Below are 144,179 nucleotides of genomic sequence, written 5' to 3' on the forward strand. Positions count from 1 at the left end.
TGTCACTTCTGGTTGCAAATAACCAAGATGGCGACTGCAAAAAAAACAAGATGTCGAAGGCCAAAATGTCAAAGGTGGCTTCAAAACAGTAGTCCACAAACCAATGGGTGACGTCCACTTCTTATATACAGTCCATGGTTTCTATACCTGAAAACAAACATCAAAATAATGAGAAAATAATTGGTGTTTGTGTATCATCCTTCACACTGGCTACGCTCTCCTTTTCAGAGAATTTGAAGATGATGAACAGAATGAAATGGATGATAGCCTCCTTAAAACTGACTTCAACGTGATAATTAAGATGTCGAGTTTTCATCTTGACAGCGTGTGTGTGTGTGTGTGCCGTCATGCTCAGATTGTTGGGGCAGGCGTTATCTCACAGCTGTGAAAAACCTGTCCTCATTTAAAAATGGGATGAAAAACAATTATTTGAGCTGTTGGAGTAAATAAAGTAGAAAGGGCTCGTGAGTGTAGATGTGAGTATTTTTCTCTATGTGTGTGTGTGTGTGTGTGTGTGTGTCACTTCATTAATGAGCACCTTCAGGCAGGTTGCTCTGATGAGGACTGGTGCTCTCCTTTACCACCAAGATGAGAAATGATGGTGGCAGCCCAAAGTCTAATTATAAAGTGAGCCTAACAAACCAGCCGTTCATATGTCTCTCACTGCTTAATGCCTCTGAGGAGAAAATACGCAATTTTCCCGTAATTTTCATTCTGTGTCTTTCATGTGTTTTGCTTCCTCAGAAAGGTGATGACTGGTTTGTCTTGTGCCTCCTCCTACGCAATAGCTGCTCTCTACAATGCAACCTCCCCCAGGTGACTTTTTCCCAAGAAGTAATGACATGACCAACAGGTTGTCATGGATATTAAACTATGGCAACAAGACCTTGAGATGTCGTTCGATCTATTCTTTAAAATGCATGTGGGAGGATGTTTGTGCATTGTGTGGTTTGAGAACTGAATGTTCCTTCAGACACCCACCAAGAGTAAAAATCTTTTAATGTTCTCAGGATATCATGTATTTTTGGTGGGAGCACTTTAGAATGCTATGGATGCATGCTATTTGTTTATTTGGCCCCAAGAAGAAATTAATCTCTACCATCTTAACCAGCCAGCCACCAAACAGTTTACCAAAGTGGACGTCAGGCTACCCAAGAAGTCCAAAGATGAATTGGAACGGTCACAACACAATTAAAGAGCTTTCCTCGAATGTGTTGCCTTTGTTTTTTTGGAGAAATAATGGATACTTTCACATCTCAAGGCGTCTAAAAATACCTTAAAATAAGACAATCTGAGGAGGAAAAATTTGGTTCAACTGATTATAACAAAGGCCATCCCGATCCCGTTGTTCTAAACTATCCACACTAAAGTAAGAATCAACAAGCAGTTCGGTATTTAAAAAGAAAACAAGACTAAAGCTGTATCCCAATTCTATACTACATACTATATTGTATACATTACAGACAGTACTATATACTAATCTTTATGGTAAACTGGTTTTACAAGTAGACTATACAAGAAATCAACCATAGACTGTATATAAAAAGTGGACGTAGTCACCGTCACACATTGGTTTCTGTATTCAGCATTTTGGCCATCACCATGTTAGTTTTTGGCCGTCGTCATTTTTTTTGTAACCAAAAGTGACTCGAGAGTGTGGAGCTAAGTACAATCAAACACTGAATAAGACATTTTTAGGTGATCACAGTGTTACAATTAACTGTCATGAACTGAAAACACACTGTTAAAGGGTTAAAGTTCTATAATAAGCATTGTGAACCACTCCTAGACCAGACAACGCCGTGGTAACGACCTGTCAATCACCAGGTAGCCACGCCCTACAGCATACTCTGCTTTATGGTCTATTTGACTCTAAATGGGACCATAATTTACTAAATGAGCATCATGCTGTATTGAAGAAGACTTAAATCAAGTGAGAAGTAGGGTCATTTTCTCATAGACTTCTATACAATCAGACTTCTTTTTGCAACCAGAGGAGTCGCCTCCTGCTGGCTATTAGAAAGAATGCAAGTTTAAGGCACTTCAGCATTGGCTTCACTTTTCAGACCCGGAGGTAGCCCACTGAAATCAGCATGCTAAACAGTTTTATACTAACAGAAAATTATGTGATTTGTGCATTGTGTAGAGGCAATCAAACTACGAGATCAATAGTACAGCTGAGGCTGATGGGAATGTCAGTAATTGTGCAGGTAATTGGTCAGAAACTGGTGTAGTGGACAAATTTTGACCTGATGATGGTGCTAATGAAAAGGTAAGGGATCACTAAAAGTATTATAATAATTCATCCTTAGGGCGGACATGGATGTCATGGCTCTCCATCCAATAGATGTCGAGACATTTCACTCCAAGTGACAAATGTGAACCTCATGGTGGCGCTAGAGGAAAAGTCAGAGGATCACCAAAGTCATTAGGATTCGGCCTTCGAGCACCTTAAATGGTTGTACCAAATTTCATGGCAATCCATCCAATAGTTGTTGAGATATTTCAGTCAAGATCAAATGGCTAAAAAGTCTTAAGATTGTACTTCCAGAAACAGCCCCAAAAACTAATCAAGAAACCATATCTCACATTTCCAGGGCTGTGAATGAGTGCAGTCGACTCCTCATAAAAGACGAGGAGGCAAAGCGAGCAGATGAGAAACAGAGGGAGAAAAATCATCAGCTTCAACTCCTCCTGCACCTCGTTGAAATTAGATCAGGTTTGATATTTCGACATGAACATGCTTTCACAAAGGGAAAGGACATTATCTAGCAACTCAACAATGTAGATTTCCTATATTAACAGGTCATTTTGACCACACCATTTCATTGTTCAGCGTGGATTATAAAACCACAAATAATTCCCATAATGAGCAGAATTTCCTCCATAATCTCCTGTGACCTCAGGGTGATAGTAAAGAATGCCCTCGCAGGTATTACAACCATAATGATATGTACAATGGTGGACAATTAGCTGTGCAGTAATGATTATTATACACTGGGTGGTTTCACCCAAGCAATCTGATGCCATAAATCTTAATTTGTTTAATGCCCGAAGTAAAAACCGCACTCAATACTGATTAAGCCTAAATTTAATTCCTCACCCAAGGTGCCATACAACAGAGAAGTGATTTAAATGGAAATTTTGCTTATTCCATTTTAAGCTCTTGCATGAGACTGGCGATTAGAATTTAATTTTAAAGTTAACAGGGATCTTACAAAAGGCTCAAAGTGTGGCTCAGCCAATCAGAAATGGAAGTGGAACCAAATATTTGTCGGTTTTACACTGGGATTATGAAGAATGAGTTCATTTGATGGCGTATATTTGTGATCAGACAGTGAACTGAACCAGAATAAACGACTTTTACAGAATAAATTATTGACTTAAATCTAACCGCAAGGAAGAAGTGATGCACTTGGGGAGTATTTCAACAAGGCTACAATCAAAATCTAAAAAAGGTAAACATCCAAGGTCTATACTCCAATTACAGAATCCAGACAGACAACCCAAACTAAACTCAATATCCACACTAAAATAAAAAGGTTGTCTTTGCAGTATCGAGATAGTTTTAATATGAGCTTGAAAAGCAGAAAGCGACAGAAGAATCAGAGATAGAAACTCATAAAGATTGAGTTTCCAGAAATTCCTAGGCGACCGCAGCTCTGCTTCCAAGATGATTTTATTATATAATATTTTCCTCTCCTTGTACTCAAGAGAATTTTTGTGCAGAGGATATAAAAGCAGCACAGCTCCTGTGTAACCACACTGCCCCCTATTGATGAAAAAAGACAACCACAGCATCATGCTGTCTGCCTGTTACCAAAAGATAACCAGGAACCTGGATGATTCCAGATTACAGCTACAGTATAATTTCATAAAGTGTCTCCGATTCAACATTTTTCTTCCGGTAAAGAAAATGTAACACTGTGAAAAAAGGCAGAAGGTGAGCGCACATTAGAAGGAATGAAGACTGGAAAATATATGCAAGATCATGCAGAGATCTCATGCTACAGTGAATAAGTACTAAGACTTATTTTAGTTGGTTTGGTTATGTAATGATGATTTAAGAGATTATAAATGTTTGGTTTTATAGCCACCAATGGAACAACTCTCCAAAACTGTGAATCCAAGATAGATAAACCAAGCCATCTACTATTGAAACATGGAAAAACCTTTCTAAATTTAATTAAATTACAAAAATTAATTTTCATTTACTTTTTTGTGAGCAGCGATTAAAAAATAACAATCACCAAAGAAAAATAAAGCAGAAATCCCCTCTGATGACTTGCCTATTTTATGCTGACATTTAAATTAGTTTGGAGTCCTTGGATTTAATAAGACATGTGGATTGGTGATGTAACCTTCCACTGCTTTATCTTCATCCATTATGCCACATCAGACACACTGACTGTACAAAGTAATAGGACAACTTGCCACTTTTCCATTAAACAGACCATGAAATTGATTGAGCCTGCCTCGATGTCATTATCTCGATGTTTTCCACCTTCAGCGTGCAACCTTTAATAATGACATGAAGGCAGGGAGAAAGGAACACCGTGTCTTTTTGTATTATTCAGACCCACTTTGTGGTGATGGTCAAGCTGCTCCCACCTCTTCCTTTCTTGTCTAACCCTAACGATGTGGAGTCTCCCCCCTGTGGAAATCCTCCACTAAAGCTTTTCAAGGCAGGCAGGGTTGAGATGTGACATCTGAGAGCCAACCACAGTGGGGTGCTTCAGACGAGGAGGAGAAAAAAGGGAATTATTATTCTAAAAAAAGAGCAGTGAATGGGTTGTGCAGTTCACCACTTCATATCACAGGATGGAGAAAATGAAGGACAGAACATGACAGGAGGTTAAATGGTCAGCAGCTTGTCTTCACTTCTATGATGTGGCCTCTGTCTCCATCCAGTGGTAGATCCAACAATCTGTCAGTCAGCTGGCAGGAAGTATAAGACAATCTGCCTCTAATGATTCCAGTAGCATTTTGATGCCCAGTCACTCTTCCTGTATCTGCACTATGACGGGTCGATGGATGAGTGCAGAACACATACAGTCGGGTGTGTCGGCCAGGAACCATCTGCTAATCTGCTTAAATGGTTTTAATGTATTTGTGCAGCGGATGCTTATAGCTGAGCAGGAAGGCTGCATTTAAAACGTGACTCTGTCCTGTTGCAAGTCACATATAGACACAATTTAAAGGTCCCATATTATGCTCATTTTCAGGTTCATACTTGTATTTTGTGTGTCTACTAAAACATGTTTACATGCTGTAATGTTAAAAAAATACTTTATTTTCCTCATACTGTCAGCCTGAATATGCCTGTATTCACCCTCTGTCTGAAACGCTCCGTTTTAGCGCATTTTGACGGAATTGCAACAGAATTGCGGTGCTAGGCAACAGCTTGGGTCCATGTTTACTTCCTGTCAGCTGATGCCATTGTCATACACTGCAACCAGGAAATAAACTGGGACACATTTAGAATGTTTCCGTTTAAAATTGTGTCAAGGGTCTAATTATTGTATATTCGTGACATCACGAATGGGCAGAAATCCTGACAGCTTGTTTCAAATGCAGAGTTTCTGAATACGGGCGGTGTGTGTGTTTCCCTGTGGATTGAGTGTTTCGATACTTTCACAGTATTTATATAGGACTTAAGCCTGCTTTATAATGAAAAAACATGAAAATCTCACTTTTTTATAATATGGGACCTTTAAATGTTTTTAACATTGTGGTTAAAAATATCGTCTCACTTTCTCCTTTAAAAGATTTAACCCCCGCGTAGTTTTTGTGTAGTTCTTCCTCATTTGCTTTGGCTCAATTCTCTACTACTGCAGGTTTTTTCATTGTTACAGGGTTTATACATTTCTTTTTTACTGGCATGGATGACATTTTGTGGCAAATTGTCTGTTCACTGTATATGACTTTATATGAAAGATCAAAGGTGAATTTTCTTTTCACAGTACATGTAACACATTTCTACACATATAGTTACTGTAAACACGCATGTCTATGTCCTGTTTCTGTGTGTACAGTGTTGTATAGTATTTTCCAAGTAAACTTGGGAATCTAAACAGCTCAGGGCGAGACACAACAGCCTTCAGCTGGACAAAACTGACATTCTGGTATAGTAGAATAAGCAGTGAGTGTCAACAAAAAATAGAACAATTCAAAGATTTGTATGTAAGAAACATTTCCAGGATTGAGTGCCGTGGTGAAAAAACATAAACATTTTGACCAGTACGGCTCACATGATGACAAAACAACTTCTCATTTTGGTGCCATTGGCCAATTTACTGACACAATAACTACCTTTTGAAGCATGAATGAAGTGTTTTGGGTTGGTTACCTTTGGCAGACATACAAATGGGTTGTGATGTCCCATCAAACAGTTGTGACAATTGCACTTACAGTTTAGAGAATGTTAAGACCATTTCAAAAAATGAGCCAAAGCGATTGAGAAAACTGTAATTCTATCACTTCTTCTTCTCAGAAATGGAATATAATATTATATATGTTATAATAACATTTTCAAAAACTCCAGAGCGTTGTAAAGTCTAAAAGTCAAAATATAATGAAAAAAAAGATAGATGTAATAATTTGTTTTTAAAAAATGTTTAAGGAAATATTCTTCTTCAATCCATATTTGTTGCCATTTAGCCTTTCAAAAACAACATTTTCACTTTGCTCTCCCACTGGACACAAACAAAGCAAGGCACGCGTCTGTATTAACGGGGCGGTCTAGCAGCAATCTACAGCATCATAAATTATATTTATTTAGCTACAATAACAAAAAATCTATTTAGTCTCTAACACTATCGTATTATATTATTTAAAAAAAGATCATACTATTTATCTGCATTCACTTGGCAAATCCGTCAAGACGTTATCATTTTATTTATGTTAGCGAATTTTTGCTCAAGGATTTGTAATTGTTTTTAAGGATGCTGACATCAGAAAATAAGCTCAGCTTTTCTTAGTTACAAGTAGGAGGAACTTCAAGGAAAATAGGTTTCCTTAAGTCACACTGCTAGCATGGCTAAAAATACAAAATTGATCAGACTTTTTTATATAGATTTGGTACACTTACAGTTTAAAAAACTGTGTCATGTTCTAAGATCACAGTATTTTAAACTGCAGGATGTGATCCAACAACACGGTGTGAAAGTTTCTTCTTCTCCGTAGTTATCTATGGGAATCTGTGTGGTCTGTACATTATGTTCAAACACTGAATTCCTCAAAAATCTGTACGTATACGTTTAGCTAAGCCGATGCCGAGACGACAACGCTCGAGAGGGGCCTCAAAAGATAAAAAGAAAAGAAAACCCATTTCAGTTTGGTCCGACAGGCAGTGATCAAAGTCAGAGATCAGATGTGACTTTAGGAACATAATGTGCTCAGCCAAGTGCGCCAAGCTTTCCTGACAGGACAAAGTTGGTTCAGGGTTGACATTGATTTACGGTGTGCTGCTGAGCATTCTTTGGCTAACGGGGCTAGAGAGGAGTCACGGGGGGTCTGCAGACACATTGTGAGTTCTTGTTAAACTGATCAGAGCAGACTGTGCTCAAACCATCACTGAGATATCAAGCTCAACATGTAAAGTCTCCATCTCTGTTTCATACTTAGGATCCAAGAAGTTGAAGCCAGTGTTCCCCCGAGAGGCTCTGTGAGTGTTTTCATCTCTTGTACAAGCAGTCCAGCTGGGCTCCCTTGTGAATATATACTGCAGCACTGTATATGATTATTTATATATTCCTTTTGGGTAATTCATGCTTAATGTTTCATCTTTTAAACTTTACATGTGTAGATTTTCTGACTGTCATTACCATTTTAATAAGACAGTATGTGCTTAAGGCAATATTTATAGCCTACAGCATGTTATCTCTTTGGAAAATAGTTGCTTTTGTTTTTCATGTAAAGCCGACATACATGTATACAATATCATAATTATGGCTTCAACTGACAATTGATGAATGTTTAACCAATTCCATTTATTCTAAACATCAATCATTTAGCAAAACTAAAAGAATTTGAAACAATAATGTCAAAGTTTGGATCACATGTTACCATGAGCCAAAATGAAGTCTGAAAATGTCGTACTGTGTCTGACAAGGAGCCAAGAAAACCCCCAAAGTATCAATTTTACAATGATAAGAAAGAGAGGAATTTAAGCTATTTGAATATGTGTCCAGCAGGTATTTGATATTTTTGCTTGATAAATGCCAAACAAGATTAATTAACAAAATTGGACCAAATTAAGATCAAAGCTGAACTCAATGTCTGCTTATCTCACAGTCTTCCTCAGCAAATGGAGTTATGATTGTAATACAAAATAACTGTAAATCATATTACATCATATATTTAACCATATTGTATAATTGTTTATTGTGAATTATACAATTTAGTATTGGTTAGCCCTGTCATCTGATCAGCTTTGATTCTGATTTGATTTATTTATGGATCTACAAAACACATCAATCCAACGTGGTCTCAAAATGTTAAAGGTGCGAAATGCAAAATTGGGAGCATTTCTATTGCCTCCTCACGGCTCTCAACATGGCGACGGATGAGCCGCCGGCTTGCAGCTAACAGTGCTATCGGTGCTAACAGTGAAAATAACGGCAAAAGTGCTGACAGGGCTAACGGTGTTAACCTGAGGGTGGATCGGGACGGCATTATCAGCTGTAAACGCCGTAACAGCAGTGCAAAGCGATGGCCGTGAGCTAGCCAGTGGGGCGCGCTCACATGCACGAACATGCACTAAAAGCAAGTGCGGCCGACCCGGCGATGTCAACAAAGCACGGAGAAAGTCGAATTACAACACACACAGAGGGAGAGCGACTTCATTCTCTGCTCAGGTAGACATTACTCCTCTAAATCTTTACATAGCTATATAATAGTTGTTTAATGCTACATTACAAACTGCATGTGACATAGGAAGGGGAGTCAAATCTCAATGGCTTGTTGAATCACAAAGTTTTTAATGATATGTCCCCGTTAAAGATTTGTTTCTTCAGTGGGAATGAATGGGCTTGAGGCAGAGTGCCACAGCGGCGTAGGAAAGTATTGAGAGACCGACTAACACATTGTTGGTTTTGGTCTTTTTATGGGATTTGTTGACAACAACAAGAATAAAGAATATCGCCAGCCTAATCCTTTAATTGACAGGTTAGTTTGTTAGTTTAAAAAAAGTTTGTTTGCGTGAAAAAAAAACAAAAAAACACAGTATAATGCCATTAGTGTGTTAATTTTTTAGCCTGCTCCTATGGGAATTAGCAGTCTCGGAGTTATACCTAACCAACCTAAAAACAACCTGCTTATGTTGCTACTGTGTACCAACAGGGAGCGGCTAAACACTCACAACCACGAATATCAACAGTTTTCAGTGCCAGAGAGTGATGGAATGTAAACACGCACACATTACTGTACAAACACGCAAAAACGTCCGATCAGCAGAAGCAGTTAGCAAGGAGACAGGAGGATAAAGACAAGGACAGAGTTACTGTATGTGTGGGTTCAAGCCACAGAATATGTGAGAATAACCTTTTGATATAAAAGTGAAACCTCACTGGTATTCTCATCTCAAGCATTCGGAGCCTACAGAACAAACAAGATATACGAGTCAAACACAATCTGACTTGATACAGGACACAACCACTGCGTTCCCAAATGCTTGTTACACTCTGTCAACATGCAGATATGCAGCTCGCTGTGAACGACAATCCTTATCAACATTCCAGTCGTGACCTCGGCTCAGACACACTGGTCAACTTTGTTTTCTATCAGTCAGCTGTGTGAGGTGACTGAGAGTGGAAAGAAAAACACTTTCTGTCTGCAGCTGACATCTGTTGACTGTTGTTAGGTAAAGTTTGTTGACTCTATATATGGATGGAGAATGTCTGGTGCTTCTGAAAGTTGTGACAGCACAGAAGCAGAAAAAAACGTTGTCATATGATTTATGTACTGCTGCAACAGTGAGCAACCTCCGGGTCTGAAAAGTGAAGCCAATGCGGAAGTGCCATTGTATTGCGTTGTATAGAAATTTATGAGAAAATGACCCGACTTCTCACTTGATTTATTACCTCAGTAAACATTGTAAACATGAGTTTATGGTCTCAATCGCTAGTTTCAAGTCTTCTTCAATACAGCATGATGTTCATTTAGTAAATTATGATCACATTTTATGCTTTAGGGCGCTACCACGCCGTTGTCCAGCCTGGGAGTTGTCTGTGTTTTGGTCTTAGAACTTTAACTCTTTCACAGTGTGTTTTCAGTTCATGAAAGTTAATTATAACCTTTTCGGACGCCTAAAAATGTCTTATTCAACGTTCGGTTGTACTTAGCTCCACCCTCTTGTGTCATTAAGGTTGTAAAAAAACAACATGGTGACGGCCAAAAAACAGAATTGCAACAGCCAAAATGCAGAACTCGAGGCTTCAAAACGGCAGTCAAAAAAAAACAATGGGTGACGTCACTGTGTCTACGTCCACTTCTTATATACAGTCTATGTGTTGCACAGTCTGCAGTTCGAACACCAAGCTGTCCAATCCCTAAAGGTTAGTCAGTATAAAGTGGCATGAGGCAATCTATTACCAACTGCTGACCTCCATCAGGGTTAGAGAAACTAGAACAACACTGTCTGGTGTCTGACACAGTAATAGACATAAATAATACATTCATATTTCAACGAGTAAACTGAATAAAACTGAATAAACTGGGTAAAACTGCCAATTTAGTAAAAGATCATAAGTGTGTTTTTGTCCATGGATTCCTATAACCTATTATTCCTATAATAAGTGTGCTACAAACAGACTTTGGGGAACAAAGAGGAAAAACAAGCTACTGCATTAAAAAGTATTTAAAAAATGTCATTGAGCAATACTGAGTAAGGATTGCAACATTCTCCAGTGTTGCAATCTCAGCCAGAGCGTCTGTGTTGTTGTTTTGATGGTGGAGAACGTTTGAGGTTTAGTTTCATTATCAGTGGCATTGAACTTTATTTATATTTGAGATATCTTGCCAGCCATATCCAGAAAAAAAGCAGGTGCAGCAGGTCATCATACTACAGCGCAAACAAGTCGGGACGGTGGTGCCCTGACAATATACAGGTAAAATACTCCTTTTCTTATCAGTTAAGGCAGGAAAAAAGAGAATGAAAGCAAAAGAAAACAAATAGAAAGTATTTTTGTATGAGGTTCATAGTATGTTATGTGGTATGTTACGTGAGTGTGAGTAGTTACATTATATAGCCTACATACTTCATGCATTTTTGAACACCTTTACACATACAGTAAGTTATTAAAAACAGATTTTTAAACTTTGTAGAAACGACTATAACTCCTTCATGCTTTACTACATGCCTTCTGCATTAATTCCCCCCATGTATTATCCAATGACAAGTGCTGACAAACATAATTATTCATTAATCTATTAAATTCATCATATGATTCAACAGTTATTACAGCATTAGCATGAGACATACCTGTGGGTGGTTCAAGTGCATCTGGTCCTGGTTCTTTGACAGCAGCGTTGGTCGGCCACTTGTTTAATCTCTCTTTCGGGTAGAGCTGAAATGATTAGTTGATTTATCAATTAGTCGATCAGCAGAAAACTAACTGACAACCATTTAGATAACCAATTAATCGTGTGAGTATTTCTTTTAAAGCAAAAAATGTGAAACATTCACTGGTTAACATGTTTTCTTTGTCTTCTATGATAGCAATCTGAATATATTTGGGGTTTAGACTGTTGGTCGAACAAAACAAGACATTTGAAAACATCACCATACATGGGCTTTTGGAACTTGTGACTATTAATATATATATATATATCATTATTTGCTGACACCGAACAATTAATCGAGAAAATAATGTGTAGATTAATAGGTTTTGACCACCCCCCAACTCTCGTTTCTCCATGTGTCTGTGCATTATGTCCAGAAACCAAACACTAATCCTGAGGTGGGACACTACAGATTCAACTGTAGTAGCAATACTAATGCTAATCTAAATATAAATGCTGTTTTGGGTAAAAAAACACACGACTTTCACCAAGGAGACCGGTGTTCGTGTCCCGTGTGAAGGTTGATTTATTTGCCACGTAACTTCCATACTTAAATTACGGCACTTCCAGAGTTATTTTAAGCCAAAACGCATTTTGTAAAGCTAACTAAGTAGTTTGTTGCCTAAACCTAACCAAGTTGATCTTTTCCTACACCTAATTAAGTTGTTTTATTTTGAAAAGACTGGAGAGGAAATTTACACATGCGTCACTTGTTGTTGAAAGTCGTTCTGAGCGTCACAAAACAAAAAAGGTAAATTCGTGTCTATGTACACAAATCAAATAGATTACATTTTGTGATTATTTCACGAACTGCTGTGAGACTGTGTTGCAATATTGTACTTTCTACTTCACTACATTTGCCTGACATCTTTAGTTACGAGCTTTAGCCTGACCATAAACATGTAGTCTACAGCAGTAAAATGCAACATACAAATTAATGCAGACGTAATCCAGAAACATCAGGTATAATAGGAAAACATCGTCAGGGAAGATTTTACTGCTGAATGACTACTTTTTTTTTAACTTTAGATACTTTAAGCAAATTTTACTGATAACATTAACATCATCAACATCATTTACTCAAGTAAAGTTTGATAGAGGACTTTAACTCGTAGTGGAGAAATTATGGTATAATTATTTGGTGGGATGTGTCACTGCCAAGATCAACCTACATTTCGCTTTCATACAGCTGAAGGGGAAAAAAAGATATGAAAGGCTTTTAAAGGGACAGTGTGTAGGATTTAGTGGCATCTAGTGGTGTGGTTGCAGATTGCAACCAACTAAATACCCCTCCGCTCACTCCTCCCTTTCCAAGCGTGTCGGAGAACTACGGTGGCCTTCAGGTAACATAAAAACACAAAAATGCCCTCTCTAGAGCCAGTGTTTGGTTTGTCTGTTCTGAGCTACTGTAGAAACATGGCGGAGCAACACCTCCTAAATCCTTCACACTGGTCCCTTTAAAGCTGATTCATTAATACATCTTTGCAATGATGAGGTGAATTAGCCTGATTCAAGCTCCCTCTAGAAGTTATATTAATTCATAACAAACTTGCCTGCTGTGAGAGAGAAATAATCAGCTTGCAGCAGGATTCATTCACATAAAGAGGGTAAAGTTATATTTCTGCAAACTAAAAACAAACATATTCTTGAGGTCAAAACACAAGAAAAAATCTTCCATTTCCAGTGAAAGCTCGACCATTTTGTGTGAGGGGTCCCGTATGTTTGACCCACTAACACATTTCTACCTAATAGAGACGGAGTGACGTCACGGCGGGCGGAGCCAGCAGGCGCGTTCAAAACACAGCTTGCCCTCAATCCTCCGATTTCTGCTGCTTCCTGCCTTATTTTTTTGCGCTTATTTTTGCGCCCTGAGCACCAGTTATTTGAAGTACTTCGCGCTTTATCGCCTTTTTGGGTTTTATTTGTATTTACTCGTTTTAATATAATGCGGCTGCTTTCTGTAGATTCACCACAAAACAGGCTTTTTTTGTGCAGGGATCTTCTCCTCCAACAGCATCCTACTGTTGTTTGCTACTTTGTTGCTTCTTCGGTTGAATATGGACTTATAAGGAAAACCGTATAAATGCACCTGTCGTTGAAGAGATATCCTGCTTTTATAATCAAAGAGGTAAGACTGTTTGAAAGCAAAAAGCAAAAACAAAGAAGAGAGAAATGCTTTTGCAGCAGCAGCAACTGTGCAAAGAGGCTGCAGCAGCTGCAGCTCCATTATCCCGCCTGCATCCTGAAACGTTATAGCATATATAGCACATTAAAACAACACTTATTTCAACGTTTTTGCTTTAAATACAGTTGCTCTAACATGCCAGCTTGTGCACAGGCTGAAAAAATGGCGATGTTGTTTAGCAAACAGAGCGATTTCCTGCTGCAGAGTTGTCTCTCAGCAGAGAGAGCGGCTGGTCTGATGTTTACCAGCTTATTATACTAACTGTCTGATATTTAAAGGAGCTGTTAAAGGTGATGTTTTGGTGTTAAATTTTGTCCTGTCCCAAAACTTTTCTTTTCATTTTTTTTTTTTTACCGCTGATTTTTATTTACCTCTAACCTTTGCTACTATTCATCTATATAGCCTACACTATATAGATGAATAGGCCTGTATCGGCTGAAGGAGTTCATTGTTATTATTGTTAAACCCTCTGAGTAGGGCTGCAACTAACGATTACTTTCATTATCAATTAATCTTGCTGATTATTTTCGAGATTGATCGATTAATTGTAGGGATGCAACGATACTGGATCAGATATCGGGCCGATACTGACTCAAATATATATAACCTTTTATTTAACTAGGAAGTCACATTGCGATTAAAACCTCTTTTACAAGTGAGACCTATAGCCAAGACGGGGTCAAATAGCAGCATCCAACAAATAAAGACAACACTGAATCACGACAGCAACAGTAGCCGGATCATACCGGTGTCTATATAGCTATATGAAATGAACATAGTGAAAAATGTCCATCCCATTTTAAGTCCAAGGTGATGTCTTTTAAATGTTTTGTCAAGTTAGTTGGCAATTATTTTTCTGTCGATTTGACTTATTGTAGCTCTCCTCTGAGGCCCTTAGTTTATATGAAGCATATCTTAATAGATGATTATAATAATGCCTGACAATGACTCTGACTATATACATGCTGAAAATCAAACATTTTTACTGTATTAATTTAGATATTTTCCAAAGTAAAAGTCCCTCGAAATGTATGATTCAACTTTTTCCCATGGCCTAGTGTTTAAAAAGTTAACAAAAATCGCAATAAATCGTAATATCGAGTCGGCACTCGAGTATCGTGATAGTATCGAATCGAGAGATGGATGTATCGTCCCCGCCGTGATGATTAAGGTATTTTAAGGGAAGTTTTGTTCCCATAGTAATCCCTTTATCTGTTGTCTTTCTCCCCTTCCTCCTCCTCCTCCCTCTTCATCAGGTGTGTGTGCCCTGGGTGCAGCCTGGCCTGTGCTGTAGTGGCGATGAAGAACCCAGGAGCCGCAGAGAGCCGTCGGTTGGTCGGCCTGCTGGAGGCCGCTCTGGTCCGGGAGGCTCGCCTCTGGAAGGTACCCATCTTCAAGAATGGTTGCATCCAGGTGAGACCAGTGAGACTGGGCATTACCAGCTTGTTTAAAAGGTGCAAAGTGTTGCATTTTAATGTTATTAAAACATTAACGCAGTCATGTCCTCATGTAGGTATACTAACTCTGAATAACGGCTAAAACAGGCAAGTTTCTATGATGACTAAATCAATCTCGGTCCTCTCAGTTAACATGAAAGCGAACGATTCTTTTGTGGCAGGAAGCAACAAGCTTTATGGGAAACGTCTTCTTCAGATTAAGAAACACAAATCTACTGTTGTAATAAGAGGCAGACTGTGGTCTCATGTGTTTATGGAAATTATATCTGCTCTCTTTAAGCTCTTAAAAGGTTACTTCCTGTGATACAGAAATCAATATTTAGAGTAAGAACATTACCGGAAATTTAATGAAACCAACATCTAAAAGTCATTACATGTAAATGCGAAAGAACGTTTGTCATTGTGCCTTTTTGATGGCGTATATCTGTAACGTTCCTGTATGAAATACTGCATACAGCGTAAACACCGAAGCCTTACAAGTTGTGGAAAGTTTCATGTTACGGGTTCATAGTAGAAAAGGCCAATTTGACTAATCCAAAACACAATTAAGTATTTGCTTTTACAGTGTGTAACAATGAGGGGGATCTATTCGCAGAAATGGAATATATTTTCTTTAGCTTAGAATGAGAGTAGTTCTTCTACACACTTGGCACACGGGAGAAGTTTCAGTTAGTTGCAATCTGCCTCCTCACTGCCGAATGCTGCCAAATCCTACACACTACCACCTTCCATAACTGCCTGACTTCTAATATTTCATTTATTAACCAATGGTTGTCTCCTTTGACTCCTCAGGGTGTTGACATCTCTTCATCCCAATACCAAGAAATGATTCTCTGGCTCGGAGAGATGAACCGGCTGTTCCATTTCTGTCCAGAGACCTTTGCACTGGGAGTGTGTGTCCTCAACCGACTGCTGTCCACTGTCAAGGTAGACGGATACAACATATAGGATTTACAACATTTGGTCCAAAACCTAAAATTGACTCTTTCAGAACGGACATCTTATTTGTATTCTTCTTCTCTGGTCCATTGACCCTTAAGCCAAAGGTTCAAGTCTGTATTCAATGAAAGCATTTAATCTGTATTTGACATAATATTGTTCTCCTAAATAGGGCTGCACAGTGAATTGGAATAATCATATCTACTTTTGTCTATTTACTTGCAAATTGTACTGTGTAAAGTGTATTTCAAACCTCTCTGACCTTTTGACAGCAACAATGTACAACATGCAGCTTACATTTCTTTGTTGTTTCTGGTTCTTGAGAGTTAAATGATGTATTTTCTTTTCATAGGCCCAACCAAAATACCTGAGATGCATAGCTTTTACCTCACTGGTCTTGGCTGCCAAAATCAATGAGGAAGATGAGGTAAGATCTTCCTTAAGGATACAGAAACAATATGTCAGATAACCCAAAAAAAACAACACCCACGTCAGTGCTATTTGAAAACAATACGTTTATTTGCTTCCCTTTTTGTTGTTGTCTGTTTAAACAGGTAATAGGTTCTGTTCAAGACCTGGTTGTGCAGAGCGGATGCAGCTTTTCAACAGCGGAGATTCTTCGCATGGAGAGGATCATTCTAGACAAGCTGCACTGGGACTTGTACACCGCGACGCCAGTCGACTTCATTCACATAGTAAGTCAGCAGAGAGACAAGCAAACATGACTGTTTTAACTGAACCTGAGCTGTCAAGAGCATCTCATAGTGAGCTGGCTGGAGCTGCAACGATTAATCGATTAGTTGTCAACTATTAAATTGATCGCCAACTATTTTGATAATCGGTTTGTGTAATTTTTTTAAGAAAAGAAGTAAAAATTGTCTGATTCCGGCTTCTTAAATGTGAATATTTTCTGGTTTCTTTACTCCTCTACAAAAGTAAACTGAATATCTTTGAGATGTGGATAAAATAAGACATTTGAGGATGTCATCTAGGCTTTGAGAAACACTGATCGACATTTTTCACCATTTTATACACCAAACAACTAATCGATTAATCAATAAAAATAATCAACAACGAAAATAATCGTTAGTTGCGTCCCTACAGCTGGATGCACTTTGAAATGCTTTTGTCAATTCAGGTCCTGGTCTTGCCCTAAAAAAACACAGCAGTACAAAAGCACACATTAAACCATCATGCTTGCATCAAGATGGTGTTTTACAAAGTACCTTCACCACCCCCTCAGTAAAGAATTGGTCCTAGTAGAGATTGTGCATTTATTTGATTTGACTCATTGTGCCCATTATTATAATAATTATAAACTCCATTCAGTCCTGGTTGGAGTGTGTCCTTCCCTTTTAATCATCACTGTAGCCAAGAAGGGGAAAATAAAATCATGCTTCTCTCTAATGCAAATAATAAAAATCGAAGAGCCTGATTAGATTATATGTTGTTGTTGTAGAGCTGCAACGATTAATTGTCAACTAGTAGATTTACATTTGGTTTTCCAATACATCAGAATAAAATAGATTAAATATAATTAAATATTGGTTAATTTAATAATATGGTGTAGACATTTTATTGTCTTTGCACACTTAAATTGTTTTTAAAAAATCTAATCTAATAAATGGAATAAATCACCTTCCTTTTAAATAACTGCTAACCCTAAAAAAATCACTGCTTTAATGTCACATCATCGTTTAAATGCTACGTGACGGTCTATTTAAAGATTTTCATTGTCGGCTATCTGCAGCTTCAGTGCAAACGTGACAATATTGGACAAACCCAAGTTACAGTATAACCCAGGCCAATTACCCAAACCCTGTGTACGTGGACAAAAAGCAACAAAGACACATAACAGAACAAGGTCTGAATAGAGCTGCTGTATACTCCACGTAGGACTGCATTTTCAAGCTGCGAGCTAAAATAACAGGCGTGTTGCATATCAGGCCAAGGCACTTCTGACTAACTGTTAACCCGCAGCCCTACAGCGGATACCCGAACCCTGCTGCCACCAGAGGGGGTGTGTGGAGATAGAAGATCCCGTCAAACCTCACGAGACTTGTAACAGAAACATAAGACGATTTGGGTCGTTAGCGCATCTAGAACATGCTGTGAGTTGTTGACTGTTTTCTAGTGTCGAAGCATTGTTAAAAAATTCCATGCTGTGAGTTTATGGCACAATATAGTTTAACAGCTTGGATCTGTTCACAGTAGTTTAATTGTTAAACCCTCACAAATCATTGACTGAGGCAGTAACCACCGACTGAACTGTCAACAAACACGCACACAACATCATTTAAAGGTCCCTTCATGCTGTCGGGCCCCGGGCTGTATTCATATCGCCTCTAACAGGAAGTCATTCAATGATTAAAGATCGGTAACTAATACCACCAAGGAAACAGTTTGAGCACGTATTGATGGGCTTCACATAGCGCTGGCTGATATCAATATATCACTGTTATGTATGCAAAGAAAAGTTGCATTGAACATCAATTTGATTATTTAAACTGTAAACCGTTTACACTTGTAAAACAAAACTTCAGTAACTACTTATGTTAGTGTTTACCATAGACTGTGTATAAAAATAGCCGACATGACAGCTCCCCAAAAGTGAAGCCAAAACATCTCGACCTCCCCCTGGTGGCTGGCTGCAGAATAGGTCATAAAGCCCGCCTCCTCCATGTTAGTGGATGGGATAGTCAAAGTACACGCCAAATAAATTTTTCCCAAAGATGTTTTTTTGTCATTTTAGGTAGTTCTCATCCCGCTGATGTATGTTCAAGTGTTAATTTTTCTGACAAGTTTGGTTTTAATTAGTTATTTGATGCTATAAAACGGGGGGTGAGACGTCATGATTGACAGCTTTAACTTTCCATAACTGTCACAAGTCTGTGTAAAAGAGGAATAGATGTGTCAGTTTGATCATAAATGTAGTTATAGAAATATTATGGTTAGTTGTTGAGTCTTTTTAGCCAAACCGCTACCGTGGTGCTAACGTAGCAGCTACGTGGCTCACGCTAGCAAGCTGCTCGGCTCGTGATTGGCTCGGGTGGGTGTGTGGGCGGGACCACGATACCGCGGCTCCAACCCCCCCGATCACTACAGTGCAGACTCTGGCTCCTAATGACATCACAATATTTTGGCTTCACTTTTGTACAGTAGGAGGAAGTGGAGACGTAAAACAAATGACTGTGAATGAGGAGGTTGTAAACCAGCAGTTGGATGCTTTATGAATACAGCCCGTAATTTTCTTGACAGAAATAGTTTCACACACATTGTATTGATCCACACTATTCAAAGGATTTCCATTGAGACGGATACCATAATTCCTGATACACGTCTTCTATTGAATCAATAGAAGACAATATATCAAATCACCCCCGGTTGATTTGTGAAGTCTTGTCATGCATTTCTTTCTGTGAGTCAATAATCTGATCCCGGACCAACGGGACTACCTACATTCCCTCAATAAATAATAAACAGATTTGTTTGTGATATTGAATATTGGTGGAGGAGTGATACATTTTGCTTAAAGCCACAAACCATAAACTGTCACCAAAAAGCGGTTTGGCACATTTGGACTGATTCAGCGTCTTCTGCAAAACTAAAAATGGTATTTTCCCGTACAGATCGAACTGATATTAGTGTCATAGGTTTACAGCGTGTGGAGTTATTGTTGTGAATCGATTATTGTCCTAGCACTTCACTTTAGGTATTACAAAAAATCCAAAACTTTTAAAATAAATAAATAAACTATAATAAAATAAAGACATTTTCTCTTTTTATACTATTCAAATAAATATTTTTATACTTTTGAACAACACTGTATCTCACAATTACATTCTTCCCCCCCCTGCCCAGAAGAAATTACTCTGCATTCCCTTCCCTAAATAAAGTGTTATATTATCCATTGTCTATAAAACAGCGATCAATAAATAATTTGTCACAGACTCTCCACCATGACACTTTGATATGAATAAATAAGAGGATTTACAGAGATGCTTTGTCATTTCCTCTCAATAGAGGCAGAATCAGCGATGTGATGCTCAAATCTTTCACCATCCTTGTTTGCTACATCACCCTGAATTACCAATGTTTCCAAAAATGGAGTGAAGAAGGAAAACTTGAGGAGGAGAAAGGGAGTTTAGAGAGTTTTAAGAAGTCAAGCGGACCTGTTTCAGGGATTATTTTTTTGACTTTTTGCACCACATCGCTGAATCTACCTCCCAGTAAACTCCACTTTCTTTAGAAACCCATGGCTTATTTTTGCTACCGAGTAAGAGACGAACTAAAGCAAATGAGCTAAACACAACATGAATGACATTTGACTGCAACATTAGAAAGATTGCGTTGATATTTCGAAATCTAGTCTGTGATTTTTCTTCTGTTTTCTAATCCCGGTGTGACAAGAATAGGAAGAAACTCAAAGCGTCCTCTTTAACATGGAGCCCCCCGCTCAGGTTGTGATTTACAGTTCCTGCCTACAGATGGGAACACAGAAAAGCACTGCACGTACGATACAATACGAACAAGATTACTATGATTCCTCAGGCAAACGGGGTCGGGTCGTCATTAGTAAAAACCTGATGGTGACGTTCTCTATCTGTTGCTCAAAGTGTCGTCCTGCACAGAGCGATGAACACTTGAGAAGAGTAGAGAATCACAAAGGGACAGGAGAACGAATCAAAGGAATGAATGACGTGTTGATGTTTTGTCAGGTATGAAAGGTTGGGCGTTAAATGCACGGCTATATCTGATGTTGGTATGAAGTAGTAGAGGTGAAGGGTGAGCAATGGATGGACAATGAGACAACAATGACATCATTATGCTAACGTTTTGGTCTCGTTCCTCTCCCACTCCTCTGCGGTCTAGTTCCACGCCCTGCTCATCTCCGGCCACCCTCACCTCATTCCGTCCATCGGGCTCGGCTCTGGCGTCGGCTGGGACTCGCCAACTGACCCCGGTGTGCTTCCCGGCGGGCCGGGGCATCAGAAGAGGCCCGCAGGCCTCCAGGCGGCGTTGTGGACCAGACAGGTGCAGCACTGTATGGCCTGCCACCAGCTTTGGCAGTTCAAGGGCTCCACGTTGGCCTTGGCCATCATCACTTTGGAGCTGGAGGCGCTCACGCCCGACTGGTTCTCCATCTTCACCGAGCTGCTGAAGAAAGCACAGGTAAGAGAAACGCACGGGACTGATAGGAACGCTTCTTCTTCATGATTATAGATGAGTGAAGAGAGCGTGACATCGCATATGTTTATTTACCTGAAGACACCAATGGAATGAAAATGTATACTAGAGATGATTTTAGCTTACCACAAATATATTAGAATCTGCATAAATGTTGGTTGATGAAGAACTGACAGGTTTATTTTATTATTTTGATAATTATATTATTATATTTATGCATTCTAAGAAATTATATAGTTAGAGCATACAATAAAATAAAAAACACAAGATTAAATAAAATAATCAACAGAGGAGAAAAAATAATTAAAAAAAGAAACAATTTAATGCAATATATAACAATAAATGTATAGAAATATAAGTAAATAATTAAAATAAGAAATGAGAATATGTGCATTAAACGCATGCAACATTTAACCACAGTGCAAATAAGTAAATACAACATGCTGAGAAGTGGAATCTATTTAGTGTATTAAATATGAATTAAATATTTATGTGTTGATAAATTGAAGTGTGAAAGGATGAATAAAGGATTTACACTCTCCTAACAATTAATTAATTAGTTTTGTAAGATAGCAGTTTTTATCTTTAGATGTCTCAAGCTATTTTTTGAAAAACACCTTTTGCAGTGCAGAATTGACATCTTTTTTCCTCCATACTATACTGGTGGTTGCTTTGGATGAAAAGGCACATATTGGCACATTCAGGTCAACAGATGATGCTCCGTACTGCCAAAAACCAACACACGTTTCATTAATGTCATTCAGCTGCTTCTACAGGTCCAACATGGTCAGAATAATGAGCACGCTGAGGAAACTAAGGGAAGGAAAGGATATTTTAGTGAACTTTAAAAAGCACAAACCTGCACTTGTCAGTAAAGCACTTGCACCCTATTTCAAGGTCAATGAAGGTGTTCACAGGTTGACCACACTGATCATCTCAGAAATGATTCTCTTAATCATTCCTTCTGAAACCCATTGTGATGTCTCTGCTCTCCCAGGTCGATAGCGGCGAGTTCATCCACTGCAAAGAGATGGTGGACGAGTACCTGAGCAGCCTGGAGTTCTCCCTGCCGGCCAACGCCATCTACATCTTCGACAGCGCCCAGATCCAGGACGAGGAGCGCGCCTGGAGCCCCACATTGCGCCTCAGGCGGGGGCAGGGCGGCAGACAGCACGGGGAGTCTGACGAATATTACGACGGTTTTATGTGTCTGTACGACGATGAGGCGGTGCAGGGGAACAACGCTGAGGGTTTGTTTGAATCGCAGAAGAAAAACGTGTCGCCCTGCCCGCCGCTGCACCCCGCTGTCAACTAGACGGGACATTTATTCACACCGTCCACCTCTTACACAGTCCAACAAACTGTAGTTCAGCACATTTTAGGACCTCATTTGTAAGTTTCATGGTGATCTGAAGTAACTGACTTAAATCCAGATGTTACTCACCTGCCATAACATTTAGGAATCATAAAGAAGATATTGTTTTCCGAGCACTTGTCCATACCCAAATGTGAATCTGGAGGTGTTTCAGGTGACTGAATGTTTCTCTGGTTTCAGAGTTACTGGTCCATTTAAGTTCTCTACCTATTCTTAATATTATTATTATTATTATTATTATTAATGCCATATTTTGTTCTACTTTTTAACCTACCTGTCCTTTAATATCCACCGCCAATGGTTTTGTTTAACAAGTCGGAGGTTGCAGGATAAGAATCAGGCAGTTGTGTGTGTTTTTACGAGTGTGGTTGAAGCCATGAAAGGCTCTTTTTTACGTTTGAGAGTTGATTTTGTTGGATGTGAGGTATCTTGGTGCTTCGGTTCCCTCCAGAGCCACATAGCACTTTGAGATAAAGACAAGCTTCTTTTTTTTTTTATGCAAATTATATTTTTTCACAACCTTTTTTATTATTATTTTTAATCTCTTACTTACTTGTACTAATTTCTGTGCTGTTTTTATTTAGCAGTTATTTACAACAAAAGCTAAATTTTTACAAAAAGAAAAAGCTTTAATTTCCTGACTAAATGCTGCAAATGTTTTTATTTCATTAATGCTTCAGTCTGTGTTGATTTGGTTTATGCAACTATTGTTACATATCAGACAAAACAAGAGCACCTTTTGGGAGATTAGTTCAACACTAGAGCAGAAAAAAAATGGTTTTGACATGAGATTATGTGATTGATGACCCAGCATCAATGTTCTCATTTAAATTTTATTTTTTTTATTATTATTATTACACACTGTATGAGAGCACCAATAATCCTACTCCAATTATTGTTACTGAAGTATTGGGATAAAAGTTTTTATTTTGTAAATACCACCTACTTCTGTTACATCCTGATGCTGATATTTAACTGAAAACGGTGACAAAATATGATGTTTTCAATCGTAACTGTATTTAACGTTGGCCGATACATGAACATGCAGTGTGTCCAGAGGTGTTTGCCTCCACTGCCAAACATCTGACGCCTATAGACACTGAACTGACTCTAGTCAGCGGTGTGATCTTTAATGTGAACTGGTTACTGTTTGTTTTCTCGCTTCTTCGCTTTGATTCATCCAGTCCAGCTGGACGCTACACCAGTGACCAATGTAAAGGTTTTATTTTTTTTTTCTTCATTTACTGAGGCAGCTATATCTCATCGTCTGGTCAACCACAGAAATAAAGCTATGACTTCAAAAGTCTATCATTTTCTGGTTTGTCACTTTCTAAAGTTTGGAGGAGCTTTTCCTGTGATTGGAAGGTTAAACGTTTAGTCCTGAATCAGGTGGAGAAAATAAAAATGTTCTCCTTCTTATTGTCTCGAAACAAAGCAGCAATCTACTGAAGTCCATATTTTGCTTTGTGTGTGTTGTTCCTATAAAGATACGACTATACCGACGTGATTTGGGTCCCTCCATAAATCACATGTAATACTAATAGGTTGTATTCAGCATACACTAACAATAAAAGTCCATAGCAGTCCCAACCACACAGGAGTTTACACTTATGTTGCCAGATTAGACCTCTTCTCAGGACTACTGGTGCCTTCAAATGGGGTCGTGTTAACCGTGTTCATGAGAAGAGTCCATATGAATTATATAATATTGTGGTATTCACGACCTCGTTAGTGGAAAGTTTCTGACACCTCCAAGTTCACGAGTTGTGACGTGTTTGTTTGACGTTTAGCTGTATATTGTTTTTCTTCGTAATTGTATAATATGTCTGAGGAAAATGTTGATATTCCCAAAGGCCTCATCTTCCTCTGTCATTATGCCTTTGCATTTCCTGCATTATGTTACTTGCTTACTGGCTTGCTAAATTGTTCGCCTCTGTGGCTTCTAGATGCCGACAGTAACGTTAATATTACCGTTGCTTAGCAGCGGCGTTCTCACGACTTAACAACTTGCACGCCAAGCATATCATGTACACGACTTCCCAGGTTGTAAACGTGAGCTCACGAGTTTCATTTGGAGGCACCATCTGTGCAAATAATACTTGATAGAAATAGCATACATACCGTGGACAATTGGCCTTTGTCATAGCAGGGTAAACACACAGGTGTAACTGATGAAATTAATTAGTGTCACAGCCAATCCAGCATGCACAGTACAGGGACATAATTAATGTAATTAATTACACCTGTGTTTGCCCTGCAATGACAGGTCGAGATAGCTGCTGTGAAAAGGGCCTATTGACGTGATTTGGGTCTCTTCATAAATCAAATGTTATACTAATGGGTTGTATTCAGCATACACTGTAAAAAATGTTAAAGTACCTACACACCCATAGTCCCACCCACACAGGTGTTTACACTTATTAGATTTCTTAAGACTACGTGGGCATGTACAAATAATACTTGATAGAAATAGCGTACATACTATGGACTCTACTTTTTGAGGGCACAATATAGTCAATGCATCCCAACTCGTCATATACTAGCGCTTTATCAGAACCCCTCAGAGTCACTCTTTTCGGTCGCAGTAAAACACGTGCTTAACGTTGGAAAGTAAACAAAACCACTATAGTTAGGTTTAGGAAAAAACAACATGGTTGAGCTTAAAACTACTATGTTTGTACAGTGAAAATGGCACTGAGTGTTGTGAACACGGGACACGAACAGCGGTCTCCTGGATAAAAGCCTTATATCTGTTGGACCCATCCACCCATCATACTGATGCTAAATAGTATTTACCGTCGGTATTTGACGCCCTGGGAATGAGAACGGGCTGGCGGAGTGGATAAATTCAACAATTTCAAAGTTTGGACAGTAAATATAATGCACTTTATAGTAAATAAAGGGGGGGATTTCTCTAGTCTAATCAGCCAGGCTAATTAAAACACCTGTCTGCAGGGCCTTTCGGGTTTATCTGCCCATTACCACCAGGAAAAAAGGGGAAAATTTTAATTGATAAAAACCCTCAAAATTCAATAAAAATTCAGAAAAACAAATTTAGACTTTCTAAATCAGACTTCAACGTATTTACAGATCTTGGAGAGAACTATTACTGCATTATGTGAAAAAATGTTATATGTATAAAGCCCTTTGTGCTTCCAGAGGGAGCAGCAGGAAATCTGATGAATCTGCATGTGACTGACTACAAGTTTGAAAATGATAAAAAAAAAATCTGGAGGTGTGGAGTTATAAAGAAGAGAGCTTACCAGACATCTATAGCCAGCTCCTCATCTCTGCCGCTACATTAGCCACTACTGGCAACACTACTACTACTTGAGTTGCATTGTGGGTAATGTAGGCGCCAGGTTTTGACAAGGAAGAAGAATAAAAAAGACAATATCTCTGGTTCTGCTGCAACGATTTTGATCTTTTTTTTTTTTTTTTAAACTGTCCATCATGAATCTAACAATGTTATAGAAGTATAATCGTTTAATCGGTGGAGCACTCAATGTCACAATTATGACTATAATTATGTCGGTTTATTTCACAACAATGAATTTTGTAAATTGATGTACACTAATTTAAAAGTTATTAGATAGTAAGTCAAAATAATAAGATAGATACTATCTTATTATTTAAACTTGATAAATCAAAAGTTTGATTTATAGTTTTGACTTAACGTGAGTATTTCTGTTTTCATCATTCCTATAATGTCCTTTTCCCCCCTTCTGCTGGCAGGAATGAACTTCCATAATAACCACACTTTAGTATTTAATATCTTCCTAGTCAGCAGTTTGATGGAGTTTGCCCCATATGACTTTCCTCTACTTAATGTGCAGTTAAAATCTTTGAGACTTCCTAATGTAGTTTCCTAATTCCTCTCAAAGCTCTGTTTGACTATACAGCACTATACCTCAATAAGATGTGTACACAGTGTCAGTGTGTTCCACTCATGTTGTCCTGAATGTAGAACAGACTGTCAGAGAGCCATTATCACTCAGCTTTATTAGCGGAGGGTGTTGATGGTGTACTAAAGGAGAAAGAGAGAACAGAGAGCTCTGAACAGATTGTACTGCTGGATGAGATCCAAGCAGCCCTGCAGGTGGTGGACAGAATAATAATAGTGCTGGCAGAGCCTTCACAGTAAAGACAAAACCATTAATATCTCAATATTGGGTCGTGTTTTCAATGATTCATTATGTGCCGTTAAATAAACACAATACAGGAAAATTAATTAATTTAATTAACTTTTTGTTCTTAAGACAAAACAAAAGGTGTTCTGATGTTTTACTGACCCAGCAATAAATCAATTTATTGAAAAAAATAACTGGAAGATCAGTAGATAATGAAAGTCATCATTAGGTGCAGGCCTAAATGATAATATTCTGAATTTATATTTACAAAATCATGTACTTGGTTAAACAAATAAATGTTTTCTGGATCGCAAGTATAAAGATATTTCACTTTTTAGAGATAATAAATTATCTTAATTTAAGGGACTTTAAATTAAAATGTCCATTGCACATGCCTATTTAACATGCCGCATATAAATGCAAATATTAATGTCAAAATCTTGCCCTCATTTATTGATTTTCATCAATTACTAATATTTAAATGAGCAAGCATTACAAAATTAACTAGTCACAACCATAAACTGTTTATAAGAAGTGGACAACGCCGTGGTAGCGACCTGTCAATCACAAGGTAGCAACGCCCTAAAGCATCCCCTGCTTTATGGTCTATTTGACTCTAAATGAGACCATAATTCACTAAATGAACATCATGCTGTATTGAAGAAGACTTGAAACTAACGATTGAGACCATAAACTCATGTTTACAATGTTTACTGAGGTAATAAATCAAGTGAGAAGTATAGGCTCATTTTCTCATAGACTTCTATACAATCTGACTTCTGTTTGCAACCAGAGGAGTCGCCCCCTGCTGGCTATTAGAAAGAATGCAAGTCACTTCAGCATTGGCTTCACTCTGTGTTTTCATACTGGAATGATGAAAAGCTGAAAGGGAGGTGAAGTGAGGAAGCTGTTATTGAGTGCTGAAAAGCACCCATGTGGTTTTTTAAAACAACCAGCCGCAGTTTGTGTTAACACATTTACTGTAAACACCCACGCCACTCACATACATCATCTCCTCTTTCACACACACTTCCTCTGTAGACATACAACGTCAAATAGTTCCTTCTTCACCTTTGTCAAACACACACAAACTGTAAACATGCGGTCTTGCACACACACATCCAGCTGAGGTCAGCAGCGTGGTGGTGAAAGCAGGGAGGATTATGTGCAGACTGAGCAAACAGCTCTTCACCAAACAGGAAACGCTGTGTCTCAAGCTGACAGCTGCCGGGGTTACAGTTGAGGCCGACAGCCTCTGCATGTTGTTTTTGTGTGTGTGAGGGAATAAAGTGGCTTCACCTGCCTGTGTTTCACTTTCATCTCCCAAATGGCTGTATATCGTCACACAAATCACGGCAGAGAGACACATCAAAGTCGGGAGGAGGGGGTTTGCATTTATTTCCAACGACAGACAGTAAATACAGCTGCTCTCTTCTCTTCTCTCTCCGAGTGTAAACTCTTCTACAGCGAGCTGAGGCGTATGTATGTTTTCCTGAATCCTGTTTGTGTATACGTATATATATATATATATACTGGCTTCATGATTGTGTCCACTGTCACAACACTCAAGGCGGTCGCTCATGGTTTTACAATAAAGATACATCATTTGTGGACAACGTACACCGTCATATGTGCTTTCTTACAATAATATATCATATTCAAAAACTAGTACATTTTGCATATTAAGCTGGGTAGAAAATATTCACATACATTTATTTGAGTTAATATGAAACAGCACCAGAATATTGCATAAGTTTTTATTAGGAGTTAAGTCTAAGCTCTAGGTTGTCAGTACCTTTGTATATCCAGTTAAGTATACAGGTACTCAGTTTTATTGCTTGAGATTACGCTAGTTAAATGTATTATTTGGGCTCAGGGATTTATTCTACTACTTAATCTAACCCGGACAACATTTCAAACAGCTCAGGTATTTAAAAAAATGTAGGAAAGGTTTGATTTAACTGATTTAGTAAGACGTATAAAATCAAGCACACCCTAAATTCTTTAAAAACATATTGAACGGTTTGCCCACTTTAGTACCAAAAGGTTTGAACCTCTCGTTTCTGTTTGAATAGTTGATGGAAAAACACAAAACAATATTTAAAACACAACATAGAAAAACAAAATGCATATATATATAAAAAGTGTCTCCAAAAAAAGAGCATAGAATGAAAGATCCTGAATAAATGAGATGGCCACTGTTGGCAGGTGAACATTTTCTCCTCATTATCTCTCACCATCTTTCACTCTTTTTTCCCCCTGTGGCTTCATCATCATGATCATCATCATCATCATCCTCTGTGTCTTTGGTCCATGTGCACAATGTCAAGATGGAATGTCGAAACAATAAAAACAAACAAACAAAATAAAACAGGTGTTGTCGTTGCTGTGGTGATGGAGGACAAATCCATGGTCGTGTGTGGGAGGGTGTACAGCGCCCATAAATTAACTGAAAAACAATGACAAACAATAAACAAAATAAATTGAATGAATAAACAACTACTTTGTGAAAATGAGAAATTATGAATAAATATTTATACAGAAAACTAATGAAGTAGGTTAGAGTTGAAGCATGTGGAGGACTAAAGCTGCTATTATAATAAATAAATAAATTAATAAATAAATGAAATAATAAAGAAAGGCATGTAGAAATAAAAGCCTCAATTATCAAATAAATATGTAGGTTAGTTTGAAAATAAATAAATATGGATAGAAATAGAAAAATAAATAAATAACATTTATTTATTATAATGGCTGCTTTAGTCATTTATAAAGCTGCAATTATAATAAATCAATCAATCAATCAATAAATAAATAAATAATTAAAATAAAATAAAATAAAATAAAAGAGATCAAAATGTAGAAATTAAAGCCTCAATTATCAAATAAATGTGCAGGTTAATTTGAAAATAAATAAATATGTGCAGAAATAGAAAAATAAATAAATAAATAACATGTATTTATTATAATGACAGCTTTAGTCCTCCATAGAGGCAAGGGGTGATGGGTTAAAGAGGTTAAAATAAATGCCAGCGCTTGTGTTAGTGAATAGAAAGGAATAGTTTGAGCCATTACAACTACATTCAACATGATGTAGTTAGTCTGTCAGCAGGGGGAGTGCTACATTTTCCTTCTCAATCCTCACTCCTGAATGCATCCTCTGACATGCTACTCTTTATCTGGAATAAACTGTTTTAATATCAACATGTTTCCTAAAGTGTAACAAAACTTAAGAGAGTAAATTAATCACATAAAAGGTAAAACTGAGGATCTGTTGATGTCCTTCACAAAGACACAAAATGGAAGATCAGTTCACTAAAGCAACACTGACGGCAAAGTGTGTGAGCAGCCACAAGATGGAGCCAAGCGTCTTCACATGAATTATCTGATTTCAAGCACCAGAGAGAATGACTTAAAGGATCAGGGTCAGAAGAACATTAACTACAAGCCATGCACAGTTCACTGCATATCATTGTCCAAAACTTAGCATACGTCTTCCGATCATTTCCAACCTCTCAGACAGTTATTAGCTTCAGATATTATCCGTACAGATTAACTTGCAGAGACTTAAAACCTGCTTTGAAATACACCAACATTATGTATTTACAGTGTGTAAGAGCCACTTATGCACATATGTATATTTAGTAAAACTGTTTATGTTGGCATGACATATTACATACAGTAAGTTTATAGTTTGTACCACAGGTTTTGTATAGTTTAAAGAGCCACCATGTAGGATTACGCTGTTTACATTTTTCTAGTTATAGTGCTAGAGTAGACATTTTATTATTTACGACTATATTACGGTTATATTACAGTGCGCATGGCCAAAGAAGGCTTTTGGAAGATGGTGTGAAGTCTGCGTAGGTGTTGATTGCAACAAGTTTTTCACCATCTCATTAACCGCACTGTGATGGAATTTTCCATCAATTCCTCTCTTATTGGTAGAAAGGTCAGAGTGTTTGTCAGAGTGTCCCTCTGTTGACATTATTGGGTTGGAGTCCTGTCTAGAGGAGCCACCGTTATCTGTACAGCTGTGCCTGTAGTGGAGACCGTAGAGCCAGTCGCTAGGGCAACCAGGGTCAGAGATGCCAGAGGAACGGAGTAAGTCAAAACATGATAAGGGGTAAGACACTGAGCACCGGGGAGGAAGGACAGAGTTGTGATGCCTTCACGCAGAGAGCATCTATTGTGGAGACCTGACAATTCTCCTTGATCAAGCTTCAATAAACCTTCTTTTGTAAGACATCATCAGCTCCGGACCTCTTCCTTCCAAAGATAACTTGTGTATCAATTATTCCATCACACGCACTATATATGGCGTATTATAACGTAAAGTGAAAGTGTGATAACATTTAACGTAGGCCTATATGCAACATCAAGTCGGTAGTGGACCGAGCGACATGTAACTTTGATGGAAATCACCTGCCGTAACATAACTGATTGTCAAATAAACCCAAGTTTTCCCTGCCTCCTGTGAGTACATCGGGTCTTCACAAAAACAACAAGTTGCAAGAACACTGTTGTTTAGAATTTCGTTAACAGGATCTAAGGGGACTAGCCCAGACACAAAGGTATGTCCACATACTTTTGGCCACATAGTGTGCATTGTTGGTAAATCAAAACCAGCAGGTTCCTTGAATGCACCTTCAAGGAAGGAAATGCCTACTGTAAACTGCCTCACCGCACAATGAAACCAGAGTTTTCACAAGTAAGTAAATGCAACATGATGTTCACTGAATAATGGGTCTGCAAGTCGATTGTCGTATTGTACTGAAACAAACAGAAACCAATAGCTGTCTGGAAGGTAAAGAGTAAATCTTCAAACCTAACGTATGCCTTAGAAAATGCTCCTGCTGTTCAGTGAAATATACATGATCTGTAGTTAATTATCTAAAACGTGAAAAGCCTGTATTGTTTTTATACCTGTGCTATCATAAACAACATAGTATGCACAATCAGCATACCCCTATTGAAATCAGTTTTTGCCCTGTGTGAGCTGCATTCTGCATCACCTATTTATAAGCCAAGCTTTCAATTGCTACGCTGCCTCCTCCCTGAATATCCTGAATAATTAGAGCGAGGCAAAGGGAAAGAGTGAAAGGACAGGAAATGTTAAGCTTGGGCACGACAAAAAAAAGAAGGGAGGAAGTTTCCTTAACACATGCCAGGCTTTTATAATAGCTGAAATGCTTGTGTGCCGGAGGTCGACAACTGCACAGCACATTCAGTTAAAAGGCTCTTTAATGTGACACTTTGCCACAGGACTTGGCAGAATGCACACCTCCTGGTTAAAGGCTTGTAACAAGGGGTTAAAGAGCAAAAAGAGGAGCGAGAGAAGCTGTGCACAAAAAGGACATTCAGAATTTAAGGCACAGAATGAAAAGACAACAGGATTAGTTGAAGAAAGGAGCAGGGTTAGAAGAAGCAGCTTCCTGCTATGGACAGAAGAATGAGAGTGATAAAAAAAGGAGGGACTGACTCACTTTTTCTTGTCCTTGTCCTTCTTGAGGGGCTGAGATAAGGAGAGCGTCTCGGCTGCGATCTTCTTCCTGTTGTGGGCGTTCATCTCTTCCTCCAGGTCTCTCCTCTTCTCCTCCACCTTCCTCTTCTCTTCCTGGTGCATCCGCTTGAGCTGCTCGAACTTGTCGTGCAGCTGAGTGGGAGGAGGAGAGGGTGGTGATGGACAGACGGGACGGGGACGACGGGAGGAGGACAGAAGAGGGACAAGACATTTGAATTGGTACTTGCTGAACAGTTACTATGGTGTCTCTGACGTTGCAGTGTTGATCTGTGGATGCATCAGTGACCATTTAAAATCAAATATACTGCATCTATAACCATAACCTCCCATTAGACTGACCTCTCTCTCCTTTTCTTTCAGCTCTGCTTCTGTCTCTTTTACTTTGTTGACAAACATTTGTCTCATTTCTTCCTCTTTACGCTGCAGATCCCCCAAGAACTCTTTCCTCTTGGCCTCGTACGTCTCTTGGAGACTGGGGAGAAGAAAAGACAGGAATAGATCAGGTACTGTCTCTGAACAATAGAGACTCTCCCCTGTTGTTGACACTTGAGTATCTCTGTGGTTTTGGATGTGTTTCTCTCCATGCACCCTCTTCCCTTCCTACCTGAACGGTTGGCTGTCGGGATCTGTATCTTTGAAGCCCATCTCCTCCAGCTTACAGCGCCGGTACAGCTCGTAGTGGCGGGCGTGGGTCTGCTCCCTCAGATCCTCCATGTTGACCCTGATCAACATCTCTCGCAGTTTTACAAAGTCGCAGTGGGCCTCGTTCTCGACTAAAAGGGAAAAAACACACACCAGAATTAGGAAAGCGGAGAGTTGTGCTTCAGGTGATCATGTAAATTATCTCCTTTACATGATAAACAAATTCTGCTGTGGTGTTTGAAAAATTGTTTTTGGTTGTCAGCGTCAGATTGTTTCAAGTTCTGAGTCTTTGCTTCTCGCTTTCATTCTGTGCCTGGCTGTCTTTTTCCACTGCTTCTAACTTATTCTAACACTCCATCTGTCACCCTGTTAGCCTCCCTTCCTCTCCATCTCTCCCTCAAAAGCAGGAAATCACACCACATCTCTACAGGAATGTGAAGTAGTCTGCACAAAATACAAGTGGATAAATCACATTTAGCATCCATCAAATTAAACCAAATCGATCACATTTTGGCAACAAAGAGGGGTTGATAAATTGGAGATATTGTGCACTTTTCATGTTCATTTTTTCCCACCGGAGCGACTTTAACAACTTCACTTTAGTTTCATGTCTGAGTGACTTTCACAGTTAAATGATTTCATGGTGGGGAAAGGGCAGGAAGCGTTTCCTGCCTGACAGACTGACAGCTGAGGGGAGGGCGCCCTGAGCGTAATTTTCATCCTGATGAAGCCTTTTTACTCACACATCACCTCATTTACTCCGTCGCAACAATATGGCCTGTTCTTTTTGTTCTGGTGAGGCAATAACAAAGGTCAATGTGGGAAGAGCAGGTAGGCAAGGGTGCGTATATATGGACAGAACTTTGAGGATGTAGTCTGGATAAGTGGGTAATAATATGGTGATACATATGCTGCTAATAGTCAGCCACAGGATAGAGATAAACTTTATTGTCCCAAGGGAAATTTGGTAAAATTTGGGTAGCAACCAGCTGCAACCAAAGCATCACAGCTGAAAAAAAAGTCACAATATACCTAATTATAGCCTAACATTAAAGCTTATTTATATAGCACTAAAATCAGGATAAATGAAGTAATTTGCAAAAAACAAAAAGGCAATAATAGTGCATATCACAAACATTATCACCTCAGGAGAAATTCCTTCACTGCAACAGCCCTATGTATAATGTGCAGTAAGAGTAAAGCAGCCTCATCAACATAGAATAATATTAAAAATGTACATGTGTACAGGTCAGATAAAAGGCAGCATTACAGAGGTTTGGATCTGGCCAGCTTGCCATTTAGGGCTTTGATAGACACGACAGGGGGACAAAGGAGTTCTTAAAGCGGTTAAGCCAGCACTGAGGGACTCTGAAGCGTCTTCCTTGAGGGAAAGAGCTGGGTACTCAGGGTGGAGGACATGTGTGGGGTCTGAAATGATCGTCTGGGCCTGTCTGATGATAGTTTTGTCAAAGACAGCCTGGACTTGTGGGATACTGTCTGACTCCCACGATTTTCATGGCTCGTTGGGTGAGCTGAGTAATCTGAGGTTGCCAAACCAGGCTGAGATGCCATATCACAGGATGCTCACAACTATGGCATGGTAGAGGAGGAGCAACACTTTCTAGTTGACACCAAAGACCCTCAGCCTACGAAGGAAGCATAGACTGTATATAAGAAGTGGACGTAGTCACCGTGACGTCACTCATTAGTTTGTGGACTGCCATTTTTTAAGCCTTGAGTTCGGCATTTTGGCCGTCGCCACCTTGGTTATTTGCAACCAGAAGTGACAAGAGAGGGTGGAGCTAAGTACAATCGAACGCTGAATAAGACATTTTTAGGCGACCAAAATGTTACAATTAACTTTCATGAACTGGAAACACACTGTGAAAGGGTTAAAGTTCTACGAGGAAAACACAGACAGCTCCCAGACCGGACAACGCCGTCAATCACATGGTAGCCACGCCCTAAAGCATACCCTGCTTTATAGTCTATTTGACTCTAAATGGGATCATAATTGACTAAATAAACATCATGCTGTATTGAAGAAGACTTGAAACTAGCGATTGAGACCATAAACTCATGTTTACAATGTTGACTGAGGTAATAAATCAAGTGAGAAGTAGGCTCATTTTCTCATAGACTTCTTTTTGCAACCAGAGGAGTCGCCCCCTGCTGGCTATTAGAAAGAATGCAAGTTTAAGGCACTTCTACATTGGCTTCACTTCTCAGACCCTGGAGAGACATTTTATTAACAACATTACTGCCTTTTTTTGGAGAAAAAACTGAATGCAATGACATCGAATGCATAGACATCCCTGCACAGCCAGAATCCTTTCTAACCACTCTCCCATCCTGCACTCTTCTCATCAAGAAAAATCACTCCTCCCTTTGAAAATAAAGTTCTCTCTTCTTGACGTTATTTTTTCCCCCCATTTACAGTCTTGATAATATCTTCATAGTCTGCGTGGAAACTTGGAAAGCTTAAAATTATTTGATATGCTTAATCTCCTCCAATCTTCAAATGAGGGCGCACTGAAGTGCCAAATTTCTGCAAAGCAATAAAACCTGGAGCACAACCTAAAGCAGCTGTATAACTTGATACATCAGCATCAGCCGGCGGATAATCCTGGAAAAAAGTAGAGTGCCTCGTTGAAACGGATGTGTTGTCAGAGGAAAAAATAACTCTCCCCTTTCAGGAATTTAATGTGATCAACCTGTTAGCAAACCCTCAGAAAGATGCTATAAAGAGCTTTTCTGTTGTCTCAGATCTGGTGTGTGTGGTGGCCGAGGGCACGTGCAGAGCGGAAGCACGTGGCGTTTCAGGGGCTGGAGCATATGCCAAGTAACCCAGGGAATGGGATGTATGTTGTGTTTAAATACCACCACAAGCTGTGAGCTCTGAGGATGTGAAGGCGGCAATAATGATATTTAAAAAGCCCAATTAGCATGGCATTTAGCTTCTCCTGATGGAAAATACTGGGAAAGCAGCCTGCAGTGCATGATAGCAAACCACAATACAGCGCAACATGACACCGTCAAAGTGAAGAAAAAAGCAAGTGAATAAACACTAGCTCACCTTCGTCTACTTTAACGCTTTTGGACATAAAGTAAATCTTAACAAGACGTGAAATAGTAGCAGCCATGCAGCTGTTTGAATCACTCTCTCTTATTTTTTACTCAAATTTGCTGGTTGACCACACATCATTAGTGGGAGTATATGCGTTAAAAACAGGAATGAGCTGTTTTCTGGGGCTGCATCCAGGCTACTGAAATTGCCTGTTCATTTGGCATCTAATAGTCTCTCTGTACCGGCCCCCCGCTGAGGGCAGAATGAGGGCCAACCCTCTGACTGACTGCAGCACGGAGCCCTCAAGATATCCGAGCACAGACACATTCACACGCCAGCAACGAGAACAGAAACATTCACATATATATATATATTCCCACATAGAGAAACGGAGACATGGCTGCAATAAATCTGCAGATGCCCAAAGAATTAATGGAAATAGACAAATGTGCAAAAAGGAAAATACATCAAAATGATCCATGTGTCCCAGGCTGATCATTTGTTACTGTGGTTTTGGTAAGGCTTTAGCATATTTTGAGTGGTAGACGAGCAGAATTATTTATATGATAGTAACAGCTCTAAAGCTACATGGTGAATAATGTTATCATATCTGGTGAGATATTAGCAAAATTCACAGAAAATATGATATTACAAGACGAAGAGCAAGACGAACCACAAATGTGGACCTCATGGTGGCGCTGGATGAAAAGTCAAACAATCTCTCCCAAGTCATTAGGATACGTCTGGGAACCATTAATGTCCATAGACTGTATATAACAAGTGCACGTAGTCACTGTTAGCGTGGATAGCATCCATGTTGTGTGCACAGTTGAACAAACACAGTAGCTTGCAGAGAAGAAATATGGGGGGTCTGCTATATGTCACAGATGTCTGGAGTTCAGAGATAACAGAGCATCGAGATCCTGAGGGAAGATAAACACGCACACACCAAGCCTCCTTCAGTTACTCTTTTTTATCAGTAGACAGTCCTTCCTCTGTCTTCCGTCAAAGTCTATGGAAATTTCCCATGGCTCTTGGAAGAGGTTACCATAACCCATCTATATGACATCTGGCATCCGCACACTGTTTCCACTGACACAGGCCCTCCTTTCAGTCGGCCAAGTGGAGTAAAACACTGAGACTTCTGTCCTCCTCTGGCCCCCAGTGTCCTCAGATACTGTGACAAAGTGTGTTGTATGAATGGTGAGCCATCAGTTTGCAAGCAGGCCTGACTAAAAGATAAGTAGTTTTCTTGTAATACATCCGATCAGACCAGATTTGTGTTGTTAATAGGCAGAGATGGACAAGGTTGAAGAAGATAATTAGATGATTTTTAGATTTTCATATTGTTAAAAGGGACTGTTTGTAAGAATCAGAAATGCTTGTTAACAGAAACACCTGCGGCCGTTAAGTCAACGAATGTCAGTGTCGGGCTCGAGCTTGTGCTCGCTCTACATAGACATGAACGAGCATCGCTCAAAAACATTGAGGCGACACACGTCAGCTGAAACCACAATATCACTCTATATTTCACCTGCTTGGCAGTAATGTTAGCTGACCAGACGAAGGTCTCTCCATGAATCACTGCTGATCCTAGTGTTGGCTTTTCCTGCTTCAGCCTCCCGACCGCGGCCGGGGAGGGAACAGAGGAGACACCGGAGTTTTGGTCGGGGACGATAACGTTTCTCGCTGCGGAGCCCCGTCACTTCACAAGACACGGGAAACCTCTGTTGGTCTGGAGGAGTTGCAGCATTCATTTCTGCACAAACGTCCACTGTACATTCACTAGATATTCTCAGAGCTACTAACTCTCCTGCAGTGTGGAGTGTGCGCGCATAAACGTGAGAATGGAGCCAGAGAGGGAGAACGTGCGCGGTGTGTGAGTGAAGGCAAGCAGGCAGGCAGAAGAGCAGAGTACAGCAGAGACTCTGGCCCTGGAGACCAAAGCTCTGGTCTCCCCCGCGTCCTCCGACCGTGGCCAACACTGTTTTGCAAGACGGGCTTCACTAGATATAACTTTGCGGTTTTGGTGCTTCTGTGTAGTTTGTGTTGGAGTCAGAGTCTGAACAGCGTAGCCACACAGGAGCGCGCATGGGACACCGACCCGGATTGATTTATACGTGTAAGAAGTTACAAACAGTCCATTTAATTGCTGCTGAGAGAATGACAAAATAATTACGATGGAGACAAATCCCCAAGAAATGAGTTTACAGTAAAGCCGCTATAACCTTCTGCAGATTGCACTATTCTGTATGTTACTGGACAGGACTATAGCTTCATGGTGACTGATGGAGTCCAAAGGAATCCGTCCCCCAGGAGACACACATCAGGCTTTATAAATAACCACAGAGTGTCCTCTGAGGGTTGGGGAATGAGAGTAGTCAGTGGATAATGGAGAGAGGAAAGGACGGCAGGGTGAGGACACAAGAGCAGAGGAAAGGAAGGAAGGAAGGGAGAGTTAGAGGAAGCAAGAGAGGGAGGGAGCTTCTCTCAGAGAGCAACTCCCATCTGAGCAGTAATATTCTCACAGCACAACTCTGTGTGACATTATTAAATTAAACTGTTTACTCTTATTGTCAAGCATAGAGGAATGAGCTGTGGGAAACAAAGATCCCTGGAGAGGTCTTGCATGCACGCAGACATACAGGCCTACATGCACGCCACAAACACACGCCAAGGCAGAAATATATAGTGAGAAACATACAGTACATACACATCACTGGCACGCACACACGCACACTGGCAATTTCCCAAAACAATCTCTACCCACTCGCCCTTCATTTCGCAGTGTCACTCCGCATGAAGTCACGCTCGCAGCTGCGGAGGGCGCTCCGCATTAAGAGGGCGGGTATAAATAAACAGGCAAACTGTGGGACGCACTCGCCACTCTGCCGTGAGCAGGAAAACGTCTTTCACCGTGGACACTGATAGACGCCTTGCTTTCTCAGCTGCTCAGTTACATTGCATGCCGTTTCTCCATAAGCACAGAACATCCTCAAAACAACCGGCATGTGGTATAAAAGAGATCCTTTTTTTTTTTTTTGATGATGAATCATATGATTAAATTTAGCATTGCTATGATAAGTGTTATATTGGCATGAACAAAATGGTATTTGCAAAGTATGAAGGCGGTAGTTAATTGTATGCGTGCTGTCCTTGTGCTGTTGCAACAACCCGAATTTCCCCGCTGGGAATTAATAAAAGTTTATCTCATCTTAATTGTTGAAGCTAAAGTTTTTACTGTCCACCTTTAATCTACACTTACTGCTTTGGGGTGGCCCTTAATATGGCGAAATCTCCCCAAAACAGAACTAGGCTGCAAGGGCCGGAAAGAGACTGAACCATGTACTTCCTCAAAAAAAATAGACCACTTTCAGATGTATTCACAATAAAATCCCTGAATAATCACTATGCATGCACACTCATATAATTGCAAGTACTGACACTGTGCCAATATCTCCTGATATAGCACTCCTCCCACGTTTCTACATGTGTCTCTCCACCTCATTTACCTATTTAATGCCCGTAACCTAGCAACCTAACAACCAGCTCGTGGATATTCAAACTAACCAGCATCATCAGGTTTATACAGGGAAACAATACAAGTAATACAAGTATTTATAACTACAAGTCACTTTGTTTTTGCATTTGTGTATAGTTTTTGTGTAGCTGTCAAACATCCAAGGCTTTTCTTTTGCTTCATTATAGGCGAGGGAAGTCATGAGTGAAACTGGACAGATGTCAGCAAAATGCTTCACAGTAACTAGCCGGAAGTGGTTGAGTAATAATCAAATGGCACTTTATGGAATAAGCCTTTTTTTAATGAATTATTTATCTATGTAATCTCAAAGTAAAATGTTTTTCCCATAGATGACTAAGACAAATGTTAATGGAACTGCACTATGATACTAAGAATACACTTACAGCCTCAATACTTCTTGTGCCCACGATCACTGTATCTCTCTGTGGCAGTCTACGTAAAGCATCCACTGACCTCTTCATGCACTCACTGCTGTGTTTGCTTGAGCAACACAAACACCCACACACACCCGGATTAGCTTGCATGTGAACGGTTCTCACCTTGCACGATACCCCAGGGGTACTGTCTGGCTCTCACTGTTTTGTTCCCGACTTTGACCTCTTCCACGCTCCCAACCACAGCAAAGGGCAGATGGGCCTGCACAGGGAAAAAGATGGTGGAGTGTTAAAAGGGTCAAGAGGCCACAGACGTAACTGGAGCCATTAACTGGGGCTGAGTCTCAGTTCCCTCTTTCTTCTGGGTTACACTCTCTTAATGTTGATATTCTTTACGGCACAGAAACCATTTCACAAGACACAAACATGTACAAATAACACAAAAAAAAAGGATAAATGAAAATTAAGTGTTCACTTTCAAATAAAACTCTTATAAAACTCTCTTATCTTTCACAACCAGACCACACCAGAGTGAAGTGTAACCACATTGACATATGAGCCTCACCAGAGCGGTGTTTTAAGTTTTAACATGTGGCTCAGTCGGGGCTGAGAGGGGCTATTTTGTTGAAGTGGTATAACACACACACACACTTTCTTATTGCTCTCAGAGCTACTGCGCCTCGTTAGCATCGACTGTGAAGCATCATGGGGAAAACATGCCCGATACGCAACCTCAAAAATTAGGCGGCGAGTTGAAACCAGCTGGTTGGTTGCAGCTCAGAGGAACAAGCTGGTGAGTGTGGGCGATGATGTAACCAACTATGAATAGATGGGGATACTGTACGAGGACTCAGTCTGGGAAAACCAAATGCAGTCTTATTTATCCATGAGAGAATTTACTGTTTGTGCATTTGTACATGTGTGGGCGTGTGTTTGTCCCCATTATAAAATCAGAACTAAAAAGGTTAAATATGAAGAAAATCTATTTGTGCTTGCTGCTTGAGTAAAAGTCAAACGCATATATGTCAGTATTTCTAAATAACTGGTTTATTTTGACGATGGAAAATGTACAAATGGACACAAAGCCAGTTGTAGGAAAGCAGGTGCTGCCATCGAGATCATAAAATCTTTTTACTATGGAAAGAATTGAGGAATGGAGAACTGGTGCAATCAAACAGAGCCTGTATTCATACAGTTTTGTGTAAAACTATGTATAGTGTTTGCATATACTGTATGTCCAAGGGTCAGCTGGTATTTGCACATATTTTGACTGGTTTCCCCCTGTATATACTCACAGATTTGTGGGATTGCAAAGTGTCTAGATAAGAGACACAACATTACTTTTCAGCACATCAGCGCAATAAAATGGTGTCAACATATGCTGCTGTTGCCAGATGTGTAACACATGTGGTCAGTGTAGTCAGTAGGCACAGAGATAATCCTTTTTAATCCAACAATGTTGAGAAGTGTTACAAGTCTAAAGAACAAAGCCATCATTTCTACTGTATGTATATATATATATATATATATATATATATATATATATATATATATATATATATATATAAGTATGTACTAATAAAGTATAAATGACCCATGAAATAAGGGATTTTCCCACAACACTATTCATATTCAACATTAAAATATAGAAAAACTGATGGTATGAGAATCTTTTGAGCGTCACAACATGACTTACGTTCATGGAGGCGTTGATCTCACTGACGGTTTCGTCGTCTGTCGGGAACTGATATATCTGGACGCCGTTGCTCACCAGCTCGCTCATAATCTTTATTTTGAATTTATGGAGCTCACTCTTGGAGATTGTGTCCGCTTTGGCAATGATGGGAATTATGTTTACCTGAGGAAAGGATGAGAAAAAAGAGATTTAATAAACAAAAGTTATTAAATGTGTAGAGCATCGTCCTTGTTTTTATGGTCGAGTCTTGCCATAGATATATAAGCATTCCTGTATCGACAGCTGCGTATACGTGGAGTTCATTATGTAATGGTATTTCTAAGGCTGCTCTGACACGCGTCTTCATGACAGGACAAAATGTACCTGTCGAGCTCAATATGATGAGAGCAGATGCACAGAGAATCAACACAATGTTTTCGGCGAATTACAGATTAGAGCAATTAACTTCCCCGTGTCAGCGGGTCACGAACAAACACTCTGAATGAAGCTCAATTAAACACACTGAAGGCCTAATTAAAAACAGAAGTGCGTTGCTAAATATGGCTGAGAAGGCACACGAGAGCATATGTACAGTGAATAAGCTCAGTCAGAACCCCCGACAGATACATAAAACAAACAGTGATTATGAAAACAAACTAGGCTCCTCGTCTCCAATCAGCAGCAGATGTGCAGAAATAAACACAGTTTGTCTGCATTCCTCTGTACGGATGCGTTACCCCAATCACTAACCGGGAGGACGAAGAGGATCCCCACAGATTCATCAACTCCGTAGTGCGCCTCAGAGCAAGAGCCGGAGCTTGTTAGGAGTCAAATTACAGGCTCATCATACTTTATTGGATCATTAATTTACAGCAGGGCAGCCAGTATCGTTGTTTTAACCCTTACTTATCAAACCAGGTTGGCTAATCGTGATCCAGTGCTGACAACCGCCTCAGTGAGGAGGGAGGAGGATGCAGCGATATTTGTTCACTTCCCACAACCGGATTTTCCCAGCTGGCCAAAGAGTATTCCCAAATAGTTCTCAGTGTTTGTTCGGAACAACTAAGAGCTCCAGATGGGTAGCTGTAACCACATCAATGCAGTTTGCATGTAAGATGATCATTGAAGGAAAAACATTCACATAGACTGATATTTCTGGCTTTTTTTTTTTAAATCTTACACGGGTCAAACATCTGTATATGAACGGATAGAGGAGAGTGACATAATATAAAATATTATAGTGCAACAGAACAAAAGTTAATATCAATGGATCCTCCTATTACTACTATTTGGATAGGAGGAAATATCAATCCTTGTTTGTCTAATGACCTCTACAAACTGAATCCTCTACATCCTAATATTAGATAATCAACTAGTAATGATTTCCTCCTATTCAAGAAAAAAAAATAATAAAGCGAAAGGACACCTCCTTTTCAGACCCTCATATCTCTTCCTGCCTTCATCCACCACAAACCAAACTCACTCTGGTAGGCCTTCAACCATCCTCTGTGGGGAGGGGTGACTCAAAACCCATTTACAAGAACAACACCATTGTCTAGCCTTGACAGCAAACTCTACAGGCCGAGGTTGTTTCTGGTCCGCTTCCCTGGTTGTTCCTGTGACAGGGCTATCTGGCAGACAGGACAGCTCCCTTTATTTATCTTTAGTTTCCAGATAAAAGCTCATATTCACACACAGCAATGCTCCCATTGAAGTGATTATATCTCAGCACGGAAATAAAAAAATGGGATTGTGGAATTAATTATACTCTGATGAAGATTGAGCCTCTTGAAAAATGCCTCTCATGGCAACGAAATGTATTCATGGTAAGCAGAATGTTTGGACATGAATCATCCCTTTTTATCATTTATGCTGTGCTGAAACGATTGGTTGATTAATTAATCATTAGAAATGAATGAACAACCACCAGTTCCAGCTTCTTAAATGTGAAGATTTACTGATTTTTTTTAATTGTGTATCACGATATCTCGACGTATGATTTCATCACGATACGATTCCATTGAAAGATGATAAAGTATCATATTGAATTATCGCCCAGCCCTCTTTGTGACATGGTCAGGCTCTTGTCTAGGCCTGTAGAAGCAAAGCAGGTACTTCTGTGGTATATCTGTAGCCACAGAGCTCAGAAATCATAGAAATAAAACTGCCAAATGTTGCAAAGACTGATAGTATGTGGTGAGTCGCTGCTGCAAATATTGCCTGCAACACATTATTATTTCATCTAGAGAGAGACCACCGCTGCATAAAACACCCCATCAAGCCTGTAAAACAAAACAGCGTCACATCCACACTGCGGTCACTCAACACTGGCTCGCTTTCAGATAAAACAGCGGTCATATTTCACGTAGTGGAAAGACTGCTGGGACGGAGCCACTGGGGTCAGAGCGCTGTTCACCGTGGCCACCCACTCACTGAGCCCGATGTCGTACTCACAATGCTGTAAATCACTTTGGATAAAAGTGCCTGCAGCCACCATTGTTGTTATTTTACACTTTCTGGCACCGTGAAAAATGAAAAAAAAGGCCCGTGTGTAACCAAAATGTCCCTAACAGACATACAGGAGGTTCGCAAGAAAGAGGGTTTGGTTCATATGAATGCAAGAGGAGATTTAACTGAGGTAAGCTGCTTTGCTTTCACTCATATTAGGGGAGAGTACAGCAGGTAAGCTATATTATAGCTGCTCATGTTCATATAAAGATAATATATTTAGCTCAGGTAAGCTACCATGTCTTGCTTCAAAGCAAGGGGTACAGAGAGTTGGCCGCGGTGGTTTGGATGGCATCAGGACACAGTTGGCAAGCGCAGGGTGCCAGGGTTTGATCACTCTGTTGGCTGGTAAAGACGGCAGAGAGGCTCAGCGGTCAGCGTTGTCACCTCGTAGCAGGAAAAGTGCTCAATTTGGATCTTGGCCCTTTTCTATGTGAAGTCCTCTCTGTTGAACAGCATTCTGGTCCATGACTTTAGCCTTGGAAATACACTTGGTCCTCATTACTAAGTAGCAAGGATGGCTCAAATTGGAATAAATTACAAAGTATAATAACTTTATTAAATAGGGCTGTCAAAGTTAACACGATAATAACAGCATTAACGCAAATTCGTTTTAACGCCACTAATTTCTTAAATGCTTTAACATAGCTTGCTATTTTTAATTAACCTCTTAAACATCTGACATGACGCCTGAGGCTGTAGCGGGCTCAGTTTTAAAGCTGGAGAGAAGGTAACGGCATCATATGAAACTACAAAAACTGAAGGAATTGGTACCAACCATGTCATAGTAGCTTGTCGCAAAGGAGGCTAAATAACGCTCCAAACTTACGCTGAATTTTGGCGAGGAAAAAAATTGACATGGCCATTTTCAAAGGGGTCCCTTGACCTCTGACCTCAAGATATGTGAATGAAAATGAAGTCATAGTCAAGTCAGCAACACTTGCAGATGTTGTTGCCTGTTAGTTCTGAGTTTGCCATGTTATGATTTGAGCATATTGTTCATGCTGAATGCAGTACCTGTGAGGGTTTCTGGACAATATTTGTCATTGTTTTGTGTTGTTAATTGATTTCCAATATTAAATATATACAAACATTTGCATGAAGCAAGCATATTTACCCACTCCCATGTTGATAAGAGTATTCAATACTTGACTAATCTCCCTTTAAGGTACATTTTGAACAGAAAATGAGTGATTAATTTGCGATGAAGTGAAATATTAATCAACATTTCTATTTAGTGAATGTAAATATCATCGAGACCTACTAAACAATTCTGAAAACTGTCCCTTGAGAGTGACAGTTGGCTGAAGTATCTGGTCATCGTTTTGAATCGTACCACCACCAGGAGACATTTGGCAGAGATGCGCAGTCGTGCGTTGATAGTTGGCAGAGGTAAGCCAGCAGGTTTTGGTCACAAGCTGACCATCTGCTTTGCTCTGGATTCATTATCACTGCATCAGCAGACACCAGCAGGGCTGAAGCACTTTGTCATTCATACAACAGTGCGATCAGTAGTTATACGTATACATTTGACTGATGTAACAAAACTTCATCCATCAGTGAACATTAAGGTATCGTGACAGGATGTAAGCAAGCATATATACTAAGGGTGGGGGAAAAAATCGATACAGCATAATATCGCAATATTTTGCGTGGCAATGTTTCATCGATACATGGACGTCAAGTATCAATCTTTTATTATATAAACTATTAACCTTTTAACAATCACTATTCTGTCTTTCAGAGGTTGTAGTGAGCTCAGTCTTAAAGCTAGAGTGAAGATACTGGTAACATATGAAACTAGAAAACCTAAGGAATCGGGGAAAAAGGCTAAATAATGCTCCAAAGTTGCGCTAAATTTTGATGAGGAAAAACTCCTACGTACATGCAGCTTCCTCATTTTAAGTGCTTATAGACATACAAGACGTCAGCATTATCCTTCTCGCCCTCAGGTCAAAGACACACAAATCTTTCATTTGCATTTTAACTGCCTCTTTCTCTGTCATTTCTTCTCTTCTGGGCTTTGTAAACATGTGCTTTGAGGCTCTTTTCTCTTCCTGAAATTCCACACTTCCCACACGTTGAAACCAAGATTCAGCATCAAAAAACCACTGAACGGTTTAAGCTGTTTATCACTGAGTCGTTTTCCAAAACATCTTATCAAAATGTCAACATGCTGAATTTATTGAAGTGTGTTATCAAGCATAAAGAAATCATCTATAACAATGCCATATATATATAGAAATCCTATATTCATGACTATATATTTCTTTGAATTACAAAAAAGGGATCAAACTTCAACTGGAAAATTCAAAGAAAACTGCTGACAAAGAAAAAGATTTCCCAAATATTAAAATATAAATAATACAATCGCAACAAATACAATACGGCTCCAATTTAGACCTTAAAATGTGCAATCTTGCCCTTTCTGACTCTGTCCTCCCCACTAAAATCACTCTCTCCCCCCTTCTGTCACGCTCCTAGTGCTGCTGGGATGAGATTTTTTTTTCCACCAGTTGTCTAATTGAGGCCAAGCCAGTGATCGTGTCTCCACTGAGCTGTACTCATCGGATGTTTGGCAAAACACGGATCCACTGACCAATAATCTGTGCAGTAATACTCACACATGAGCAATGAAAAAGCCACAAATCAATGTGGCTATTGACTGGTGTACAATTGACCTGTCAACCACAACTATGTCAAACTGGAACTCAGTATTAGTAAGATGAGCATGATGAGGGTGTATTTTAATTTTTTTTAATTTTTTTTTATCATATATACAGTTTTATATATTATATATGGCAATTCAGAAAGTGGGATGGACCTTAACGCAGCAAATCAAACATTTTCACTTGCGAAAAACACGCAACATGTTGTTTTTTAAGTGTAAAACTACTCATATAGGGCAGGTTGTGTGAACTTTTCTTGAAATCCTGTACGACCAAATGGAAGCTTTGACATTCACTGCCACATTTTTCTTTTCATTTCCTTATTCTTTTGGGACACAGAGAGTCCACACCTCAACAAAAAGATCAGGGATCTCCACATCTCAGTGAAATGCACACCAGTCACAGTGAAAAGGAGGTCGGATTTCAGCAACACTGATAGTTATTCACAGACAATGGGAAAGGAAAGGGAGTGAGTGAGTGCGCTTTTTGCCAAAAGGGGAAAACCAACAGAATGTGGATGTGTGTTTTTGCATTTACCTTGCTGTCCAGTTTTTTCATAGTGACGAGGTCCAGGGACTTGAGGGAGTGTCCTGTCGGGGCGATGAAATAAAGGCAGATGTGGATCCTGGTGTCGTGGTAGTTAAACAGCGAGCGCTTGATCTTCAGCTCTTCCTGGAGATAGTTTTCAAACTGAGTGTCGATGTAGTCAACGATGGGCTTGTAACTGTGGAGACAGGCAAAGAGAAACTGTGAGGATTTATGTCTGTGGGTAAAAGCATAAATATTTGTCTTCTTATTCATGCGTTTGTAATGAATGTAAAAAGGAAATATGGACTTGTCACTGGGGAAATGAACCAAGACAGTTATGTTTTCAGTAACTGTGTGATCTGATTCTGTGCCAAGATCACAGCTTAGAGCTGTACAGCTTAGTGCTGCGTGAAAATTTGTGCTCGGCTTATGGGAGTCTGGTTGAAACAAATCACAAGAGGCTGCAAAACATCCCGTCCTCTCTCACACTGCTCTGATGGCCTTTATGGCCTACAGTGTCACCAGGAAATCAAAGAAATTGGGAATGCGTGTGTGAAAACATCAAAGTTTAAGGTAGTATTTGTTCATGAGCGTTTTGCATGTGTAGCTAAATAAACAGGCCCAGGCAGACAGGTATGTCAAATTCCACAAATTTCTTAAAGTCTATGGTTTTGGCAAACATACCACAACACCTGCATTGCTAGGGGAGACTAAAGCCTTGATAAGACAGAGTGCGTTTTAGCAGCCTACGGCGGCTTTTTGTAATTGTTTTCAATGAGAGTGAAGCGTTTTGCACGCTGCTTTTGCGTTGCTGTGGGCCTCGTGTTTTTACAAGAGCGCCCTGAACGTCTCGAGTTGAAAAAAATTCAACTTGTTTTTTTCTCTCATTGTGGTGACTTTTGCTGGATACCTGGAGCTACAGTATATGACTTTACCAACCGTAGTTACCTTGATCTGAACAGAAAACAGCAGGAGCCAAATTAGAGCGGTACCTGAGATTTCAGGTAAGTTGTTTTCATCAATTTAAACTGCACTTTTAACTATTAGGTAGCATACAGTTCATGGTTTGTGTTTTAAGCTTACGTTAGCACTCAATTGGTGGCTGCCTTGTTTTAATTCTTTTTTTTTTAAACGCTCCATCTGATCAGGCAACAAAAAGGCAGTGCGCCTCACGTTTCCCACTAGCAAAACACGCCGAGTCCGATCAGGGCTTTACTCTGACATGAACCAATACTCTTGGGAAAAAATAGATCTAAACAAGACTTGCACCTCAATTTGGGCAGAATAAAACTGCTTCTGACTCTGCACAATTTTCTCACTGCAGTGATTATCAAGTTAAATGTCAAGAATTATTAAACGTCTTTTATTCAAACGATATCTTATCTTTGTTAATGCAGCATTACGGTTCGTCTCTGCATACCCAAAAGAATGATAATGTTAGATCACGAGACAGTTTGAAGAACATTTATGCTGCATTCACAGCAAGTTCGTTTGGAGCAGTTTATTTGAGTCTGCAGCTTTAACTCATTTAGTTTGCCTTTGGAGAGATGAGAACGAGACCATTAGCCACATATTTAATAAACTGCATCATAGCTCTCTTTCAAGTGAGGTTGTGCTTCATCAGTCACCATAGATACAAGTCTAACAGTCATAGTTTGGTTCTCACGGGATCACTTGGCACTGGCGCTATCTACTGTTGTGATAATCTGTGTTTGAGATGCTCAATAAATTCCCACAATTCCACCAGGATCGCCTCCAATTCATGACTAAACAACGGCATTGCTGTGATTGTCAAACAGATGTGCATTGCTTATGCTATGTTGCTATATTTGGGCCCAACACGACCACCTCAGCCTCATTGGTTGCAGCTGGCGTCACCTCTACTTTCACATTTCCTCCGGCTCTCACTGGCAAGACTGACAGGCAAAACGTGTTTGAAAACAATTGTAAAAGTGAGCCATGTCATACATCTGAAACACCTCCTGAATCTACATCACATCACATACCCAGATGCTTCAAAGTGACCCACATTATCAGGTCTACAAGAAGTGCTACAGTAAAAGTGCCCCCCACCAAGAAATAAGTCCAAAATGCACAGTTTCAGGAGTATAAGGCGACAGATCTTTACATATGATAGTCAGCTGTTTCTTTGTGTGCTCTTAACTGGTAACTAATTCGTTAATTTAACAGCCGACTATACTGGTAAATTCTCAACAGCAATCTTCCCACATTTTACAGCTCAGAGTGAGACACAAGTCCAAAGAAATATATTCTATATCGTCAGCCAGCACCATGTTTACAGTCATCTGTCCTCTCCCTTCACATCCATCTTCAATCTTCTCTGAGGAATGCACCACTCTGACCTTTTGAGGCTCTCTCAGTGTGCATTTACAGTCCACTGCAGGGTCCGTCCTTCAGCATGTTGGTTTATACGGCCCATAGAGAAAGCTGCTATCAAAGGGCGTGAGAGTGCTGCTTGCTGGCTAGGTCACTACAAGAACACTCCATTCCACAGCTGCATGTTAAGAAAAAAAAATCAGCTATTTCCTCTTTATTGCTGTCCAACCTCAACTTATTTCCATCCTACAGAGGAAAACCAAACCTGGACCGATATTAGTTTGTGTCTGTTTCTCTCATTTGTATCCCAAGGCAACAACATGGACCTAATTTGGGCAAAACTATGTCATTGTTCACTTAGAAATAGAGAGGAAGGTTTGGATAAGAATTGACAGGAGAATCTGTCATTGCAACAGTCAGGAGTCAAATGGAAAAAACACTGAAGGTATGTGTTTTATGCATGTGCTCAGAGTACCAGATGAAGGGGGGATTTGACTCGTACGACAATACAATGAGTGCTGTTTATCGGAATTAGGGCTGCCCCCTGCCAGGCTTGATTTAAATCATGGACTGGATGGTTTTGGTAAGTAGGAGGTTGAGTATGGCTTAAAAACTGGGTCAAGTTAGGTTGAAAAGTGTTAAAATATATCCACTGTTTCAAAAGTTTAGCAGAACTTTTTTTTTTCATATCCCTTTAAACACATTTATACTATACTTGCTGCTATTAATCTTATCGTGTCACTTTATCTTGTGACTTGTCGCCACCTTGTAAGTTTTTCTTTGATTGCTCTTGTTCATTTCTGTATAGTTTCTACTCTTATACAAGTTGTATATCCCTCTTATTTTATTCTATTTGTTTGTATTTGTATTTCTTTCTTTATTTGTACTTATTCTGTCTTTGTGCTGCTGTAACATCTGGATTTCCCCTCTGAGGATCAATACAGGCTTAGCTCATCTCATCGATCATCTCTTGTGACCATTTGGAGGGGCCCAACCCGTCAAAGAAATGTTGATCAGTGTTTCCCAAAGCCCAAGATGACGTCCTAAAATGTGTTGTTTTGTCCACAACTCAAAGATATTCAGTTTACTGTCATAGAGGAGTGAAGAAACCAGAAAATATTCACATTTAAGGAGCTGGAATCAGAGAATTTTGACTTCTTTTTTTTCTTAAAAAATTACTCAAACCCATTAATCAATACACATATACAGTATAATAATACATAGCTCACAAGGGCATTTTATCTGCAGAACAAGACGTTTTGCTGATAATACTTCTGTACTTTTACTTAAGTATGATTTTGAATGAAGCACTTCTTCTTAAAACTGAGTATTTTTACATTGTTTTTATTAGTACTTTTACTTAAATTAAAGGAATCTGAGTGCTTCTTCCACCACTGCGATTGCTATAGTTCAACATGTAGTTAGGAGCAGCTTCCCACTGAATAATATTCGCTGAAATGCTGTTGAAACACCTTATTCACATCCTGGCATCTCGACATCTATTGACCTGCGCATCAGCGTCAACCATCTCATCATGTCACTGTCTTAAAATCATCGATTATCATTTCATCATCCTCACCTGTCATCTTTGTTGATCTGATCACCGAAGCCAACGGTGTCAACGATCGTCAGTTTGAGTTGGACGTTGCTTTCTTTCAGGTCGTATGTTCGCGGTCGCAGATACACGCCATTCTGATAATGGCTCGCCTCTTCGTTCTCGAACATGGTGTTGAAGAGTGTGTTCATTAACGTTGACTTGCCGATACCGGTCTCCCCTGTGGGTGGGAGGAAGTAGAGAGAGAGAGAGAGTTAAATTACTCCGTCCCCGGGGAGTAAATCATCAGCTTTTAGACAGATGTTTTTACTGCAGCAACACAATTGTGCATTTCTTTTATGTCAGGAAAAACAAAAGAACGTCACTGCTGTATTGTTGTGGTTAAACATGCTGTTTGGAGGAAAACAAATCAAGATTGAGGAAAAATGACTGCAGAGAAATGTTCAGCAGTTACAGCATGGCATTTTCCATCACTTGCTAATTGTATACATTACATTGCTCTCACACTGTTGTGTCGTTTGGTACTCACCTACACAGAGAATGTTAAAACAAAATCCCTGTGTGACCGATTTACTGACCAGTTGGTCAGGGAGGCTGTCGAATCCAACATGTCCGCCCAAATTTAGGTTACGCTTCTCTTCATTCTGGAGGCACACAAACAAAACGTAACATTAACAAGTCTGGTTGCATGTGAGGAGAACGCACACATGGCGAAGACATTAGTCAGAGGTAGGAAGAGCTGAAGCTGAAGTAGTCACATTCCTATGCAAATCAAAGACCCGGCGTACATCCTTTCTGCAGATGTAAAAGTCATCGGCTAACATTAAGAGATAGGTAATCGGGGCCTGCAGTGAGGATGAGCTGCTCATCACAAATGCATGATCCTTGCAAGTTGGACATCATTGTGAAGGTAAGTAAACAGGCTTTCCAACGATGTAAAATACAATGCCAATTAGCATTGTAACAACGGAGAAATAATCGACCAAACACAAGTTTCCGAACTTTTTTTTCCCAGTTTATTTGACTTCAGGACATCTCAGACTACATACGTGCTGAAAATCAAACATTTTACTGTATTAATTTAGATGTTTTCCGAAGGAGAAGTCCCTAGAAGTGTTTGATTCAACTTTTTCCCATGGTCTAGTGTTAAAAACGTTAACAAAAATCTGAATAAATCATAATCTCGAATCGCAATACTTGTAGAATCACAATACTTAAAAATCGCAATACATATCCAATCGGCACCCAAGTATCGTGATAGTATCGAATCTGGAGATAGGTGTATTGTCCCAGCTCTATTAGCTACTCCTTCCTATTACTTCCGTACTGATGGGTCAAAACAGCCACATAGTCCATCAATGTGAACACATCTATGTTAATTTAGCCCCCTATATTATCATGTTTTACAATCAAATTGAGTGCAACAAGCTGCGCCTCTCAAACAAAACTAAAAATGATCACCGCTGCTACAGGAAATTATTGCAGAGGCCGTGCACAACCGCTCTATAATCAATCTGCATTTAGGAGAGAGCATCCTGGAACTGAGAGCACAAAGATTACCAATATGCAACCAGCCAAAGACAGCCAGACAAAACTATTGGGTTGTAAGCGTTTTCACCTTTGATCTCCCTTATCTAACTCATCTGAAGGAGAGACAGTCGGTGACAGAAGAGAGCGTGTTAGAGCCGAGCAGACAGACAGCACCTTGAGATGAATGGGGCCACCCGAGCTCGTCTGGCTCAGCCACGAAGGGCTGCATACTTGAAGGCTGATGTCACCGAAACACAGAGCAGCCTGAGAGCGGAGCAGAGCTCAGCTGAACGCAACCCGACTGAACTGAACTGAGAGGTGGAGGAGGGCAGGCTCTGCATGAGATATATAAACCTGACTGAACTGCACAATAAAGGATGAGCACTGTGTGAGTGTGTGTGAGGGGAATAAAGAGAAATAGGGCTTAATGTGTCAGGCAACACCACTGGAGTAATCTGACGTGAGCTGAGCTAGGCAATACCGAGTTGGAGCGCACGGGGGGTTTATGACATTACAGTAACACCCCGTGTTCAATGAAAAGAGAAATCTATACGAGCTGTAAATATGCTTTAAGGGTTTCTACATGTGACGTTGTTCGTGAAACATTCAGCCAAGGCGTGGAAATGTGTTTTATGGCAAGTCAGGTAGAAGCATAGCCAGTCGAAAACCTTAAATTCCTTATTGAGGGTTGCACTTTTGTTCCTTTTGACTCTGAAATGCACTTACGGTGAGTCACTTTGAACAAAAGCATCTGCCAAATCAATGTATTGTTTGTGGTACTCAGTAGTAGGTTTACAGGGATGATGAAAGAGGAAAAGGCAGCACCCATTTTTTGTTTGTTAATCACTGTAAACTCAAGAGCTTGTCGAACAGCATTAATGCTTCCCCTGTTGTATTCAGTTTGCTGAATAAAGCTTGTGATATTCGGATAGATCGCTGGAGGGGGAGGGTGTGGCCTGGAAGGAAACCGGTGCATTGACCCTCTGGATGCCCGAGTTGTGTTTAAAATAGGAGAAGTCGTCGATTTACATTAGCCTTTATTTATCCAGGGAAGGATAAATAGAGGCCTGCGTGCTCATTTTCCATCAACACCCCAGTTTGGTTTCCAGTTTCACATGTGGTGGCTGTCTAGCTGCGCACAGTTGGTGATTAGGCCGGCGTCTTGCTCAAAGGCACCTTGACAAGATTTTTCTGTGCGAGAGGGGAATTTTTTTGTCTTACTTAAACCACAAGTCTGAGAATTTACACCTCGGGTCTCAAAGACTCACTTCTGGAAACTCAACCCTTCAGAGAAGCATGGCCAAAGTCAAGCTTGTGTCATACTCAGTCTTAAGGAGTTGTTTGACCTTAACCACATTTGGCGAAACTCGCAGATTCAGAACAATAACAAAGGTCCTGACTCATGAGATAATTCTAGGCTGACCTCCTAGACTGAACCAGACCGATGGGCGTAATCTTTGTGACAGAGGGTGTAAATCGTAAGAGGCAGTGGCGTCTGCGACTGAAGGCTACAGAAAGAGCACGCAGACGTGGAGAGCAGCAATGTTATCTTTAAGGATCAGACAGAAAAGAACTGCAGACGTGGACACAAACCTCTCCAAGCTGTGACTTAACTGGCTGAAAGTATGAGTGTATACTGGACTCATTTGGTGAAAGAAGTACTAAGATCCTTCAGTGAAGTAAAAGTAACAACACAACAATGTAAAAATGCTTCATTAGAAGAAGTCACTCAGTTACTTAAGTAAAAGAGCAGAAGTGTTATAAGCAAAATACAGTATATTCACAGTGTTGGAAGTTTAAGTAATGTTTGTGTGATAACAATATAGTAATGTGTAAGTAACAAATGAAAAAGTCTTTTACTTTAAATCTGCTTGCTCAGAAATGTTTTAGAAATGAGTGTCTGTACCTTGAAACAAGAATGACTAATGCAGATCGCTGCATTAGAATTAGAAGAATTAAACTTGAATTTTCTTTTTAGAAAACAGCCTGCTTGAAACAAGTTCATTTGCATTGAAAAATAGGTTGCAATATTCTGACTAGCAAGATTTGCAGAAGTGGAAGAAGAGAAAGAAGAAGTGGATCAACTGTTTTGCATGAAAAATCCTAATCCGCAAAAATATCTAGAAACTGGCATTTGTCAAAACATTTAGAGAAGTAAAAAGTACTTTGAAATGTAGTAGAGCGGAAGCATTAGGTAGCAGGAAAAATGACTAGACTTGGCTTGCATGCGAGTCTATGTATTCATGCATGCGTGTGATTATTATCATGTGAAAACATCTCTATTTTTGGTCATTATCTTGTTTTGTACTTTGACTGAATGATTTAGTTCACTACAAAAGAAGACGTTTCCATCTTATGAAGCTCTGCTCAGAACAAACTGGATTACATGAAGCATGCATCGCAAAGCTAAAAATAAACCTGACTGTAAAGTGAGTTCCTACAACATTTACATTTAATGGCACAACAACACCCATCCGTCAGCTACGGATGTACAGCATATAACCAGCAGACGAGAGCTATTAGGGAACCTCTGAGGCGTCTGTCCACCCACCCGAGCTCGTTCAGAGAGGAGAAGAGTAGAGCAGCGGTGTAAAGTATGACAGGAATGAAAAGCTTCTGGTTAACTGTCTCAGGGTGAGGAAACAACAGTCAGTCGCTCAGGCCACCGTTATCACCAGACCAACAGGAAATGGCTTCACAGAGGGGCCCCAGGTGGCTCAAAGTGAAATGAGGCACTCACTAAGCTAGTTCACAATGCTGCTGCTGCTGTGTTTTGTAGCTGGCTGATGGCAACCACTTTTTCTGTCAGCAAAGGGCCTTTTTCACTTCTCTTCTCACTTTCAGGGTCCTGGAATTGTTCATGCCAGCTCACTGTCTCACTGGGATATTGAATCTAAACAGAGCTTTTGTTATTGTTATTAGGAACATCTGTGTTTTTCCTACTATGACAAGTCAAAATGTCTGCTGTGAAAAGGCCTCTTATGTCAAATAAAGTTCAAAGTACAATGATGCCTCAAGTTTTCTAGTCAAATACATATCCAGGTAAACAGAGCAAACGCTATGACCTAATATGAATCAATCAAACCAGTTATTGTTATAACACAGTGTGATTCATGATGATTCAGAGGCAAGCTTTGGAGTTATAAAGAGCGTCTTTTTTTTTCTATGATTCCTAGTAGGGCTTTGCGATTCCTGTTCATTTTGAAGATTTTGGTGTACGATTCATTATCTTAATAATAAATAACAATTCAATAAATGTATGTATTTATTTTTTGTTTTACAAGAGAGCAATGTTTAAGTCAGGCCTGATGTTGCCTTAAACATAAAAGAATGATCCCAGTCACTTCCACACAGTGAGGCATACAGCTTATTAATTAAACACTGGTAATACCCAGAGCTCAGGTATCGCTGTCAGTGTCGGACTGAAAAACTCTGATTGGTGCATCCCCAGACTTAAGAAAACATCTTTGTTTGGTACAGATCCCCGCAAAAATCACACTATAATCAATTTTCAAAGAAAAGGAGAGTAATTATATAAAAATGATCATTCCCTCTAATATCGCAAATCATATTGCAATTGCAATATTAGTCAAAATAATCGCAATTAGATATTTTTTCAAAATCGTGCAGCCCTAATTCCTAGGCAGATTTATGGATGTTTCTTCCCATTGAACATCGGAGATAACGACATCCTCGAGAAGTGTAAGTCACACTGAATCTAGACATGTATGTTTGTGAGCTGAGATAGACCTTGCTGCTGCTCCAACTGCTGACCGTGGCGATAAACGGGCAAAATCAATGGGACAAACTGCAAAAGCAAACTTCCGGCATGCACCTGTCCCCTTTCACCTCGCGCAGTATCTTTGCCTAAAGTCTCTAACTAATTGTTTCAGCACTAGTTCAGTCTTTAAAGTGCAACTCAATGCAACAAACAGAAGCATTTCAAACATCACAAAAATGAGTGAATACCCTCCCTTGCAGCAGGAAAGTGAGCTCACAAGGCATCATCTGTGACGTCAACTTACGCAAAGTTAAATGTGACGCGGATCCAACCTGACATAAAGTGAGGGCAAAGCCAAGATCTGTTTTACGCACCCATCACTCCACAGAAACATTTTTGGCGAAGAGTCCTAATACAACCTGAAATCAGTGATTCTCTCTTGCTGCAGACCGCCCTCCTGATGTCTTCCTATCTTCCTATCGCCTTCTGGCCTCCACTCCCACCTGACTTGTGTTTGCAGCTCGTGTCCGCCTCAGTGAGCCTCCACCTGACAGACAGCAGCAACCTGACAGACGGAGACACACACTGCTGCTGATGCTTGTGTGTGTTAGTGTGTGTGTGTGGGGAAACACACCAAGGGAAGGCCTTTGAAAAGGCTTCAAATATTTACAATAACTTGAGGTGCACTTTGTGTACAACTAGTTTCCCTTAAAAGTCTTGTTTTCACATTAAATTTTAAAAGAGGCCAGATGCTAGATAGTATTCCAGATTTTCACAATGGTATTTTTTTTTCCTTCGATCACTTCACTGGGTATTTTCCACTTCCTATATCTATTATTTATGTTCATTATTTTGAAGGCATATGAACTCTATACATACTGAGGATTTGAAAGAAGTTATAATAGGAATTGTAGCATGCTAGTGTGATTGTTTTTGGAGCATGACGTGTGAAAATCTTGAGTAGAATGGGAGTGACATGACTTGGACTTGAGAGTAGTGCTGAAATAACTTGATGATTAATTAATTAATTGACAAAAGATTTAATCACAAACTGCTCTGATAATCAATTAACAATTGAAGTTATTCACCAAGCACAAATGCTAAACATTTGCTGGTTCCAACTCCTCAAATGTAAGATGTTGCTGCTTATTTTCTGTTTCTTATGATTGTAAATTTCATATCTTTGTCTTTCAGACTTTTACTCGGACAAAAATGCGATTTGAGAAGACGTCACATTGGGCTCCGCCACATTGCCAGGGAACCTCCTGGTTGAGATGTATGCATACTTTAGAGTGTCAAAGGACTTAAGCTAAGCTAACATGGTCTGGGCTGGGATCTGAAATGTGAAAACAACATGTGAAACTACTGACATCTGTTTCATGACTATAAATGACTTTTATGACAAATACTCAGCTGTTTTTTTTTTTTGAAGGATGAGTCATCTCATTAGCCTGTTGTGGTTGGTAGACACATCAAGGAAGCCTAAGTGTAGTTGTTAAAGTGTACTCACTGCAAGCAACACAGCTTCATTTCGTGCTGAGAGCTGATTTCAGTTTGGGGGTTTCTGGAGACACTTTGGGCCTAATTCTACTTAGCATCTGTGAGTGGAGGAGACCACATGACAGACTCAATGACAAACCCACACACACATCCAGTCCTCTTTTGATGAGGTGGGTGGTGGCTAATGCTTCCTGTCAAATGAAATGACGGTCACGCAGATTTATGGAAGTGCCTGATGCCCTTTGTAATAATGTGTGTGGACTGGTACATCATACTTTTTAAAATCTTGCATCTTGCAACACAAAGGATTTCACATCTCATCCCATGTCATTAGATCGTTTTTGCAATATTGACAGCGCCAAGTACCACGCCTACACATTTGGTGTACCGCAATAGCCGTTCTCCTGCTGCTACTTGTGCCCATAGCTGGCGGTGATGTTGTAATGGTAAAAATGTTGACGGTTGAGATTTGGAGGACACCTGTGTGCCATCAGGAATTCACAAGCGCAGAGATAAAAACAGGTTTTCATCTGTTTATTATCTTATCGAATGCCCTCGCCTCTCTCTCTCTCTGTGTAGTCTCACAGTCATGCACAACAATTGTACGGTCACTTTAGTGCTCAGCCTCATCACTCATCTACGCCCACCAGGAAAGACAAAAAAATGAGGGAGACAGACGGGATAGGAGACAGGAACCATTTTACGAGACAGATGCGCAGCTTGCTCATCTTTACAAGGCTTTTCAAAAAATACATTTTCCTCACTGAAATGAAGCAGAAAAAAACATATCCTAATAAAAACATTTTTTATAGTTTTAGGGCTGCAAGTAACGATTATTTTCACTCTCGATTAATCTGTTGATTATTTTCTCAATTAATTGTATGGTCTATAAAATGTCATAAAATGGTGAAAAATGTCGATCAGTGTTTCCTTAACCCCAAGACAACATTCTCAAATGTCTTGTTTTGTCCACAACCCAAATATATTCAGTTGACTGTCATAGAAGAGTAAAGAAATATTCACATTTACGAAGCTGTAATCAAAGAATATTGATTATTTTTTAATTAAACATGTACTCAAACCTATTAAATCAATAGTTGACAATGAATCGATGCATTGTTGCAGCTCTAGTTTTGTCAGTTATTAGCCACAAGACCAAAAGCTTTAGGATTTCTCAATGGATTAGAGGTAAAAACTTGTCTGGATCTGGAGAGCTTTTCTCTCACATGCATGCAAAAGCTTTCACACGTGCCAAGTATTCAAAATCTAGACTAGTTATGCATGTTATTGAATGCTGTTTAACGATGGATACTAACTGAAATCGGACATGTACAGTTCGGGGGATTTGACATATTTTTGTGCCCTTTTTAGATGCAGTAAATCCTGCTTTCTGACTGATGACAGAGATGTCTTGCATTGTGCACAAATAGGATACATGCAGTTTTGACTTGACAAAACAGTAATGCATTTTTCTCATTTTCTGTTTTGTGTTTCAGCCAAGTCAGTATTCACATACCCCTCGTGCAAGTTGCATGGTTCATAATCCAAATCAGAATTGAAAAAAATCAGGACTCCATGCAGCCTTTTTACTACAGACACGTCCAAATCCCATGTGAAGCAAATAAACATTAGAATTAGGGCAATTTGAGCTCTAGAGCCGTTCAACAACACACACGACTGCTGATGGATTAGACTTGTGAGGTTGTGGAACGGTGTCTTCCACTTCCATGCCATCCTGTCAACAGCTGTTCAACATGTGCACTACATTTTATGGTGAACGTTCCTTCCTTACTTAGTTCAGACAGAAAGAATGGCATTTCAACATCAAAACAAACATTACTGCCTCAAAATCTTCATTCAGCTTTTGCCGACATTATTTGGAAAGCTATTTTAATCTTTAGAGCATCACTATTTGGGCTTTTCAAACAAGTCTTTGAGAAATTCTGACCTATTCTATAGATGGATATTGACTCACTCGTCAACACAGAGGCTGCAGCTCGGGCTGTCATGATTCATCTACAACATCGGATTTGACAGCTTCGCCTCTAGGCAGTCCTGGCCTGTATGTTCTATATACAGCTAACATCCCTGCAATCTGTTGAGAGCAACATGCAGTTGCAAAAGGCACTGGCTAAGGAGTGAAGGAAGATGTTTAAAATGAACAAATGTAGACTGACTGCAGCATAATGTATTCACAAGTTAATATCACCCTCTCTGCACAAACAAGCAAAGCTGCAGAAGTGCAAGCGACTTGCCCCGTAATTCCTCATTCCCCGTCTCTTGCCTTTAAGCGCTTTATGAAGCTAATTTCATTTTATGCATGCAGGCCTCACGGGAGAGGCAATACTCTTCGGGGTCAGTAAGCACTGTACATGCTAAATATGTTGCAGGGTATTTCATTACATAACCATTTAAATGAACAGCTTCCTCTTCTATATGCTACATAATCAATGAGTGAAAACAATAGTTGGCTCCATTGATTGCCACATGCGGCTCTGGCCTAGAAAGTTATCCCAACATGTCCATTGGACGGGATTGACATGGGCCAACCAACCATACATCCCTATCAATAGCTGCACATAATTAACAGCATGCCCTTTACACAAACTGCCAGGCAAGCATGTCAGTTTGTTCAATATGGTCTCAATTAGTTCAGAGAGTTAGACAGGAAGTCGGACAGACAGTCGTTGTTCCACTGGCCTGTTTCACTGCAATCTCAGCATTTATTAGGGCTGGGACGATACACCTACTGTATCTCCCGATTTGATACTATCACATTACTTGGGTGCTGATTCGATATGTATGGCGAATTTTAAGTATTGCGATTTTCCAAGAATTGCGATTCGATATTATGATCAAATATATCAGTCATTGTCAGGTATTTTTATTTTTTTTCCCAGCAACCCAAAAATCAAAGAATAAAGACATTTCCATCACAAATTTGTGGTATTATATTTTTCATTTATAAGGAACATATAATGTTTTATAGTTCTGGTGAATATAATCCAATCAATCTTATTTCCATATATGTATATTGTGTATACAGTTCCCTTTGTTAACACCTTATTTTGAAAGTAGTCACACTTGTATACTTCCGCTAACTTTTCCAAGTCCGTCGCTAGCTCTCCCGTCAGCTCCGTTCTGTCTAGCTCTGCTTTTCCTGGCAATGTGTGAAACCCAAAGTGTTTCCATACTTTACTGGATGTGTAGTGTTTACCACGTTGGATTTAAAAGGTAAAGGTTCATGTCGTATCTACACAGACCCTCTGCTGTTTTGTACTTCTTCGTTGCGGGGAACTGCAGTTTGTTTTGGTTGACGGATACAGAACGGATATGATGTCACGTTACTCAGACTACAACAATAAAAGCGGTAACTTCCTTCTTCCTCTGCATAGACTCAAATGAAACAAATATATAGATTCTGGCATTAAAAAAATAGATTTCAAAAACGTAAAAAAAGAAAATTGCGATACATAGGTGAATCAATTTCTTTCCCCATCCGTAGCATTTTTCCCTCATTAATCAATTCTCTAATGTTGTATTCCAAAAGAGATATATCAGAAATCAAAATTCAGCAATATCTTCTGCAACCTGCACCTTCTCTTAAACGCTTTCCTAATTTAAGACATGCCAAGTGTGCAATATCCTTTCCTTTCCTCGCAGACGTGTGTTGCACCAAGAAGTGGTAGGAGTGGCCCGGAGTGTGTTCTTAATCTCTTTATCCCTAAAACTCTGTGCTGCTTACTGTCCAATTCTCCAGCGCAAGGATCTCTTCAAGCATCTGCCAAAAAGTTAATCACCCTCTTTAAATCCCCTCCTGTGTATTTGCCTCGTCACTATAATATTAGCTTTCCAAATGCTTTGTTGTGTGACTGTGTGAATTCTTGACTATTTTACTGTGTGTTATTGCATACTGTACCTGCAGTCATACCTGACAGAGAACAGGGCTTGTCACTATGAAAAAAATGCAGGATACATTCTCCCTCCCACCCATCCTGCCTCACTCATCTGATATGCCCAACCCAATACTGTATAGAGGCTCACAGGCCATCAGCAATGTAGCCAGAGCTTGTTTGGCATCTGGCTGGTAAGTTAAAACTGACACGGTGTAAATTAGGGGTGGGAAAAAAAAACGATTTGAAATCGATTTTTTAATGCCAGAATCAATATATTTGCTTCATTTGAGTCTATACGGAGGTAGAAGGAAGTTACCGCTTTTATTGTTGTAGTCTGAATAACGAGACTTCATTTCTGTTCCGTATCCGTCAACCAAAACAAACCGTAGCTGGCCACAGCGATCCTAAACAAGAAAGTAGAAAAACGGCGAAGATTCCACGTGGATACGACCTGCGCCCTCACATATTAAACCCATAGTGGTAAACACTACACGTAAAGTAAAGTATGGAAACACTTTGGGTTTCACACATTGCCGGGAAAAGCAGAGCTAGACATCATGGCCAATGCTGCATGCTTACTCTGTCACGGATAGGAAACGTTATCGTATTGTGGTAACGTGAGGTCAAGCCAGCCGTCACTGTCGTCTCCGTGGTCACATCAAGCGACGCTACAACTGTTGAGCACCCATATACTGACATTTATATTAAATGCATTCAAGGGGCCCCGATGGAGCTGACCATGGATGTAAAATGAGAATGGAGCTGACGGGAGAGCTAGCGACGGACTTGGCGAAGTTAGCGGAAGTATACACATGTGACTACTTCCGATTTTCAAAATAAGGTATTAACAAAGGGAACTGTATATACAAAATACATATATGGAAATAAGATTGATTGGATTATATTCACCAGAAGTACAAAACTTTACATATCCCTTATAAATTAAAAAGAAAATACCACTAATTTGTGAGGGAAATGTCTTTACTCTTTGATTTTTGGGTTGCTGGAAAAAATGTAATAAATAATGTCTGATATATTTGACTTCAGGACATCTCTGACTACATTCATGCTTAAAGTCAAACATTTTAATGTATTAATTCAGATATTTTCCAAAGTAAAAGTCCCTAGAGGTGTATGATTTAACTTTTTCCCTACGGTCTAGTGTTAAAAAAGTTAACAAAAAAATCGCAATAAATCGTAATATCAAATCGCAATACTTAAAAAAATCGCAATACATATCCAATCGGCACCCAGGTATCGTGATAGTAAATGATATTACTATATATTACTATACTATTACTATATATTTGCACTCCCCCGCCTTTTTATTTTCTATTAACTTATTTGTTTATTTAATCTCTTATTTTTGCATTATTATTAGTTTTTTGTTTTTTATTTAATTCTATTCTTTCTTTTTATTATTATTATAATTATTATTTATTTTCTTAATTTTATTTCAATTTTTTGAATGTTGAAGTTGTTTTCTCTAGTGTACTATAATGAGTTTGTCTATAAGCTCAAACTACTTAAAAAATTGGTTAATAAACTATTGTAATTACAAACTGTAAATTATATGAAAACAACCTTGAGAAAAGGGAAAAAATTAAGTATATATATATATATATATATTAAAAAAAAGTATGTTGATAGTATTGAATGGGGAAATAGGTGTATAGTCCCTAGCCCTAGTATTTACCATTGCTTAGTTTTACAAAGAACTACAAGTTATCTAGTCTGGTGGTGCAAAAACAGTGAGTTTATAACCTCCTTTATAGTATAATAACTGTATTTGTTGTATTAAAACACAGTGATATGGCTTTAATGTTGAGTGTTTACAGCCACGTCTAATGACAGTTAATGGTGTCATGGCAACACCCATATGGGCAGCAACGCATGCACTGATAGAAACGCAATAACGAAAGTAAAAGACACATTAAAATAGTCAACAAAATAGCCAGCAGCGTCGTCTTGATTTGTCTAAAACTGAAACACCATCTCGTACTGAGAACCACATTACAGGCTTCAAAGGCGGGGGAGGCTTTTAGCTTCACATCAAGCTAACACACAACACTTTTACTAGTATTCAAGGGCTGCTCTTAGCAGCGTTTTCGGTTGCGAAGGGCAGCAAAATGGGTTTTACTCACCGAAAACACGTCAACATCCGTGGCAGCCATGGTGCGGAATGTGGTGTGTTGGTGAGCTGTGGGCAGACTGAGCAGAGAGGAGAAAGGGAGCAGCAGCCCTCGTCTCTCTCCGTAACTAGCCTGCTGCTAAACTACTGAGAGAGCTGACAGAGAGAGATGAGGAAGAGAAGAAAGGAGACTAGCTAGGAGACAAGAGGACTCACTGCTACTGCGCTCCTGTTTCGCTCAGTCAGGCTAAATCAAAGATATATCTTCGTTTCTACATTGTCTGGGAGTCAATGAGAGTGCCTATAAGAGCTTGCTTGGTTTATCTTAACTAGATATAATTTAATTCTATTTATTTAAAAAAAGAAAAGACACTTTTATTGACCTATAGTTGTAGGTCAATCATTAATATTTTAATTAATTAATGAGGTCACAGATTGATTTTACTGGAGTATGACTCAGCCAATCAGAGCAAGCCATCTAATGTCTAATTAACTTCCATTATAAAAACAGTGTTTCTGAATTGTGTGCATTGTACTGTGTGTGTTTGCCCTGGGGATTTTTCTAGGCTACTTTTCACATCTTTGTTCTGGCATCCAGTTTAGATTAAATATTTATAAACTTTGTGTATGTGTGTTTCAATAGGGCCCGACCAATACTGGATTTTGAGGGGGATGTTGATATTTTAGAGTTTTGAAAACCTGGCAATGATTAGCCTTACAAATGTTTTTGATAATCCTTAAATTTGGTTTATTTATTAATGATATCCTGCTCAGATTATATATGTTTTGACCATGATATAATCTGAGTTACACATATTTTAATAAAAATGTTGTCTTTCTTATTTGTGTGTGTGTCAGAGAAGAGCAAATAGGTCTACTATTATTATTATTTTTATCAGTAGAAGTGGTGGTGGTAGAAGTTCTAGTTGTAGCCTATTATTATGGTTATTATTATTTTTTATTATAGGCTATTAAGGCTATAGCCATTTACGTGAGCCTAATAATATAAAGGCCTACCTATAAGTATTCTATATGTAAATTAATGCAATATCATTTTTCTGTTCTTGTTTAATTATATTTATTAATAATGTATATTATTGGATTATACTTATTGATGCATTAATGTGTTCATCACTTTAATGTTGCAGCTGGTAAAGGTGGAGCTCATTTTAATGACTTTATATACTGCTGGGTAGTTTAATATATAATAATACATAATTTATTCGTTGATTGTATTTTGCATTAATAATCTGAATCTGTAAAGTAACTAAAGTTATAAAATCAATGTAGTGGAGTAAAAAGTACAATATTTCCCTCTGAGATGTAGTTGAGTAGAAGTAGAAAGTATCAGAACATGGAAATACTCAAGTAAAGTACAAGTACCTCAAAATTGTACTTAAGTACAGTACTTGAGTAAATGTACTTAGTTACTTTCCACCACCGAGTACATGTTATACTGTTGTGTTTTTCTAAGCATCTTCTTTACTGCTCCTGTTGGAATAAAATAATTGTTTATTATTTAACTGAAAAGTAGTAATGTGTTTTTGATACCTTCACTTTTTTTGCATCAAATCATATCAGGATGTTTGCTGAAATTGATTGGATGTGGCACAGCCCTACCTAGAAACATTTCCACCAGCCGCCACTGGTTTTAGACATACTAAAATATCTCACATACTGCTTTAGCGTACTAAATAGCATGTTAGTATGGAATTTTGGAAGCAACATAATGATTATCCACATTTTTTTAATTAGCTTGTTTTTTAACTCATCATCAAGAGTTCTTCCCAAATAAATGTTGACATATTTTGAATTAGGGAGCAGTTTAAAGTCGCCTCAAGGCGTTTCCAAAGGGTCAACGTTTCTACGTACGTTAAAGTAGGAGGTGAACTATCTTGACGTTCAGGTTTCATCTTTGGGCGAGACAGATCCGTTCCAATATGGCGGCTTCTCTTCCTGGGAACTCCCATTCAGAGCAGGAATGTGATGCTGCTGCTGCTGCTGCTGCTCACTGCAAGCCAGGACAAGAGCCTGCAGCAGCAGAGAGAGACAGGGGAGAGCACAAATATGTGTGTGAGATAATAAAACACCTCATCATCACGTCAGTGGAGCCAACTGTGTGTTTTCATTAATATTTAAATTAATTAATGAGGTCACAGATTGATCTTACTGGAGTATGACTCAGCCAATCAGAGCAAGCCATCTGATATTGGTATGATATTATTTCATTGTTTTTATTGGATTGTTTTCCACTGTTTGGTTAGGTTTTTCTGCACATTTTGTGCACTTCTTGTTGTTTAACTTTTGTTGTATTTTTAAAGTTATGTTAGTTTAGATCTTTCTTCCTTTTTTGTTATTGTGTTTTTTTCTCCTGGGGTTGGGGAGAGGTCCTTTGTATAAGGCTGTGGCTTCTGGACCTCTCCTGACATATTTCTTGTTTTTTTTTTTCATTGACTAGATTTTGTGCAGTTTTATATATGTGCAAATAAATAAATAAATAATAAAAAATATATATATATATATATATTGTTCCAATATTGTGTCTAAATAACTTCCATTATAAAAACCAGTGTTTCTGAATTGTGTACATTGTACTGTGTGTGTGCCCTGGGGATTTGTACGCTACTTTTCACATCTCTGTGCTGGCATCCAGTTTAGATTAAACATTTATAAACTTTGTGTATGTGTGTTAAATTCTAGTGCCCGACCAATACTGGATTTTTGAGGGTGATGTTGATATTTTAGAGTTTTGAAAACCTGGCAATGATTAGCCTTATAAATGTTTTTGATAATCCTTAGATTTGGTTTATTTATTAATGATGTCCTGCTCAGATTATATACGTTGTGACCATGATATAATCTGAGTTACACACATTTTAATAGTAGAAGTGGTGGTGGTAGAAGTTCTAACCTATTATTAATTTTATTATAGGCTATTATGTTAAGGCCATAGCCATTTATGTGAGCCTAATAATATAAAGGAAGGTCTATGAGTATTCTATATGTGAATTAATGCAATATTATTTTTCTGTTCTTGTATAATTCTATTTATTTAAAAAAAGAAAAGAAAAACACACTTTTATTGACCTATAGTCTTTACCTTTAGTGTGACAGAAAAATAAACTATATTTCAATGCATTACGCATTTGATACTGAAAAGTCTGACTTGCAGTCACTTTGCAAAATAAGTTTACTATTATTGTGTAGGTCTGTAGTAGTGGTGGTAGCCTATAACAATTTTTACTATTATATATATTATAAAATATTATTTATTATATTTTATATTTTATTATATCATTATATAATTATATATTCCACTTTTCTAGGTAATATATATATATAAATATATATATAAAATTAATTCAGACTTTTTTTCCAAATCTTTTTTTATTGTTTTTTTGGCATGACAAAGGTCATCTTATCAAATGTAGGACATAGCTGAGTGTCTGTGACATGAAATAAAAAACAGAAAGAGAACCCCACCCCATGTTGGTCTTGGTCACACGAAAGGAAAAAAAGAAAAAGAAAAAAATAAATAAATAAATATTAAAAAAGAAAATAGATTATAATATATATATATATATATATATATTAAAAATTAAAAATAATAATAATGATAAAATAAAATAATTTCAAAAAGTAAATAAATATAAACTAAGATTATAAAGATTTTGTGCTATTTATTATAATAAAATATTACATATTATATTATACTGTTGTATTATTATGATTATTATTACATTTCATTATATTATATATGTTATGGCCATATCCCTTCATGTGAGCCTAATAACTTAAAGTATATTCTATATGTAAATTAAAATTGTATATCTCAAATTGGTTATAGCAGCCTAATGTGGTCTTTTGGAGCATGCTGATGCTGTTAAAACACACATTTCTTGTTTAATTATATATATATATATTAAAAAGAAAGAAAAACTGTTTATTGTGACAGAGAAATAAACGATGCATTTGTAGTTTAAAGTTGTCTGACTTGCAGTTACTTTGCCTGCAGGCTAGGGGGGGAAAAAACTCTACATACATTATTCAAATTGTGTCCACGTCTGAGCTTTGCCCGGAAAAAGCCTCCTCCAGGTGGGGAGGAGAGCAGAGAGCAGCCAGGTGAGGCTTATTCTACTGTAGCCTCCAGTCAGTCAGAGAGACAAAGAGAACAGGAACACAGAAGCTTTCACTTTAACAACACAGCTTTTTAATCAGCATGTCTTTGACGCAGGAATCCGTCCTGTCGGTGCTGCTAGCGGAGGGAGGCAAAGTGAAGAAATCCGACCTGGTGGGTAAATTCAAAGCTTCAGTCGACTGCGACGATCCGGCAGAGAAAGAACGGAACCGGGAGCTCTTCAAGACTTTTGTCAACAACGTCGCCTTCGTGAAAGAGATCGAGGGTGTCCGGTACGTCGTGGTGAGGAAAGCCTGTCAGCATGTGGTGGTGGACGGTGGTCACGAGACTGTGGAGAAGACTGGAAACACACAGACAGGTGAGCAGCAGCAGCAGTCACCTGAGCTGACTAGAAGCTGTGGTGGTGATGATGATGATGATGCAGGAGGTCAGAGGTCAGCTGATCCAGATCAAGAGCACACAGACAGTAGTGAAAGTCCTACACTGTCTCCGATACAGCTGGCGTTGCAAAGGAGCAAATACAAGGAAGGTAGCGTTAAAAGGGCGATGACTTTTGACATCCGAAATGGAGATACCTTCTCGAGAAATGAGCCCGCCAGGAAACCGTACGCCTTACCTTTGAGGATGCCACCCAGCGCCACCACCGCCACCACCACCACCAGGGTGGAGATCTGCAAACTCAAGGTGGACCCAGATGACCCCCCTCCTGAAAGCCCTAACTCTTTCAGGAACAAGAGGAGACCCCCTTGTTCAGCGGAGACCAGCTCGCCCCAGCTGAGAAGGTCAGTGAAGAGCACCAAGGCTGCGTCTGAGGCCTCCGCCTCCTCCTCCTCCTCCTCCTCTTCCTCCTACTCGGTCCCCCTGGAGCAGTCGGAGCACGAATGGCTGGTCAAGTGTGCCGCCGGCCACTGGAGCCAAGCGTACGGCCTGCTGCTGAGAGACAACCAGCTGGCCGAGAAGAGGGACTTCATGTCGGGGTTCACCGCTCTTCACTGGGCGGCCAAGTGCGGAAACAGCGACATGCTCGTGAAGATCATCGACCTGTCCAGACAAGGAGGAGTTGACATCGATGTGAACGCGAAAACACACGGCGGGTACACTCCTCTGCACATCGCCGCCTTGCACGACCAGGAGGGCATCATGGCCTTGCTGGTGGGGGAGCATGGCGCCGACCCGAGCGTCAGGGACAACGGCGGGAAGAAGGCCTACCACTACATGCGCGAAGGTGTTTCTGAGACGCTGAGAGAGATGTTGGGGGAACCCAAAGCCCGGGAGGTTCAGGAGGATAGAGTCCTGGAGGAAAAGGAGGAGCTGGACCTGTTACCAGATCTGTCCAAGGGGCTGTACTCAATAAGCCGTCTCTTCCAGCCACACGTGGCGGGGAAGAGTAAGAAGCACAAGCAGAGGCCGGCATTTTACTCCCTGAGCGACGACCCCGTAGAGGAACAAGAAGACAACAGCAGCAGCTTCAGACACAGAGTCCTATCAGATATTTTTATGTAAACTCACAACTCTTCCTCGTCTTCATGAGAGAATTTGACTGACATTTCTCTTTTCAACAGTGACAAAAACTCTTAAAGCAATCAGTGACTCCTTTCTTGTTTGATTTTGTGATTTGGCAGATGACACAAACGATGATCACCAACAAGACTTAAATTCATGATGGCATCAGGAGACACCGTCTGCTTCTGGTTGATTGATTCTGAGTTAGAGACATTAGGAGTTTTTGGTTTGAGATGTTACCTGTATGAGTGGAGTTTACAGGTAAATAAAACATGATTCAGAGAATATTCCAGCGGGTCCTGTCTGTGAGTCGTCTTATTACTCACCGTCTGTGGTCTCTCAAAGGCGTCATCTTCATCTTAAAGTCGGCCTTTCTTCAGTTCACCTACAGGAGAGGCTCAAACACAGAAGTTAATAACGGGAGATCCACTTCAGGTGATAGGGTAAAATATTTAACTCATAGATTTCACCATGAAAACTTCCCCAGTTGGTTACTTACATTAAGAAAATTATGTTTTGTATCATCCATAACTTGATTTTTAAATGTCTGTTCTCTTCAAAATGAATCAATAATAACAGGAAATCAATCTATGACAAAGAAAGTCTGCTACTGAAGTAGCAAGAGAGATCAAGAATGGACTTGTGTGGTTTCACCTCTGAGTAATAGTTATTCATCCTCTCCATTTCCACAGGCAAACATGCCCAAACTAAAAAAAATGAGGATGTGCTGACTTATGGGTGAATCAAACCTCTACAAGCAACAAACTAAATTAATAAATAAAAATACAAAATCTGTGCCTCTGAGGAGGATTTAGAGGACTTTGCTTTTTCATTGCTTCACTTTAGCACAGATTAATTATTAAACACCACAAAACATTTAGGAGAAGCAAACATCCCAAACTGAAATTCCCTGGAAGAAAACAAACACTTAGATTTTACTGGATTATAATATATTTTACTAGATAAAGCAAAGGGTGTGTCATTCATGAAGAGGTGTGCAGGTGCTCCGTAAATCATTACAGTTCTTCTGCGTGCCAAAACGTCTCTGAAATGTGGCTTGGATCATTCTTGTTCAGACAGCCGTGATTCAGCAGCTGACTGGGAGTGTGTGTTTGCATGTGGGTGGCTGAAAGTGTGTGTTCGTGCTGCCTTGTTGTTTCCTGTCTGTCATGGCTCCTGGTGCTGGTTGATAAGAGGAGAATAAAAGTAAGCTTTTGACCGTGTCAAGATGACGTGTTTAGTGAGATAGGCAGATAAAAAGAATCATGGGTAAAGAAGAAGAAGCAGTGTTGAGAAACGCGTCCTGTGGTCAGCCACGTTTCTCAGACTGTTCATCTTGTCCCCGCCTCGAGTCGTCTCCCTGCTGTTCCTTTCATGTATCTTGATGTCACTTCCCCAGCAGCTTACATTGTCTTCATACGTCAAGATGATGTTTCATCTCCGAGCCTCAGGGGTTTATTAAGCAAATGTTCTCTTCTGCTGCTGCTGTGAGGCTAAAGGCCGTCACAAGGTCAGGAACAAGAAGCAGAGTGGAGGAGGGAGTACTCAAATTCTTTAGATAAAAGAAGCAGAAATACCACTATGTTACAAAATTATGTTATTAAAGGAAACTGTTTGTGCAGAGTGTTTGTTAAAATGAGAATATGGAAGTGTGAGTGCGCTAAACATAGAGATGCTTGTTTTGAAATGTGTCCATTTATGAGTGTTGGTCCACTAATCTATAACAGCCATCGGATAAATGTGGTTGACTGAAAAGTAAAATATCTCCCCTTGTAATTTGTTGGAGTAACGGTCCATAAAAGAGAATTTCTCAGGTTAAGGTCCATCCATCCGTCCATTATCTGTAATCGCTTATCCTATTCAGGGTCGCGAGGGGGCTGGAGCCGATCCCGGCTGACAAACCCACGCCAACACGGGAAGAACATGCAAACTCCACACAATAGAGCCCCAAACCTGCTACCCCTCTTGCTGTGAGGCGGCACGAAGGTGCAGTTCTTCCTCAGGTTATGATCCAGTATGGCATTATTGTATTAAACTACTTGACAATGTATTTCTTAGAGCCTCTCTGCATTTATGGAGGACTAAAGCTGCAATTATAATAAATAAATAAATAAATAAATAAAAGCCTCAATTATCAAATAAATGTGCAGGTTAGTTTAGAAATAAAAGAATATGCATGGACAGAAATATAAAAATAAAAAAAAATAACTTTATAGCTTTATAAATGACTAAAGCTGCCATTTAAATAAATAAATAAATAATGTTATTTATTTATTTTTGTATTTCTGTCCATATTCTTTTATTTCCAAACTAGCCTGCACATTTATTTGATAATTTAAAATATCAGCTTTAATCATTCAAAGAAAGAAAGAAAGAAAAAAAAGCCTCAATTATTAAATAAATGTGCAGGTTAGAGAGTGGTATTGATCTTTTCATCCAACTGTCGGCAAGAAAGCGAATGATGGTATTTCACAAAACTATTCCTTTTAAAGGGCAATCAAGTGACCTATGACTTTAATTAATATCTGCTGATGTTGAGTAGGATTTGATTTATACTTGTCTTCTCCTCTTACTAAAGTATTGGACACAATCCAGTGTAAATCTGTCATCGCTGTATTTGTAAAGTAAAATTAACAACACGTCATAAATTAGGGCCTGCATGCCAGCCATATTCTGCGGAAGAAAGCTGGGTTTACTCAAATTTAAGTCCTACTTGTCATGAAATTAGAGGCGGTAGACAAATATAAAGAGGAATGTCTTGAATACATTTTCATTGTAAACTATTATCCCACGTGTGGGTCAGGTGGTTACGAACGTAAGCTTAATTAAAGCAGCGCTCCGACAGAAACATACTGTAAGGATAAATCTTTGGGGATATAAAACCAGCGCAGTATTTTGGCACGAGAACAAGGCTTTTGTTTTAGTCTTCATACAGTAACTGAGCTGTGAAATGACTGCCAGAGGTTAGAGGAGGAGACTGAAGGTGTGCTGACATTCCTGCGAGCGAGCGGAGAGTTCAGAGTTCAGGTTAGAAAAGTGAGTTTTGGAGCTGCTAATCTGAGCGCCTGGCAGAGTAATCACTGAGTCATCGACATCATCTACAAACCTCCGTGGTCAATTTAACAGCTATTGAAGCAAATAAAATCACACTTCATGGTGTAGATGTTGTTCACCAACTGGAGCTTTTATGTTTCAACCACCATGTTGTGTTGAGAAAGAGGGACACAGTTAGTGATTATCAGCAGCAAAGCTCCTCATTACCCAGCAAGCACTCTGACAGGGCTACTGCTGCAGAGTTTAGACCATCCTGTTTCCTGTCTGCTGCAGCGCACACCACCAAACGCTTCCATCACTTCCACTGCCTTTTGTACTGACGCTAAACCTAATTACCATGCAATTAGTGTCTGACAAAGATCTCACTTGTTGAGAATTCCCCGAGTCTGATTGAAAGTGTAAAGTAAAAGTAGGCTACACTAAGTGGTGTCTTGTGTCTCTCTAACTGTCCTCCTGGGGGTTTCGTTTGCCACTTCTGCCAACTTGAAATGCTTTTAATAAGCATTTGTTATTGCTGACAAACAAACTGGACGGCATTCCACTGTGACGCTGAACACAACGTGGGCAGAGAGGCGTGAAAGAGACAAGAGAGGAGGCTGCTGAACATATATATCACTCTCTCAACGCATCATTTAGTAACCCAAACTGTGATGTTTTTCTTAATGAATAGCTGGGCATCTTTGGGAAATACGTTTATTTGCTTTCTTGCATGAGAAGATGGATACCACTCTCATATCTTTATGGTAAATATAAATGAAAATGAACATCGTACAGTGTTACTGGGCTGGGGGGGGTTATGTGCCAAACTATTTCTTGGCTCGGAGCAATCACTTCCTGGAGTCCTGTCGTTACAGTGCCATTGCCTGGCAACAACTCCTGTCCTGTACTGTACATAACCTTCTGTAAAACCACAACTTGTTGCTCAGTTTTTGTAAAAATTAAACAAACAAACATGTCATTAAAGAGCTTTAAAGGTGCTCATAGGTGGATTTTGTTACCTGCCTCCTGACTCCAGCTTCACGGACATGAGCGCGTCTTCTCGGCTAAATCTCGTCAAGCAAGCAAATAAGTATATTTCCCAAAAAGTCAAGGTATTAAAATCATTCCATTTACTTCATTTCCATTTAGTTTAGCTTAGCATAAAGACTGGAAACAGAGGGGAAAAGTCTCTGTCCAAAGGTAGCAAGATACACCTACCAGCACCTCTTAAACTCGCTAATTTAATACTCTATATCTTGTTTGTTTAATCATCAAACCAATGAAAACAACTAGCTACTAATTAAGATATTATATTATATTTAGTGAGCTTTAGAGTTGCTGGCAGGTGAGTTTTGTTATCTGTGGACAGAGGCTATTTTTCTAAATCAAATGTCATTTTCTTACATTATTTCGCCTTGTGTTAAGATGCTGATACTCTAGTTACACATTACAGGCAAAGTGAATTTAAAAACCCAGCTTTTATTTTGTGATGCAGTGAGTTGATGTGGCTGCAGAGGGCAGAGACGAGCTCTAAGAGGAAACAACCGATCCAGGAAAGCCTCAACTTACTGAGGAAACTTAAGACTTTTATCAGAGGGCATTTAACAACAGTATTTAACATGTTTATGAGAAATAATGTGTCAAAATATCCAATGTTGGCTGTTCTCGCAGCTTGGATATTGCTATAGTAGCATAAAACATACACTGTTTGCATATATAGTTCATGTAACCTATACTTATAGTAAGTTCACTGTGAAAAAAAGAGAAATGTGGTACACTGGAGGGAGAGGGAGAGCTTAATTTATTCACAATATTACAAACATCGTGGAATTTACAACTCCAAACAGGCACAAAAAACAACTCTCAACAGAAAACAGGTGTGAAATAGAGCAAAAAAAAGTGGATTTTAAGAAATGTCTCTGCTGTCATCCCATCAGCTAGGACTCACTGAAATATGTTTTTTTCCTATCTGGCTTTTTTCTGTTCAAATCACTTCCAGTCATTGAAACAAACTAAATATAATCCTACTTCAAAAACAGGCCCATTTTTTTCCTGTGACCTCAACAAAAACACTGCTTTGATTGAATGACAGAAACAAGTAATGACTCAGGAAGTTGTTAGTATGCACACAAAGCAATACGAGAACTAAAATGAGTATTTATCCATGTGCTCCTTCCTCCTCTGTGGGACTCACTTTCTCCCCCCACAGCCTTTTCTTTCTCCTAAAACGTTGCATACTTGAGGAATTCCAGCAGGCTGCGAGGAACAACATGAGAGTCTTTCAGCCCTGCGTCAGCACAAAGGCCAAAACAAACATACATTTGTTTAGCAAACTGAAGCGGACAGGGTCGTAAATCTCCAGAGAAATGTTTCAGGGGGTGGTGGCGGGGGTGGAGAAGCTGTTAAGCAAAAGAAACTGAAAATATCCTTCAACATAAAAGAGTTTCCTGTCTATTTTTTGACAGTTTTTTTTATGAGTAGAGGCTTTTTTGTGGTCATTATTACATAAATATCATATACAAAACAGGATCAGTTATTTTCAGTACAGCCAACAGGTATAGTTTCCTGAGGGACGATAACATTTTGATCACTTCATAGGAGTTTTGTTGAAAACTTTAAAAAAAAAACGGCAAACACCGAGAGGAGTTCTGTCTTTCTGTTCGACACACATGAAATTAAGACATTCATGATTTCAAGCATACACACACACACACACACGCTGCACATATTCTGACGTAGAGCAACATCACTCTCGGTAAAAAGAAATTAATACAACTATAAAAACTAATATTAATGTATAAACACAGATGCAGATTCTTTAAAAATTAAGGGGGAAGTCATGATTCAAGAGTGTGTTTTCATTCAGGACTAACAAGAAGAGCGTACTGTGTACATTTTAAATAAACTTAAAGGTTACATATGTCTAAAAAGGGGGCTACACAGTGGAGGTAGAGAATAGAAAATTAGTTTAAGACACCTGAAGTGAAGATTGTGGACTTTCCTCTTTAATAATAAACGTAGTTCAAGTATCACGTGTCACTTCTGCGACAAAGGGACATTGGGAGAAAATACTAATTGTTGCTTACTTATAATCTGCTTTAAAGAGGTTTAGCACCTCCTTATGAGGAACCGTTCCAGCATGAAATCATCCAGACTTAATAACATTAGGTATGAAATTAGCCGGAAAGGTATTTGCACACATATTTGTGCTCATGTACCTTTTTAAAAAAAAGATTATTTCAACATTCCTATTTAAAATGACAAAACCGACAAAAGAATAGAAGTATTGTTTGAACGGATGGAGTAAGGCTTTCACTTGAAATCACTTGAATCAGATTTTGAAGAAATGTGCATTTATGTATCATTACAAAGTGCTTTTTTTTTTCATTCACCCTTTTTGGTTTTTAGTGCCTTAATTTGAAACATTTAAAACATTTACAAAAAAAGATTAAATCTACATCTATTGTACATTTTTACTGACATGATACAGTACACCGCCCACTCTCCTCTCAGGCAACGCTCTTTCGCCTTTCTCACGGGTCAAAATACAATCTTAAAGCTTATAATAGGTTTCCACAGGTGCAGATACAGGGCTGTAGCGCTACCATCGTATTGGAAAAGTGAATCGCTAACAGGGGACGCAAAGTTTCCACACAGCAGCTCTACTAGGGAGGCGAAGTCCCGCCGCTTCTGGTGGACCACCATGGGACCATTTTTCGGAAAAAAATATATACGGTAGTCAACGGCGAGAGACAAATATTTCTTTGATCCCGTTTGAATTGCACCATGAATCACACGTGTGATGTTTGTCAATTTAAAACATAGTTTTGCAAGTCAAGAAAGTCGCAGTTTGTTGTAAAACTGTTGAAGTATAAGACTGTGAAAATACGTAGTTAGAAAGACTACACACCCAAAAGTGGCGTCTCTCTCGCTGAAGCTACGATGCCTGTGTGTTTCCTACTGGGTTGTACTCACAACAGCAACGGGTCTCGCTTGTTCTTTCGCTCCCCGGCTGATAAAAAAAGACCAGGAGTCGCTGGATAAAAGACATCAGGTAAGATAACGTTACTTATTACACGGCTTTGTTGAATACTCGAATCTGATTGGTCAATCACGGCGTTCTTCGGTCTGTTATTTCTTTATAACAGACCGTTGCTATGTATAACAGACCGTTGCTATGGACGCAGTTCTGATGTCAGACCCTGGCGGGCCGTTTTTGTGTCAAATTATTGATTTATTCAGTAAGTAGTTTTGTAATAAGCGGGATAATGTACAGCTAGTGGGTTATTGTTGTGAAATTAACCCCTTCAGTGCAACATCGCCCTGTCGGGTTTATTTCACAACAATGACAGGCTCGCTGTACATTATCCCTTTACATTTGCGTGTGGACGAGAGATGTAGTTCACTGAGTGGTTTCACACAAAGCTAAACGATACTACGACAAACTGCGACTTTCTTGACTTGCTAAATTATCTTTGATAAATTGACAAACATCATATGTGTGATTCATGGCGTAATTAAAACGGGATGAAAAAATCCCATTGTGTCCACCGTAAGGGGCGGGACTTCGCCTCTCTATGGAAAACGTTCCACAGCAACATCAAGGCACACAGAAAAAAAAAAAAAACAGCTCAGTCCTCTGCTCAAAGTCAACGGAAACATGTGGGGAAAGTCTTCGGGTGCACATTGCAGATTGTGCAGACATTGGGCGGAGATTGGGTGAGCGTTCCGAGCACCCTCGGTAGACGACAGAAAGGCAGGGAGCTTTAGTCTCAACAGTCTCTAATGCTCATCTCATGTGCAGCCTGTATAGTGGTGTGAGAGGAGAGCAGCAGGAAAGAAAAGAAAAGTCAAAACACGGTGCAAAGTGTTCAGCTGGACCTCTTATAATCCACGTGAACGGTACAGCCTCTACAAGTCTTTTTGAAACATCCTACTTCAAGGCAAGTCAAGAAAAAAGAAAGAAAGGAGGAATCTGTGCTTTCCGTTGCTCCTCCCTTCACAGGTAGTTGGAGAGCGCCTCCAGCTGCTCCTCTCCCAGCCTCTGTTTCTCCTCCAGGTCCTTCTGCCTGATGAGCAGCGAGGCCTTGGTCTGCACGAAGCGCCGGTAGTCCTGCAGCTGCTCGGCGGACAGCTGGCGCGACAGGAAGGTGGAGACCAGGTTCTCCCTCCGGTCCAGGTTGTCTTTCAGGTCTTTGGCGTCCTCCCTCTGTTTGCACAGCAGACGGTGGCGACTGTCCATAGATTGCTGAGTGCAGAGAATAAAGAACATTAAATATACCTGAGCATTAAACCCATGCTCATAATATCAAATGCATAAGTAAATATCCTGCTGTGTTTTAATTGAAAGGTAATATGTTGTTTGATGTAACAGAGAGCGGTGAAAGTTGTATGATTACATTTCAAACAGCCAGAGGTCAGGAGGTGCAGTGTTTCCTTATGTCAACAGAGGGCAGGGTAGATACAAATGTCATCGAAACCCGGGCCGGAGTTTCGGTGAGTCAGTGTAAATACCAGTGTTGCTGATAACAGCAAGAAAACAAATGAGCCTCTAACACAAGCCCTCAGTATGCAGCACGTCCAGCCAGGCTTTTACAGATGGACAAACTGACAAAGAGCCCTTTCAGACTGGGAATAAATCTAGAAATCGAATGCATCCATGCAAACATAAATTGATGCTGGGACGCATAATGAAACGGGATATTCAGAAGGGAAAACAAAGCAAAGCACAGAGCTCAAGTCAGATCCTGTGACACAACTCATGATATTTAAAAAAGACGGTAAACACATTTTAATGTCATTTAAGGAATTATTTCTCCGTATATCAAACCAAAAAGGTCAGGCCTATCAAGCTGCAGTATATCAAAAATAACCCTCAAATGTCAGATAAAGGCTCAAACACAGATAAGCTAAAAAAAAAATTGGCAATTAAACACAGATAACGGCATTTTTTGAATTCCACACGGTGAGAAACCTTGACCCAGTTAAAGTCGCCCTTAAACTGTTCCCGAGTGGCGAGTGTTTGCTGTTCTAAAGTAAACAGAGGGAGAGTATAGCTGAGGGCATGGGAGCAGCCGCACACTTCTACACAACTTCTCATGGTCGTCTTTTTTCACCACAAGCTCTAAATGAGCTGCAGTGAATCGAGACATCCTTGAGGTTACAGAACATAATACACTCGCCGACAGTGTATTAGTGTGTATGTTTAAACAGCTTCAGGGGGAAAGACGGGACCGTAAAACACGGAGCGCATGGCGGTGCATTACAGTACATCAGTAGATTTTTATCACGTATTAGTTAACTGATTCAGTTGACCTTTAACCCCAGAAATCAGCCTTATTAGCGATTATTACAAAAACAAGCAGCATGGATACATTTAGATTAGATTTATACAACGTTGGACAGAGATTCATATTTTGATGCTTTGGCTCCATGCTTTTACCGTTACCACGGTTTTGTACTCAGCGGCTCACGTTATCGCAGTCTTGGAAAGGGAGGAGTGAGTGGAGGAGTACTCAGTGGGTTGTAATCTGTAACCATGCCACTAGATGACGCCAAATCCTACAAACTGTACCTTAAAAAGGTTTCTCTCTTTAGTTGCAGAAAACTTGGGTTTTGGAGGGTCATTGAACGCACCAACACAAAGTTTTCAAAACAGATAATTATAATAATTAACAAACAATTATGCACCTTTGACAAATAAATAAAGCAATAAATGAATAGATTACTCATGCAGGGCAAGTTTTTGCAAGCTGTTTATCACAGCATACAGAAATGAATGAAAACAGCTGTCTGGAAGATAAGAGGACTTTTGAAGGGGAAATTCTCTTGTGTCAGCTAATTTATGAACCCACTGATCTCCAAAGAAAAGTAATAAAAAAAAGGTTTTTGCTCCTCACCTTGTCCTCAGCATCTGTGTGCTGGTCGACGGTGCTCAGGGCGTTCTGCACCCTGGCCAGCCGAGCAGAGAGACACAGCAGCAGGCTGACCACCCTCTCCAGGTCGCCTATGAACAGGTTGTACCGCTCCAGCTCCATGGGCAGACAGCGCTCCCGGACCAGCACCTCCAGACGCTTTCCGTGGGCCACGTTCTCCTGGATCTCTGTCTGCAGGGCGCCACGCGTCTCCTCCAGCGAATGCAGACGCTCCTCGATACAGCACGCTAACAGACGCTGTTAATGCAAGCAGAGGTGTGAGAGAGTTTAGGTTATGACGCTAGAGAGGAGATACACATGGTGAAACAGGGCCAAGTGGAAAAATATGTGGAGATTAAAAAGATTTTAAATGATTTCATATTTACTATCAAAGAATAAAGGCATACTGTATCAAGAGTGAATGTGTGTCAGGAAGAAGGGGAGGCTCTCTGTGAAGCCAATCATTAGGCAAGTGGGAGCTACTGATAAGAGACAGACAGTACTGTACATCATGTGATAAGAGAGACACAACTATCTCCGTCTGAATTGAGTCCACTTGAGGCCAAATAGCAACCAGATGGTATCAGGATGAGATCACCACAGAGTTTGCGTTTTAAAAAGAAAACAAGACCACAGTTCAAAGTGTCTGTTTCTTCTGCTGTCTTTTTAATTATTTTTAATGTACATGCAACAAAGCTGTGACCATTATGGAGACATATTGTCTTGTTATTAGTGAAGTTATACATTTTTTGCTACACACAGGTCTCATTTTGTTACGTCGAGGCATCTTTATAATGGTTTGTTTATGTTTTGACTGTCACGATGAATTAGTAATGATGTCAGTAAGTTAGTAAATATATAATTATTTGACCTTTTAAAAAAACAGTCTTTAGCATGATCCTGTTTAAATCTATATTAGAAAGCATAATAGCTATAGCGTTCATACTTTTTACAGTGGAAAGCTGAGGCTTCTGTCTTTCGGGTTCGTCACGTGGTACGCTCGTGATGACGTCATTACATTACGTATGGAACGTAACGAAACCAAAGAACGTATATTGCCAAGAAGTGAAAGTCAATTGTTCGTTCCATTGCAACATCAGCGCCCAGCAGCATAATTAATAATTACCTTTTTCTCAGTGATGTCAGCTTTGCTCTGCGGGTCTGTACTCTGAGGTTTAAGGCTGTCGGGAGCAGAAGGACACGGAGGTGGTTCAGCTGCTTCGACCATTTCAGCACTAGAAAAAGAAACATATCTGTTAATGTGTGACATATAGTGTCTTTCAGATGGAGTATACTCCACTCTTATTTACATATTACAAAACTCTGAAATGCAACAGCATATTCTCCATGTGTCTGAACTGTGCTTACACAAGCAGAAAGGTGATAGCCAGGTGTGTCTGTGCATGTGATGCAACAAAAAGTAACACGGCACCGGTGGAGCTCAGTTATCTGGCCATTAGAAACTAGTATCAAGTTTCATAGAGAAACATTAAACCAGGAATCCTAATCAACTTGGCACTCTAAACACTATTTCACCTTTAAATTAGTTTCTTAAGGTTTATTGTCTTTATCTACACAGCTGTGTGTATACAAGATAAAGTGTTATGTAGTCAGCTGAAAGGATGGGAAGCCAAGGATTTGGGATATTTATGAAGCAGGGCTAGTTACATTACGTTTCTGTGCCAATTTCTAGTACTTTACACTTGCTTTCTATCATATTCATAATGTCAGTATTCTCAGGGGTGTGCTATCTTCTCTAACTTAGGCTGTAAAATGTTCTCAATAATGTAATCTAGTGGGAGTTTATTTATGACTACCAGAGCTGGGTTTAACCTTTAAGTGATGTGTTCCAGGTAGGGCGATTATTTTCATTGTCGATTAAATCGATTAGCTGTTTGGTCTATAAAATGGTGTAAAATGTAGATCAGTGTTTCCCAAAGCCCAAGATGACGTCCTCAAATGTCTTGTTTGGTCAACAACTCAAAAAATATTCAGTTTACTGTCACAGAGGAGTAAAGAAACCAGAAAATATTCACATTTAAGAAGCTGGAATTAGAGAATTTTGACTTTTACCTTTCTGCTGCTCCTTTCTGCTCCTGTTTCTTCTTGTAGTGCTCCTCCATCAGCAGCGTGTCCTCTGACAGCAGCTGCTCCATCAGCATCAGCGCTGTTTTACGATTGGACAGCGGGTAGAGCACTCTGGCCAGCGAATGGTCGGCCTTGACTGCCGCTTCTACCAGCTCCTCCCACTGAGGTCTCTCGGCGGGCCTCTCCACGCTCTCCGTCTTTCCCTCCGGTGCTCCCCTCTCCTCCATCTCCTGGTTCTCTCCCGGCTTCTCATCTTCTGGATTTTCCTCCTCCTTCTCCTCCTTCTCCTCCTCCTCCTCCTCCTCCACCTGCTGACTGATGTCTGCGTCGGAGACGGAGGCGCAGGGAGACACAGAGGTTTCGCTTGTCTGCGTCGGAGGGGCCGAGATGGTGGACTCGTTGGCAAAAACGTCTATCAGCGGCGAAGCCTGGACTTCCTCTTTGATCTCTTCCTCTGGAGGGAGAATCCACAGCGATGGATCTGTGGTGACGCCGCAGCTCAGAGACACTTCGTGGTTTGAATCGGGCTGCAGGGCGTCACTGCTCGGTTCATCCACCGACTGCTCTGTCTCTGATCCAGTCACACACGGAGAAGTCCTCACTCTACTGGAAGTTAAACAAAGTACGGTTAAGAATCACACCTGACTAAAATCGTATTTGCAGAATCAGAAAAACAACCTGATTGAGTTTGTTTTAGTCTAGATAGCTGGAGGGTGATACATTCAAATGATGGAAGAAAGTGGCACGTTCAGTTAGTCAAATCATTTCGCAGGAGGAGAAAACAAATACTGCTTTGACAGAGTCTAATCTTACCTGGAGCTAGGCCGGTTCTCACAAGGAAGCTTTGTCTGTGTGGGGGTGGACGAGGTGGACTTGATCTCCCTCTCACTGGTCTCTAGACATCTGGGGGAAGGTGGGTCAGATGAAGTCTCACTGGGCAGTCTACTGGACCTGAACTCATCTGTGCCCGGGCCGTGAGAACCAGGAGATCCAGAGTGAACCCTTGCCCGGGATGAGGAGCAAGAGGCCGGGGAGGTGGATCTACTCGAGTTCCTTGTTCCTACTGTGGCTTCCTCCCCTGGTTCTGAGTTCAACAAAGACGTTTTCTGGGTTTGGTTTTGGGTTTGTCCCTGAGTGCTCTTCTCACCAACAATCTCTGGTTCTTTCCCCGCTTGCTTTGCTACATTTTGCTTCTTCCTCCCTCGGTCCTGCCCCTGGGCTTCTCTGACTTCAGCAAAGACTAAAACACTCCTCTTGTCTCTGTCCGGTTCTCCTGGTCCAGTCGAATCCCTCCACAGTTGATCCAGCTGCTCAGAACTTCTACTCAGGGCTGATGGTCTTGTTAACTTTGATGCCCCGAGCTCTTCCATGGACTTCCCCCGCTGTGCGACCACACGGACACGCTGCTGGCCCTCAGGGACTGGCTTTATTAAGGAGTCCTCCGTGGCATTCGTCTGGGGACTGACGTTGACAATCAGTGTTAAAATGTGTAACAAATCCATCAATTCATACAAACTATGATAGAACTCTAAAGGGCAGGTCTATTATTATTTATTTTTTTAGGTTTTTATATCATTCTGTTGCCTCACAGCTATATATAAAATCCAAACATTCAAATTTTGGTCAAGGTATGTATGTTTTAGCGTCAAAATATTATTTTCCTAAGCCCTTCATAAAACTTTTTTCCACGTGACCTTACGTAGGTTTCTGCATGATGACGCTGCTACATAAACAGTATATATACAGTACATCCTTGTCCCGCCCTTGAAATGAAAACAAAAACTACTAAATCAACACTTTTAACTATCACATTTTCATATGCAATTTCTTTAAAGGCATATACAAATGGATCATACAAGAGCTCTGGAAAGTTTTATTTCAAAGACTGGTGATAATAATTTGATATTCCTACAAATCACAATATAGTTTTGAGAAATAGGCCAACTCCTTGAAAATGGTTTAGTCACTGGTTCTACTTTTACAGCCCATGTATAAATCTTTTAAAAGGAATGCTGCTTTGCTGGAGCAGGTGGGTGTTGACTTTCCAGTGCCACAATGAATCAAGTGTAGATTTATAGTCTGTGCCACACCCACTGGCCTAATACTCTCCTGACCTAAAACCAATAAAAGTGTCCCAATTTGTCTGCAGTGCTGGTACATACCTCCAGGTCTCCATAGTAGTAACTGGTAATGGATCCTCCTCATAGTCGAGTGCCTACAGACATAAAGGAAGCGTTAGAAAGTCAACACATGAATCGGTACATTTTCAAAAGGGGTCCCCTTGACCTCTGACCTCAAGATATTTGAAAGAAAATGGGTTCTATGGGTACCCACGAGTCTCCCCTTTACAGACATGCCCCCTTCATGATAATCACATGCAGTTTGGGGCAAGTTATAGTCAAGTCAGCACACTGACACACTGACAGCTGTCTGTTGAACTTGCAATTAAATATTATAATCGGTTGACAGCCCTAATTTTTTAAGATCTCAATTTGAACAGACTTACCTGAAATGCTTGTGGTGTGGATGTGGATCTGTTCCTGAAGAAACTCGTTGGTTCTGGCTGCTCCAAAAGACTCTCCACTGAGGCGGACTTCCCCTGAGATGGACCTTGGCTCTCCTTCCATCTGGACTGATTCAATTGGCCGGCATATTGGCCTGAACAAGACTGAGCTGAGAAGAACTGGGCGTACCTGTTTTGTGGGAGTTAAATAAAAAAAATTAAATAATTGAATCCATACAACAACAAAAAAAAAAGCATCTCTGGCTCTGCTTCTGTTTCGTACCTGAGGGAGCTGGTGGAGGAGTCAAGGATGCGGCCTGCAGAGTGGGGTCTGTAGAGCTTCTTCTGCTTGCCTTCATGATTTCCTGATAGAGGCCTGGGAACCCAGTCGAAGGGTTTCTCCCCCAGAGAGTGTCTCTGTCTGGAAGGAGACGGTACCTGAGGCTCTGGTTGCTGCGGCTCAGCCACTTTCTGGCCCGTCTTACGCTCCATGTACGCCACCAGGGCCTTGTGCTGCAGATTCTTTAAGTTCGTCTTTGAAGAGCTGGGAGCTGAAAGCGCTCTACCTCTCGTCTCAAACATCTTCCTTCGCGCTGCAACCAGTCCCTGCTCTCCTTGCTGTACATGCTCCTCTCCCTCGACTGCAAACTGGCCGTCGCTTTCGTTGCCAAAGGAGCGGCATGCAGAGTGGACGGGAGCCCTGCCAATCTGGTGGAGTTTCTCCGGTTCAGAGTAGCATATCTTCTTCTGCTCTGGAGTCAACCGCTTCCTGCCTCCGATGCGTGCCACCTGGGGCTGGGCCACATTCGCCGGTCTCCCGTTTTCCTTTTCCGTCTCTTTGTCCCTCTCCTCCTGACTCTCCTCTTCTTTGATGCTCCCCCTCTCTGTCTCCTCGGAGGTCACAGAGGGAGTGAGTGTATCTGTGGACGTCTCGGAGTCCTGTGATGAGGAGAAAGCGTGAATCACCGTAGGCCTCAGCTCAGGTTTTTGCCGGATGCGGTGTGGCCACGACAGCTGCAGGTCCCTCCTTTTAAATGACGTCTCCTTTAGGACTTTTGACTGGGCGTCCTTCAGCTTCTCTTTGTAGTACTTTTTAAATGAGTCATCCAGGGTGTTACAGGCAACGGAGACGACGTCCTCTCTATCGTTCTTGCTTGTGTCACTTTTTGGAAGTCTCGCCTCATCGTTAACCGCCGCGTCTCCATGACTTGCTTTGTTCAGGATTGCTTCCTTGCCTTTTATACTGAAATCAGCATCCTTTTTAGGCTGTAACGCCGCCCTGCTGGCTCCAGTGAGGTGGTACAGAAGCGGGGTTGTTTCTTTGTTTATCCTCTCGCTGGCTACATCCCCCAACGGCTGCCGTTTCCCCCTCTTCGCCTGCTCCTCTCTCTTGTGGTAGTTGGGCTGTTCGTTGTTGGTTTGTTTGGTTGAATGTGGCGAGCAGTTTCTGTCAGGTCCACAGTAGAATATAGGGTTGTTGGCAGTGTGGCGGCTGATATCTCGACCCTGCATCATGTCGATTTCTTCTAAGGCGTCCAAGCTTCGAGAGGACTGCGTCGAGATGAGGGGCAGTCTGTGATTCTCCTGATCCTGGCTCCTGGAGGACATGTCCTTGCTCTGGGAAGCCTCTCTCTCATCTGAAATCAAACCGCTGGAAGAGCGAGAGCTAAACAAATTATCCATCGTGCTGTGGGATCTTTCTTTGTCTCTCAGCCGGTGTGTCTCCACCACAGTGGAGCTCTCACTCCCAGACTCAGACCCACAAACAGATGCCGAGTCAGACAGCTTACACAGTCCCGTAACAAAGTAGAACTGACCCTTATGCTGGATGCTGCTGTTGATAAAGCTCTGACTGGCATTGTAAGGGCTGGCGGGTCTGGTCGGCTCTGAACCAAGCCAATCGTGAGCCGAGTGCGACCTTTTGCGCTGACTCTCAAAATGTCCAGTGGGCTTGTTGTGATGGTCTCCGTTACATCCACCGCTGCTTGGGGGCTGTCTGGGTTTCAGGTGCTCAGCCTGGCCTCGGGGAGGTGATCGGCTTAGGATGTTTGTTGACTTCTGCTGCTCAGAGTCAGCTTTGTTATCCGGGATGAAAATGTACTCTGGGGTCAACGGCGCTCTGGTCTGATCATGAGGCTGGAGGTGGGGTCGGTAGATCGGCGGCTGCTGAGCCTGTGGTTGTTGAGAGCCCCTCCAAACTGAGTACACTGGGTCAGAATTGAAGCTGGATTTGCCTGTATCTGGCTTAGCCGTGTCAGGTTTTGGGGCGTGGAGTCGGTTGTGGGGTCTGGGCTGTTGTTGAGGCTGTGGCTGCTGGGGTTGAAACTCAGTGCCTTGATGGTGGACCCTGCTGTTTTCCAAGTTTTTTGTGGCTATGAAACTATCCAGGCGTGCTGGGACTGGAGGAGGACGGACAGGAGGGTAAGCACCTTGGGATGGAGGCAACTCTTTTTTAGAGAGGGCTTTGTTGTTGGTATGGAAACTGCCATTTTGGTTGTGGTGGTTTACGTTGGTGCTGCGATACTGCTGTGAGATAGCTTCCACAGAGCGATAGAGCTGGTCCATGGTCTTTGAGTCAGACTGCAGAACCTGGGTCGGATTGTAAATGGACTTCACGTATTTAAGATCAGCATAGTGGCCGAAGGAGCTGGACTGTAGGTCGTCTGGGAGGAAGGGCGAGGGGTAGTCTGGGGCGGTGGACCCGCCAGAGAAGGAGCTGTAGGCGGAGTCTCCTTTGCCGTGCTGGTGGTGGGCAAGCTGGTCGGCGATGCTGCTGTTGGACTTGGCTGGGGAGAGCCGGCTGACAGGCAGGCTCAGAGGATGCAGGTCCACGTTGCTCATTCTCTCAAAGTGGAAGCTGTAGGAATCCATGGAGGACCGGGACGGACGGCAGGAAGGGAAGGGCGGGGTTTGCAAATGTGTCGTACGTGTTTGTGCGCTGATGCATGTGTCTTCCTTGCGGGTGAAACTGAGGGAATTTACGACCAACACATTTGCACCCGGTTGTCCGTCACGCTTGCTGCTAATTAGGTCATTTTCTTGATTCCTTTTTTGTTTATTCAAAGCCTGTTGAAACAGTCAGCTCAGGAGCTCCTGGGGGAGAAAACACAAACACAGCACAAATTAGTTTCTTGCACTCACAGTCATACATACTGTATGTGGCAAATGACTACTCAAGAGTGAAATGATTGGACAAAATGTGTTCAAAAAGCAATCGAAAAAAAACACAGTGAGTGAGCGATACTCAATATATCACGTGGCTTTGTGTAATCTCCACAAACGTGGATAATAATATATATTATTCTGTACTTTTACTTTTGGTACCTTAAGTATATTTTCATACACTAATACTTTTGTACTTGGATAAGATTATGAATACAGGGCTTTTACTTGTAACAGAGTATTTTTACACTGTGGTATTACTACTTTTACAAAGTAAAAGGTCTGAGTGCTTCTTCCACCACTGTTAATACCTCATCTTCGTTGTATGCATGGAATAAAATTCTCCATCAGATGCTTTCTGCTTAAACACTATTAAGATGCCAGAAAACAGTAAGTCAACAGTGAAAAATCTTTGCCTGGCATTTCTAGGTCAAATTCCTCTAGTGAGAGTTAATGCTCCACCCGTTATAAATTGTAAAGACAAATCATATGCCCCTCGAATTAAGTTTTTCTCTCTTCTTCAGTAGAGAACTGTTTATGGCTACCCAGCAAAAAATGTATGTCTGTATGTTTGAATGTCTTCAAATGTATTTTACCTGATGTTTTAATCTTTCATATTACTTCATACATCCTTTACTTGTACTACTTTTGATTTACTTTTTAAGAGTAAAGACAGTCGACCTCTAAGACATACGTTTTGCAGTCATTTTTACAGCTCAAACGGTTATCTGCAGCCTGGTTTTGTAGGTCGGTAAGTTAACCACCTGTTGAAGGAGTCTGTCTGCCGTTTTGCATCGACGAGGCCCCCAATTAAGGGCCTTGAGGTTGGCAGTGGACGTTGCAGCACACATGAAAAAATGTCAGGAATTCCATATGGAGCTTCAGAAATCTGGGAGGATTAGTCATGTGACGGATGTATAATGCCTTGTTATACAGCACTGCGACCCATAAAGACTTTTCTACCTTTTCCCCTTATTGCTCTTAGGACACAGAAGCATTTGCTTTATCCATTTCTTGCCAAATATTTGGGCAAGATTAAACTTTCACTTAAGCACTATGACTGAGACCATAAGGAAACCTCTACAGGCCATTATTCTGTGCTAGAAGCTGCAGTGTTTTCCAGCAAATTTATTTCCAAAGCTTTATCAACCAATAAAATATGCGCAAATACCACGTGATTGATAATCTTTGGACCTTTCAAACTGAATATTCCTACTATTCCGCAACACATAGTAACCTGCTGCCATCCTCAGCTATGCAAAAAGTCATCTTGAGTGCAGAGACCAGTGTCTGCAAGTTAATGATAGGTTTAGGTATTACGGTGGGCTCTAATGACAGGGTCCTCTCTCTCCCATGACTTTGTCATCAAGATGAAGCTGCATACCTGTCATGCATACACAAAGGTCAATGTTGCTAATAAAAGAAAGACAAGCCATCCAGCTAATAAACTCTGACACTGCAGTATGATAGTTGGGCCTCAGCATTGATGAAAGTGCAAGAACAGTGGATACATGAAGGCACTACAAGTTATTTTAACTAGAACTGTCAAAGTTAACGTGATAATAATGTGTTAAAACAAATTAATTTTAACGGCAATAATTTCTTATTTCTTTCCAACCATGTCATACCAGCTTTTTCCGAAGGAGGCTAAATAACGCTCCAAACTTGTGCTGAATTTTGGCGATGAAAAGCTGTCATGGCCATTTTCAAAGGGGTCCCTTGACCTCTGACCTCAAGATATGTGAATGAAAATGGGTTCTATGGGTACCCACGAGTCTCCCCTTTACACACATGCCCACTTTATGATAAACACATACACCTTTGGTCAAATCATAGTCAAGTCAGCACACTGACAGCTGTTGTTGCCTGTTGGGCTTGAGTTTTTTATACTAAATGCAGTACCTGTGAGGGTTTCTGGACAAAATTTGACATTTTGTGTTGTTAATTGATTTCCAATAATAAATATGTACATACATTTGCATAAAGCAGCATATTTGTCCACTACCATGTTGATAAGAGTATTAAATACTTGACAAATCTCCCTTTAAGGTACATTTAGAACAGATACAAAATGTATGATTAATTTGCGATTAATCACGATATAAAACATAAAAATCCTGAGCTAAATGACCACTTAGTAACAACCCAAAACTACTTTATATTCAACTCTAATGAGCAACATTTTCCCAGTATTGCCATGTTTGTTGGCCGAGCTGAAAAACCCAAATCAAAGATGATCCTAGGTGGTCGTTTTGCATACTCACAAAACCTCCCAAGAGCCTTTCAAATTACAGTATTAAGGGGGAATCCATGTGTTTATGAAGGGCCTTCTGATCTGTGGTGTGTCTGTATAAGTGTGTCTCTATATGTGAGTCTGTGACTGTGTGTGGTATCCAGCCCTTCTCTTCCCCTCTGCGAACAGAGAGAGAGAGGCTCCCAAACAGGGGAGCGCTCAAGTGGAAGTGATGGAGGGGACAGGCAGTGACAAAATGTACAGAGAGGCGAGGAGGGAGGGAGGAAGGGAGGGAGGGTGAGGCAGAGGGTGACCGGCCCAGACAAATACCCTCACACGCAAACCACAACAACAAGAGACAAGAGAAGTGAACAATGACAGCAGGAAAAGCAAGTTGGGAAGGCTGGATCAACAGTCACAGCAGCAGCATCAGCAAGGCAGACTGGGAGATCAACTGGTGTCAATGGAAGTTTATAAAGTTAAGAGAGCACCGTTGGCATGAAAGAAATAAAAAAAAAACTCACCCAAACTTTGAGTCTAAATCGCTGACCTTCCTGATTTCCATCCGAAAACAAAATGTGTCCTAAGTTTCAATTTAAATAAGAATGATTTCCGTCCTCTTTCTGAACATCTTCCTTCCTTTAAAAAAGAGACCAGACCAAGTAACCAGGAGAGCTAGATATTAGAGGGAAGACTTCTAGCGAGTCCCTTCTCCCCCCACCGAGACCCGAGGCTGCCTAGCGGGAGCCCCTGATTGGCCAGCCGATGACGTCCGGCTCTCCGATGCACAATGAGCGCAGCGGAGGGAATATTTCACTGCCGCAGATAGCTGCTAGTGCTGCCGGCCGCCTGAACAACAGAGAGAGAGAGAGAGAAAAAAAAGAGGCCTCGCATTCCTGGCTGGCTTCAAAGACGGAGCAGAGGCCGGGCGCCATTCATTCCCAAGGCCCTGAGCCCAGCACATGGAGACTAGCCAAGGCAGGAGGGAGGACGGAGGAGGGGAGGGGGTAGTTGTGGGTGGATGGGTGACCTCCCAGCCTCCACCCCAAAAAAAAGAAACCTGTCACAAAGACTAACTATCCCCCACAATCACCCTCATTTTCTCTCTTATTCCTAACACCTATTAGTCTCCCCTGTATTCTTCTATTCTTTAACACCTTGTTAACGACAGTTATAAAGAAGTTACAGAGATAATCATTAACCAACTGCAGAAATCTCTAATAATCACTCCTGCAGTAAGACTGATATGAAGGTCATCATACTGTAATTGATTGTAGAAACTATACTATAACTATATACAACACTTTTAATAGACAGGTGGTGGGATTTATTACATCATAAAGATTTGGTGACAATGTTATCGGAAAATATAGTACTAAATCCACACAAATAGTTAGGAATTAAGCATTTAACTACACTATTTGACACTGATCTGATGGGGTGGGGGGGGAAATCAATACAGCATAGTATCACGATATTTTGCGTGCCAATATTGAATCAATACATGGACGTCAAGTATTGATCTTTGATTGTATAAACTGTTAACCTCTTAACAATGCAACGGCCCGCCAGTGGACACTATTCTGTCTTTCAGAGGTCGTAGCAGGCTCAGTCTTAAAACTGGAGCGAAGATGGTAGACTGGTATTATATGAAAATAAAAAAACCTAAGGAATCTATTGGTACCAATCATGTCATGTTAGCTTGTTGGGAAGAACTCTAAATAACGCTCCAAAATTATGCTAAATTTTTGTGAGGAAAAACTGGCATGGCCATTTTCAAAAGGGGTCCCTTGACCTCTGACCTCAAGATATGTGAATGAAAACTCAGACATGAACAGAGTGAAAACTTTATCTCATTAGATAGAACAGGTGTTGACAAACTACATAATTTGCACTTGAAAAAAGGTAATAAGTAAGGGATATTGTACAGCGAGCCGGTCATTGTTGTTAATGAATCCCAGACAGGGAGATGCTGCACCCCGACGCAGAGGTGTCTCATCGCCCTCAAGGGGATTCTTTCACAACAATGACCCGCAAGCTGTACATTATCCCACTTATTACACGGCTACTTACTTAAGAAATCAATAATTTCACACAAAAACTGTCCGCCAGAGTCCGACATCAGAACTACGCCCATAGCAACGGTCTGTTATACATAGCAACGGTCTGCTATAAAGAAATTACAGACCGCAGAACGCCGTGACTGACCAATCAGAATCGAGTATTCAACACAGCCGTGAAAAAAAACATTTTTTTCTTCACAAAATGTGGGATAAAGGTATTCCAGTATGTTTTAGTGACATTTTAAGAGTTTTAAGCACATTTTGATGACTATTGGGATAATCTTTTGAATCGCAATTATTTTGGCCAGAGCTCCATAACAGGGGTTAACATTAAATAGAGATGCGTAAACAAGGATAAGCTCATGACCACTTTCTGCCCGGTAACTGAGCTTACTAAGTACTATATCATGATGGAGGGAGGAGAGCCTTAAGAACCACAAGAATTTAAAGACCATATGTTATTTCTTTTTAATCCAATGAGGTCAGGAAAGGTGTCAGGCGAGGACACATTTTCTCAAATAAGATTGGATTTATAAAACCAATGAATGAGAGCGAGAACACGAGTTGCAGCTGATGGAGAGAGGGAGGAATGATGGATGGGAGGGGGGTGTTAAATTCTTTCAGATTTCTTTGTCTTTCACTGGTGATTATGTGTTCCAGCGTGACCTTCGCCATGCAGCCACGAGACTGGACCACCAGGCGTCTGAGAAGAAAAAGGCAGAAATAGATAGAGAGATGGAGAGTACAGGAGTACTAACCCTAACCAGGGACAGATGAGAGAGAGGAAGACGAAAGAGACAAGCAAGAAATTCAGGGACTATGGCTGATGCCATCATGGTAGCCAGCCAACCGACCAGCAAGCCAAAACCAATAAGCTTGTTAGCCCTGCTGGCCCTTCTAAGTCTGCTGATAAACATGATGATGGGTTCACGGACCTCTGCGCTAAATGGATTGTGGATTTAACACTTTAAATCTGAACTCAGAAACAACTAATAATGCATTTTCACTGCTGACCTTTTGACACATCAAAACAGGTAAACAACAATGACGTTAATAAAGGCTGCAGTCCATTTACTGTAAGTGTAACAAAACCTGTTTCACAGAGATATTTTTAGACTGGTCTGTAGCGTTGGGGCCAGACATAATTGTGCTTTTAAATTAGTCTGATAGACTTCTACAGTTTCACGAGTTTTGGTACGTCATTGACACCTGACGACCAGTGGCGCCAAAAGACAAAGAGAAGAGCAAAACATGGTTCATGATTTGTGGTTTGTTAACATTGTTGTGGAGGGAGCAATGAGAAAGGAAAGAGTTATTAGAGGTAATAATGTGTTGGAATTAGGGTTGGGCGATGGACAATGGCCTTGTTAATTGGCCTAAAATATGCAGCGGTGAGAACAGCGCCAGTCGTTTTCATTTACCAAAAGAAACTATTCTGAGCATGACTGACGAGTTCGCAAAAGCACTGAACCCTGAGAGAGGTTTTTCCACTAAAATTGTTTTTGTATTGTTACACTCTTTGCTGAATTTTCCGAGTAAAATGTCCTTATAACTGTTCAATACTTCTAGAAATGATCTGAAGCCAGACTATTAGTTAAATCTTAGCCAAAGTCACATCAATCTTTGACCCCCCTTTTACGCCTTGCATTAAAATTAGGGCTGTCAAAGTTAACGCGATAACGCAAATTCGTTTTAACACCACTAATTTCTTTAACACAATCAATCTTTCATAGGTAGTAGCGGGCTCAGTTTTAAAGCTAGAGTGAAGATACTGGTATGGCTGCATGAAGACACTATTGCCTACAACTCTTACTGTGTTAGGAAATACTCAAACAGTACATAGTGGACTCTTCCTATAGGACAGAACAGTCAAAAACCATAGCTAATAGAACAGATAACTCTGAGGGCATTGCATTGACTCAAAGGGAAACAAAATATGCACATAGATCTCAGTCAAGAGGCACCACTCTTTCTTACGACATTAAGGATTTAAGCTACTTGCTGTATAGGATTAAAATTGTTCTACTGACCTTTTGTGAACCGTTACATTGTTTACTTACTCACAATGTATAGTATATGTAGTGCTAGACCCTCCATTAAATACCACTGAGGTGCCAATAACACAAGCCACTAGAAACGTATCCCAAATCTTTAAATCCGTCAGCATAAAATGGACGAAAAGGGCATGACACATGCACAAATACTGGACTATGACTTCACTTCTGTACTCAAGTCTCCCACAGGACCTGAAAGACATCATTCCTATTGTCCCCGATCAAACAGAAACAGAGAGGAAGCCGTTTTTGAAAAGGTGGAAGTGGTCGGGTGTTGAGCACTGACGGAGAAAAGCATCTATTAGCGGGAAAGGGAAAGCAATGTTGCCATGCACGGTTATATCACCAACGTCTGCAGTGCAATTCCTCCTGTATGTGTGTGTCAAACACAGAAAAACACAGCATGTCTATGTGTGTGTGCAGTGGGGAGAGAGACTGTGGCTGTGTGTTGCTGGGCAGTGCTCACACCGGTGTCTAAAATCTCTAGCTGACCAAGACAAGCTGTCACACTCTAATAAGCTCTGCATTCCTGCCTTGATCTGGCCTAAATACTTACTTTGAAAATATTAACATTTAGATTTCATGTTGATGTTTCCACTAAAAGTTGCAAACACCTAAATAAACCGGGCTGCAAATTTCTAACAGCCCTGTACTCTGTGTGTGGCTTTTAGTTAAACAATTAATGCTTAATGATACACACACCCATGCACAGAAAATGCAACAAGGTCAATAAGAGTGTATTAATGATATGCTCCTCTATATTGAAAAAAACATTTTAGTAATATGTATCCTCCCTTGTCAACCATTAACCAGGAACTGCATCATGCCTGGCAGCTTTAAAACTGAACACAGGCCTCTGCCAATGATAAACTTCTTATTACTTTCAAGTAGCTTCTGAGAAGAAGACAATTTCTTTTGTATTAAGGACCCCCGGGGGGCTGCAATATGATCTAGTCCTACTGAGTTTAACTGTAATTCCTCCATCCACACTAAAATAGTACAAGGCTGCAGGCGATGGGAGTTTTGTTTCATTGTAGGTGTGTTGGGTCTAAAAATGGGGCGTGCAAATTAATTCATCATTACAGCAGCATATCGTTTTCAGTCTATGGTATGTCTATTAAAATCTGAGAACATACTGATCTGGTTCAAAGTCGGATGTGGAATGATAATAAAAAGGACAATTATATAATTACCGGGAACTGGATACCAAACTGAACGCTGTCAAAGTGCCATGATGTCACACACTGTTCTATACAGGAAATAAATCATCAACACGTTGCGTTTTTTAGTAAGTCCAAAACCTTGGTATGAAACCAATAGTACGCAAATTGCATACTATTTCTGGTGAAATATTACAGTAAGCAAACGCTGGACACTACGGCGGCATAAATATCCCACAATGCAAAGCGGTAGTGACAACAATGTTCATAACAGACGTTGACGGAAAGCTCTGTAACATCAATAACGCTTCAATTTAAGTGCAAGTATAAGATTTCACTTCGCTAGGCGTAATATAGTTTTTACATTAATTCAGATTCTTGCAAATCATCGTTTTGGTCACATGAGGTTGGCACGGGTTACCATGGTTACCTGTCCCCAACCAGCAAGGAGGCTCTCAGGAAGTGACGACGTAAATTACAGCTCAGTGCGTTTGAAAAGATACATACTAGTGTTTATTAGGGCTGTCAACGAATACTTTAAAATCAAATATATATTTGAATAATAAAATTAAAAAAAACATATTCAAATTTGAAAATTAATATTTGTTAATATAAAAAAAAAAAAAAAAAAAAACGCAGCTGTCTGCCTCGTGCGCACTGAATGCACCACATGACGGGAGTCACACAACATCACTTAATTTAATTGAAAATGAAATGTAACGTCAGGTCAAGGTGAACAAGGAATAATTCAACAACAACAACAACAACCGTAATGATGGAGAGAACTCGACCGCAGAGAAAGTGACACCGTGTCCTAACAGGAAGCTCTACGTTACGTCATGTAAACAAATCATGTACTTATCAGATGTGCGCTCAAGATCAGACTGGAGACGCAACCACTTAAAAGATGGGTGAGTAGTACTTGTCACCATCCGACGTTTGTACTTTTTAAACAGAAAACACATGTTTTATATTGTGATATTTACCGGAAATGACTTCCAGGCGATCTTTGTCCAGTGTATGCCATTTCGGACACAGCCATAATGCATCAAACAATGTATTTTGCACCTTTGCGGAGGGAATACCATCCTTTTGTGCAAACTTTTCTTGATATAGGCGGTAACTTCTGATGTCAGCAGAGAGATGACCCATGCCTGACACACACCCAACCTCAAGGCTCACATGTTTCGCTGGCTCAAAGCAGTGACAGCATCTGACAACAACGCAAAAGTCTACCTTATTCAAAGCAAATGTGTGAAACCACCACCAACAACAACGAGGGAGCCACAGTGACAAAAGACGTACAGGGCGAGGAATGTATGAAAGGAGGAAAAACACCGAAAGTGAGAAAGAAGAGACGGCCCGGCAGGAAGCTGAGGACAAACACCACAGGAAAAAACACACACACACACACACACACAATAACATTTGACCCACTTCCTGTTCAAAGGTGGGAAAAGTCTCAAAAGGCTCCGTCAATACGGAAACATGTTATCCTTAAAAAAAAACATCTATTGTTCTTGGGTCCCCAGTGTCTCCTACAGCTCAGGCCTCATCTCTCAAGAGACCCTAAAGACAAACTGTCTGCAAACCAGAGATGATGTAGACATGAATTCACCACTTTGTACCGCAGAGCCCCGAGGCACTTCATCATCAGAGAGTCCCTACCAGTTAGATGAGCCCGTGGCATCTCATGCCTATAGCTGCCTGTGCCCTGCCAGGCTGCAGTAACCATCGCTGTCCTGTTACATAACCAGCTGTGGTCCGACCAGCTGACCACAGACACATAACAGACGCAGGAATTCACCCATGGTGGCCCCCGAGCTGGTACTGCAGCAGGCATGATGACACTGCATGACTTCACAAGGAACACATGAGGTTTAGCATAGAGGACAAGACCTCCCAGAGAGACACTTAATCTCACAGTGACTTCTATCTCATGATTAAGGGTCTGTACTCACTCACCAAAACTGTACATTTTTTATCATATGTACCATATAATGTCTATAAAGATGGACAACATGACAGTTCCCCAAAAGTGAAGCCAAAACATCTGGATCGCCCCCTGGTGGCTGGCTGCAGTATAGGTCATAAACCCTGCCCCCTCCATGTTAGCAAATGGGACATGGGATAAACTAAAAAGTAAAAGTACACGTAAAATAAATACAAACAATCTACGGTTTGAACCAATGAACAGATCAAACAAAGACAATGAAGCAGATGCTAATATCTGATCAAATACTGGTTAGATGAAAAGACTACATGAAGACAAATTTCATGAATAAACAAAGTGATTTAGCACCATTAATGAGAGCACATAAGGGGCATCAGTTTGTGTTTCATATAATGTCGACATGAAATAAAGCTAAGCAAAGAAGTCCTACTGCAAAAGAGAACAATGAAGTCCTTGTGCGAGCTGTTATATATATATATATATACACATTTGCCCCTTCATTGTTACTCATGGAATGTATTAATGCTGGTGAAATCCGTGGCAAAAGCTGTTAATGGACTTATCACACCTTACACAGACTGGTGTGGCATGAAGGCCATAAGATATGACCTGGTTCTTTCTCCTGTTTTTCCCAATTTGAATAAGGTGACTGCTGTTCTGCTCCTTGAGGATCTCATTGTTTAACATGGGAAACAGCACTGAAAAGTAAGATCATTATAAAAAGACAATTTGGAGATAGTCGCAAAATGTGTGCCACCCTGTGTAATATGGCAACTTAAAGAAAGCTTCTTTTTTACTGTATTTAAATCAGTCTTTGATGTTCAACACATTTAGTAATGAAGCTGTGGTGTATCCACTTTCCTTCAGCCTGCCTCTAACTTCTTCTTCTATACGGATACTGAGATAATGCAGTGGTAATTATCACAATATTCCTTTTGTCTTTACTGTCTACGGCTCTGCAGAGGAAAAGGTAGATGTTTATTGATGTATTTTTAGCCATGCCAGCAGCAGATATCCAGTGAAATATCTCAACATCTATGAGATGGTTTGGGACAAAATTTTGTGCAGACATCCATGGTTCCCAAAGGATGCATCCTTACAACTTTGGTGATAACACAAAATCTGGTCCTCGAGAAAGAGGAGAAAGTGACAGTGAGGCTCAACTTGTCTGACAGACAATTAAAAAAAAACATATAATAAAACAATATACTATCTGTACTGGGTAAGCATGGTGACAATATCGATCAGCAGGCCAAACACCTGACACTTTATGGCACCTCTATGCCTTATCACTGGTTTGGGTGTTTGGCAGAGGCACATGGAAAGGAATGTGCTTGATAAGCAGCTAGCAGGTAAAACAAACAGGTTTCAGTACACAGCTCTCAGTTTCATGGCCTAAAACAAAATATGCAAATCGTATTCAAACGTTCAAACTTCCATCTCCTTATGTAATGATGTTTACCTCCCACACCTCAGACCACAGAGAGTATTCAATCATCATGTCAGGTGAGTAGTTATTACGCAATGGCATCACTAGTTCTCTAGTTTCCAGTTCGACCAATAGCAAGGCTCGTTCACACACAACACTAAGCCTAACTGCTTTTGAAGTCTGCGACACTCATTTAAAATATTGACATTTGTGCTCAAAAAGTTGTTGAGTTCACTGCTGTATTCAACCATCACTTATATAACAGATACTTGTCTGTGTAATGTTCTCACCAGTAATTTATTGCCCTGTGCAGACGGCAGGTAAAGATAAGACAAGAAGTGGATAGCCTGCAGGACACTTCCTGGTAGATGAAACAGCTGTGCATACAGGAAGATCACAGGAGTACAAACCTGTGGGGGTACATTCAATATAGCAAACTGGTGACTGGTTGCAGAGGGATATTAGTTTAAAAGGAAAGTTATGATTTTCTACAAGTAGGGCTGCAATTGACAATTATTTTCATAATCGACTGATCTGCAGTTTATCTTCTTGATTAATTGTTTGGTCTAAAAAGTTCCCAGAGTCCAAGGAGACGTCTTCAAATGTCTTGTTTTGTCTGGCCAAAAGTCAAAAACCCCAAAGATATTCAGTTTAATATCATAGAGGACAAAGAAAACCAGAAAATATTCACATTTGAGAACCTGGAACCCTTTTGACAAATAGGCATGGACGTCACACTCAGTAAGACATCCTGATTATTTCCTATCATGAGGCTTTATTATATCGCAAGGACAAAGTTTGAGTTTCAATACCCATTATATAATGACATTAGATATGTAATCCTGCAGTGAGGGGAATATGCACGAGAAGAAGTGCCAGATTAATAACGTGCCAAGGGTGATTTTTTTGCAGAGACGCCTAAGCACCAATCATGAACGCATGAATTGCCAATAAGTGTTTAGCAATAGCACTGAGTGACAGAGTACGCCTTAGTTGTTCAACTCATCTGATTTCACTAAGTGTTCTCCAGACATTTCATCCATTTAGCTGCAACAGATAGAAGTGTTATGTCTATAGCCTTGGGTTATTTAGATATTATACACCAACATCTTTCATGGGAATACACACAAAACCGTATCCCTATCCTTCTGCAGTCAAAATCCTAAATCCTTACATCAACACAATATCCTATTCACTTTGAGACAACATAATTAGAAGTGGGTGTTTTCCCCTCCTGTAATCATGCGATCTCCTGGAGTGGCCAAAGTCAGGTTACAGTACTAAATGACCCGCTGAGCTCCAACACAACAGCATTCCTCGTACGGCCTTACTGCTCCTCTAGACCCATCTAATATGAGGCAATTACAGCCAATGAATGGACATTTTTAGACTGTAATGGAAGCTATACAGGGACCAGTTCTGAAGGGGAAAAAACAGTCTCTAACAATAAGTAAATACACTCCCATACTGCTACCAAAAAACACTGCAAGATGTAGGCATCAAGCAAAGTGACAGTCCACAAAATACTGACCACACTACCATCCTTTGCTTTAGTTAATGGCCCTGCACACCCCTACAGGTGTTTCCAGTTACCTTCACTGATTAGAGTCCAGCTCAGGAGAAGGTGCGTGCATCCACGCTGGAAACTATGAGAGGTTATCGGACTCCATGCACTGATAATGCTGCGGTTGCAATGGATTTTGTCCCTCATAAGACAGTGTGACGTGTCACAGTAGGGAAAGCACAGGTGGGACTAATAAAATGAATGATGGCTGAATTTCATTTAGCCGCTTTGATCAAACACAGCCTATTCTTGAGAGGAGGTCTGGTCAGTCAAATAAAAAAAGAATTTAAGGCCTTAAAAGGAATTATGTTGATCCTTCCTCCATGCTATTTTTTTTAACAATACATTTCAGCCATGCATGCATCCATGTGCTCATTTTAATGGGTCACATTCACCCAAATTCTACCCTGACGTCAGACCAAAAGGCTTATTGACAGAAGGAGTCATTCATGCATGGAGCTCCTGCTGTTACATGGGCCTGTCTGTGGCTTCATGTCTGGTGAGGGAAGGAGAAACAGGCAAAAACAAAAAGAAATACGAGGATAAATAGGATAAAAAGGTGTGAGAAACTGGGTCACTGTCCACACTATCTAATATGGCGTGATGAAAGTGAACAGACATGCCTTTAATCTCTCCTTTTTGTACCCGCCAGGATGCTTTAAGCGGCATGAAAAGGACAGTCCGGATACACGACACGCTGCCTTGTAGAGCAGCAGCGGCAGGACAACAAGGAAACATTTGCTCAGTGTTGCGCCAGAGATTTGAATTGCAAAAGAGTCTGCCAGCGTGTGAGGGCGAATGGTTAATATTCACTTCCCCCACTGACCCCAACATGGCTGCTGCTGGAGTCAACAACGGATCTGAGCCAAGTGCATTATAATCGAATTGAGGACAGACAATGAGTGAAATAAAGCAGCACACATTTACATTTACAGATAAAGCCACATTTTTGTTTTGAGTGTGTAAATTATTTCATCCCATTTAACTGTTCTTTAAAATCCAGTAATTTATTGTCCTTCAAAGCCTAGTTTCAAATCTCACTCCGTCTCTTTTACCTCTTTATACACGTCTGTCTCCATCTCATTCCACAGACACAGACAAAGTTGTGAAATGTTGCGTCGCCTCCACATTGTCGAAAGCAGCTACATATTCAGCCATGACATTGAGAAATCTTTTAGATAACACTAAGCTACGCTTTCTGCACTCCAACACAACAAACTCTGACAACACCGCTGTCAACATGGCCACTCTCTCTCACGTTTCCACTGTTCCACTGTCTTCCGGCAACAGGTCACATGACACAATGACGAATGGAAAGCGAAAGGTAAGTAAAAGTGTTTAATTTCTCTGTAGGGTCCTTTCCATAATGTTGTCAGACAATTATAATAACAATCTGAGCCAGTCAGTAGGCAAAAATAAGCATTTTAGTGGACGTAAACCAACAGTACCAGGTGGCCCCAAATGATTACATTACAGCTCGTTTAGTAGCTGACGGCTGCAGTGTTCTCCCTCAATACTGAACCAATTTCATAAATTCTTTAGTCACTTAGATGCAGAAACATGAGAAAGTATAGTCCAGGTTGAAAAATACCATAGTTATCCTTTATCTGATTGGTCCAGAGCTGACCACAGCAAACATTTTGCCTCCCACCTTGTGAGGCATAATTTGATATGGAAAAAAAAAAAAAACACACAAAATAACAGATGGCTGGATCACATCCCTCAAGGTATCCGATTTTGCCAAACCTGCTATTTCTGACAGCCTGAGCTGTTTAATTTATGTGCAAAGCTGATGATACATCCTCAGTGAAGTGGACTTTGTTGGATCAAGCTCAATTTATTGCTTTAATGCAGTTAAAAATGTGTCCAAGTTTTAGGCGGACTGTGTCTTTGGTTTCCTCACATACAAAAACAAACGTCACCGAATGTTGTCCAAAAGCTATCAGGGACAAAAGAACACCACTACAAGCAGAATTTAAATTTCTAGATGAAGAGCCTTTGTATTACCCATCATAACTATAAAAAGTCTTAATATGGGCCCTTTAAAACTAAGGGAAAGTTTGAGTAAGTTGAGTCTCTTTGAGCCAAACATCTGACTAGCAAGGAATTTATCTCCTCTCTGCTTCTCACTCGCTCCACATCAAATCTACGGGGAGGATTTGGCTGTAAAATGAACCTAGAATAAATTTGATTTAGTGGACAGCTTAGCGCTAGAAAAGCAAAACTGCAGCTTTAAATTTTAGGGTGCAAAGATCTCAGCTTTCGACATGTTCCTCAATGGCTTTTCCATGCCCACATGCTTATAAACCAGTGCTGCTACATTTTTAAAAACCACAAAAGATCTTTCTGGCATTAAAGCGCCAACAGCTTTCGACATTTAATTAATCTGTTCCAGGTGGAGTGAGCATTTAGCCAGTGTTGTCATTATGCAGGCCGTTATGAAGCAGATGATCAATGTAACACAGCCAACATTTTTTTTCCCTGAACAGGCTGATAAGTCTCTCAACCTGAGTAATCCTGGGTAAGCGTTTCTCCTCTGAGAAGTTTGCTTTATGCTGCAGAAAGCTAAATAATGAAAATAATGTAACAATGAAAAAGAAAATTATTATTTTATCCGGAACACAGCGGCTCTCTTTGTTAGCTCGCAGCGCTATTACCATGTGGGTTGTGATTTACAACATATTTCGGAGCTCTATTGAAGGAACAAAGTATGCCTATTTGTGCTGATGATAACAGAGTCCCACCTACACCCCAGGCTATAGACTGCAGGCTGTAGATGTCCCATTATATCATCAACGCCTCGGCAGAGATGAAACACTGTTAACTTTTAATTGTTCTGCTTTTGAAACATATGCAGTAACCTAATAGTACTGATCATCACGCTCAGGAGTCAAGTGATTTCTAATCTCCATTGTGTTCTCCAGCATTGAGTCTGCTGCCACCGTGGTTAATTTTTGGGGGAGCTGATCACAATGGGCTCCTTTTTACTGCTGGCAGCGCAGGTTTCCTACCTCAGAGCAGGGGAGGAAGAGAGGGGGATCAGAGGAGGAAAGGGGGGGGGGTTAAGGCTGTAAAATAAATTACACAGAGATTAAACTTCACCAGAAAACAGCGCAACACACTCTGGACTTTGTAACCTGGGAGAAAAAAATGGCGTGGTAGTCAGATGTGGTGCTGCCTGAGGATGTATTGATGTGACTATTGGGGGGAACAGGGAGGAGGAATTCAGTATTTTTACTTCAACTATTATTTAGCTTTTTCTACACTGGCAATTATATACTGTATATATATTATATTTTCTATTAAATGTAAAAAAAATTTTTTAAAAAGGCCCATGGCAAGTTCTCTGAGACCAAGGATATGTCCTCAAATGTCTTGTTTTGTCCAAAGCCCAAAGATATTCAGTTCACAATGATATAAAAAGAAATCCTCTCATTTAAGAGGCTTGTTGGAAGTCAAAATTTAAAACAAATGGGTTTGAAATTATAACTTTTATAACTTTAAGGCTGCAACTAAAGATTATTTTCATAATCTATTAATCAATTATTTTTAATTAATAGATTATTTTTTGGATTAATTGTCTATTAAATGTAAAATAAATAGTGAAAAAAGGCCCATCTTCTCAGAGACCAAAGATACACCCTCAAATGTCATACACTGTTTTATTTCCGCAACTTAGACTGAAAATATAAGTGAGTCACAACAAGGTGTCGAAGCCATTCCAGCTCTGACTGGACACACATAAAAAAAAAGACATCAAGCCTCTACTTCCAGCCATGTCAGACGGCTGTAAATGCCTCTTTTATTAGTCAATATCACAGCCACATTACTGCGTCCGTGGCCGCCTCAAGTCTCGGTGACAGCCCCTCACCCACACCTTTTCATCAGGGGCTATGAAACCTGAGAAGGCCCCCCAGCAGACCTGTTAACATGGCGTATTATGGAGGTACAGTACACACACCAACTGTCAAGCAGACACAAAGGATGAAGGGTTGCTCTGTGGTCTAAACTGCAGTGAAACGGCAACCTCTCTTCCTCTCTGTATAGATGCCTTATTTGATGCATCAGTGACCCTGATTATCTCAACATCAACATTTCAAAACTTTAAAGTCATAATCTTACAATCACTTAAAAAGGTAAAGGTGGTTTCACATTATTCAACAGGTGCAATGTGCCACTCACACACATACCCTCATGATATATGACACTGCTACATCCCAATGAGGGTCCTATAGGGCCATACAATAGTGTAGGTGTGGTCCTGTCAGATAACCAGAATAGGAAGACAGACACACATAACCATACACACTTTCCAGCCTGCCCTCAGGGGGTCTCGTATTAGCCAACGATAACCCTCCTTCAGCCATTTGTCTCCTTCTCGTCTATCTGCTCTATAGGACCTGAAGAGGCCTCTCTGTTCCCCTGACAAAAGAAAGAGGATCTGACAATAACTCACAACTGTAGACCAGTCAGTGGTCAAACCCAGGTAAAAATACAAAAGCCCCCCGGCCCTGCCTGCAGAAGAGAAAAGAGCTCTGAAGTAACAAATGACGAGAAGAAAAACTAGACAAAAGGTGAGGAAAGAGAGCTCGGAAGGCTGTGAATGTTTTGGTGACTTCAATCAATTGTGCAGGAGGGTGTTTTGCACTTCTAGGCCAATAACTGACAGCAAAAAAACAACAACTGACTTGTAAAAGAGTAGGAAGTAGCTAAAACCTGCATCAACTTAAACTTTTAAGTTAATATGATTTTTAGCAGCAAGTTGCATGTTTACTCATCCAGCAGTCACGGAGAAACATTAGTATTCATTTGGAGTCGTGTTTCTGGTCACCTGAGGAATTTAAGTCCAATATTCACTCTCCTTTTAGCTGTTTTGCTCTTCACAAACTCCTGAGGGAAATATCTGGCTCTTTAGCATAGACTGTTAATAAGAAGTGGATGTAACTGGACCAAAACTGTAAAGCTTCAGACCAGAATGACAAAGCAATGAGCTGAAAAACATTAAAACGCTCTGGGAAACTGCAGAGTCTGAAGATAATTCTCTATTTGGGTTTGCCATTTTGAGCAACCCCCTATCACAATTCACATTGTATATATTAATTTGAGCTATAGTTGATATAGAAATATCGATAATAGCAGTTATCGCAGCCAATCCAAAATCTCAGCTTTTGAGTCACAACTTCAAAAGAACTTTTGAATCCTCCACTTCTAAGTTCTGTCATTATTAGCAAGTTAAAGTGTAATTAAATGTTCAAATGTGATTATTTATCATCATTACAGCTACTTTTAGCCAAGCAGTTTAATCAAAAAACTAATTTTACCTATTTAAAAGAAAGCCAGCGTAGGTTACATGACTACCAGACCTACTAACTATCAATCTATCTCATCATTATCATTAATAGACTTCAGAGAAATCCTTTTCAGACAATGCAAATGCCACGGTGACCTGACCTGTATACAAAAGCCCCATAATACGTTAGAGGAAAGTCTTTACTGTGATTATGGATATGCCGGTCATGCAAACGGTTCTTATACTGAGCCGCAACACCTTCCTTCACATCTACTACCACAAAAAAAACACAGTTAGCTCAAGTTCTACCACAATGATGTAATGTTAAAGTAATACTTACTTATCAGTGAAGCTATTCAACATCAAGGTATTTCCCTATTAATGTTTCCACTCGCAGCATACCTGCTAGTTATATCAACCTCACATTTTCCTCCTATTATTTCCCATTACTTATTAATCCAGTGGGGACATTTTAACTTGAATATGGCATCTTAAACAGACCTCTCTCTTCCTCTTCTGTGCTCTGACTCCAGAGAATCAAATCTTTCACCCTGATCTTCTTATCAGCGCTTGAAGAGACCTTCCTGCAATGATGTCATACAACCTCAGCGAACCTGAATACCTGTATGTTACGATCACCCGCTAAAACGTGCATCCATCAATCATCTTATCAATAGGTCAATTGTTTGAAAACAGAGCATGACGTCAGGATGACTTTCATGAACCGGAACGCCTCACCTTAGGCTAACTAGCCTCCATGCAAACAGTTTGATTATTACGTTGTAGCATCACCATGATATACCAAACTGCTCAAATATAAAGGTACTTCTGCATGACATAATGTCCTGAGCTTATCTCTAATGTCATCCTGAACAGTCTAACTTTATTACCCATTAAACCCTTGATAATAAAGTTGGTTAGCCAAGTATTTTTCACGTTGTCGCTCTACCTTACAAGCACAATCTCATTATTTTGGGGCTAAAATGTATCCCTTGTTATTCCTGTTGATTAAATCTTCCATTCTTACTAAAACATTGCATATAAAAACCTGCTGGTACTTGATCACATCAGCTGATTTACATCTAAATAACGCTAAATCACATGTTAGTGGTTTGTTAATATCATTAAAAATCCTCTCTGATTACAGCCAGTCTGAGTAAATCACTTTACCATTGAATTCCCCCGTCCCTCAGAATGACTCATTCACAGCCATTTCCTCGACGCGTTTATTTTCCTGAAACTAACAATGCCAGTGAAAGCCTCACTTAGAGGCTGGAATCACACTTCCATTACGGGAAAATGTAAACATCACAGGTAAGAAAGAATGACGGAAACCAACCGTTAAATGATTTATAACTCTAACACCTTCCTGCTACATCATTGTCCATTATCTCACCCTGACACCTTCCCTGGATTTCAAAAGGAACACTATACAGAGTGATAATGATTCAATTACAGCAGGATTAGGTCATTTGGATGAAGGCTTCTCCACCTTTTAGCTGCTTTATTTCTGGGTTTTTTTTTATCTGAAATAAAGTATCAATTGCCGCAAGACATTTTACGACATTATCTTGGGCTTTGGGAAACACTGATCAACATTTTTCACCATTTTATAGACCAAACAACTAATCGATTAATAAAGAAAATAATCAACAAATTAATCGACAATCAGAATACTCGTGAGTTGCAACCTTAAATCCTACCATTTCATTTCAGATCACTTTCAGCAACAATTTCACAAACTAGATTTTTAGCATTTTTTGGGCTAGAGCCTCCCCATCTGAACTTCATCTAACCTTACTCACGTAGCCAAACCAGTTAGTTCATCCTTGCAGAGGTGGGCTGTGTGAAAGGTCACTGAAAGAATGTAAACATAAGAGTAAAAACCAAACACGCCAAGAGTAATTTTCCACTGTTAAAAGAACAACCAGACCTATGAAGTCAAACGACAAAACACCACAAGCAGCTCCGAACCTCTAACTATTGCTATTTATTTGAGTCCGAAATGCCCTAAAATTACTGCACTAAAATTAAAATTCACTCTATTTTGTTGAACTGCTTTTTCTGCAGCACACCATTGATACTGTTCACACATTTAGAGGGAGAAGGAAAGAGAGAAAGATCATGTTTCAACACCCAGGGTAAGTTTACATGTATGGCCCATGGCTTTGTGACCCTACTCTATTTTATAGCCTTGCCCTTCTATTTGCTTCCATCTTTTGTTTCCGGCTTCCTTTCTTCTTTAATCTTCCTGCAAACACACACCACCACGATATGATACATACACACCTACATGCAATGATCACCAAATGTGTTTATTGCCACGTGTGAATGTTTTGGCCTCGTGTCAACTTATCATGCAAGTGTGTCGCTGAGTACAACCATGCATTGGTGCAAGACTGTCCAAGTAGTGCAATATTAGATGAGTTTTGGATCAACAGGTGTGTAGAAGGTGGATGCATGCTTTTGGGTGTGCGTGCCTCTGTGCACACGAGTTGTCTGTATAGAGAGGACAAGTCCTGCCCCTTCCAGTGTACCACCATGGTCCGAAATAACATCCCATGGTGGTCCACCGGAAGAGGAGAGACTTTGCCTCTCTATTAGATGAGTTTTGGATCAACAGGTGTGTAGACGTTGGATGCATGCTTTTGGGTTTGCGTTCCTCTGTGTGCCACTATGAGTTGTCTGAATGTACGCATGCCTTACACCTACTTGCACATCTACTCTGCACAAACGTCTGTGTGAAGTGTCTCCAGGTCAGACTCTGTGGGTGCAGCGGAGTCGACCCAGGTCAGCAGCCTGAGCACAGGGCGTCCAGCAGCACCACCACACAGAGAGCCCAGTGTGCTCCTCCTGCTCCCACCATCTGACCAATGCACTGCATGAGTGCTTCAGTTTCAGCCACAGCACAAAACACCAGTGTCTGGTTTCCACCCAGAGCACCAACACTGCCACAGCCCGCGGCGCCTTTTGTTCCCACTTTAAATAAAACATAGTCCAGTCATTAGGTAGAAAGGCCCTCCTGTGCATAATTTAGGTGGACAGGTATCAATTTGAGGCGAGGAGATAAGGTTATGGTAGGACAATAGTGTGTTGTTCTCACAATACTCAGATTGCATACGTAATGAGCAACACAGAAAGTATGAAAATGGCAATTATATGTGGTGATAATAGTAGTTTGGGTTGTCTCCATTCCACAGTGTCCATTACAGGGCTGCAATTAACCATCATTATTTCATCATTAATTAATCTGTTATTTTCCCAGGGCCCAAGGTGACGTTAAATTGCTTTTAACAGTCCCAATAACCCAAAGATAATTTAGTTTTACTAAAATATAATCCATTAGAAACTATTATGAGCATCTGAACGTGTATAGCTAAAGATAAAAACATTAAAAACTTATTAGATGAGGAAGCCAACTACAATCTTAGTTAGAAGGTTTCCAACACAACAATAAAGACATTTTAATGATATTTTTTAAAGATTACAAAACTAACAATACTACTATCTACTAAGTCAGATATTACAGAATAAATGCATTGAACTGATAATGCAATGCTGCGTTCAAAGACACAATCAACCACTATGACCACCAACAAGGACTATAGCTCACTGCTCCTAAACAGAACTGTTAGGGAGCTGGGGGGTGTTCTTCTTTGAGGTATTTATTTATTTTGTCTTATCTTTTATTTTATTTGTTTTCCTTGTTAGATAAGTGAAATACATGAAATGTCATGTCTCTCTTTCTTTGAAATTCTGACTAAACATTTCATTGTATAATTGAATTATTAATATTGTTAGTCTGTCTGTATGTGTATATATGTCTATATGTAAAATTCAATAATAATAGAGTAAAAAAAAAAACAACCAAAAAAACAACTTACAAAACTAACAATATACCTACTAAGTCAGATATTACAGAATAAATGCATTGAACTGTTAATGCAATGCTGCGTTCAAAGACACAATCAACCACTATGACCACTAACAAGGACTATAGCTACCTGCTCCTAAACAGAACTGTTAGGGAGCAGATAGCTTGTTAAATGATGTTTATTTTATACCCAACAAGCATTAAAACTTTTCAAAACTACCCTTATAAAGATATGTTCCATATAACAGAGTTTCATGAAGCTATTTTACAGTAAATATGAGCAACAGGTTGACAGTACACAACCGAAACTGAGCAGCCACACTGATACTAGACGCACCTGCTGGTGTCGCCTTCACGTACCTGCTGGTTCACTTCGCTGTATATTCAACTTGTAGTCCTTGTTTCTCTCTCTGTGTTTCCTCTTAAATAAAATGCATAAACTAACAGACTAAATTCACTTTCTTGTAGCTGGTTAACGTGCCTCGTCGCTCCTTGGTAATGAGCTTTTCCTTTTTTCCTCCTCTCGCAGTGAGCTCACCTTATTCCCTGGAGAGAGGAGAGAGCAGCGGATGAAAGGTAACAGAGGACCGTGTCGACCAATCAGATGCGGCGGTGGGCGGGCTCTTTGGGAATACTCGACACCCTATTGGTCAGGCAGTGAAAACAGGGGATTTCTCTGTATTGTTATGTTTCTTTAGTTCACTGGAAAAAGGCAACACATTGCTTACTGGAAGAGACATCTAGTATAAATGAATAGTCTAAGTATTCATTAAAAATTATACTTTTACATTCTTTTATTTGTTTTTATCTTATGCACTTTGTGCTCTTTTATCTTGCTTTTATATATGTAAAGCACTTTGAATTGCCTTTGTGTATGAAATGTGCTATATAAATAAACTTGCCTTGCCTTAATGCTGTCAGGAAAAATCTTTTAAATATGATAAGTAATAGACCCTCAGAAGGGAAGGGATTCTTGTTTTTGAAAATCTTTTTTTTATTATTTATTATTTATTTTCTATATATTTATTTTCTGTTCATGTGTATCTTCATTTTGTTAGAGGTGCCATTTCACTGTTCAATTGTATGATTGATACTGTGAAGCTGTATATTGATTTTGGCCCTGTAAGAAAGGGAAAAGTTAAGAGAGAACGGGTGGGTGTGTGGGGTATGTTATGTTTATTAAAGTAAATCCTGTATTGAATATATTTCATTATAATGCTGGTGTTCGTATAACAGAAAAACAATAGACATTCTTAAAAAAATAAATAAATAAAAATATGATAAGTAAAAACTGACAAGAGGAAATAAAAATAAAATGTGAAAGTGGAAAAAGCAACAGTCTACTTAAGAGTTAATGTTTTCAGGGATTGAAAGGAGCTAATCATTTCTAAGAGGCTCTGCAATGCAAAGCTATATAAACTACTTTGAATACCTTTGTTTCATGCACAGAAAGATTAACTAAGCACCATCTAGTGTGTTTTTCTTTTGTTGTTTTTTTGTTCTTCTTTGAGGTATTTTATTTATTTTGTCTTATCTTTTATTTTATTTTATTTGTTTTCTTTGTTAGATATGTGAAATACATGAAATGTCATGTCTCCCTTTCTTTGATTAGGTAGGACAATAGTTTGTTGTTCTCACAATACTCAGATTGCATAAGTAATGAGCAACACAGAAAGTATGAAAATGGCAATTACATGTGGTGATAATAGTAGTTTGGGTTGTCTCCATTCCACAGTGTCCATTACAGGGCTGCAATTAACCATAATTATTTCATCATTAATTAATCTGTTATTTTCCCAGGGCCCAAGGTGACGTTAAATTGTTTTTAACAGTCCCCAAAACCCAAATATAATTTAGTTTTACTAAAATATAATCCATTGGCAACTATTAAGAGCATCTGAATGTGCATAGCTAAAGATAAAAACATTAAAAACCTATTAGATGAGGAAGCCAACTACAATCTTAGAAGGTTTCCAACACAACAATAAAGACATTTTAATGATATTTTTAAAGATTAAATAAACTAACAATATACCTATTATGTCAGATATTACAGAATAAATGCATTAACTGTTAGCAATACTGCGTTCAAAGACACAATCAACCACTATGACCACTAACAAGGACTATAGCTCCCAAACAGAACTGTGAGGGAGCAGTTAAAGCTTGTTAAATGACGTTTATTTTACTCCCAAAGAGCATTAAAACTTTTAAAAACTACACTTATAAAGATTACAAAACTAACTAACTTACAAAACTAGTTTATTTATTTTTTATTTTTTTTGTTCTTCTTCTTTGAGGTATTTATTTATTTTGTCTTATCTTTTATTTTATTTGTTTTCCTTGTTACAAAGTCTCTCTTTCACCCACCTCCCTGTTAATATTGTCATTGTTGCAATGTAAGTGATGCCATTGCAATCATAACCATCAACAACAATAATCACAGTGATGATAAGGCTGAAATTGATGGGACAGCAATGACAGTAGCAACTCATGACCACTTGGTGGCAATTTATTCACTGAGAACTGAAGCAAACAGGCTGGCCTGTTGTCAATCTGTTGTATCCTCTATATAAAAAACTATGTGAAAAGGGACTAGCAGTACTTATGTAACTAAGTACATTTACTTAAATACTTTACTTGTTTTTTTGTTTTTTCATTTCATACCGCTTTATACTTCTACATCTCAAAGGAGAATATTATATTTTTACTCCATTAAACATTTATATAACTTCTGTAGTTACTTTGGAGATGAACCTATGATAAACACATCCTATGATGAGTTAATAAAATACAATGCATTGCAATAGGTTAATCTATGTACAACTGTATGTAAAATAAAACGAGCGACGCCATAAAATGTTGCTTATATATTTATGTCACTAATAATAATCCAATAATACTCTTGCTACTTTTTCTGCACAAGCACTTTTACTTTTGATAGTTAGTATATGCTTTAGCTAATATTTATGTACTTACTAAGTCATATTTTGAATGCAGAACTTTTACATGTAATGGAGTATTTATACGTCAGCTGTAATCTAGGCAGCGATTTTGAGTCTTTTTAGCCGTTAGTTGCTTTAAAAACATATCAATGTGCAAAAGCTGACATTTGCTGCTTATAGGCAATCAATCAATATGATAGAAATTGGAGTATTTGTCCACGAAATGTTTATATGTTGCCTATGCCATGTGTATTTATTTCGAATTTATGAAAAGTGGTACTTAATTTCCAGTTGTGCTCCCAAAACATCTTAAATTTCGTGGGAAAAATAATATGTTTTTGGCCTCTGGTATCACTACGGAGCACATGAGGATGCACACGTGGGTTTTGTTGAGTTACAGTGACTGTAAACAATACATCACCTTGGCCAAAAGTAATATCAGGTTTAACAGGTTCAGACTTGAGATACCTCAAGTGCTCTTTTGCTCTAAAACTATATAATCTCATGCTGCTAAAATAAAATGAGTAACACTCCATTAAACATATCCATATATATTTTATTCTCAATACGGCAAAATACAAAGAATATTCAGGACAGACTCTCATTAGTCACAATTAATACTCACTTCACAAGAATGCTTTAAATTACATAACCTAAGTTTGAAGATCAAACTCAATGAGTACCTTTAATCATATTGCATCCATCATATATAGTATCTCTATCATCAGTTCTCTTAAAACTAATCCAATTTAGACTATTGTACATAGTGTATGCTGCTGGTCTCACTTTTAGAGACGACTTTTAGAAAACAAGGTGTTATACAACATACTGTATAAACTGCTACAACTGTTTTGACCTGTAGAGAAATACCTCTGTTTCAAAAGACATGTTGGACCAATTGTTCAAAAGGGACACATAGTAAATACATCTCTCTCGCTCTCGTGAGGAGGAAACAGACGTGGTTTTACACAACAGACTGTACACACCATCCATCCATCCCATGAGATCAACAATGTACATTTCATGAAAAGTACACGCCGTATCCGTATCAAATACAGAGAAGACAAAATATTCGCACTTGGATCTAGAGACATTAATGATTATGTGGCGACCGTGATACTGCGAGACAGTGAAGCAGGAGACAAAGTATACGAGCACGGTAAGAAAAAGACTGAGAAATCAATTTGATATACAGTGTTAAGAGACTGGGACGTACTCTGTAACAGCTTGGAAGAAGAGAACACAAAAAGCCCATAAGAGGGGGAAAAAAATGTGCATAAAGTATCTCACAAAATGTATTTACAGCATTTTTTAATTTCAATAAAAATGTCAACCTGTAGTAGAAATTCACCCTTAAAGAAATGTTATATTTACAATTTATACATTTGTATTTAAATAGAAACATGCAAGTGTTAACATCTTCCTACTGAATGTCAAAAAAACTCATCTTACCCTGGATTCTTTCAAGTTAGAATTAATATTAATTACTACTTACAATGAAATCTCATTATGAACAACCCCGATACATTTACATCGTCCCATTTCATAAAATGGTACTCCTTAAAATGGCAAAATAGAAAAAAATATTAAGCAAAAGGGGCAGAAAAATAAATAAGTGTGAGTAGCAAACTGTTAAAAATTACTCTAATGCTAAATTTTGTACATTTTGACTACAAGATAGTGTAGGGAACACAAGGCGCGGACCTGTACTTACAAAGTGTACCAGTGTATGAAGACATTGACTGGGCTGGCTAAACCCACAGAGGAATTCCTATGAGAAAAGTGGCCTCCAGCTTTAAGTACAAAATGGCTCAAGCCATCTGTGTTTGGTTATAAAAACAGATCTATATACACATATATACTAAACCAGTACACAAAAATTGCAAAAGCTAAAGGCATTGGACACTTGAGTTCAACAGGTTTCTCACTGAGGCGGAAAAAAACAAAGTGGGGGAATTTAAATCCCAAGCCAAAAAATTAAAGTTTTTCCACAGAAACGGATCCTTTTTTTTTTTTTTTTTGTAAAAATCCTGCATAGATTAAAATAATACCTCCTCTGGCTTTCTCTTTTTCAAGTGCCAGAGGAAATAACAGTATCCCCTCCTACAGTAAAGGCCAGGGAGCCAGTGAAGGAAAGAAAACACAAAAAAAAAAAAGGTCAAACCTGGGTCAAATAGTACAATTCTTAAGATTTGTCTTGAGATGAAAATATGATGTGTTAGATGAAGGGTCAACAGAGTGGTGCTGGGATGAGGACTTTTTGTAGGCCAACCAGGAAGTTGGCATCGCCCTGGGTTCCCTCAACAAATTGGATTTTTCCATTGGACTTTGGTTCATTACAGAAAATAAGCTCTGTGGCAAACACACGTTTATGATACTCAGCAAGATAATCTCCACAAATGAACACCACTTTTATGAGTTTTGAAGTGTAAATGCAATCGGCAGAGTGTACACTACGAGGTTGTAAAGGCAGACGAGTCGGTGTGATGACATTTCGTAGTCTCATTTAGCCACTTGTTAGCAACCGCCTTTTTAAAAGACACATTAAAGCTTCAAAATTCACAAGTGGGATATCATTATTATATATATTAGATTTTATGTCGTAGAATAGAATAAAATAAAACGTATCTTAAAGGTCCAGTGTGTAGGATCTGGCGGTATCTAGCGGTAAGGTGAGGAGAGTGCAACCAAGTGAAACCTCTACCGTGTGCAAAGCGTGTTGGAGAGCTATGGTGGCCGACGCGAAAACACAAATGGCCCTCTATAGAGCCATTTGGAGCACAGCCAGTGCGTAGAGTGTGTGTGTGTAAGTGGGAAGTGAGTGGTGAAGCAAGAGAGGGAGAGAGTGGCGGCGACAGGAGCGAGTAATGTTATCGAATCCGGCCAAAGCAGGAAAAGTTAACAATCTGGTTTGGCGATGCAACATAGCGGAATCCATGAAGAGGACCCGCTCCCTATGTCGATATAAACGGCTCATTCTACGGTAACAAACATAACAATTCTTATTATCAGGTGATGATACACTAAAGAAAACACACTTATTAATATTACATTCCATTTCTGCCAATAGATCCTCCTGATTGTTACACACTGATCCTTTAAGCTTGTGTTAACCACAGACCTTATTTCAGGCATCTAACTAAAAACCCCTTACATCCAGACGAGGGAACCGGACGTGCTAAAACTCATTTCTGGATTTTAGGACTCATTCCTGCACCACTCTATACACACATTTATGTTTGAAAGTGGAAGAAAAGTGCCATAAAGTTACAAACAATCACAGGTCTGGAACTTTCTGGCACTTTCCTCTTGTCCATCTGCCAAAACTAAACCAAATTAACCAAACCAAATAGTTCTCATGTATACTATTTGACCAAGGCTTTAATATTTCCAGCATGTTTTAGTGGGAAATGGGCTTAAAAAAAAAAAAAAACACAAAAAAAGGACAGTCCTTCATGTCATTGACCGTTACCAAACACCCAAATATCAACTGAAATATTGGGCGTAAAGTTAACGTCTTCATTCAAAAAACAACATTTCCCTCGATGACAACCAGTGATTTTTAAATAACAGAAATGTTCACATCAGGACAGCCGGCATACACCGTTACTTTCTACCTTGCCTAACAACTAGCTGACACGTTTCTTATCTACCGTCTTGTAATATAAGTATGATTAAAATTTAAATAGGAAAAAAAAAAATGACATATACAAATACTTTGCATCTCATAACCCCCGGTTCAACCCTGTTTTAAAAGAATGCATTTGAAAAGTTATACTTCTGCTTGGCCAGAGGAAGAAAGAAAAAACTGCTTGGTATATAAATAAAATCTTTATTGGCCGTTATACTTCTTTTTTCGAAATATATAATGATAGATTTAAAACTCTTTGTTCTATAAATGCAACACTGATGAGTTTGCCTCTCTAAAGTCTTTCCTTCCAGATGAATTTTGTTGTGCCAAATTAGTGGTGACTAATATAACTGCAATATAAATAACTGCATTGTGTGTGTGGAAACTTCAATACTTAAGACACTCCCTGCTGCTCCTTAGAAAAATACACTCTGAACAAACACGGGGAATCGAGAAAAAAAAAAAGAAGAATAACACTGTCTGGAAGTGACTCATTCTCGAGGAAATTTCTCAATGAACAATGTAGCAACATTTCATAGGAAGAGACGTGTTTTCTGGAGCTTCAAAGACAGCAAATCTCTTAGAGAGAACATTAACGTGATCAATTTTATTAAGGCCAAAAGTCTAAAAAGCCCCCGCTAGCGTCCCCTAGAGGCCACGCTGCTCCTTGTATCAAACCGGATCACATTGGTTTGAAATTTATAGAAGGGCTAAAAGTAGTTCATGATTCTGGAAAATAAAAATGACACTTTTAAAAACGTATACACTGATTGATAAAGAGAACATTTATAAATATGTGTATGTCAGAAGTATTTATCTGCTGTGCACAGTAGCCCTTCCTACAGTCCGTCCTTAAATCTTGCTCCAAGATCCAGCTTTAGCGCCTCAAGTGAAAGGTAGATCAAGATGATCGCTTAAATTTGTGGCCATCTTTGCTATAAAATACCTTAAAATTGAAAGACTGCAATCAAAAACATAAATGATGCCAGCTTCCGTTAACTGCTAAATGTTTTAAAATGCATAAAATGAGTTTAAAAAAAAAAAAAAAAAAGAGGGAAAAATGAAAAATGTATTCAGATATGACGGGTGGCTGTTTGTTTTCCTGTCGCTCACATACAAGGCACAAAAATGATAAAGAGAAACCTTCATTTTAAAGCACCTTTGGTGTTTATGGGAGGTACTTTGGTGAAACAAAGTGAAATAAAAAGTTAAAAGCCAAAGTAGCCTAAAAACCAAACCCCATTTTTTTAAGCGTCAAATAACTCACCCAGCGCCTCCATGCCGAATAGATAAAAACCTTCAGAGATTGTAAGAATGCCGATATATGAAGCATGGCGGTAAGCTCTGTTTTGTTCCTGTGCTGCAGTTTGAATGCGTCTCCCTGTGTGGTGCTGTCAACGGTGTGAGATGCTCTAGGTTGCTCAGTGTTTTTGGCAAGCTGGTGTAGAAAATGAACACAGTGTTGGAGATATGTCTGAGAAGTTCATCGTGTGTGTGTGTGTGTGTGTGTGTGTGTGTGGGTACAGTACATCATTGTATGTGTGTCTGTCTGCGAGGGCATGCGTGTGTGTCTTTGAGCACATGTTGCTGAGGTGTGTGTGAAGTGGAAGCAGCGAGCAGGGAAGTGGAGTCCTCGCTAGGGAATAAGCTTTGCGTCCAGACGTAGCCAGTGGAGGCCCTGCCGTGTGTAACGCACCAGTTCTGTCATGCTGCTGGTGTTGAAGATCAGAGGACCCATCACCTTGTCCAACTCCAAGAAGAATTCTGGGAAAACAAAAGATACGGTGAGAGCCGTTAGTTTAAAAGCCAGCGACTCAAGGCAAGCTCAAAGGGAGACGAGTGAGATCATTTGTATTTGCATTATCAGCATTTTCTGTTCACTATTTTTAATAAGCAATTAAAAAGGTAGGGATGGTAGAGTTGCTCAAAAACAAACTCAAAACTCATTATATTACAACAATCAAATCAAATGCTCTGACAAAAAAGATAAATAAGAGAAAAATCTGGTATCTGTGGTCTGGAGTAGTAAAGTTTGCCATCTTGGTTCCGACTACGGAGTCATGAGGTTCAACTCGACGTGATTGGTTGATGCCTTTATTCGCAAATCAACCTTGTTTCGGAAAAAAATTGCGTTTTTTTTTTGCCGTGTACTATTTGTGTTCTGTGTGAAAGTACTCATGACAAAAACAATTCATGTTTAAGGCCTTAAGATATCTTAAAATTGTACGTTATGACCAACCAACAGTTCAAAACCCCAAAATATTAAATATAAATTTCACAAATTCTGATATTTAAGAAGCTGAAACTAGCATACTGTATATTTGTTTGATAAATGAAGATTAATCAATTTAAATGATTAATTTCCTGTCGATCAGCTAAACGTTTCAGCACGAACTAGAACTGCTAGTCCAAACAAATAAAAAAATCAGCTGAGTACATCATGGGATTCAAAGCTCAAAGCAAAGATAGATAGATAGCATACAGTACAAAGGTAACAGGGAAAGGAAAGGGGAAGACACACAACTAAAGTCTCGATTAAATGGTCAGACTGTACTTAATTTTGAAACTAAAAATGCTGGAATATTTAACATTAACCTGAATATGAGTACCAGTTGCTACACAGGCTAAAAAAATCTCGTACACAAGTCATAAAAAACAAAGGACAATGCTATTATATTACAGTATTTTGAATGAGTATTGTTATCTGTAGGGAATTTCCCTTTTTGATTTGGTCCCCCGTCCTGTGTGCTGCCAATTTTATAATGAAGTATTGATTTGTCCAAGAACATGCTCCGTTTTAAGATAGTTTACCTTTCTGCTCCTTGGATAGTTGCTCCGCCTGGTCCCAGACCTCGGTGGCGAACAGGAAGTTGGAGGTGACCTGGACGTAGCTTGCAGCCATCTGGTGGATACGCTGAGGTATGGTCACAGACGAGCTGGCGCTGCTGGTGCTGGTGACTGCCGAGTAGCCGCCGCCCGTGCCCGGTGACAGTTTGGGAGACACTGGAGAGGGCATACCCGCCGCCTTGCTGCTTTAGGAAAGGGAAACGAGCAGACATGGTTATGACAGTGCTGGTATTGGTTTCGAAAGTGCCTAGACTTCTAAAAAAACACCTGTGACCGCATGACAGTTAAATATACTGAACACTAAATACTGCCCAGTATGACTCAAACTGTTCTTTACAAAAAGATGCAAAAACAGGTGAAATTACAGCAATAAGTCAAAGTCTATAACTGGTAGGAAAATGTCAAACTAATTTGCAGTACTTTCTGTCAACATTCAACACTTGTGCAGGAAACACAGATGTCTCCTTTAAAATGATGTTTAATCTCCAAACAGCAAAGACTTACTTTGCCATTCCAGGAGAGGGAGCCTGGGTGTTACTCAGAGAATTCTGTCAAAGCAAATGAGGGGAAGAACATTATGTACACAGCATGTTACACATTTACAGGGAAAAAAAACCACCACATACATGGTATTTATTCTGTGTTTCTTTGGTTTGGAAGGTTTGCCAAGCAAAACTTGATTTCAGCTAGTAGGAAACATGAAGTACCTTCAAGTGTTCGGTGAGTGTTTTGGAGTATTTCAGTGCGCTGTCTTTCCTTAGCTTGAATAACCGCAGGTAGAGGAGAGACTGGCATCGTAGGCTGGAGAGATGTTACAAAACAGATGTTACAAAATGCTTCACAGGACAATAAAAGCAGTTCAATAAAGTAAAAAATATGGTAACTGTTAAAACAGAAAATATCAATAACAATAAAGTGGTAAAATGGTAGAACAAGGTGATAAAAAACAATTTATATATATAAATACGGGAAGTGCATTCCAGAGTTCAAATAGGTTCATATTGATCTAAACCTTGACCAGAGATAGGTGGACTGCTTAAATACACAACATAAATAGCTAGGAGTATGAGGACTCTAAGTTGAAGGTTAAGGACAGGACGACACCTCTTGAACATGAAATCCATCACCGTACCTCAGAGAGCGTACTCACCAAAGCACAGCGAGCCTCTTGTCTGCTGAAGTAGCATCTGGGGCCAGGTAGTTTTTTAACTTCATAGTGTATCTGAATGAGCAGACAGAACAAATGTTTAGTTTCTAGGGAGAACCAACTGCTTAAGTCATTATAGAAACATTTTTTATTTCAGTGAAAGTTACATTTAATACACTGACTCTGTTTAAAAGAGTACTCGGTACACCAGGAGTCTCCAACAAGTACCTCGCGAGCTACCAGTAGATAAACCCAATGCTATAAGGGAACCATAACGTTAATGAGGTAATCACTGTGAGGAGGACGGAGCGGTCATAGCCGGTGTGGGGGCGCAGCAGCGCCAGGTGGAAACCTGCGGCCCCGCAGCGAAAGCTGGACCGAAGAGGCCAGACACACAGTCATCCAACGTTAAAGATCAAAGTAAGCGCTCTGCATATACTAACTGTTATATTTTCTTGTAAAATGTCCGGTATAATCGGTAACACCGGTGTTGTCACAAGTTTATTAACCGGTGAGGATACGGACGGACGGACAACCCGAAAACATAATCCGGCCACGGCTGCCACTGGTGCAGAGGCATAACAAATATAAAAATTGATGCAGCAGAATCAGAGATATTGTCTTTTTTATTCCAAACATTCCTCTTCCTTGTTCTCTTCCTGGCGCCTACATTACCCACAATGCAACCACAGGCATTTAATTTGGATATTTGGGTGGAGCAGCTAATGTTGCCTCGAGCCCCAAACAGAGGTGAGGAGCAGGATGCAGAGTTCTGGTTAGCTCACTTCTGTCTAACTGTACACCTCTGGGTTATTTTCATTTCCAAACGCGTCGTCTTCAGGCCCAACGGTTGCTACCTCATGCAACATCACTTCAGGGCAATTCACATATGCAGTAGTGTTACCCAAGACCTGTAACCTGACTCTGATGTGTACAAATGGTGCAGTTCCCCTTTACATTGTGACAATGATAAATGGTGTTCAGTTTGTCCTTACTTGATGAGCTCCACCGTTTCAGCATACATGGGGAAGGGAGACTTTGCCTCTTGGGCGCTCTTCTCCAGAGCATTACCACATTCAATGAAGGACACCACGGCGTCCAGGTAGTAGACTGCCTTCTCAAAACGGTCCAGCTGCAGAAGAGGGAACAGGGACACAACAACAATAAAATCTCTGTTGGCGGTAGATCCTGAGTTAGTGAGCACATACCGGTCTACTACTGCATTTCTTTCTGAAACTGTCACAGCAGTGCACGACTAAATGCTCTTCACATGAACGAACATTTTGGATCCATCGACTGGATGCCTTTAAGTATCCTGGTCTTAACAAGGATATAGCCTTTAGAGAGCACTAAGGAAGAAAGGGGCTTTGGAAACTTTGTGTCTGAGGTACATTTCCCAGTTGATACAATAAATAATATACAAATCACATAAATGTCAGCAATAAATGGAAATATGTGTTCCTATATCTAGCATTAATCTCTATGAAAGCCTCACCAGGATGTTGTTAAAACAACCTCTCCTCACTGCTTTGCATGCAGCAACTGACACTGCGACATCTCATTACATATGTAAATAAATAGGCATCAGGTTTTTGCTCTTACCAGTGCATCTGCGTTGTGTTTAAGTTTCTTGGCCTCTTGTAAGTAGTGATCTGCCGAATGGACCCTGAAACAACAATATTAACAGGTCAAACAAGATTCAATCTCTGAAATATATAAAAAAAGCTTGTGTAATGACTCAGTGTCTGCATACATTTCCTGTTAGATTGCACCAGCTATTAAAAAAAATCCACCACTAAGTTTGAAGGTAAAGTCTTTCCTAAGTTCTTGGTAACCAACTACTTAAGAAATGTCTTAGCCAATACAAATTTCAGTAATGTGTAAATTGGTTACTACGAAACATGTATACTGTCCAAACAACAGCAATCAACTTCGTAAACAGGATGTGACACTACTGTAGCATTAACAGCTAGCATAACTTCCAAAAAATAAGCTTACAGATGCTATTTACTCTCATAAATTAGCAAGTAAACAATAAAATAAGGTACCTCTGTAAAGTTAACAGTACAAAACAAGATATGATTTTTATCATAAAGTGTTATCTAAAACTCTTAGCTCACTTAGAAAACCCTTAATTTAGAACTAGACGTTTGAACATAGAAACAGCTGATGCAACCGGCCCCTGGAAACCATACATAAAAACAACAAGATCCTTATTCTTCTATTAAACCAAACCCCGAAACAGACACAAAAATAAGAGGCACGACTGTTGTTTCTTTACCTCTGCATGAAAAGGACACAGATTCCCAACAGAGAGCCTTTTAAAATGGAAATTTTACGTCATCTCTCCTGCATGCAGCCACATCTATTCATGACCTCCCGAACCTCCTACAGCTTTATGCATCAAAGGCAACCCTAGATCCCCACAGCAGTCCTTTCTGCATACCCTGCTGAGGGGTTATCCACAGTGGAAAGAGCTCCTCTTACCTGTCCTCAAACACCAGCTTGGATCTCGTAGACTTGGAGCCGTCCGTGGAGAGCGGAGGCACAGCCAGCTGGTTATCGCAGCCCTTTGAGGATTTCTCCTGCAGAGACAGCAAGCGAGGGGGAATAAAGTTTCAGGGAAAAAAAAAAAAAAGGGGGCCTGGTGTTTGAAGTGGAGGATAAAATGGAGAAAAGGGTGTCTGGAGGTAGAAATGTTTCGCGCTGTATGGATATACATATGCCTATATAGAAGCTATGTTCTCGACCAGAGGGTTATTTAAGTTCCCCGGGGGAAACACTGCACAGTTGGCAAACATGATGAAAGGTTGCACTTGTGCTTCCCAGTATCCACAATGCTTGCCAGGTATTCACGCAGGCAGCAAATGCCCGACGATAAGGTTACTCGCGCTCACCTTGCCATCGCGTGTGCTGCGCCCCTTGTCCTCTCCTTTTCTGTGTTTGGAGGTGGAGTTGCCCTTGGTGCTGTGGCTCCCCTCCTTCCCACTTCCTGTCCCGCTGGACAAAGAGGTGGAGGACTGGCTGACTGTCCTCTTTCGACTCGGATGCTCTGCCTTGGGCGTCCGCTGGAGCCCTGACATGGATGGAGAGGGGACTGGCTCCTCTTTCTTCTCCAAAGACCTCTTAGACCTGACAAAAAACAAAACCAGCTTTGTTGCAGTACTGTCCTCTACATCACAAAATATTAACACTCAAAAGATTAAATATTAACATCTGGATCAACACTAAGATCGTACCAGAGATGTCATCATAATAAAAGGTTAACAGGTGCAGCTTAAAGAGGCTGCAATGTAATAAACAAGCCACATCACTGAGCCTTTATGCTTTGATTTTATAACGCTCATTAGAGTTTATAGGGTTGAATTGTAAGAACAGAGAAAAAGAAATCTGGCACGCTTCATTTTGCCTGTAAAGAAATTAAGTATTACTGTCACACCAAGTGTTCCCGGTGTGCAGAGGGTTTTACTGTGAATGATAATCAGGAGGAATAAGGGAGAATACCCACTCTTTACTGCTGTTTTTATGATGAGATAGAGACTTCTCCTCTAGCTTGCATCGCTTGTTCTCTGGCTTGGTGCCTTCTTCGTCGTTCTGAAAATAAAATTAAAAGACACATTAAAGGATTTATTGGGATTTGTGTGATTTGAAGAAAAATTAATTTCCAACCTTGCATTTGAGTTCTCTCTGGAACATACAGCACAACTTTCTGCCAACACTTAAAGGTTACACCTAAACATATAACTTAGATCCTCTGGTAGTTTCGCAGCTATGATTTAAAAACAAAAAGCACATCATCTAATGGCAGGGATTCCAGATCTGGATCTCCACCAAAATTGAGTCAATTGTTCCTTGGTTTAAAAGACATTTTCTTGCTTTAACGGAAATCTGTTTGGAGGTTATTTTAAGAGATACAAAAGAGGTATCCTGTTGGAAGAAAACTAAAATGGAACAATCTTAACTTCCCCGATGAAAGTAATTACAAAAAAAAAGATCAGTCATTCTGAGAACAAAACCAGGGTTGGAAATTAGCACCAGCCACCAGCCAAATGCTCGTAAAATATGCAAGTGGCTGCTAGATTTGCTTTCCTCACCAGCCAAAAAATAAATGGTAATCTATTGATTGGCTGATAGATTTTGGAGTCCAGCCACAGTGGCAGGTAGACAAAAAAGTTAATTTCCAACACTAAACATAACCCTCTAAAAATCATTGTTTAAGTGAAAGAGAAGTCATAAATGTTACAATTCCTAATGGGAGACACCCAGGGTGAAGTAAACTTAAATTATTAAATAAATAATTAAAATGTAAATCATTAAATGAAAATGTTAATACATATCACAATGAAACTTCCCCAGTTGATTAATTAGATTAAGAATTTTTTTTTTGTATTACAAGTTTTCTGAAATTGTATGTTTAAATATGCAAATGAGGCATCATCTCATTAAATATGTGCTAATTTGCATACATTTCCAGAACAGAAATCTGCACATTGGATAAAGCCAGGTTCAAAATTCCCTGATTCATTTTGTTGTCATATTAGGGTCAAAGGTTTTTGGAGAGGAAATTTCTCTTTTTATCACTCCATAAATCAGAAAATACCTTCAACAGCCATAAAAAAAAATGTGTTGCTATGTTTTTAGGAATAAATGTTCTATAAATGAGGCTATAAATGATATATGAACAAACTCCTCAGTAAAAGCCTTCAGAATCTGAAAAAACAGCCTTTAATGATGTGGATTGTAAAATTCCATACATTTTGAAAGACACTATATGTAAATAGGGTAGAAGATTCTGAACTAATAGATATCAGCATGAAACTTCCCCAGTTCATTACTTGAGTTAAGACAATTCATTCTGTATATTTATATTTCAATATGCAAATGAGGCATTATCTAATGCTAACTTTTGGTGAATTTAGGAGAAATCTAAAGACGCAAATAGACAAAGTAGTAAAATAAACACCTAAATGTGTATTTTGGATGTTTTCTTTCCACTAGTCTGAAAGAAAACATGTTATGGAAGCAAAATCTAAAATTGACCAGTGCATGAAAAGCAATGCTTTTGCTTTTAGTGTCTCCCCTAAAAGAGAGAAATACAGTTTAAGATCAATCAAAGCAGCAGAGAGTAGAGAAAAGGATTTTGCTCTATCAAGTCTCATACCTTGTGTTTCCTCTTGGCCTTACTCGAGCTCTTCTCAGAGCTCTGTTTGCTTAAGTCTTTGCTGTCCCGGTCTAGAGAGTCGTCTCTCTCCACTTTTATCTCTGCAAGCTCCTTGTAGGGCCGCCCTGGGATCCTAGACAGCAAGCTGAGATCTGTAAGAAATGGGAAGGAAAGGGAAGGGTTTAATTTGATCCAAAGAAAATAAAAGCTTCAGGAGTGTAAAACAAGTGCACAGAACACAGAGAGCAGAGCTTCGACTAACCTATCTTCACTAGTAAAACCTGCTGCTGAGGCTGCCTTGCAGGGTAGCGTTCCTCAGGGTCACTGAGTGGAGACAGCAGCTCTTTTTCTTCCATTGGAGAAAACACACACACGGGGGTCCTGATACTCTCCGTGTACTTGGGCGTCTGCGACGAGGACGGGATGCTTTCGTTCCCCTCAGAGTCTGACGACGAAGAGTCCGTATCGACAAACTCCCGAGACTTCTGGGAAGTCTTGGTGGGCGCCTTGGCCTTGCGTTTATCTGCGGTGGTTGTGACGGCGGCCGCGGTGGGCCTCGGTGAGGATTTGGGTTCTTTTTTGATGCTTGGTTTGCGGGAACCCTTAGTAGCAGCTTTGGCTCGATGAGGTGGTATCTCCGGCGCCGGCTCACTCTCCACCCTCAGACCTCCCTTTGGTTCCTCCACCACTGGGGGCTTCTCTGACTTTTTAGGCTGTTTTTTACCCACACTCCTTCGCGGATTTGTGCCGCCCTCGCTCTGGGCGGGGGATTTTTGCCGGCCACGGCCAACCTCTGCACCCTTTTGTGCCGCCCGTAGGTCCCTGCTTGGGGTGGGTGCCGTTGAGTCTTTTGAACCCCCTCCCTGGCTGCTATAGCCGCGTCCTGAGCCGTTATCTCTGCTCTCTTTCTTGCACTTGGTTGGAACATTATTGTCCACTGGAGAGGCCGGGGAGAACTGCTTGGCCTTCTTGAACCAGTTGTCCAGCTGCCACTTGTTGGCCATCGGTTGTTCAGGCTGAAGGGGAGCAGGAGAACACACAGACGCAAGATTTTGTGTTAGTGAGTGCTAATTGTTTTATGTACGTTAGGGCTGTCAAAGTTAACGAAATACTTGACAAATCTCCCTTTAAGGTACATTTTGAACAGTACCTCAGGAGAGGCGGGCCGCGGTGGCTCATTGGCTTCGCTGTCCGTCGTGCTGCTTTCGCTCTCGCTGTCGGAGCCCGAGCTGCTCTCTGAGCCGCTGTGGCTGCTGGAGTCATCCCTCGACTGCTCCGCTCCTTCACTGTTATTGCTGTTGTTACAGGAAAAGTAAAATAGCAAAAATTAGTCAAACTGTATTATATTGTGTGCAAAAGGTGTGCAGTACATGTTCAGTCATGTTTACACACCGAAGGATGCATACAAACGACCCCATCATGTTGTGTTTTAATTTAAATCCTGTCTACATTTCAGGGACACATCTTTGCTTGAAGTGAATATTTGAAGAGTTTATGCGCTGATAATCTCTGGACGGCAACACTTTTATAGTTGAGGATTATTCCTAACCACTACATATAGATTATATTTTTCCAAACAGTTCGAATTTGATTTGTAATTTGCACATATAGCAGCTGTGTTTTTGCAGAATTGTGATTTGCCTCACACTGCAGTCCTTGTCACTGCTAACACCCACTGTTGTGCTTTGGGAAAGGTGTCGGACATAATGTGTGCAGAGGTTGATGCTATCCCCTGAGATCACACACCACTCTGCATAGACGCCCTGACCAACAAACAACTGCAGCGACAAGGACCAGAATGAACTGGAAGCTGCACTGCAAGGAACTGAACCCAGTGCAATTTTTAAAAGGTGTAAAACGTGCAAGTTGTTGACATAATCTTTCACATTTCAGGACTTTTCTATGATGGAGAAACAAATAATATCTTAATCATTAATAAATACTACAATACAAGAAAAAATATATATAAAGAAACCCTGTAAGGAGTAATTCAATAATCCCAAACTTATTATGGTCTCTCTTTAACATTTCCCCATTTTTTTAGTTTTAAAAACACCTAACATCCGCTGATTAATTATTTGATATGCAGTCAATGTCCCAAGAAAATCCTCTATTAATATACTGCAATCCAATATTCTTGCAAAAATACTATCTGTGCCACTGAGGGGATGACTCAATTTTAATATCCGAGGGTGTCGTTTGTCTCGCACCATCTATGAGGGAACGCAATACAAAATACAAAATATCTCGCTAGGGCTGCACGATTTTGAAAAAAAAAAAATGTATAATTGCATTTATTTTGCCTGAAGATGTTTTCTCAAGTCTGTAGAGTATGATGTGTAGGCCAGGACCACAATATTTAATTTAAAATGGTATTTTGACACACATTTCACCTTTAATCTCCTGAGATTTGAAAATTGCAGTAGGCCATATTGCCATTTCGATAAAATTTCGATTAATTGTGCAGCCCTGCATCTCACATAATATAACAAACACCTTTGAATATATTGCAAGCCAATACAAAACCACCATGGCCTCAATTTTAGCTGGAGTCAACATCTCCCTGACACAGTCGCAACAAAAACTCAGTATTCAGATGTCACTAAAGTAAATTTCCTGTGCGTTGTCCTTTACCTTGCTGATGTGTTCCTTGAGGCGTTCTTGGCGGAGTCCTGTTCCACATCACTGTCCTCACTGCTGCTCAGCTTCAGGTCATCTTCCAGCATACTGAGATACCAGGAAGAAACCAAATTAAATCTTTGTATGTCTACATAATTTACTGATTCCATCGATGCATGTCTGGTTACTAAACGTTTCTTACTTTATCTTAACTATTTGTTAATAAATATATTACTCGTTGTCTGAATCAATACTGTGAAAACTACAAACATGGGGAGGGGGAAAATATGAAGCACTTACGTGGGCTGGTCTTCGCAAGCTTTGGACTGGTGGCTGCTGGAGCTCTTGGAAGAGCTGCCCCGCTCTAAAAAACACACAAACAAAACTCATGAGCAAGAAGTATATGTAAACATTATTGTAAAAAAATATATACATGCATCATGTTTTTTGTAAAGATATTGTGTTTGGCTCAGAAAGGTGTGTGGTACTCACTTGTAAAAGGGTGAGAGTCCTGAGGTAAAACAGAAAAAAGACATTCTAAATTATTTTCATGAACCCATAAAATGTGTCTCTTAAATCCAACAATCAATGAATGCAAATACTATTTTAATTAATAGTAAGCCCCATCACTTTATATGCATGCATGCATGTTCTATGCAAGCATGTGTGCATGTCTGTTTGCACCGTATAAAACACATAATTTGAATCAAACAGTAATCATACGGACTGATGCAATGCTGACCTTGGTTGGGAATGGAAACTTGGAGGGCTCTGTTTTGCAGGGGGTGTGGATGGCTGTCAGCGGAGGGGGCCACGACTGAGTCATTTCCTGAAAGAAAGAAAGAAAAAACACACAGGGAAAAAGTTGTAAGGTGTGAGTAATGCAAAATGCTCTTTCACTGACTGGAGCAAAAAGGCCTTTTCTCTCTCTGAATACTCATAATAATGAACTGTTCGTCTGATAAAGGGCATTATTAGCAAAACAAAATTACCTTCAGAATCTCATCGACACAGTTGGCGTCACCGGATCCCTAGAGACAGAAACATCACGTTTAACACGTGTTCACAAACAACATGATGGTCAGTGTGCAGCAGGTGAGAGGCGGCTTTCATTTAGAGTAGCATGAGTCATTCTATAGGCATTTTATGAGACCTACGAGTTCAAGCAGACCAAGTGGGACATGCTGCGAGGTAATCTTTGCCAGTTATTACATCATTATGAATACATGCTCAAAACATACACACTGCTATGCCATGCTAAAGCTGGGAATACACTGGAAGATTTTAGAAATTTTGTTGCGTAATTCCTACTGCTACTGTACGAGTAAATCGTTTGCGATGTAAAGCCAAAGCTCACGATTTATGTGCTCAAACTGTACGGTCCAATCGTCAGCCACGACCCGAGTGTACACTGCACGGCAAAAGACGCCTGACGAAGCTGAAATTCAGTCTGACTCAAAAATGAGTCGTGCGGCTCAAAATTCGGGCCAGAAACAGGCTAAAATCCTACAATGCATGCCCAGCTGAAGTCTATATATTCTACCTGCTGCTATAGATTTATATCTTCAGTGCTCCTTTATGGAAATCCCGCAGACAAGCCTTACCTCTACAGGCTGTGAGGGGATCTTGAGTTTGGAAAGTGAGGCCTTGCTGTTGGACTTCATCTCTCCCATGGTGCTGCTGTGCGACTGTCCGCTGTAGCTTTCTGCTTGTGAGCTCTTGGGTTCTGCCGTTTCCTGGCCGTCCATAGGCCGCACATACGCTGTGGGCTTCTGCAGCATGGAGCCGGGCTTGGACATGAGAGACGGGGGAAAGGCCTGACTTGAGTGCTGTCCAGTGGTGAAGGTGGTGTGAACCCGCGACGGGGAGTCCCAGTTGGCCTCTCGGTCTCGTGGGGACTTGGAGCGGTAGCGCTCCTTGCTGTGATGCTGCTCGGCAGACAAGGAGCTCCGCAAGTGGCTGTTGCTGCTGGAGGAGCTCAGGGAGCCCTTTGCCGGACTCGACGTGTGCGACTTTGAGTGCTCTGACCCTCCGCTGTGTTTACTTGACTTCTTTTCTCGCACCTCCCCTCCGTGTCTTTGGCTACTGCTGCTGCTGCCGCTACTGCCGCTGCCCCTCTGGCTACCGTGCCCGCCCTGAAGTCCTGAGCGTTTCCCGGACTGGGATGAAGATCCACCTGCTGCGGGGCCAACAGGAGTCCACTTGCTGCTCTGGCTGCTGCCACTGCTACCGACGGCGCGCTGGTCCCCGCCGAACAAAGGTGGGCCCGATTTCTCCTCGGAGGAAGACGAGCTGTTAGAAGGTTTACCGCCAAGCTTAGGAAGTGTGTCACCAATCGGCTCTTTCATCTCGTCGTAATTGCCCAGCATGCTCTGAATACGGCTTGACAGTTTATCTTCCTTGCTGGACTGAAGAGAGAAGCAGAGAAAGGGGGAGGGAGAGGTGGGAAAGAGGACAGTATGATGATGAAGAAGAAGAAAAAAAAAAAAACAGACATAGAGAAAGAAGAGACAGAAAAATCATTGAGAGGAAAATAAGTGAGAGAAATGAACAGAGGAGAGAAGAGGGGGCAGAGAAAACAGTCATTATGGGCACAAGTTCAACACTTGGGTTAATTGCTTTCCATCAAAAACATTGAAAATGGAGAGAAAATGTATCACTCCAACAAAGAGAAACTTTAAAATGTGCAAAAATGAGCATAATTGAAATGCAGATTTACATCCGACAAAAGAAAGAAACCAATTATATGCTAAACCACCAGTTTTACATTTAAAATACTAAACATTTAGAAACTAATCGATTGAACACAGAGATCAGCCAGTTAGCTTGTTCAAACTGGGCCCAGATCAGTCCACACCCATCTGTGAACACAGATAAGAGTTTACCCATAGTTCCACACAACACGGAGGTTAATCAGTCACTCTTGAGGCCATAGGTTCCAGCCGACCTGCTCGCCACCAGTCCGTGACCATCTGTGCAGAATATCCAGTTACACATGAAGCACCAGACCTCTGTTTTGTTTGACAGATTCACACGGAGGGTGAGGAAACACAAGCCGTTATCTGTAACAGGAAATGTAACTAGCTTGGTCATAATAACATGTACACCACAACCTCCTGCTAGCACGGCCGAGCTCCCACGTGTGTAGTTGGTGAGGTGAAGCGTCACGCATTTTTCTTAGTTACAGGGGATTGGTTTCACTTTTATAGTACAAGCATAGATGAAGTGCTTTACTGTGATTGTATTAAACCTCCAGTGGAACAGAAACACCCTGTGCTTTTTGTAAATAGCCTACTTAAAAGTACTTAAAGAAGACCTATCATGCTTATTTTCAGGTGCATACTTGCATTTTAAGTTTCTACTAGAACATGTTTACATGCTTTAATGTTCAAAAAACACTTTATTTTTCTCATACCGGCTGTGCTCAGCCCAGTCTGCTCTGATTGGTCAGCTTGCCCACTCTGTTACGATTGGTCAACCGAACCAAACTCTTCAGACTCCGCTCCAGCTCTGCTCTAACTAGATTTGATTGAGTGCGTGCCAAACTAGTTGCTAGGCAAAGTGTGTTACTTAGTGACATCACAACGTTACAGAAGAAAAGGCATGACTTCAGGCAGTTCAGGAGCAGTGTTTCTGCGGGGGAGAGTAACTCCCTTTGGCCTGGACTTTGGGCTTTGTAACTTTGCAGACCATTTACATGCACATAAAACTATATAATACACTAAAGGAAAGGGGAAAAGCATAACAGGTCCTCTTTAATACAACTACTTCAAAAGACTGATATTCTGGCTTATCACACATACTGGCAGACATGCTGGCTGGTGATGCTAAAAACAATGAAGTATAAAAAGAAAGTGCTTGAAGTAAACTAGAAAAAGCTGGATCATTACACAGTTTGTTCAACAACACTTTTGATTGCAACACTATAGAGTGATGGCGGAAGAAAAACAGCATAGTATTGCAATAGTTTGTGTGGTAATATTGTCTTGATACACGGACGTTAAGTATCGTTCTTTTATTATATAAACTATTAACCTCTCCAACGGCCGTAGTTCTGTCTTTCAGAGGTTGTAGCGGCCTCAGTCTTAAAACTAGAAAAAACTAGAAAACCTAAGGAATCGATTGGTGCCAACCATGTCATGTTAGCTTTTCAGGAAGAATACTAAATAACGCTCCAAAGTTACACAAAATAAGTTGCAATACATATCGCAAAATGTTCAAAATCGCAATAAGATCTCATCGTGACTTACATATCATGATATCATATCGTGGGGCCTCTGGTGATTCCCGCCCATAGTACTGACATATTAACACATAGGCCTACATATTGTATTGCATTGTACTGTGTTGTATTGTATACTACAGCCATTTTTGTCTGCGGAAACTTTCTCAGAAACCTGTTTGGTCAACATGGAGGTAAACTTCCTGAGTTCCTAGAGGAAAATTGTTCAAGTTTTGGTTCCTGCCCTGCAAAAAGTCTCCGATCCTGAGGCAGTAGGACTTCCCTGCCAACTTTCCTTTCCAGCATCACTTCAAACGTCGCATTTCCACAATCATAAATTACAAAAGAACAAAACACTGATTGCCATCTCTCCCAAATTTCCTCTGCTGTCTTTTCACTTGCAAAAATGACAAACTACGGCATCAGTTTTTAATCCGTTACCGGTTTAATTTGCCTAATCTTTGTGGTTCTTCAGATGCAGTAAAAAGGCAAACATGAATGCACTTAATGGATGTTTGATTTAGTGAGCTGTGTCCTTTGCTTAGTTTCTTAGTTAGGCACAATTAAAAAGGCCTACTTAATAATCGAATGCAATAATCACACAAAGCATTTATATACAGTGTGTGTGTGTAATATCACAGTTTAACTTTCAACGGATAATTTTCTGCTCTTCATTCTGTGCAGCTGAGTTACAAGTGTGTGTGTGTGTGTGTGTATGAACTCGGTACCATAAAAATGTTACTGCTCTGCTGGTCTACATCTGGGAGGCCACAGCCGCAGCTGCAGCTGCGTGCACACATGGCCTTTAATGCTGAACACAGTAAACTTCCACTTAGTGGAGCATGACAGAGAGTCGAAATGAAGCTTACATAAGTCTCAGACAAGAGCAGGAGACGAGATACAAAGTGTAGAAAAGTCTTAAACAGTTTTGTGTTTCTGAATACAGAAAAACAAATATGCACAATAACATTATTTGCTGCCGCTGCTTTTTTTCCCAAAGGGTCAAGGACTATTCCTTCTTTAAAGCCAGCTTCATACCTTTCACTTTGTTGTGGTCCAAAACACACAGGCCCTCACTCATCACTCACCTCTGGTCGCGTTTCTATTCTCCAACCTGTCAGGACACATTCCTCTCCGGCTCTTTGATGGCTAACTCTAGCTAAGGAGAGGAGCCACTTACCTCCGCTCAAATCTGGTTAGTGACAAAGATTAGACCAGTTCAGAGAACTCAAATCCTCTTTACAATTATACTGGAGCAGGGAGCTGGCTGGCCTACATCTATGTTTGTCTGTGAGCACGGGAGGAAGAGATGGGAGGAGGCTGGCACGATCTTATATTTACCTTCTTCAGCTGCACTACAAAAGCAGCTAACCAAAGACAGGTGTTGTCAATTCAACCGACTCTTTTGTATCTTGTGCAGAGTTAGGCAATAGCTGACTATCTGACAGCGAACCATTATTTAATCTAAGCCAACAAATGTTTGCAAAAGCATCTGCTATTGTTTTTAATACCTATAATTAATGTAATTTTTGACTATAAAAGAATTGTCAGTAGAGCTTGTTCAGACATGTTGTGCATGGGTATTAAAGCATTTCTTGAGTTCGACCTATTTATCTTTCATCACACAAACTGTAAACAAAACCTGCAGGATCCTGAAGGTCATTGTGAGAAAGAAACAAAACAAAACCTTTTTTTCCATTAATAAAAGGCAGCAACAAAATGCGTTCTCAACTCTAAATCAAACATAGGATTTTCTTGAGAACAACTTCGGAAAAACTAATCAACTAACAACTGAATTTTTTTTTTCCAGACAGAAGCAGTGTAGGACTGAAGTCAAATAAATATTACATAAAGCGTGCACATACACACACGTGTGTACAAAGACACAAAAAGAAAGAGAGTTTCCACCTTTGACACAGAAGCCTGAAGCTAAACATTCCTCTTAGCAGTTTTGCACAACGGTCAAAAATAACAAACATGTAAAACGGACCTCGCGCAGGCGGCCGCGGGAAATTATTGTTTGCATGATCCTGTTTAAAATCGATCTAAAATAAAAACCATAATAGCTAAAACATTCATTCTTTTTGCAGCGGAAAGCTGATGCTTCGGTCTTTTCTATCACAAAATAGTGTGATAGAGTGACTGCTGACAAATCAACAAGTGTAAGGTTTACACTTCAATTGTAATTCCTTCTAATTTTGGAGATTTTTTACCAAGTTGCGTGCAGTTTATTATCTTAATGATAAATAACAATTCAGTAAATTTATATCTATGTATTTATTTGTTACATTTTGTTTCACAAAGTTAAGAAAGCAACGTTTAAGTCAAGTCTGATGTTGTTGTTACACATAAAAGAATGATCCCAGTCACTTCCACACAGTGGAGGCATATAGCTTATTAATTAAATACTGGTATCGGATCAGTACTCGGTATCGGCCGATCCCCAAAGCCCAGGTATCTGTGTCAGTATCGGGACTAAAAAAGTTGGATCGGTGCATCTCTATTTGCGTTACTTGCGGAACATAACACAACTATCAAAATGCCTTTGCACTCGTTCTGCGCATAAAAATGAGCATATATATATCTCAAAAAACTAAAAAATGAAATTACGAAATATTTTGTTCAAGTTTCTACATTTAGAAACTTTTGGATTAATATGTTTTTTGTGTTTGTATTTAGAAACATTTTATAAAAAAGAAAAAAAAAACGCGTGATCTTTGTATTTCTTTTTTTTTTTTTACATAATTTCAACACTTTTGTCAATTCTTATGTTTTTTGACTTATATAACCTTGTAGCTTCGGATGTCCAGGTTTTAGGGTTATGAAGCATTTGATGATACTCACATAAAATTACATCACAATAAGCAAAAATACCAATTTAGGCACTGGCAGACCATTTCTATTAGAGTTCAAAGGGTTAAAATGAGGATCTTCCTTCCTGTCACTGTAACGAAACTCCTCTAAAGTGACTAATCGACTGCGTGTCCAAACTGAATGAGAGGTAAACGAAACTTACCACTTTGTAGGGTTCAGGGAAGAGAGGTGAATTTGCTGGAAAGGCCTCTCCTCCTCCTCCCTGCTGGATTTCTTGATTTCTCCTTTCTCTTTCTTTCATTCGGAGCACATTCCGGTCCTCACGGTTCATGTTGCTGATAACACAAACAGAACGACCACCAGTCAACACAAAAACACACTTCTTATCAAGTGGCTTTACAATGATGGCTATAAAAGACGCAGCGTCATGAAAGTGAGACGTTCATGAAATAATTTCCCTGAAACTTACTCTTCTTCAGTGAAGTAACATAACTAAACAACCCTTCAGTTTTCTTCCTGCTATTATTTCTTGGTTTGAATACCAACTACTTCAAGTTTCCAACTGTTCACCACAAAACATACAGTCTGCCATCATCTACCCTCTACTATGAGTCAGTTTTTTGGTAAACCACAGATAGGGCCCATCATTAGTAAAACCCCACATGAACAGAGGGGAGCACACAGAGAGATGACCTGTGGAGAAAGTAGTCTCTTCTAATAGGCTTAGACTGGTCTAGACAATGCGCAGTAGTCTACTTCTACTGCAAATAATCGGCTTGTGCAGATGGTCAATGTAAATTTATACCCCAGCTGAAACCACTAATGTCTATTTTCAACGTTGTCATACATCAAGAAGTTTGTTAACTACAATTATTACACGGTTTTGTTGAATGCTCGATTCCGATCAATCACAGCATTCTACAGTTTGTTATTTCTTTATAACAGACCGTTGCTATGTATAACAGACCGCTGCCATGGGTGTAGCTCTGCTGTCAGACTCTGGAGAACCATTTTTGTGTGAGATTATTGATTTCTTAAGTAAGTAGCTGTGTAATAAGCGGGATAATGTACAGCTAGCGGGTCAGTGTTGTGAAATAAACCCCTTCAGGTCGATGCAGGACCCCCTGTCTGGGTTTATTTCACAACAATGGCCGGCTCGTTGTACTTTATCCCTCACTAAATATACAATTCAAATAAGGGGTGGGCGATATGGCTTATAAATAATATCTCAATATTTTTAGGCTCTGCTTGATTTAACCCTTTAATGTGTACGATCATACTAGCGTGATCATTCTTGCAAACTAATCTGAACACTTTGAGGTGGTGTACTGTCACATTGAAGTCAGATTGGTCTTTGGAAATGTATTCTTATTAAGTTTGACTTAATATTCACACAAATTCAATTGATTGACTTATTGAATTTATGTGAAATTGCCTACCACCAAAAGAAGATCACTTTTATTTTGAAGTCAGTTCTTGGTCGCTTTTATTTTTAAGCCAGTTCTTACACGCTCTTACATACACGTACCGTAAAACAACGTAGGGGCTAGTTTGACCATCTTTCTCGAAGTGGAGGCTGGCATCTTACATTACTTTTTCCGACCTCAACACGTACAAAAAGGAAAAGGAAAAGTTAACACAGTCTGGTTTGTCCGTTCTGGGCTACTGTAGAAACATGGTAGTGCAACATGGCAGACTCCATGAGGAGGACCCACTCCCTATTAGATATAAACAGCTCATTCTAAGTTAACAAAAACACAATGATTCTTAGTTTCAGGTGATTATACACTAAAGAAAACATATATTCGATATATCGCCTATCACTAATTCAAACAGAAAAGTTTTTTTTTTTTTAAATAGACCGTGAAAGCATCACTCACATGACATGAAAAGAATATGAAAGTCTTCTCAGGATTAGCATAAAGGTAATTCAGCCTGTAATTAGGATTAAATAATAACCTGCTGCTATTTAACTGTAGCTTAAAGCAACCGACTCCATAACTGTTTAGCTAAACACACATCGCTGCCCTTACTGTCCTTCTGAGCATAATGTGTGTAGTGCAAACATAAAAGCAAAGAGCCATTTGAGGGCAGAGACCTTGTAAGTGAATGCATGGATTCACACCAGAGAGAAAAACAACACCAAATGCATGAACATGAAATAAAACTGTGTACACTACCAGAGTATAAAACACAACAAGGCTGTTAATGTCGTGTTAACAAATGGTAAAAAGTCACACAAAATGTTCTGCTGGATGCCACTTGGGAGTATTAAAATATTTGGACAGAACAAATGTTTTTTAAAAGGAGAAATTAGCCTGAAAAAGAACAATTAACACTTATGTTTGTAACAGAAAGCTACTACGGAGCTTTTAAAACCAGAAACAAGCAAATTGTCAGCCAGGCGTGGTGTCGCCTCCCCGGTTTAAGTCGACAGCTTCAGGCTCTTCCAAAGACAACAACGATTTTAAAGGCTGTTGTTGACAGAGTGCGATTATACAGCAACCAATCGGCCTCCTCCTAGATTATAAACCCAACACACAGTTTTTCAATCTTTACTAAGTATGAATGAAAAGAAGCAGATAGGAAACTGATTTAAGAACAGGATAAAAAACACAACGAAATGAAATGAGACGTGAAAAGTCGACAAACTGGACTACATATTTAGACTTTGAGCGCTTCCTGGAAGAGTTCACACATGAATACTGATCAAGACTATTAATCACACAGCAGTACTGTAGACTATAAGTCTCTTCCACGTTTTTTTTTTTTTTTTTACAACTTCTGACGCCTGGTTATCTGTAAGCTCATCAGTGAGTCTACATAGTAATTTCCCAACCAAAGTCTTTACAAAACCTCTGCCTGTTTTACATCATCAACAACACCCAACTATGAGTCATCGCTCGTCACAGGCAACGTGATTTACACACCACTATACTAGGCTACATTAAACCAAAGCTCAGCAGGCTGAACAAGGCCGCTGTGACCTGTTTGAGACACACTGTTAACACCCGTTTTATCAGCAGTGGTGTAAAGAAGAAGAAGAAGAAAACATTGTTTAGGCTATCCATCATCCAAACATCCACCAACACCCCACTGTTATCATCTCTTGAACCAAGTTTAGACTACACATTGTCTAAAACTAAACAGACACGGTTAAAGTCAAATTGCACAATAAACTTGCTACAACTGAACGGACAACTGATCTCCTCACACAGACAACAGGAGTCTACAACAGCTAACAGAGCGGAAGATTTAGGCTAAAGTCACACTAATGTGTTTTCGTTTTAAAACAGCCAACTTGCTACATTTATGTCTAACGTCCACACTACTTCGGTGTTTTAGAACCCTTGAAACGGAGAGGTTTGAAAACACTGCTGACGCCATTTTAGTTTGAAAACTCCGGGGTTGCATTTTAGTCTGGAAGAACAGAAACGGAGAACTTTGAAAACGATGACTTTGCTTCTTGATTGGGTCTCATCAGGCTCTGTCTACATGCATACAGATATTTTCAAAAACGAATATTTACCCCTCAGTTTAAAAAAAAAATTCTGTACACACGAAAAAACACACGCAAAAACGACTCAAAAAGCTCGCCGTAATATTTACATCTCACCACAAGTGAGATCACAAGTTAAGGGTCAATGAATTTTGTTCCCACCCTTCTCATTCCCTTTCCTTCGGCTTCATTACAGTCAGTTCGATGACAGTTATTGTTGGTGGGGGGGGATTCCTGGTCGAACCTCATAACTCTTGTCATCACTCAGCTGTCATCAACTGTCTCTTTACATGCATAAATGACAAATGATTCAGATTTATGTCCGTAGCCCTTCTGAGTGCTCCAAACCTCACCTTCAATCGGCCAAAAGCACATTCAATCACCATTCGGCCTCAACATGTTTAATGTGTTCACCACTTTGGCCTCTTGTGACTGGAACATCGGACTGGAGCAGCTCTAACAAAACGTAAGAAAGCAGGTAGTTCGCCATCTTTGTTATTGTGTCTGGCGCATGCTCATTACACAAAACAACAATGGGAATGCACGAAATGAGGAGAGGATGTCATCGTTTCCCAAACGCTCCATTTTACACGTCAACACAGATACAACGAAACTGGAGTTTTTTAAAAATTGGCACCTTAGAAGCCGTTTTTTGTGACCCAAAACTCTTGTGTGGACGAGAGGCCAAAATGTGGAGGAAAATATCCGTTTAAAAAAAATATCTGTTTATGTTTAGACAGGGTGTCAGTCACAATATGTCCTTCCCTGATTGGTCACGGCCATATCATGTGACACTTCTCCAGAAGAAAACAAACGACACAGCCGTGATAACATGCGACTACCAGTGGTTAATTCAACGTGGATAACAAATTATAGACGTTGCTGACCTTGTTGTCTCTGCTAGCAGCTGTTGTGCAGTTAAATTCTGCATTTTATAATGCTACTACTGCCGCAATACTCCTGCACAAGCAGAGCGATTTGCGATCGCAAAAGGATTTGCGAGCGGCGTGTCCAGCAGCGTTATCAGCCCAACAGAGCAGACGGCTGAAAGCACGGTTTGCGGCTTTGAGGAGGGCAATGGACATAAAATGGAGTACTTTCCTTTTGTTACCTATGCTTATTTTGTTCTGCACAACTATCGTGAAGTTCACAAAGAAACTGTAAACAAAGCATAAATGCTGTTCTCCAGTATGACAGGGACTTCCAGCTACGAGTGTGAGCCACATCCTAGTAAATTCTGCTTGATGTTAGTTATTTTGCCTCCTCTACCAGGCAGCTGACAAGTACCATTTGAAGGTCTTTCATGCTATAAATGTCATCTGTGGTTTAAGAAAAAGCAAGTTTCATGCCCTGGAAATGCTCTCGCTCATGCTCTCTACATCTCCATTGGTTAGACAAATAATCAAACTAAATGGTTATGTGCCTAGAGTGCATTTACTATGCTGGTACTACATGTATATGTAAATGAGCCTGTCAATGTCAGTTTTGGAGAGGGGCTGAATGTGTGAATGGGCCACTGTTAGCAAAGCGTTAAATAGTCAAATGCCTCCAAGGCACTGAATCCTTTGTTCATTCTGCCCAACTAATTGACCCAATCTGTTGGTTTTTATTAGTTGAACAGGGGGTTACACCCTGTCATACTGTAGCACAGCACTTAGGAAAACCAACAGACAGGAGGCTCAACTGTCTGCCAATGGTTTCAACAATATTGGAGCAGAAATGTTCGTATGTAGGCCCATACCCGCCTTTGCAACATCACAATAACTTAATTAACAAGTTTTTTCAAGGAATCTATCTTGTAGAGCTGCAACTAACAATTATTTTCTCGATTAATCCATTAGTTGTTTGGTCTATAAAATGTCAGAAAATTATAAAAAAAAATATCGTCAGTGTTTACAAAAAAACAAGATGACGTCCTCAAATGTCTTGTTTTGTCCACAACTTAAAGATATTCAGTTTACTGTCATAGAGGAGTAAAGAAACCAGAAATATTCACATTTAAGGAGCTGGAATCAGAGAATTTGTACCTTTTTTTTCTTAAAAATGACTCAAACCGATTAATTGAATATCAATATTTGGCGATTAATTTAATAGTTGACAACTAATAGATTAATCGTTGCAGCTCTACTATCTTGGTTAAAATGAAAGGCTAAAAAGTTATAACGTGCTTTTGGTTTTGAATAAATAATGAAGTACACCAAGTACCCGAATGGAAATAAGAATGGGAAAGATTTGGCGACATGATGTGACTGTGTGACTATGGATTAAGCATTGGAGCACAACCTGTTTTACCTGCTGGCCTTAGACCAGCCAAAACTCGAGAAGCAAACCAAAACCCAGTTCAACAATGCAATGCCTTTACATGAATGATAAAAAGGACCTAAAGCCTTTCTGTAAATACTCCCAAACACGTGTTAAGAACATTTTTATATTCATTTTTGAGTAAAGCTACAAAGTAGAGTTCTTGTTTTGAAGAAATCATATGACTTTGAGGATAAGTGAATAGCCCTATAGAAAGCAACTTTTGTGTGGATGATCTTGTATAAGAATCAAGAACTTGTGAAGAAACACGTTTTCCACTTCAACTTATTGATTCCTGAAAAACTGTGAACCAACTGCGCTTCTGTCTGCATTGCAGTTTTCCCTCGTGTCAACACACATGTGTACTGTTTATAATACAGTGGACGGAAGCTAACTGTGTGCCAAGTGTGGTTTAGCATCACAGAAGACAGCAGGGATAGAGAAAAATAATCATATGTCTAACATGACAGAGCAACTACTACAGCATGGTGGAGGGGACATCCCCACTTCTAGTCACAATGACCCAGAATCAGTTAATACTAGATGCAACACAGTATCTCCAACTAACTTTCAAATCTAAGATCTACTCTTTTAAGCCTAATATTGGGGGATTTCCTTTCCCCGTTAAAGGGGGCCCCGTCGAGCTTATTGCTCATTTCTGACTCAATAACCAAAAATTCAACTGCCATTTAACCTGTGGCCTTGAGGGAAATCATGCACTAGTGCCTTATCCTAATATCAGCCCAGTTTGGGAAACACCCAGAACAAGCAATTTCATTTATGTTTTACTCGTTTCAAGAGCAAACAGTTCATAAATGAGCCTTGGTTTCCAAAGCCCAGGCCCTACGGAGTTGATCAGTTTCCAACATACTAGGGTACAACAAGAGGAAACATGATGTCTAATGCTGGGTACACACTACATGAGAACCAAGACGATTTTGGGCCCAATTTTTTGATGGTTCTAAAGATTATCTTTCCAGATATTCCTGAGGTGTGAGGTATGTTAAGAGTGTTTTTTTACATCCCCCGATCGTCTCAGAAGTCCATCCTGGCCGCACCAATTTCAAATCGTAAGAATTAAACATTATATTATTACAATATTTACGATTGGATCTCCTGTTGTGTGTGGGGAACCCCGAGGAAAACCAATAACGCAGAAGGACAGACAACTACCATGGCGGCCGCGGCTAATGCATGAGCTAATGCAAAACGCGAAGCATAAAGTAGTAATAAGATGGAGCTCAGATATGGAGGACCAACTTGTTGATTTGTGGTAACAACACAAGTGTTTATTTAACATGTCTCCATCCATTATTTTTCTTTTTCTTCGTGAACATCACTAATTCTTCCTGCCCGTTGTCCACCATGTTTGTTTACACTAAAATCACGTTTAAATCGCAAGAGATTTTGCGAGATTCACGATTTTTTGAGTCGGGATTCTTGTTGTTCATGAATGTAATCTGTTAGTGTGTTGTTGCTGTTTTGACCAAATTGTTGCTCACCACACACTATAGGAACAAAACTGTTGAATTTAACATAACGTGTGTGGGGTTTCTCTCACATTTTCAATTTGAAAACTCTTTTACTGTTGGCCAGCCTTTAGCAAATCACTTCTTACACAAGACATGAGTTTAAATGCCATTTATAATTGATTATCAAAGTGTGGTGTCCATGCGGTTATTGTAATCATTCAACAGTGTGCCAGACTGAAAAGGTCAAAGTCTTCAGAGTTGAGAAGGCAGTTCACTGTGTACCTAAATTAATCAGCTCATCTGTCTCTTTTTAACTCACAACATAACAGCCAAGCCACGTCTTCAACACAATCAAATAAAAAAAGAAAGGAAGAACTGATGGTCATCTGAGCACTATGAGTACAGGACAGGGATTCTGTGAGACAGCCATTATACTCGTAAGATCATCCAAAAACATTTTACTATGACTATGAAGATTAAGTAAAGTGTTTTGTTCTTTCCAGACACCAAGAGAAATAAGTAAAGCAGCCAACTAGCCGTGCATTTCTTACCCTGACTGAGAGGCCATGGCCCCAACCACTGAAACATTGGAAGGAGGAGGGAGGAGGATTCAAAGGATCTCCCAGGGATTCAGAAGTATTCTCGTTATGACTTGTCAGCCTAAATTTCTACGCCAACCTCCTCCAGTGAAGACAACCTGGCCCCCTTTTTATTTCTAAATGTATCTGTGGGCATCCAGCTAGAAGAGTGTAACTACAGTTTCTTTACTCGACTCGAAGGTACAGTGTATTTCCTTGGAGTGGTGACAAATCTGACTTAGGGAGGGGAGGTGACTGCTCGCTCTCGGTAGATACCACGTCGGCAAACAGCGGGGGTAGTCACACGCTAGGAAACGTCAAAGCTTTTCTTTCTGTTTGTGTAGTGTTTTGAGGTTAAAGCATGTGTGGAGAACAAGAGGCTGTGGGTGGGTAAGTGTGCAAATGTTAAGAGTGAATGCGAGACTGAAAGATGGGATAAAAAAAGAGATTTGGCACGAGTGTGAGACAGTCCTGGTGGTGCCTCTTGTCTTAAATGCTAACAGCACTGTGGGCCAATTTTAATCTTCAACTATGAGGAAAAACAGCCCAGCAAGGAGTCTTTTAATTGCAGTCAATTAACCATATGAATTATCTAAAGGAGGCACTTGTGCATGGAGGACAGAACCTGCCAAAAATAAATGAATAAATAAATAACTCGATAAATAAATAAATGTCATTAAATGTAGCAAAAATAAATACATAAATTGATATTTCTGTTTTAATTTGTTTCTTTATCTATTTATCTTTGTATTAATTCCCTTATTTATTTACTATTCTGTTTAATTTTCCCTTTTATTTATGTATTTATTTTTCAAATTTACTTATTTTGTACTTATTTTTTATTTATTTTATATTTATTTCTAAATGTATGTATTTGTTTATGTATTTATTTATTTATGCACGATTTTCCCTTTGCATTTCAACCCTTATTTATTTCCCAAAAACTTGTTTTAAGGGAAAATCAAACAGAAGACTAAATAAATAAGGGAATTGATACGCAGATAAATAAATAAAGCAAATTAAAACAGAAATATCAATTTATGTCACATTTTATCAATGAAATAATGGCTGCATTTATTTTTAATATTATTTTTGCTACATTTTTAATTTATTTATTTATCAAGTCATTTATTTCGGCAGGTTCCGTCCTCCATTCTTATGGGGGCTCAACACGACAACAAAGCATAGTGATGATGAGACATTTATAAAGACTGCCGAAACATTGCAATACATCAATGTCTAAAACAATTAATCTTACTAATTACACCTTCAAAGAAGAGAGACAGCGAGAAAAGAGAGAGGAAAGAAGTGATACTGCAGTTTAATACACCTTCAAACTCAAAATTAAAACAGTAAAACAAAAGCTGATAAAATAAGAAGTGGTTTAAGAAGAGAGGATTAACGCTAAAGAAATAAATGAGCTTGTCTAAAGAGCCTTAGAGCTATATTAATTTACAAAAGAGCCTCACAGGCCAATTAAGGGGAAAATCTACAGGGAGGAAGACTGCCTCGAGAGAGCAGCGAGAGGGGAACAAAATCTCACCTCTCCCCGAGAATGGTATGATCCACCTCGTCCCATAAAAGGAGATGTTATTTTACACCACAGGGCCTCTCCTCCGTGTGATGTCACTGCCCTCAGTAAGACCCAGCCAATCGGGTCCCATCTTTCCGTCAACAACCTCCCTCCCTCCCCCACTATGCCCGGAGCACAGGGCAAAGCACCGTGCAGCCTGTTAAAGAGACAGCGCGCTGTTTCCGGCGAGCAGGTTGTAACAAACGGGAGACGTTTTCATCATCTATACATGATGATGACATGCTGACAAATGTGTTATCACACGCCGCAAAGATTTTTTTTATCTAGTAAAAAAAACTGGCAGCATCATGCCATTTCACTTCTTCCCGGTGATGTTAAGATTTGATCACTTCTAAAGAACACTTTAGAGGTCTG

General features: G+C 40.0%; 5 protein-coding genes and 1 long non-coding RNA gene across 16 annotated transcripts in view; 2 read left to right on the forward strand and 4 right to left on the reverse strand.

Annotated features, from left to right (window-relative positions):
• Positions 1-13,333: 13,333 nt before the first annotated feature.
• Positions 13,334-16,983, forward strand: ccni2 (cyclin I family, member 2). Its single transcript, XM_037747967.1, has 5 exons — positions 13,334-13,812; positions 15,004-15,160; positions 15,997-16,131; positions 16,496-16,570; positions 16,698-16,983. The coding sequence occupies exons 1-5, from the start codon at positions 13,646-13,648 to the stop codon at positions 16,866-16,868; spliced, it is 705 nt and encodes a 234-aa protein (XP_037603895.1). The 5' UTR covers positions 13,334-13,645; the 3' UTR covers positions 16,869-16,983.
• A 2,945-nt stretch (positions 16,984-19,928) lies between these two features.
• On the reverse strand, positions 19,929-64,224 carry sept8a (septin 8a). 2 transcript variants are annotated; one of them, XM_037747965.1, is made up of 10 exons: positions 64,047-64,224; positions 51,785-51,899; positions 51,280-51,475; positions 47,373-47,559; positions 41,680-41,841; positions 40,149-40,245; positions 32,964-33,132; positions 32,699-32,831; positions 32,322-32,491; positions 19,929-21,297 (listed from the first exon to the last, which is right to left on the reverse strand). In XM_037747965.1, exons 1-10 carry the CDS (start codon positions 64,074-64,076, stop codon positions 21,132-21,134), a joined length of 1,425 nt encoding a protein of 474 aa, XP_037603893.1. In that variant the 5' UTR covers positions 64,077-64,224; the 3' UTR covers positions 19,929-21,131. The 2 variants fall into 2 exon arrangements, with proteins under 2 accessions (XP_037603893.1, XP_037603894.1); XM_037747966.1 differs by lacking the exon at positions 19,929-21,297 and adding an exon at positions 28,209-29,284 and having other exon boundaries at positions 64,047-64,218.
• A 3,877-nt stretch (positions 64,225-68,101) lies between these two features.
• LOC119476331 (ankyrin repeat domain-containing protein SOWAHA-like) lies at positions 68,102-69,961 on the forward strand. Its single transcript, XM_037749751.1, has one exon. The coding sequence runs from the start codon at positions 68,253-68,255 to the stop codon at positions 69,672-69,674; it is 1,422 nt and encodes a 473-aa protein (XP_037605679.1). The 5' UTR covers positions 68,102-68,252; the 3' UTR covers positions 69,675-69,961.
• A 6,673-nt stretch (positions 69,962-76,634) lies between these two features.
• LOC119475841 lies at positions 76,635-94,389 on the reverse strand. Its single transcript, XR_005203898.1, has 3 exons — positions 94,378-94,389; positions 93,775-93,776; positions 76,635-76,775 (listed from the first exon to the last, which is right to left on the reverse strand). It is a non-coding gene; the product is annotated as an uncharacterized LOC119475841 (long non-coding RNA).
• Positions 77,074-109,529, reverse strand: shroom1 (shroom family member 1). 3 transcript variants are annotated; one of them, XM_037748908.1, is made up of 9 exons: positions 90,132-90,349; positions 84,496-87,305; positions 84,216-84,402; positions 83,872-83,924; positions 82,523-83,170; positions 81,695-82,315; positions 80,748-80,856; positions 79,607-79,879; positions 77,074-77,955 (listed from the first exon to the last, which is right to left on the reverse strand). In XM_037748908.1, exons 2-9 carry the CDS (start codon positions 87,081-87,083, stop codon positions 77,707-77,709), a joined length of 4,728 nt encoding a protein of 1,575 aa, XP_037604836.1. In that variant the 5' UTR covers positions 87,084-87,305; positions 90,132-90,349; the 3' UTR covers positions 77,074-77,706. The 3 variants fall into 3 exon arrangements, with proteins under 3 accessions (XP_037604836.1, XP_037604837.1, XP_037604835.1); XM_037748909.1 differs by lacking the exon at positions 90,132-90,349 and adding an exon at positions 109,356-109,529 and having other exon boundaries at positions 77,165-77,955; positions 81,695-82,312; XM_037748907.1 differs by lacking the exon at positions 90,132-90,349 and adding an exon at positions 109,356-109,529 and having other exon boundaries at positions 77,166-77,955.
• Positions 109,530-115,303: 5,774 nt separating this feature from the next.
• Positions 115,304-144,179, reverse strand: part of aff4 (AF4/FMR2 family, member 4) — a 38,347-nt gene continuing 9,471 nt past the window's right edge. For 3 of the 8 annotated variants that reach the window (XM_037748273.1, XM_037748276.1, XM_037748275.1), the window contains 20 exons: positions 134,584-134,716; positions 128,950-129,753; positions 128,338-128,376; positions 128,088-128,174; positions 127,826-127,856; positions 127,646-127,709; positions 127,361-127,453; positions 125,877-126,021; positions 124,989-125,742; positions 124,727-124,878; positions 123,074-123,159; positions 122,463-122,697; positions 122,053-122,150; positions 121,168-121,231; positions 120,561-120,697; positions 119,569-119,640; positions 119,126-119,219; positions 118,923-118,966; positions 118,383-118,603; positions 115,304-117,335 (listed from right to left, as the gene is read on the reverse strand). In XM_037748273.1, the coding sequence (XP_037604201.1) occupies positions 117,208-117,335; positions 118,383-118,603; positions 118,923-118,966; positions 119,126-119,219; positions 119,569-119,640; positions 120,561-120,697; positions 121,168-121,231; positions 122,053-122,150; positions 122,463-122,697; positions 123,074-123,159; positions 124,727-124,878; positions 124,989-125,742; positions 125,877-126,021; positions 127,361-127,453; positions 127,646-127,709; positions 127,826-127,856; positions 128,088-128,174; positions 128,338-128,376; positions 128,950-129,753; positions 134,584-134,712 (3,477 nt within the window). In that variant the 5' untranslated portion in view covers positions 134,713-134,716 and the 3' untranslated portion in view covers positions 115,304-117,207. Of the gene's footprint in view, positions 117,336-118,382; positions 118,604-118,922; positions 118,967-119,125; positions 119,220-119,568; positions 119,641-120,560; positions 120,698-121,167; positions 121,232-122,052; positions 122,151-122,462; positions 122,698-123,073; positions 123,160-124,726; positions 124,879-124,988; positions 125,743-125,876; positions 126,022-127,360; positions 127,454-127,645; positions 127,710-127,825; positions 127,857-128,087; positions 128,175-128,337; positions 128,377-128,949; positions 129,754-134,583; positions 134,719-135,909; positions 135,985-142,204; positions 142,892-144,179 lie in introns of those variants that run through there. The other 5 variants (XM_037748274.1, XM_037748272.1, XM_037748271.1 and 2 more) reach the window with 5 other exon arrangements.

The sequence above is a fragment of the Sebastes umbrosus genome, chromosome 17 (genome assembly GCF_015220745.1).
Source record: "Sebastes umbrosus isolate fSebUmb1 chromosome 17, fSebUmb1.pri, whole genome shotgun sequence".
Classification (NCBI taxonomy): Eukaryota; Metazoa; Chordata; class Actinopteri; order Perciformes; family Sebastidae; genus Sebastes; species Sebastes umbrosus.

Bases quoted from the DNA above. Each gene is read 5' to 3' on its own strand.
- ccni2 (XM_037747967.1), top strand. From the start codon at position 13,646: ATGCACCTGTCGTTGAAGAGATATCCTGCTTTTATAATCAAAGAGGTA. The intron at 16,132-16,495 runs GTAGACGGATAC...TTCTTTTCATAG, and splicing joins GACTGCTGTCCACTGTCAAG to GCCCAACCAAAATACCTGAG. The intron at 16,571-16,697 runs GTAAGATCTTCC...CTGTTTAAACAG, and splicing joins AAATCAATGAGGAAGATGAG to GTAATAGGTTCTGTTCAAGA.
- sept8a (XM_037747965.1), bottom strand. From the start codon at position 64,076: ATGGCTGCCACGGATGTTGACGTGTTTTCG. The intron at 40,246-41,679 runs GTAAGTCATGTT...TTCCCTGTGCAG, and splicing joins AGATCAACGCCTCCATGAAC to GCCCATCTGCCCTTTGCTGT. The intron at 32,832-32,963 runs GTAGGAAGGGAA...TCTTCTCCCCAG, and splicing joins CCCGACAGCCAACCGTTCAG to TCTCCAAGAGACGTACGAGG.
- LOC119476331 (XM_037749751.1), top strand. From the start codon at position 68,253: ATGTCTTTGACGCAGGAATCCGTCCTGTCGGTGCTGCTAGCGGAGGGA.
- shroom1 (XM_037748908.1), bottom strand. From the start codon at position 87,083: ATGGATTCCTACAGCTTCCACTTTGAGAGAATGAGCAACGTGGACCTG. The intron at 84,403-84,495 runs GTACGAAACAGA...CCCACAAAACAG, and splicing joins TCCTCCACCAGCTCCCTCAG to GTACGCCCAGTTCTTCTCAG. The intron at 77,956-79,606 runs GTGAGGAGCAAA...CTCTGCACTCAG, and splicing joins ACACAGATGCTGAGGACAAG to CAATCTATGGACAGTCGCCA.